This window comes from Eublepharis macularius, chromosome 3, assembly GCF_028583425.1.
Source record: "Eublepharis macularius isolate TG4126 chromosome 3, MPM_Emac_v1.0, whole genome shotgun sequence".
NCBI lineage: Eukaryota > Metazoa > Chordata > Lepidosauria > Squamata > Eublepharidae > Eublepharis > Eublepharis macularius.
In genome coordinates, this window is record NC_072792.1 from 159,189,124 (window position 1) to 159,333,302 (window position 144,179).

The window sequence follows — 144,179 nt, forward strand, 5'->3', positions numbered from 1 at the left end:
AATACATAATAAAATTCAAATAAATATTTCCTATACTGTTTTAAAAGTCTTTCAAGATACAGATCACTGTTTTTAGTCAATAGTTCATTCCAATACTACCAGAAAATGTCACCTAAATACACACAAATTGTAGGCAGCAGCTATCCATCTATCAAGCAGTAAAGGAAAAGAATGTGACACTAGATATAAAAAACCTGAAAAATAAAAAGGATTTTAGTGAAAGAGCGAAAGACAGAGAAGCTAAAAGAATAAAGGCACATATAAAATTGCAATTCTTTATCATTCCCTATTTTAATTTATATTTAAAATATAGCATCACAAAATACAACAGAGAAAACAAAGCTTTGATAAAGATAAATTGAGTGAGGATTCAACTTTTTTTTGACCTGCTGAAACCACCAGCAAAGAGAGTTTCCATAGACAATGCAGAAATTTCATTAGTCTTCATACTGATGTTACAAACACCCACATTATAGAAATTTACATTATGTGTTTTATTCAATTCTTATATGGGGCGAGCGGGGAGGGGACACAAACATTTTAGTGTGGGAGAGGCCAGTGTCCCAGGAGGTGAGCTTGGAGTTTTACTCAGTAATGCTAATGCATCTCTTCAAGGTCACATCTAAATACAGGTAACCAAAACAGCACATCAGCCATATAATGCAACTGTTAATGCAAGATCTAATTAGACCCCAAAGAAAACTTAAACGGAGTCCTATAACTCTACATATGTCAATAAGTGCCATGACAAAGGTTAAAAAGGTATTATTAGTATTTTCTGAAAAAGTTCAGAATCTGAAATATCCTAATGTAGGTTTTTAAAGGCACTACAGAAGTTGACATATTTGGATCTATCCCGTAGTGACAACATGAAAAGTGATATATGTGCGAAAGTCATTCTCAGCCTTCCTGAAGCAGAAGAAAAAGCCTTTGGACTTTAGTATGCAACGCCCTTGAGTCTTCCACCACGCTTCCCCCCACCCCCTCATAGTCTCCTCCTCTGTCATACCTCAAACTCCCACTCACCAGTTCAACTGCACCATCCAATTAGATGCAAGAGTCTCTGACTCTTCCAACCTTGGATCAGAGTAGCTAAAATAGCTTGGGAAGAAGAGATGACGAGATGATGACAAAAGCTGTCATGGGGTCATGGAGGAACAACTAGCATGTATAGTCGCTTTTTATCATGGGGAAAGAAATCTGTTTTGAAAGTGAATATTGTAGCAGGCAGGATATTAGAAAATGTGTTATGGTAGAGCCTACTGCACATGCAAAGAAGTCTCCAACATTGCACTTTAATTTACTTTTGTCCAATTTGATCAAATGAAAAATTAAAGCCCAATGCATAGTAGTACATGTGGAAGTACTTCTGGCAATATCTTTCTTCAGATAACTAGCTGCTGGTATAAGTGGTGCATTGCCAATAAGAGATGATACTGAAAAGAAGCAACATTGAGAGGAAATGATTAATACTGTCAGTTTGCAAAAACCAATACTAACCATGTTAATCTTTGATGCTTCTGGAGACATACCAGGAGATTTAAAAAAATCTGGTCAGATGAACATTGAATAAATAACATCTTGCATATATATATATATATATTCACAGATACGGTTACAGCCATAAATTACTAACACTGATTTTTTTTCAGAATAACTTATATTCCTTTTGCTAAGTGCTTAAAACACACACACACACACACACACAAATAAAGTCCCATTTCAATGTTGGCTTGAGTCTGCTTCTTCTACTGTGTTCATCTGTTGTGATCAATAGGACTAGAGCTCAATTTTCAGCTTCTAAAATTATATGCAGATAGCATATTTAATTTCACAGTTACGATGGCTGGAATCCAAACCAGTGTTTGCAGGGGCTCCATGTGTATGGCAGCTTTTAAGCTCTTCCTTTGCAGCTGTAGCCCATGAAAACTTCCTCCAAGATCAGAGTTTATGTAAAACAGATATGACATCTCTGTTGCAGGACCATGTTTCTTTTTCTGACCCTGACCAGCCATTGCTCAAACCTGTTTTTAAAAATACTCTGGAAAAAACAGTCCTAGGGGAATGGCAACAGATCTTGAATCTTTGCTGACAAATTAAGGACCGGTGTTCTCAAAGGAAGTAGTCTGCGACATACAGTCAGGTAAAAAAGCCCAGTGGCTGCACACTACCAAATAACTACTTCCCTTTCTGTTTGCAAAACACATTTTTAGTTCTTCCGAAAAGTTGTTAAAGAGCACAGAAAGGGCCAGTCACTAGGCTTAGCAAAAGCAACTGATTATTCAAGGAGCTGCTTCAGATATGAACCTGGGATGAGCCAGTCTAATCTTTTTTCCGGAAAAGGATATCCTTGCGGCAGGATTTTGCATCCTTTATAGGTCAGAAAGAGGCAAGCATGGAAAGGCTCTTGTAGAACACAGAGTAACTGGTTTTTCTATCAATTTTTAATAAATGCGTACATAACATGCCCAAGAAAGGCCATCACAAAAAGACCAGATATGAACAACACCAAAGAGAAGGTGCTGTAGGGTTAGCTTCACAGTTTGAACATTCTGGATTCTCTAGTCCAGTAGATGCAAAGGCTGCTGTTTAATATCTATTTAGATTAATGATTATGTATTAAACATTCAAAGTAGCAGCTCTGTTCACACTGTAGCACCCAGGGCACGATCAAACCCTCTCACAAGTTGTAGGCTGCAGCTAAGCCTACTTTGGTTAACATGCCACACACCAAGGTAACATTTAACTAAAAACAAAAATGAAACGATTCTATTCCAGACAAATGCATTTGCATTCTCTAGAGGCAGGGACCCATTTAGATCTTTAGAAAGACACATGAATATAGTGATAAAATGGTCACTGAAATACCAGTTAAAATATAAGTCATAAACAAAATATGAACCAACTATTTCCTGTGGGGCAACCCATGCAGGCATTTCTCATGGAGAAGCCCCATTGCCATGAACGAGTCATGCTTCTGTGCACTTCCCATTTGTTTCAAGAGGCCTGCAAAGGAGAAGTACATAGATTAATTGCACCCTGTTTCCATTCATGATGTATGACTTCCATTAAAACATGTCCAACGGGGGGAAATGAAGGTAAGGAGAAGGAAAGAAATTAATAGCAAAATAAAGTTCTCTGTAAGCAGAGGGGGACAGAATAGAAAACAGAGCTGCCTGAACTGATACAGGACAGCAGATGGACCTAACTAAACTGAGATCCCGTCTCACTTGTCAACAGTGAAAGCTGTGTAGAAGAACAGTTCCTGAATTAGCTGAACATGGTTCAGATTATTGGATACATTTACAAGTACAATGCTTTGCATGAGCATTTCCTGTATACCAAAATCCTACTTCTTGCAACACACAGTGTCACACAAGTAGTGAAAAATGTTTTCCTATTCAAAAGGTGCTTGGACATTCTTTTCAGGCAGCATTTTACCATTATTTTCTTGATATGATCTTACTTGTTATCATTTGACAAGGAAAAGATAGGCCATTTTTTTTTAAAAAGATCAACATATTTTATACATTATAAAGACCTGAGTATTTGTCTACCTATGAAATTTCTGGGTTCTGATTCTACAGCTTTTAAATAAGGGATAAAATGTTGCCCAAAAGTCTAATTATCTTTACACATTTGTCCATGTTTTTGTAAAGATAGGTCTATACATCAAAACAGTTCTCACAGTTAAAGATACAATTTGTATCAACAGTAAAAGGTTCTTTCTGGTTCTACGGGGTCTTCAAGCAGCAGCTATAAACCCAGTTATTATTAGCAACAACATTTACAATTGGAATCCACACACAACGCTGCTCTGCAGGGAAATCCAAGTGTTGTAAGTGGTTGATGATGACATCTAAGTAATACTGTCACTGACTGCAAGATCTACTATTAATATATCTACGTAAAAGTATATTTTAAAAGAGAGAGCAGAACCCATGACTCAAAACCAGAAATATCCCTTACTAATACTAGAAGAGACCATTCTGTCTGCTTCTAAAACTACATTGTTTGTGGCAAGAATCAGGCCTACGGAATACAACAGGCCAGAAAACCTAACTTTCAGAATTTCTAACAGTATTTTACAAAAAAGAAAAGAAAAAAAAGGACCGTTCTCAGCTATACTATTATTACTACAGTGCAGTTATTAAAATGTTGCATATCTTCAACACAACATGACACCTTCCTCAGGCCAGCCTTGATAAATAGATGAAAAAATACACAGTATCTTATATACAAAAATTGCATCGAGAACAATTTTTTTCATTTAAAATAGGTACTTTTATGAAAAAGGCATCATATTCAGTATACCTATGCATCAATCAGAGGAGCAAGAGACACATCTAAAAACAAATCTCCATTTCATCTGCCATTTCCAATGACTGGAAGTATACAACATCTGGAGAAGGTTGTCACCTAAACTGCATGAGTTTGTAGGAGCTTGGCATCTTCAAAGCCTGCACAGGAAAGGCTTTTGCCTTCTACATAATAATAAATTAATGATGGCAGGCTCTCCTACTGATTGCATCTGCTTACACCAAAATCAACAGTAATCACCAAATAATTTCAGGTTAAAAAAAAACACATATGAAAAGTGCCATACTATAAAGTACTGCTATATTGTTACCGATTTCAACATTAAAAGTGGTAACTCACACATACTGTTTAAAAAATAAAGTCAGTGCTATAAAAGACCTTTGTTTTCTATAAATAAAATAATTATAGCACAAAAAGAAAATCACACAAATAAAATAAAAATAACTTAATTGCAATAAAAAATAATTCATAATAAGCTTAGCTTGAAAACCGTTTGCTGGGTGTATTACAATCCTCTCTATTTTCCACAGAGTTTTCCTTTTTTAAAAATGTTTTGCACTTGAAGGACAAAAACACCCATTAACTTAATAAACACATAAACTTTCAAAAGTGCTGCATATAAAACCCCCCACTGAACCAAAGATTCTTTATCAGAGACCACAGACATAATAATATATTAAGCTGGAAAGATCTTCCAGTCATGACATTTCTTTAAAAAAACTTGAAGTTAGCATTTTAAACAAACCTTTCGCTTCCAATGCATGGGGTTGTACATACAGATTCCATAGCACACTATTTCACATAAATGGATTACTAGATAACCTCCTTGCTGAGAAGGAGATCACAAATGCTATTGTAGCAAACCTCCCTCAGCATTACAGCTGAGACTGAACTAATAGACACCTTAAAGATGCATTGTCGTCGTCACGTCGTCAATAACCTAGCTGAGATTTTTCCACTAAAATGGCTGCAGCCAGTTGCTGAGCGTCCGTCATGTGAGGATTCCTTTTCATAACAATTCTCACAAGGTCCGGAGGAAAGATGTTGCACAGGTTTATATAGACTTTCTCTCGGTTGTCCTGATACCTTGAAGGATCCTGCGGCATTCCACAGTAAGGTATCCGCCAAGGCTGATCTTGCTGCTCAGGTAAACTTTGGAAGGCAAACTGCTCATAACATGGCTGGGAAGGGTTACTGGGCAAAGAGTAAGTTTGACGGTAGCCATAAGCATCAATCCCATAGCCTTGCCTATCCCAACTACCCAGTCCATCTTGTCCAGAGTAGGATTTCCTTTGCCTCAATGGGGAATTATCATACAAACGTGAGTCAGATATGCTGTCTATTCTTGTGGACACAAGGGCTCTTCCCAGATGCACATTCTTAGAATGCTGTGAACTCTGAGGGGTAGGATAATCACCAGGACAACTCGAGCGGGTGCCAAGAGTAGGATGCTGAAGATGTACAGCCATGTACGGAAGTGGAGGTTTGTGATGATGCTTTGGTTCTTCATGACTGTAACTTTGCACTCTCGTTAATGTATCATGGTAGCCCTGCAGGAACGGCTGAGAGTTAAGATGGCTATGGGGATGTATATGTTGGCACTTTAAATTCTCTTCCAGCTGAGGATCAGGAGAGCTCACATAGGACCGATCATTGTAGCCTACGTAGGAATCACTACTGCCGCAGCTCATGCTCCCTTCACTACTACAATCAGAGGCTACAGAACTAATTCTGTAATCTGTGTCCAAAGAAAAACGCCTTTCAGGACTTCGTGGGCCAGAGATACCCAAGTTTGAATACGCATTTAGCATCGAATAGTAACCTACATCCACAGGAGACTCACATTTTGGATACTGCTCATAAGGCATTGGCGTTCCATGATTTTTGGTTGCCATCACCACTGGAGGATATTGTCCCTGCGGTCTTTGATCCTGAGGTGGGAAATGAACTCCAGATGGAAGGCCATTGCTTAAAGGTGCAGTACTTTGGGGTTTTGCAGCAGCAGAATTCGGAATACTAACTAAAGAAGGTACAGACCTGGTTTCCAACTTGTTTTTGGTGGGAAGCTTTTCCTCCAAGTCTTGATAGACTTGAGTCCTTATGCTAGGATCTGATTGCCTCTTTGGAGTAGCTCGTTTGAGATCCGAAGTGCTATCAATCTTAGTGCTACAAGGAACGCTGTTGCTTTTCACCAACCCTCCTTCACTAGCAGCTTTGGTAGCTGTGTTCCTAGACATGGCACGAAGTTCATCAGCTACTGACCTCTGGGGCTGATTCCCTCTTTCTGGATGGTAGTATTTGCACTTGTGTCCATAGGTGCATTTCTTCCCTGAGAAATGAGGTGGTTGAATATTTGAAGCCGGGAGAAAAAGAGAGGTGGAGAAGATTTAATTCCAAAGCAATGTTAAGAGAGACCTGGATTTTAAAATTTTAAAAAACTGAGCATCACACAGCTTTTGACAATCAATACAAAAGTTCATGCTAGCATAACGAGGCACTTGGTTACAGTCTTCTAAACTACAGTTTGTAAGCAAGAAACAATCTGCAATTTGATAAAGTATACAATTTGTGGTTATCGAAGGTTTCTGAGTTTGGTTTTTCAGCTCTGTGTGCAAAAAGAGGAAGTGCGTAAGTGCAAGGACTCTGGCTTGTTCTCAATTGTGACATCAGGATTTAGCCACAGCATCTTGCATAAGACTATGCAAGCAAGGTTGGCTGAACAAGAAGTCTGATATTAGACATTACGTTCATTAGGCTACTTAGACTTTGTGACTCAAGTATCTTAATACACACACTGCGATTCTAGGAACCATTCTGTTTAAAGTTGGCACCTAACAAGAGCTGAGACAGTTATATAGCAATTTTTACAAGCTAGACCAATTAACAACCAATCCTCATCTTAAAAAAATATGTAGCTAGTACTTAAGTAAATAAGATTACCGTATGGACATGGTTGCTTCTTATGTTCTGGTACAATAGGTTTCTTCCTTAGAAAATTATCCAGACTTGGGCCGTGGCGGCCAAGAGGATCATCAGGAGGCATGAATCTATATAATGTAAAATAAAACAGTTAAATAACTGAAAAGGTATACTGCTGTCCTGCATTCTCCCTCCTAATATGTGAAAGAATCACCAGCTCCTCTCTATAATTTTTCAGATGCATTACATACATTATCTCCCTCAAAACAAGTAAACTAAACCTATATTTTATAGCAAAGACGATTTAATTTTTTTTAACCTGGATGTATGCGATACCAAGATAAAATTTGGAACTATGGAAAACGCTTTTGAATAACACTGCAGTGGTAGCTTGTTTTGCACACCAACCATGCCAGGGTTCCAGTTAGGATGGTGGAAGAGTAAGTGCAAGTTCCTCCACTGCACCATTCACATTAAACAATATGTGATGTGAGCACTCCTTGTGATAACCTGCATGCACCATGACCCAATCAGTGTGATTGCCCTCTTCCATTCTGAGGTAAAAGAATAGCATTAATTGGGCCATCACACATGCAGACCTTCATGTGGAATGTCTGCCCCATATATTGCTTAGGGTTCATGGTGGCAAGGAGAGGTGTGAGCTCATCCATCATGTAAAAACTAGCTGAATATACAAGTGTTTAAATTAGGTCTGTGTCCCATTGCTTTGGAAGGTCTATCTACAGGCATCTCTTCTTTGAGCATCTGGACTAGGGGTGTGCGCTTCGGGTTCCCAGTTCGAAAAAACCCCTGAACCGGGCCCAATTTGTAAAGATTCGGTATTTCTGAATCGGGGCCAGTATGATGGCCCCGATTTGGAAATACCAAATCAAAACTTCCTGAAGCAATTTGGATTGCTTCAGGAAGCTTTGGGGCCTTTTTAAAGGACGCCCTCCCACACCACCACCACTTACCTGGGACATCCTGGTGGCGGTGGAAGCAGCGGTCTTCCCTGCCGCCTTGCCAGCTGCTGTGGAGGTCAAAGCGGTGGCATGGGTGGTGCAGGCAGCGGCGTTTGTTGCTGCCCTGCCGGCCGCCGTGGAGGCCAAAGCGGCGGTGAGGGCAGTGTCAGTGCCAGCGTTCGCTGCCACCGTGCTGGCCACTGTGGAGGCCAAAGCGGCAGCACGGGTGGTGCAGACGCCGGTTTTCACTGCCACCCTGCCGGCCGCCACTTCAGCCTCGGTGGCAGTGCGGGCAGCGGAGGTGCCGGCATTCGCTGCTGCTCTGCCAGCCGCCGCTGAGACCAAAGCAGCAGCGCGGGCAGCCAAGGCTCTGGCTGCAGCCTTCCCTGCCACCATGCTGGCCGTGGCGGCAGCAGAGGCGCCTGCTCTGGCCTTCAGGAAAGGTAAGTGGGGTTGGGGCTGGGGTAAGGGGGGCTCAGGGAGGAGGTGGGGATCTTATTTCAGTATGCTCCGAATCATTTAGAAGCATACTGAAGTGATTCTGATAACCCGTACCCAAGCGGCTTGCCGCTTCAGGTTTTGGCTTATTCCGAATCATTTCCCAGCTTCGGGTAAACCCGAATCACATTCCAACTTCGGATAAATCCCGAAGTGGGAAAACCGAATATTTCCCCGGTGCACACCCCTAATCTGGACTGGTGCCCATTCCATCATGTGAATTCCTTTAGCACAGTAAAGGCTTAACTGGAGATCACAAACACTATTTACAAAGTATATCACAGGAAAAGAAACCTCAAAATCAAAAACTTTCTAGCTTTATCCTCAAACCCAAATTACTTTTGTCCCCATAGTCACCTCAGTACCTGTTCTACAGCTCTCAATTTACATTTCCAATTGAGGAGCAATGGATAAAAAAAGATTTTAGTCCCAAATGCTAATGTAAGAAGTTTAAATAATTAGTTTATAAATCTAACCAATCTGTGGTCTCTTGAAAGACCTAGGTATTCTTACAGATCAGAGCAAACAACATTTGCAGATTTTTTGGAGCATTATCTCTTCTGCAGGCCTTGGATAGATTGCTAGAAGTGTCACTAAATAAGTAAGTTATCCTCTACAATCTTGATCTATTGCTTTGTTCTAGTGGTTTTTAGAAATGAAGTCAAATGACTCCCCCAACTGCCAGACACAAGGGGTTGCTTAAATTCATGTGATTAAGTAGCACAGAATGAAGCTGTTAATTCAAAAACAGGTACAGAATAACTATTTCTAGAGCTGCAAACATAGACATGCTTAAGTTCCATTTATTTCCATGGGACACTGAACTAGCACTTGTCCTGCACACAAGTAAGCAGGCCTAGTCTTGCTCTCAGTTATTTTTTAGTAAGAGATGAAAGTCATTGTAACTTACTTGTCATTGACAAATGAATACATCAGTAACCGTTCATCAATGAACTTCTTCCATTCTGGCTTTTCGTTAGCAAGATCCCTGTAGTTATCATTAGATACAATGATACCATCTGACTCAAAGGCTAATTTCACTATGAACCTGTCATCATAGCATACCACCCTTCTCCCCTGAACGCGGCGGGATGGGGTGAACACCAGAATTTTCTCCTTTTCCAATTTACGTAAGATTTCTTGGTCTAGAAGTATTGAGAGAGACACACAGAGAGAGAGAGAGAGAGAGAGAGAAGTGCAAACTGGTAATGAGACTGTTAAGACATTATTCAGTCTGCTGAGCTCAGTTACCCGGCAGCAGATCAAAACATTTAATAGGGCAGACTATGATGAACTGGCTTAATCAATGTAGTTACTATTCTGTTTGGAAGCAGAAACAATACGTTAAAATATATATAAATTGCCCCAGACTCTGCAATCACGCATATACTCAAAACCAGGTGTTTCTGCAATTATTTCCAGTAATCCATATTTAGGTGTTCTTTTTAGAATGGACAAATCAGCTGAAAATTTTCTTCTTTCATATTTAATAGAACTCAGTTGATCATTAAGAACCCTGCAGTACTTTTAAATTACATCTGTATAAAGCATCAGGGGTTTGTGAGGCCCTTCCAAAGGACACAACTTTCTGTGTAGCTGCAGCCATAAGCATACTAAAGATGTCCATCCAGGACATACTGAGTTCAAGACAAAAACAAATACCAGGTATAATTTAGTAGTTTACATCATCAGCATGTTCTCTCCCAGGAATTTGGATTACTTAATATTTCTTCATAAAACCAAAATGCCCAGACTAATAAAATTCTACTAGAAATAATAATTTCTGACAAAAAAATGATTATTTACATGCTTAATTCTGGCCAGTGAAATAAGAGGATCAGAGTAAAAAAAAGATATTCAAACTTTGGAGATCACACTCAACACGACACTGAGATCCAGGAATGGATCTCTGTTTTGGGTCAGAACCACAGCACAGGGGAAGGGGTTTCTAACCCCCCTCCCTGAGTGACTTCAATCACCTTCCACCAACTGCTATTTGCTTTGTTGGAGAAAACAGACAGGTGCCCATATAAGAAAATGGAATGAGGCTGGGAGTAGATTAAAATCTCTCTTCTGAACCACTTATATATTCCATTAGCCAGCTAGCTTTTGAGAACAGAGCCTCACTTTGTTGATCTTGTTAAAGTTGAAAAGCATGTGAATTTGGGGTCAGGGTGAAATGGCTTCTCACTTTCTCTCAACCAAACATCCCACAGATGTTGTTAAAATATGAAAATTCCTTTCACCGTTCAAAATTACAGTCACTAGAGTTTTTGTTGATGAGGCTGTTGGGCCACTATTATGAAAAACTAGTGACAGAACACATACTGGTTGTGGCTCAGGAGCAGTTACTTCTAATAGACCTCTTACTAAATTGTCAAGATCTTTAAGATTATCTCATGAGTTATCACATGAAACTGAAAAAGGTCCAAGAAAATTAAAATCTGCTCCTATTACATCAAATCACTCTTCAATGAGAAACATTTCCCCAAATGCAGAGAATCAGCAGACTACTGATATTTTAAATCTCAAGAAATCACTGCAGATTTTATGTACTAGAACTGAATCTCTCAAAGTAGCTGCCAGCAGACACTCCAGTTTTTGCTACTTCGAAGAGAAAAAGACAGGAAAGGGGGGACTCATGGATCATGCCTTTCCCGGGGTTCAATCTCTCTGAAACTTGGAGGGTCTTTAGAGGACAGTGAGGACTAGCTCCCCTGCAAATTTGGTGGATATTGGACATTGGGAAGGTCTTGTTTAGTTTGGCTGTGAGTGTAAAGGGGCCCGTTCTGGGCTCCCTTGAACCTCGAACTGCGAACTGGTTCGTGAACCGGCTCAAGTTCAGCAAAGTTCGTGGTTCATGTTCTGTGAAACTGAATGAACCACGAACCACGCAGTTCTTTTTTTCCCTGGTTCGTGCCCATGTCTAGTGTACAGTGCTTCCATCTGGGGATTTGGAAACCTATATCCATTCGAAGTTATACAAAATAAATTTGCTCATATGATGATGGGAGTTTATAATTCCAAATAATCAGTTATGGTGAGATCACAGTTGGCTTTGCCACCAATAATCGCTTCTACTAACGAAGGCAATTGATGAGATGAGATGAAAGATACATTGAGATTACATGTATTGTCTTTACTGGCTAAACTAGGATTATTCAAAGAATATGTAAGAGGCGTTGATTATGTAGCTGCTAGATGTTTAATTAAACAAAGATTGGATATAAGCGCACAAAAAGATCATGGGGTTACTTAGTACCATGAATTCAGCCACTTTATACAAAGTGTGTTCCTGTGACCACTAATCCCTTGAAAATCTGGCTCTTGTTACGTTTTGCTGTCCAAGATTTGTAAGTGTTCAGGAGAATACCTTAGAAATATTTTACAATATTTGCCAGGGAGGTCAGAGCAAAATAAATTAGTTATTAGCAGATAAGGACAGATGGATCACAACGCAAATGACAAGTTTTCAGTATCAGTTATGAAACCACAGATAAGATTATTGAAGTAAATTATATTTATAAACAAATGTATTTAATAAGTTCCTTTTTGTAGGATTTGTTATATTATATATGATTGTATGGATTCTATGGATCTAGACTTATTGACAAGGTTATGTTAATTTGTATTTTTATTTTATTGATTAACTTATGTGACTGTATTGATGTTGTAATTTGGTATTAATATTATTCTATTGTCTTTCTTTTGTGTTTTGTTGATTGCTATGGCTGTCCTGAATCAATAAATTTATCTACTACTACCCTTAATAAGATATCCATTCAACATCTCATCAAATTTCACCCCTATTTGGACGAATCTTCATATAATGGGCCTTCCATATTTATGAGGCAACTTCTGAGAAATTCTGCAATCAAGCCATAATGTATTCAGACCTATATTTTTCTCAAAATAACCAGTTATTCTTATTGTCACCAACATCAATCAGGACATATTTGTTTCAAGTAGGTAGCCATGTTGGTCTGCAGTAGAACAGCAGATATCTGAAGAAGGGAGCTTTGACTCTCAAAAGCTTGTACCTTGAAAATCTTTTGATCCCTAAAGTGCTACTGGACTCAAATCCTGCTGCTCCATATATTTGTTGTGTGACTGTAAACCATTTTGGCACAATGTTTATTGCTGAAGGCATGATAAATGCAGAACAAGTAGCTTACTGGCCATCTAATTGCTTCACCCACTGTCCATATTACAACAACATTCTGTTGCAAAACCACTGAGTAGTATTCTGGCTTACGTACATACAGCATACTTCAGAAATGGCAGTATACATGTACAGTAGAACACTGAATCAGATTGTCAGAAGACTTCCTGGGAAGATGGAGATCCAGATAGTTTCTCCTCTATAATATGATCTTAATAGGCTCTGATGTCTTCAAGATCCCACTTCAGATAATTTGTCGTAAGTATTTATTTATTTATTTATCTATTTATTTATTTATTTATTTTATTTTAAGTTTATTTATGTCATTTATAGTCCACCTTTCTCATTGAGACTCAAGGCAGATTACACAGTATGAGATTAGTACAGTCAGTATCAAGTAAATTTCAATACAGTATCAAGGACATTTCATAAACAATACTATAGGGTAAATAGATACAAGTTTAAAGACATAGTATTAGCAAGAATCCAATACAGAGTAGAAAAAATACTGAAGCAGAACATAATTCTAGGACTAACATTAGACAACATGGAGCACTGGTGGTACATAGGAGTACATATTTAAAGCAGCAGATAATATGTAAGGCAATATAGTGATGAAGTCTATGGTCCCTAACTCATTAGCGAAGCATCTGAGACCCCTTCCCTACAATACACATTTGAGTAAAAGCCTTTTTGAATGGTTTGGTTTTGCATCGTTTACGAAAAGCCAGGAGAGTGGGGGCTCTTCTGACTTCCTCAGGCAGGTCATTCCTCAGGATAGGGGCCACCACAGAGAAAGTCCATGTACGGGCTACTGCTGACTTCACCTGTGTACAGCCTAGCACCTGCAGGAGACCCTATTCAGATGAGTGAAGTTGCCGTGGAGGAACATAGGGAGGGAGGAGGTCCCTTAGGTATGCCAGACCAAAGCCATGAAGAACTTTGTATATAATAACTAATACCTTGAACTGAGCACGGTAAATGATGGGTAGCCAGTGGAGCGATTGTAGGATGGGAGTGATGTTCATGCTCCTGCTCGCTCCTGATAATAGTCGAACTGTGGCATTTAGCACTAATTGGAGCCTCCTAGTTAACTTAGATGGGAGACCTATGTATAGAGCATTACAATAGTCAAGCCTTGATGTTACCATAGCATGGATCCAAGTGGCCAGGTCACCCGTGTCAAGATAAGAAGCCATCTTCCAGGCTAGAGTGAGGTTGTAGAAAGCATTTTTTGCTGCTGCCTTAATGTGTTTTTCTAGTAATAATGCTGGATCCAGTATAACCCCTAGGCTCTTAACTGAGTCTGCAAGGGTCGAAGGAACTCCATCGTAAGTACCGACTTACTTTCTCACAGTGACCAAACAGAAATGCACTGTGCCTTCTTTTTCAGTGCATGACACTAATTCCACCTGTTTAATGAAGACAGCTGCTTGTGTTTGATGTGAACCACTGGCTGCTCGACACAGGTGGAGCTACTAATATAACTACAATGGGATTCCATGGGATCCTATAATCTACAATGGGATTCCAACCCATATAAATGTATCATAGGATGTCTTCATGTCTCACAAACATACTAATGCAATTAGAGGCTTCTGAAAATGAAAAATAATTGCTTTCATAATCACAGATATTATTATTAAAATACTTAAATGCTAGGTCAATACATCTATTGGAAACTGATTTCTAAAAATTTTCCTTAATAGACAACTTCATATTTATCTAACTTTCTGTTATTTCTCAGGCTTCGTAGCTTCAAATCATATCCATGAAGATCAAATCCTATTCTTCCCTTTGGCAGAAAACTTTGACCCTTAGTCAGAAGCTATTCTGGAGTGAACTGTCTGGAGATCACACCCACACTGGGTGGGATCCAAAGCAGAAAGTGGAAGTAGAAGGTGCTTCTGCTAGTACAATAGGATTCCTCTTCTCAATACTCCCCTCTCAATGTAGCTGCCTGTGCCACTTCTGATGCAGTTCTAGAGATGCCCTGACCTCAAGAAACGTTATGGGGAAACAAGGGGAGCACAATGGGCTGCTGTGGGAAGACGAAGTCAGGATAGCAGCACTGGATCCAACATGTTAACATTTTGGCTAATAAAACATTTGTTCAGCCAGTCAGTACAATACTAGATGTGTCAACTGAGTAGCTAAAGGCAGAACAGAGAATACCTGTAATGAGAGCATCTGGTCGTGATTGTTCTTTTCTCCATGCTGGCACAAACACCGTAACATCTTTGTGGCCTCTTTCCAAAAACCAGTCCACTGCCAGTTTTATTCCCCGACAAGAGAATACTTCTTTGTTTCCATGGCTGAAACAGACATCCCAAAAACATTTATCTTCTCTCATGAAATAATACCAAATGCACATAGATATTAATAGTATTACACTAGATAACCTCAAAGGCGGTAAGAACAGATAATGGAAAGCTGCGTATCAAAACAAGTCTGCAGTACCTTAAACTGTGTACATTATTTTGTATGGTACATCTACTAAATAAACAGCAACTGGTCTTTTCAAATAAAGAAGCCCCTGGTAAAATGCTATTTCCTGCTTTCCATAGGTGTTTACATTTTGTAGCAGTAAGTAGATGATGTATATTTCTAGATTTATTAATATTCAGTGTAACTTTACATATGCCCTGGCCCCAGACTTACCTGGGGTCCCCACATTTGCAGGCCACGGTGTAAGGCAGCTGGCATTTCCTCTGGCCCAGGCAGTTCCCTGCAGCTTCCTCGTGACTGCATGAGGCAGCCAGCATTTCCTCTGGCCCAGGTGGCTGCATGGGAGCCAGTAAAATCAATAGTGGGCTGGCTGGGCTCTTGGGAGCAGGCCCTGTTGGTGAACCTGGGAACCTCAGTCTTCAATCAGGTCTACTGGTGAGGCATAAATTTGGGAGCCAGCTGGGGCGCCACAGCATTCATTAGCAACTTCCATCCTACCTAGCCCCTCTTTCGGCTTAGGTTCTGGATTTCTGGCACTCAGCTGAGATGTTCCTTATTTTGGTTGGCATATGCTTCTCCTTTGTGGTTCTGTAATTCCTTGGTTGCTTGCTCTAATCTTGTCACAACTTTAGCTGGTGGTGGTTTTGGCATTTGGGCACAGATCCTTTTGGGGAGAAACATGGCCTGCATAGTGTTTCCTCATAGCTGGGGATCCCCTTAAGAGATTCTGGGGTGTGATGCATGGCTTGGGGGTTGTCAGGGCATGCTTGCTCCCAGGTGCCAGGGGGTCCATACAGAGGTTTATGCCCACGTGGAATCCCATCTACTGTCACTCTCAAGTGACAGTAGGTGAAATTATTTACAGTGAAATACTAAGCAGAGTTACTCCAGTCTAAGCACATGATTTCACTAGTCTTTGGTAGTCTCCAGCAAGTATCTTTTGGGAAGATGTCTGAAAATTAAATGAGCATTTGTTGTCACTTAACTGCATATGCTCTATCCAGGCTGTAGTTTGGTGTTAGGTTATTTCATTTTCCAAGTGGGCAAGACATCAGAAAATCTTTTGAACCTTAGAAAACATTACCAATTTTTTTATAGAACATACTTAGCCTTGAGAATCACGCTCAGGATCATGGTAGCCCAAGTAATATGGCCATCCACCAACTAGTGTTTCAGAAAAGACAGAGGTGGAAGTAGTGCAGAATGGCTAAAATCTAACTCAGAATTACTTTAAGTGACAATGCAGGAAGGCTCTAGTAAAACCCTGAAGGGGGGGGGTGGCGCTATTTCCCAGTAGGAGAGGACAAGCATATTCAAGGATTGTACACATTCATATCTATCTTTGAGAAGTTTAGGTAACAAATAATGGAACAGAATACCTACATGTATTTCTGAGCAATTCATGCATTCCAAAACTGTTCCTGTGAGATTGGTGTAGTTATTACCATTCCAAAGTATTTTTAATAGATATTCAAAAATCAGCATGCTTACCAGAAGTACACCTGTCCTTGAAAAGTAAATGTACAATCATGGGTACAATCATGAAGTGGAGAACATGAATGGGCAAACATTGTATGTTAAGAAGCTGGGCTGCAAGGCAGCACTTCGCTGGTTCAAATTTCACAACTGCCATGAACTCACCAGGTGGCCTTGGGTAAGCCACTCCTCTCAGCCCCTGCTCCCGAACAGTATTGTGGGGATAACAACAACCTTACTCACTACTTTGGGTGGCCACTAATCTATCCAGAAGAGCAGTATACAAACGAACGATTAAATTATTATTGTACAAGGTAACGTCCAATTAATTTACATACTGGTAAGCATGGAACCTTGAGTAGCCTCTGGTGTGCCCTCAGTGCATGTGTGCCAGAGCGAGGAGGCAGACTGCCAACTACAGAGAGTTTACATGGAACCTGGATCTCTGACGGAGACTAGGGAAAGGCATAAAATTTCTCATTAAAAATTCTAGACAATAACCCAGTCACACTGATGAGAGTGGACTACAGCTTCCTGTTTAGAACAGTATTCTTCTGTTTAGTGAAAAATAAGCACCATTCTCAATCTGTGCAGTGCCAATTAATAAGTAGAAGGTGGGGGGAGCGTAGGCGTGCCTAGTACAGGTTCCTGCTGGTGGCCCTTCTATCCATGCTTTCTTCACTTTTCTTCCTTCCCTCCCCCTCACATTCCCTGCAGCTTCTCCCTTTTCTCTTCTTTCCTTCTACCTACTCTTCTGTTTCTTCTCCATTTGCCACTTTAACTTCAGTCCCTCCTTCCCCTCTTGCAGCCCCTCTCTGCTTCCTTCCCTACCCTCAACCTCCATTTTTGGCCACTTTTGCTTCCTGTTGCCTTTCACCCTTTCTGTACTCTAGCTTCATTTCTCCTTCATTCTCTTTGTCTTTCCTGCCTGCTCACTTCTATTTTACTCCACCCCCAACACACTTCCAATACCAAAGTGAAGCTGTAGCATCTATTTTGGATGAACTATGTGACTGCAGTCATCTTGCCAACCCAAAAATGGCTGCTGAGAAGAAATCTTGAGGAAACCTTGCAAGGCCTTGGCATTTCAGTTTTTAAAAACATTTCCCCTCTCTCTTTTAAAATTATTCTGCACATCTGGGGGCTCCCCCAAGTTTGTAGAAACAACTCCCATGTCTGCCCCTGGCCTAACTATGTAGATTTTTTGATCCACACTCTGGGGCCTTGTTCAGGATTAGATACAGATTATCCTCCTTTTATTGTTTGATATCCTTCTCCATCATAGCTTCATCCTGTGCATGTATACTTGTATGCTTTCAAAAGACAGATAGGCACGCAAAGAGAGGCACCTGCCCACCCTCTTTTAACTGAAGCAAAGACAGGAAAGGAGCAACAGAATGTTCTGCCTGCTGGTTGTCTTTCTGCAGCATCGACAATTGCATCAAGAGGCAAAGAGGCTTCGTATCCTGGTGTTTGCCTTTCCAGAATCAGCTGCGTATTAGAGTGAAACAAAGGAAAGCAATGAAGGAGTGCTTAGATGCATCATAAATTAAATTTTTTTTAAAAAAAAAATGATGTTCCCCCTTTTAGCCCACCTGCTTGTATATGAAGGGGCTTGATCACAGCATCCCCAAGCCTATGAACTGGGGAGGAGGGGAATAATGCACTGAGAAACTTCTGCTACAATAAGGTTTGTTGGTAACTGTGGAAAAAACAAAAGCACACTGGGAGAAAGCACTGTCTAAAAGAGAAAGTAAAAAGAACTGATGCTATTTCTGAAACAGTATGTATGAGCTATAATAAGGTCAGGAGAACGAGAAAGAGGCCTACTTGGGACCACATGTGTGGGTGGATGATAAAAGAAAAATAGGTTAAATAAGATTATGCATGCAAGCAGCGAACAGCAAAGCTGCCCTGCAAAAAGAACGAAGGACATGGGGAGCTGACTGGGAAGGGAACCACGAAAAGGAACCATCTGCTTCTGCGGGTATCTCTGGGTGGGAAAGTTAGTTCATTGTACATGCTTGAATGTGTAAAAGAGAGGGAAAGCACACAAGTGGCACAATACGACATAGGAAGGCAGAAAGCATTGTGCAGGTGGTAGCAACTGGGGGGACAAATGAGGAAAATATTAAGCGGTTAATTGAGTAGCATATGAAAGGCAATTCATTGAAAAATGTATTAAAACCTGCTTATTATTAGACAGCAATAGTATATTTTAAGACAGCGGAGGCTGAAAAGATGGAGTAAATTTAGAAGGAAGTCCTAAGTTCAAATTTTTTTGAAAACAGTGTCCAGTGTCTGAGCCCCAGCCCCCAGACTTGACAAGAGGGAACAGCAGGGGACAAAAGGGTGGCAGTAACCCCACCCCCCAAGCCGGCAACCAGGGCCAGAACGACAATAATCCACATTCTGTACCATCAGCACTCTGATCCTATACATACTTACTCAGACCTGATTTCGTTTCTTCTTTCAAGTTTAATGACACATCAGTTTGAGAGATCAAATGCCTATTTTTGTCATATTCTAGTGTGTTTTGTCTAGAGGTTACTTTATACAATTAAATACTGGCATCCTCTCTCTAGCTTTCCTTTTGATTGCATCCTAATTAATGATGGGCAAAGCTGCAGGGATGCAAGGGCAGTGGGCCCAAGATCATGTATGTACAGCAAAAGTACTGTAAGTTCAGAAACACATACCTTCAGAAACAGAAACTCTCATTCTGAGTTTATTCCATTTAAAATCACATGTCAGAATAGGAGGCGCGACAAGTCAACTACTAATACTTCGAGTGATGAATCCTAAACACTTTTCATTTACCTCGTCACGGAAAAAGAAATTGCCAATTTTAAATGCTGGGATCAGAAAGACTGGAAAAGGAGAAAACATGTATCTACATTGTTTGGAAAAGTACAATTACAGCACAAGAAGTTCTACACTGGATTTTAAGTAACAATTCAGTAGTAGAGCATGTTTTGCATGCAGAAGGTCCTACATTTAATCTCTGACCTCTCCAGTTAAAGATTCTAGTTATCAGGTATGGAAAAAGTCCTTTCTCTACAGAGAGATCCTGAAGAAGCATTTCCGGCAGACAATACCGAGCAAGATGATGCAATGGCCCAACATAGTATAAGACGGTTTAATGCATTCGGTTTCTGATTATACCATTTCTTCTTTTTATTGACTAAAGTGCTCTTCCGGGAGGGACTGAAGCAAAAAGGATAAGCCAACAAATAGATTATTGCAATACTTCTGCGAGCCCCAAAGAATAAGGGATTATATCGTTTTTTTCTTTCATTTGAAGGAGATTTGTTATTTTTAGAAGAATCATCAGAAAGTCATATACTGGACAGTAGGAAGCAAATCCATTATCTGCACCCCAGAGAAGCCTACTCATTACTCCATCTATCTTGGTAAGTAAATGGGTTTTATTCAGATGTGGAGCTTTCTGGCTTTCCAATTTGTTCCATAAATGGTTTTATTTTACATTTTTTCTTCTAAGATGCTGGTTTGTCATAAATCTAAATTAAAAGACAACACTAACTTCAGTTAAAATTATTTAATGATGAACAAGACTTACAGAATTATAATAATTCTTCTGGAAAATATGGAGCAAACGAAACACGGAAAGGAGAAAGCAACACTTAACAGGAAGACTTTGCGGCGGGAGGGGGGGGGGAGTAAAGGCCATATTTTGACTGTTTTCCCAGTTAATGTGACTGTACAATTGCTGTAGCTTTCAGAACTAAAATAGAGGTTGGGTTCCTTTGCTGAGATCACACTTAAGTGAGAAAAATGATCTGCTGGTTTGAAGTCATAAGTAGCAATAATGATATCTTCAAATTTAACTTTAAAACAGGTTGGCTTTGGGACATATTGATACCAATCTAGATCCCCATGATTTGTGGCTATGGCGTGTGTTACATGGCAAATTTATGGAACTATCCCACGGGCTCAATAGAAACCAGCAAGCAGTATTGTGAGCTAAGAAAACAATGTCAAGTAGGTCCGAGAGTCCATCCTTATGCCATCACGGACTTCTTGGAAATGGGAACATGTCACTGTGTATAATTGGATGTACTTCTAAAGGCAAGCTTAATATGGTTCAGCTCAGCTGACTGAGTATCTGGTTGGGATATTTAAAACCAACAAGATAAAAGCCTGGTTCCATTAAAGGCAGTGGGATGGGGTTCACAACTAAGCCCTGTAGGATTTCAAGCTAAGATCTTCATCCCTATATGAGCAAGATTCTGGTCTAGTAGCACCTTAAAGACCAAACAGATTTTCAGGCCTTTTGAGAGTCAGAGATCCCTTTTGTCAGATACTCTGTATGATCATTATAGTTTCCCAAAAAATCTGGATGATCTATGCCAAGCATCAAATACGTAATTAAATAAAACTGCCTTAAGAGTGGATAAAGACCTTATTTCATTTAGGGTATTTGAGCAGGTCCAATAAAATGAGAGACAGAGGAGTTTAAAATGGAAACTTTTTACTACCTTAATTCATTGGTGGTAAATTTAAAAAAAAAAAAAAAACAGCACAAGACCTTCAAGTTTCATGTAGTTCTGCAGGCCAAAAAGGAGGGTCGTGTCCTAGTAAACAGCTTATACATAAGATCAAAAATGTAAGCTACATTAGCTGTGGCACACATTTGAAAAAACCACCATGCAAAATTCAAAGCAGGCTTTAAAGGCTATCAACTGGTCCCAAAGCCCTGCTCCAAAGGAACATCATTCGTATATAAAAGGGATTTTCCACGTGAAGCTGATGCTTCCTGGGCATTTTTCAGCACCAAAGCTCCCACAGCTGCTGAACCAAGCTGATGCTGAGTTCCTATAGTTGCTTATCTTGTTGGCTGCAGCCGTCAAAAATGTTCAGAAAGCCCTGGCTGTATCAGGTTCCCTTAGATATGTGTAAACAGCTTCTGTGGGCTGCAGTCTTCCTAACTTCACTCAAGTTATACATGGAACTATTCTATATACTACTACATATAGCTAATGTTATATATTATCTGTTGAAAATTATACTTGCAATCCTTTAACAAGGATATTAATTACTGTGGTCCAGTGGTTTCTCACTTAATAGGTTGCAGGATAAATCCCAGGCATCTCCAGCTAAAGGGTCCCAGACAGTGGGTGCTAGGAAAACCCCTTTTCTGCCTAGATGGGAGTAATGGCCTGACCTGATTTAGGGCAGCTTCATATGTTAATGAGACACATTTCACGTGCCTAATGAACCAAGGTCTCATCTACAAAAACTCATACCATGGTAAACGCATTAGTTCTTTACATTAATTTTTTAACCTCAGTTGAGAATTGCAAAGAAAAGGTGAGTGGGAAGACACTTCTTATTACGGAACACTTTGCAAAACACTACAGAGGCTATACAGCTGTATGGTTTCATATGCGGAGCTGTACTGGTCTGCAGTAGAAGAGCAAGATTCAAATCCAGTAGCATCTTAAAGATCAACAAGATTTTCTAGGGTATACGCTTTCAAAAGTCAAGCTTCCTTCATCAGATACAAGTAGGAATGGAGATCCCTCTAGCCCTTATACTGGAGATCCCAGTATAAGAGGGGAGAAATGTTGCAAAGAAGGGGAGTCAGGATGTGAAGATATACTGTAAAATATAATCAACTTGATTAGAGCAGGGGAGGAAATGCAACAATTATGTGGCTGCACAGATCTTTAAAAGCAGCTTCTAAGTTAGTTTGGCATATCTAAACCTCTTGGTCCATCGGATGATGAACACTGCTTTTAACATGTCAGGATATACTGTTTTAATATTTTATAATTTCTTGAAAGAAAAAAAGCAAAGTACAATGAACTAAGAGTCTGGCATTTTCTGTTTCAGCTATCATACATCACATAATGACAAATAACTTGTTCCTGAGCAAGTGCCAGAAAGGACAAGCCACCCAAAGGACCCATCTGTAAGTTTGCCAAAGTTGTCTACTGAGAGAGGAGAAAGTAATTTTGAAATAAAGTGACATTTATCTCGGGTAGGTAACCATTTAATTAGCCCATAAAAATGTGATGAACTGTAAAGGATCACTTAGGTGTAGCTACCTTACAAGTTACATCCACTTTCTAGTTAGGTCCGGTTTGCAACCCAAAACGTATTGCTGCAGGCTTATAAATAACCAGTTGTCTAGTCATCTATACATCATCAGGCGGAGAAACTTTTTAAAACCATGGTAAAAAAACTTAAGTTGGTATTTTAGAAAATTCTGTTAATTTGCTAATAAATAATATGAGTATGAATGGACAAGTGGACCAGTAAACACTCCTATGCGCTAGTAACTTTTGTGGGCTTACTGGCAAGGTTTCATTTGAGTATCATTGGGAAAAACAGGGTTTCTCACCTGTAACTGTTGATCGTCGAGTCTCTTCTGTGCAGACACACATTGGGACTGCGCAGGCGCAGGCCAGCCGCGGAGGAGATTCTTTTAGCTTCTAGAAATGTGACGGGGACGTTCGGGCCCCACCGCGCATGCGCGTCGGTGTTCCCGCCAATTTTGAAGTACAAGTACCCGAACGTCCCCGGCATTCCCTCAGTTCACCTGAGCCGCCGGAGAAACAATGGAGTAAACCAAGCACTCACAGCGGGGCAGGCGGGAGGGAATGTGTGTCTGCACAGAAGAGACTCGACGATCAACAGTTACAGGTGAGAAACCCTGTTTATCGTCGTCGTCCTTCTGTGCAGCCCCACATTGGGAGAATAGCTAGCATCTCACCAATGGGGGCGGGTGTGAGTGTCTATGTGAACAAAGAATGCAGAACAGCCGTGCCAACAGCGGATTCACGGCGTGCATTCACGTCTACAGAATAATGTTTAATGAAAGTGTCAGCGGTAGACCACGTTGCAGCTTGGCAGACGTCCTGGAGTGGCACTCCTCGCAGGAAGGCAGCAGAGGCAGCTTGTGCTCGAGTAGAATGAGCAGTAATCAACAACGGGCACCGGACTCCAGCTTGCTGATAACAAAGTTTAATTGCAGACACAATCCAGCGAGAGATGGACTGGGCAGAAGCTGGCGAGCCCTTGCGAGGGCCAGAGTAACACAAGAACAGGGCAGGAGACTTCCTGAAACACTTGGTGCGATGTAAATAAAACAATAAAGCACGTTTCACATCCAATGTGTGTAGAGTACGTTCCTCTGGGGAAGAGGGTGTAGGAAAAAAGGAAGGAAGGACCACCTTTTGACGCAGGTGAAATTTGGAAACCACCTTGGGCAGGAACTGCATACTAGTGTGGAGCATGACCGTACTGGGGAAGAACTGCAGGAAGGGGGGGTCACACCTTAGAGCAGACAACTCCCCAACCCGCCTGGAGGAAGTGACTGCAACCAAAAAGGCCACCTTCTGCGTGAGCAGAGGCAAGGGACAGGTAGACAGGGGCTCAAAAGGGGAGAGCATCAGACGGGAGAGCACCAGGGTCAGGCTCCACTGAGGAATAGGATGGGCCCTAGGAGGAAAGGACTTTAGTAGGCCCTTCAGGAACTGTTTGGACAGCCAATGCGCAAACACAGTCCTCCCATCAATCTGCTCATGGAAGGCAGAGATAGCAGCCATGTGCACCTTAACACTGGAGAACGCCAGGCCTTGGGAGCACAGGTCCAGGAGGTAGTCCAGAATGACAGGCAGCGGGCAAGTGAAAGGGGAAACCCCTTTGGGGGCTAACCACCTAGAGAAACGTGACCACTTCCTCTGGTAGGACAACCTGGTAGACGGTTTTCGGGCATTCAGAATCACATTAAGCACCCTAGTAGAGAGGCCTAGTCTGGGGCACAGAGGAGCCAGGCAGTCAGATTTAGCACTGCCACATCGTGATGCCACACTCCGTCCCTGAGTAGCAGGTCTGGGGCGTGTGGCAGCGGGAGACACCGCCCCTGTGACAGGGAAAGTAAAAGGGGGAACCAATCCTGGCGAGGCCACCGAGGGGCAATCAGGATACAATGGGTTCGGAAGGCCCTGATCCTGGAGAGGACCTTGTGAAGGAGCGGGAAGGGCGGGAAGGCATAAAAGAGCCCGGGAGACCAGGGTATCTGGAAGGCATCCCCCAGTGAACGATGGCCAATCCCGGCCCGGGAGCAAAACAGCGGGGCTTGTCTGTTGTGGGCTGTGGCAAAGAGGTCGACCAAAGGCGTGCCCCATGTGCGGAAAACCTTGCGGAGATAAACCGTGTTGAGGGACCACTCGTGCTGGGGCAAAAACACCCTGCTCAGCGTGTCTGCTGCTGTGTTGTTCTCCCCCGCAATATGAACGGCCTTGGGCAGGACGTTGTTGGTAATGGCCCAGTTCCAGAGCGTAGTCGCTTCCCTGCAGAGCTTGAGCGAGACCGTTCCTCCCTGCTTGTTGAGATAGTAACAGGCCGTGGTATTGTCCGACAGGACCTGCACCCTCTTGTTCCGAATGACATCTGCAAAAGAAGCAAGGGAGTAACGGATCGCTCTAAGCTCTAAGAGGTTAATGTGCATGTTTACCTCAAGGGAGGACCAAACACCCTGAGCAGACAGGCGCCCACAACGCCCTCCCCAGCCTAGATTGGAAGCGTCCGTAAAGACGGTGACCTCCGGCAGGAAGGGACCAAAAGGACAACCCTTGGACAAATTCTCAGGGACAGTCCACCACACCAAGGACCGCTGTATCACCCTCGGGATGGAAAACCCACGGTGTTGACTCATAGCGAGAGGGTTGAAAACCCGAACAAACCAGTTTTGCAGAGGCCGCATGTGCAGGCGTGCAAAACACACCACCCCTGTGGAGGAGGCCATGAGGCCCAACAAGGTTTGAATCAGGAGGGCAGTTTGGAACCGGTTATGCACGAAGTGGCGGGCCAGGCAGGACAGCCTGCTCAAGCGGTCCGGGGGTAGATAAGCCCGGCCCAGCAGAGAGTCAAAGTGGACCCCGATGAACCTAATGCTCGTACCTGGGGACAACACAGACTTCCCCAAATTGACCACTAGCCCCAGGCCGTCTAGCACGGACAAGGTGAGGGCGATAGAGGCCCGGAGGGAATCAGAGGAGGGACCCACCAGGAGCCAATCATCCAAATATGGATAGACAAAACAGCCACTAGACCGTAAATGTGCCACCACGGTGGCCATACATTTAGTGAACACCCTGGGCGCCGAGGCCAGGCCAAAGGGCAAGGCTGTGTACTCATAGACAGCGCCTCCACAGGTAAAACGGAGATATTTTCTGTGGCCCTCAAAGATGGAAATGTGGAAGTAGGCGTCTTTGAGATCCAAAATGGCCATCCAGACGCCTGACTCCAAGAGTTCCAATACTCGTGACAGAGTAAGCATCCTAAACTTTTCCACCCTCAAGTAAGTATTAAGGGCCCGAAGGTCCAAAATGGGACGAGACCCCCCATCTTTCTTATCCACAAGAAAGTATCTTGAATAAAATCCCCAAGGGGAAGCAGAGACATCGACCACCCGGACAGCACCTTTGTTAACCAACTCCAAAACATTATTTTGTAACACAACATTACAACAAGAAGCACAACGAGGGGGGTGCGAAAGAGGGGGTGCAGTGGTAAACGATAACTTATAACCACGGGCCACAATAGAGAGGACCCAGTTATCAGTAGTAATGAGCCGCCAATGGGGCAAGAAAGGCCGTAGCCTGTCCAAGAACAAGATATTAACAGTGTCCTTGCAGGCCAACTGGGAAGCGTCCTGGTCTAGTCAGAAGACCGTGGGCTTTTGCGCCGAAGTCGAGGGCTTGGGCGAGGGAGGCTGCTGTCGTCCCTTGGACCGGCCGGAGCGTCTCGAAGAGTGGCGCTGCTGGCCAGAGTAGGAACGGTGGCCATAGGATTGACCGGAGGAGAACCTTCCTTGGCGCTGTTGGAACTGCTGGTAGGGTGACTGATAGGACCGGAACCTGCCGTACCGATATCTCGGACCCGTCTGCGGAACCGAAGGCGCAACCCCGAGGGACTTGGCCGTCTGCTGGTTCTTTTTCATGAGGGAAAGGGACTCATCCGTTTTCTCTGAGAAGAGCTGGGGACCCTCAAACGGGAAATCCTCGACCTTGGCCTTCTTCTCGGGGGGCAGGGCCGTAGATCGAAGCCAGGCGTGCCGACGCAAGAGCACGGAGGATGCCATCGCACGTGCAGCAGAGTCGGCGGCGTCCTTGCCAGCTGTCATCTGTTGCTTTGACAACCGGAAAGCCTCAGCCTGGAGAGCCTTGACCAAGGCACGGCGATCGTCGGGAAGGTCAGAGAGGTAGGAGGATAGTCGCTTCCACAAGAAGAGATTGTAGGAGCCCATTATCACTTGGAAATTGGCGATACGGAACCCCAGGGAAGCCGAAGAATACACCTTCCGACCAATGCCATCTAGCTTTCTGCCCTCCCGATCCGACGGAGCCGAAGAGGAACCGCGTCGGAACCGAGCTTGACCCTCCTCGGCCACGATGGAAGAGGGTTTCGGATGGGTGAAGAGGTAAGGGCAATCCTCCTGCTTGAGCCGATAATATTTCTCGACCTTCTTGGCCGTAGGCGGAACGGAAGCAGGGGTCTGCCAGAGCGCGAGGGCATTGTCGACGAGATCCTCGACAGGGGGGAACGCCACCGAGGCAGGAGAGCCAGAGTACAGCGGCTCCAGCAGCTTGCTCTTGGGCTTTGAGGTGGAAGAGGCGACATCCAGCTCCAGTGCCGCGGCCATCCGGACCAGCTGCTCCGCGAACACTCTGTAGTCGTCATTAGGAGACGACGAACGGAGCTCCCCCACAGCATCATCAGGGGAAGGGTCGGAAGCCGCGTCCGAGGAGTACTCTGATGGAGACGCCAGGCCCTCTTCATCCTCGGAGTCGGAGAAAACCGCCGGGGTTTGCGTCGGAACCGAAGGGCGCTCCGTCGGAACCGAGGTACAAGGCTCGGGAGCCGAAAGATGGCGATGCGGCCGAGCAGCAGGCGGAGCAAGTGGCAGAGTCGACGGCGCCGGAACCGAGGTCAAGGGCGCCGATGGGCCAGGCAGGAAGGGGGCGGACTGCTGGATCCAAGCCACGAAATCTTGCCAGGAGGCCACTTTCCCAAAGCCCGGGACAGGCTGCCAAGGAGGTAGAGCAGCAGGCACTGGAACGGATCGGTGAAACGGCGCCGGAACCGACAAGACTGGCTGCGCCGGAACGGAGACCTCCGACGGGACCGGAGCAGATGGCAGGGAGCGTTCAAACTCCTGGAACGGTTCCGAAAAACAAGGGAACGATTCATAGTCGTCCGGAACCACCGGAGGAGGCGTACGAGGAGGCGAAGGGGTGTGCAGGAGACTCCTGACGTCCTCAGCAGGAGGGGCCGATCTGGGAGGCGAACCAGCCAACGATGTCGGGGCCGGCGATAAAGCACGGCTCTTGGCTTTCGACTTGGCCTTTGCCTTTTTTGGCGGGGGCTCCGAAGAAGCCGCAGTGGCCAAAGGCTTCGAAGAAGGCTTCGACGAAGCGCGTTTCTTCGCCTTCCGACTGGACGGAACACTCACGGAACCGGAGGCAGTCGAGCCCTCCGGAACGGGCGGCCCCGTCGGATCCGAGGGGAGCGGTTCCGGCGACTTACGCGGAGCCGGCGAGGGAGCGACAGAGCTGGGCTTGCTCCCGGACGATCCAGACGGTTTGGGCGGCAGAAGGTTGGCGTCCCAAAGGAAGGCTCGGAGCCTGGCCTTGCGGTCGTTCCGCGCCTTCGGGGTGAAGGCCATGCAGAACTTACAGCGCTCCACGACGTGCCCCTCGCCCAAACAGATAAGGCACAGGTCATGACCGTCTGAGTGGGTCATTTTAGTGCCACATTGCTGGCATTTTTTAAATAGAGAGGAATGGGACATGGTGGAGGCGTGTCCCAGAAAATGAAGCGATAACTCACAAGCGACGAACAGTCCGAAGACACGAGCGACAGCTAAAGAACCTTTTCGAACGGCGGCGAAAAAGGAACTGAGGGAATGCCGGGGACGTTCGGGTACTTGTACTTCAAAATTGGCGGGAACACCGACGCGCATGCGCGGTGGGCCCGAACGTCCCCGTCACATTTCTAGAAGCTAAAAGAATCTCCTCCGCGGCTGGCCTGCGCCTGCGCAGTCCCAATGTGGGGCTGCACAGAAGGACGACGACGATCATAAATTATTACTTCCAAACTTGAGCACCCTATGAAAACAAGTTAGGGAAAATTTTCATGTTATGTGAGATTAAGGGCACAATCCTAAATCAGGTTTGTAAACTGTTTAGGACAGCAACTAAGTCCAATGCTGGCATTACTCGGAGATAAAATGGAATACCAACTTACCAACACTGTGCCAGTGTATACCCAGCAGAAGGGCCAGTAGAGACTAGAAATATGCAACACCGGAGTGTGCGAGGGAAGAAACATGGTTTGGTGTTCTCAGCACATCTCACCCTGGCACTGGTGTAAAGTTGGTCCACTGAATAAACACTTTCACTAACTCAACAAGAGTCCCCCTGCCTGCCTCCACCATGCTTATAAAGCCACACTGCAGCTTAGGATACTGACAGTGCAATCCTAAACAGAGTTACACTCTTCTCAGCCCATTGAAGTCAATGAGCTGAGAAGGGTGTAACTTTGCTTAAGATTCCACTGTAAGCCTATAGCTAATCACAGCTCTCCTAAGGCTATCTAAACCCCAGCCATAACATCCATGTACCAGATGATACTGTACGTGGCATGAAGTTAATCTCTCTGGACCTCAAATCATGCACATAGCACTAAGGGGATTTTTGTGATGGGAACTGTCTATAAGGGGAACTTTGTACAAAAAGGGAGCACTTTGCACAAACAGCCAAGCATTGAAAAATACTGTTAATTGTTAAAACAACATACTACTAACACTGCTCGGAACCCTTACAGGTATTCCCCTTAGGATACAAAAACCAAACTAAAACCTCCACTCCTCTATCTGGGGATGCAAAGAAAATAAAATTCTACCCAGGTAAGAGAGGGAGGGAGGATCCTGTGCCTCAAACTTTGCTTTAAATGTCTCACATATATGTACTTAATGCCTATTGGCTCAACAAGGCTTCCTGCCTCACAGTCGCTAGCACCCTCCCTCACACATGGGTACAGTGTCAGTATGCAGACTCCACCCCCACCCCCATATCTGAAGAAGGGAACTTTGATTTGGAAAAGCTTATACCCTGAAAACCTTGTAGGTCTCTAAGGTGCCCGTGCCCCCGGTCTCAAATCCTCTGTTCTACTGCAGACCAACATGGCTACCTACCTGAACTGCCCCCCCTGTCCATATCCTGGCAGAACATCAACATGATGTCAGCTGTTGCAGCTCCTACAGTAAGGAGCAGTAACAAGGAACTCTACCACATTTTAAGATAACTGCTGGACACTTGAACCATTGCTAGTGGTCAAACACTCACAACCACTTTTACCTTACAAGATCAGATTTTAAGACAACTGCTGGACACTTTAACCATTGCTAATGCTGGTCAAACACTCATAACCACTTTTGTCTTACAAGATCAGATCTTCAAGCAGCACAACAGAAACTGCAGATGCAGTTCAAACACAGCTCTCTACAAGGGATCAATAAGTACTGACCCAATAACTGTATTTCTCTTCCCCAGTAGGTGAATTCTACAATGTAGTAACTCCCAACAGGAAGGATAAGAGGTATAAGACAATGGGGAAGAACACCTAGGTGGTTCCACTGTCTAAAACTTGAGCAGAGTGTCAGAGCCCACATGCTGTCTTTTGCCACTGCTGAACATAATCTTTTGTTTCTTTCCACTCTTTGCAGGCAGCATCCCAACAGGGGCAGAGGCCATAGTTCATACTGCAGTGTCAACCTACTGCTGAGTTTACAATTTGACCAACAGCTGCAGTGACCATCTAGCTACCCTGCAATATTGTTCTGAACTATTATTTTAGGTTGGCAACTGCACCATTGCAAACTGTTTAACAGATAACTGCATGACAGGGGCATTTTTACTTGTGATTTTGCAACCTACAAGTGCAGCCTTCAAAGGCACAGGGAGACTTGCTAGATCAAGAAAGTTGGCGACCCTATTCTTCTGCTTGAAGAGTTCCATTCTGGAAGCTGTTCAATAAATGTAGGGATTCTTCACTGCCATCCCTCTGTTTTAATATGAGTTGATAGATAGGGATCATTACTAACCTCAGCTGTTTTCAGCACAAAACATGCATCAGGAGATTATTCCACAAATTGCATTGTTAGGCTCTACCAAGAGGGAGGAGGCACGCTCTTCCAAGTTCATAACCTCCCAAACTACTGGAGGTGTTTGATAAACCACATAGGCTACATTATGGGGGTGGGGTGATGGAAAACAAAGGTTGATGAGTAGTAATGAACTTTATTAATGCAGTGGAGAAATGGCTACATGGGAAGGCTGGACAAAATGACTATAGTTTGTGGCAGCCAATTGCCATGAGCAGTCCATCCCCTGTAAATGGATCTGTCATTGTAAAACCTCAGCTGTGTCTGGTACTTCAGTCCATGAGGGTCTTATCCAGGGACCTCCTGCATGGTTGGCCCATGCTGAACAACAGGCTCTGCCTCTTTTTACATTTCTTCCTGCCCGGCATATACAGCTGGATTCAACATCTGAGCCATTGGAGGCGTTCAAATGTTCCATGCCGTGCCTTTTTCCTGTGTGCCCAGCTAGATGTGTAATAACCAGAATTATCTCACAGTGTAATCCATCTTGAGTCACACTGAGAAAGGTGAACTATGTATGTATGTATGGGTTCTAGCTTTGCCTCCTCCTGTTTACGGCTGATCAGCTTGTTTATGGGAAAAAGGTGAATTTGACCTTATTTTCACCTGTCTCTTGGTGGGATTCAAACTCTGACATTGCTGTTTTTATACGAATGCTCCCCCTCAGTGAGCTATTTGAGGGGTTGGACATGTGAATGTGCAGTCATATATTCTCTAGTCCTAGTGTCTGCATTTCTTTTGCTCTGCAAAAACAACAACAAAGGTCTTCCAACAAAGGTCTCCCATCTGCAAAGTGAACTGTGGAGGCATCTGGGTGGAATGGCTATGCTCACTTTTCCTATGTGATTGGTGAGCAAAAGGGAGTATGTTTGTAGGCGGGTATTTGAACATTCATTGACAGAATTTACAGGAGTGTGGTAATGACAGGGTTCCTACTAGACACAATATGGTCCTTTCAATAGCAGAGGATGCTCTTTTTCCTATGTTCCATTTTGTTGTTTTCAGTGAGTGAATGGGAGCAGGGTGACATCAAGGAGGCATGCATCGATCGGCTGCTTCCATATACAGCTGTCACAAGGGCATTGATGAGTCCCATGATTGCTGGATGTGGATAGTGTTGCTATGGTCTCCAATGCAGTCGCTATGCTCTTAATTCCTTCATGTTCGCTTCTGCCATTTCTTTTCTCTATTGAGAAAGCACAGGGAAACCAACCAGCAATGCTGGCCTCATGCCAACATCAGTGATGCAGCAGTATCCGGGGATTAAGACTGAAATGAAAGTAACTTTCTACTTTTAACTGTAGGCCTGATAGCCATTATTCTGGTGATGTGGGAGCAGCACTGTTCCATCTTGCACTGTCAACAATAAGGTGGTAAGATGTCAAATTTGTGAAGAGAGTGATACTACAGGTCCACCCTCATTTCCTGAAAAACAACATTAACGCTGCCCGGGGAAGAGCTGCAGCATAGGCCCTTTCCCATGTGGTCACTTTTCCCATTACCACCCCCCTGCTAGTGTATCATGAGTAGGGATGTGCAATTTGGGTTGCGTGTTCAGTAAAAATTACTGAATTTTACCTGATTCAGTAAAATTTGGTATTACTGAGCTTAAATCTGTATTCCTGAATAAATACCGAACTCAAACTTACCAAATTAAGATGGTTGTTGTGGGTTTTCCGGGCTGTACTGCCGTGGTCTTGGCGTTGTAGTTCCTGACGTTTCACCAGCAGCTGTGGCTGGCATCTTCAGAGGTGTAGCACCAAAAGACAGAGATCTCTCAGTGTCACAGTGTGGAAAAGATTTTGGCAGGTCATTTATATCTACTCAGGAGGGGTGGGGTTGAGCTGAGTCATCCTGTAAGTTTCCCAGGGTGTGGAATGCTAATGGCGGGAGGCTTCACTGTATCCTGAGGAGGTTCTTTTGCATATGGATTGGTGCTTGATGTGCTAATCTTCTCTGCAGGGCTATTGTCGGGTATACAGTGTTTTGTTAGCCTGGTGTTTTTCAGAACTGGAAAAACTTTTCCACACTGTGACACTGAGAAATCTCTGTCTTTTGGTGCTACACCTCTGAAGATGCCAGCCACAGCTGCTGGCAAAATGTCAGGAACTACAATGCCAAGACCACGGCAATACAGCCCGGAAAACCCACAACAACCATCGTTCTCCGGCCGTGAAAGCCTTCGACATTACCAAATTAATTCAGTAAAAATTGGGAAGTGCAGCTGCACTGTTCCTTGCTGTTGCTTTGCTAAGGAACAGCAAAGAAACACTGCTTCCACCCTTTTTTAACCAGATGGGAGAGGGGAGTGAGGCAGAGGCAAAATGGAAGGGGAAAGAGAAGGGGGGGGGAGTGAGTGGCCAAACCTTGCAGGAGTGCCTTTTCAAATTGCTGGAGATTGAGAGAGACTTCCTGACTCGGCCCAGGACACACCAACTAGCTCCCCACAACCCACCTCACCTCTGCTGGAGCGCAGGCAGAAGAGGGTCTGGTGCAATCTACTGGAGGGGAGGCGAAGTGCACGATTACCAACTCAAAGGCACATGATGCGCACACACTGGCCAGGAGCAGCTCAGCAGCAAAACATACATCTTGGCGATAAAAGATGGGGGGGGGGAGTGGTTGTGGAAGCCATGGGTTAAATACCCTTGGCCCTGTCACCACTGGACCTAACTCTGCCTAGCCCCTGCGACTTTGGACTGCCTTGGATTATGACCACATATTGCTTTGGACTGCGACTGGATCCTGCTACCCAATGAGTGGATTCCTGTCTGCTGCTGCCTGCACTGAGACCTTCTGCACTGAGGACTTCTGCTCATACCTGGTTTGAGAGTTGTAGACTCACTGGTTTTTTTCTCTCTTTGGGGGGAGAGGGGAAGGGAAAAGGTTTTTTAATTTTTAATTTTAAAAACTGTTTTGCTGTGTGTAGAACATGCTTTGATTGAGCTTTTGTATATGATTTCTGGCTTTTGAAGTTATATTTACTGTTCATTTTGCTGCTTGTTCTTCGGGGTGTGTGTGTGTGTGTGTGTTATCCTGTGTGGGTAATTTGTTGTTTCATATTTATAGTTCCTATAAATTTTATTAAATTCCCTTGTTCTTCTAGGAGGGGGCTATTTTCCCCTGTTGTGGGTGCTTTCTTTGTTGTTGTAAAATGTTGTTGTTCTTTGGGGGGGGGGGCTTTCCCCTGTTGTTGGGACTTACTCTTTCTTTACAGAAGTTTGGTTGGTGTTTTTGTTGGGTTCTGTTTTCTGTTGGCATAGAAGATGGTTTGGCATTCAATTGTTTGGCATTCAATTGTTGTTGTTGGTTGTTCTTCAAGGGGTTTTTGTTGGGGTGCTTGGTCCATGTGTTTCTGCAGTGGGAGTCAGTTTGGAGTTTTCTCCCTCACACTAGGATCAAATGGAGTGGTTGGGGGCACCTTGTTCAAGGGCCCACAGAATTGGTCCTCAGTGTCCAATATCCCTGAAACTTGGGAGTCTTTAAAGGACAGCCAGGAGTAGGTCTGCTGAAAATCTGGTGGATTTTTTTTGCAAAATGCCACCCCAGCCCCCATAGTTCTTCCTATAGAGAATAATGGAGATTGGAGGTGGCTGGGGGCACCTTCTTGGGGGGGGGGCATAAAACGTCCCCTGGGTCCAATCTTTATGAAACTTGGGGGGTTGTTAGAGGACAGTTAGGAGTAGATCTGCAAATTTGGTGAAATTTGGTCAAAAAGTGACCCCCCCCCCCACAGGCCACCTGATAGCCTCGAACTGAGTTTCCCAATCTGAATTTTTTTCCAGTTCAGTATTACCAAACTGAATCAACCAATTTTTTCCCCCTATGCACACCCTTAGTCATGAGTGCTGGGCCTAAAGGTAAAGTTTTTACTATATACTTCTTTATCCTGATCACTTTAAATGGGTATCCATCTATACTTACTGGGACCAACAATTTATTATCAGCTACAAGATCTCCTCAGTAGTGTCTCAGGTTGATTGTTATAACTGCTTATACAGTTAGCTGAAGTATCACTTCTCTGCATTAGAAATTTATATAAAAGATCAGTAATTAACAATACAGCCTCCTAAATTGAGCAGAAAACAGGAATATGACTTTTTCAAAACTGACACATTACATAGTGTAAAACTGAACTATGAAACTTTGTGCAAATCATGAATGAGAGTAACTGAGTACAAGGTGTTTTGTATATGACAGGATTATCCAAAGTAATAGCAGATATTCTGTGTAACACTAGAGGTATTTCAGAGTAAATAAAATATCAGAAGTAAATGCACACATCATTCTTTAATGATGTGTTAATGCACAAGTACACGCACGTCACTGGCTCAAAGAATTTCACCATACCAATGCTTGGTTGTACAAAAAGGCATGTACAATTCTTGTCAAGATGATAAACACCAGATCGACAGGGTTAATACTGATTTTATATTGCAGAAAACTACTACTGAGCTCCAATTTGTTTTTATGACATGGAAAAGAATTCTAGTTTTCTTCCTCAAAGTAATCTTGTCCTATTAACTACAGATAGCATTGAAAACCGTGGCCTGTGCTAAACATAGCTTTAAACACAAATTAGGATTTGAACTTCCAAATATCCAGGCAAAACCATGGTTTAGGGCTCCTTGTTTCCCATATATTCCACACCTCCAGTTCTATGGTGCAGCTACCTCAAAAAGAGGAACAATAGCTTTAAACTATGGTGTTTCAAATCAGACTCTGTGCCATATCATGTTTAGTACAAACCATGATTTATAAATCCACACCCAAGATGCCTCATTCCAAAGGCCTACAGAATAACAACAGCCTCTGTTAGGAGTCTGGGAGTGAGGTTGGATTCTACTCTCTTGAAGAAAAAAAACAGATCAGTGGGGTGGCCAAGAGAACATTTCAATCTCTTAGCTTAATTTTGGGCAATCTGACTGCATTGATTCATACCATGCTAGCTTTAAGGGTGGACTACTATAACACCATGGGGGTGGGGGAGAAGGTCTACCAAGAAACTTAAGGAAGTACAGAATGCTGCAGCCTGTTGAAACACGTGTATCATGTCAATTTTGGAAGCACTGTGATGGCTGTCCATCAGTTTCCAGACTCACTTCAAGGCCTTGGTTATTACCTATAAAGGCTCTTCACAGCTCCCCTCAGCTGCCCCCCTCACAACTGCTCCTCTCAGTGCGCTCCTGCGCAGCAACTGCATTCCTCCACTAAAGGCCTACTTCGGGTCCCAATTTGTAGGCTAATTTGGACATTGAGACAGAAATTCATTTGCTGTGGTGCTGGTATTATGGAATGTCCTTCCACTGGATGTTAGGAAAGCCAGTTGCTTTTTAAGAGTCAGTTGACAGATACTGCCAAGTTCTTAAGATATGGTTGCCATTGTACTTTCTCAACGTCCCTAATGTTAACCCCTCGGACATTTGTTAGTTTAGGAGACAGGATTGTTATAGCCAAGTACAAAATAAAGGTGAAACATTCCATCGAGTCACAACCAACTCAAGGTGACCCCATTGAGTTTTCAAGGCAAGAGCTGAATAGAGGTGGTTTGCCATTGCCTTCTTCTGCATAGCAGCCCCAGTCTTCCTTGGTGGTCTCCCATCCAAGTACTGACCATGCTTAGCTTCCAGGCTCAGGTGAGATCAGGCTATTAGGGCTATTAGTCTGGGCTATTACGGCTGCTAAGTACAAAATAGACATTAATGACATGAATTCAATTGTGCACAGGACTCATCTCCAATAATAAGTTAAGGAATTTTTTAGCTATTCCCTTGAAGGCACCCTGTAAAATTGGGAATATGTTTATCATTCAATAAGTTTTCTGTGCATCTGTAATAGTGTGCTTTGGCATCAACCCTTTAGTCAAAGTTATAGCACTAAGGCTGACTGAATTCAAAAACCTCTCCATCACTATCTATGTTCAATGTTTTTATCCTTGGAATTTTTGCAACAAGTTCCATTGTTCATGAAGCAGGGTATATTGTGACTGATTTAGCATTACAAGTATTTGCTTACTATTCCATGTTTGGTTATGTGTTAGGCGAATGGATCATACGACAATTATATACAATACATGAGTTATACAAGAGTACAGTTATAAAATCTGTGCTTTAGCTGATTACCATTTAATCCTCAATATATAAGGAACACCATTCTTCTGTAACATACCTCATTGCCACATTGCTGCCATCAATAACTATAGGTCTCAGGTTATCACCATCCACTGGCACATCGTCCTGAAGGGGAGAGTCAGACCTCTGAGATTCAACAGAAGATGTCTCCCGTATTATGCTAGTATTAATATTACTTACACTCTGATCCGTCTCAGTTTTATTTCCAAGTTTGACAAGCTCTCCCAGTATATCATTGATTAAAGCATCAGTACCAAGCTTATTTAGTACAAGCTGAACCTGTTCTTCAGAGTAACCTAACTTAAGTGCAAACTCCAGTTTGGTTTGATATTCTTTTACCACGTCAGGGGGTTTCTTAATTTCTTTAGATACTATATGGGCTTCTTCTAGCTTAAGGTCCTGCAAGATTTCATTGCGTTTTAGTATATGGGGTTCCAGGCAAGGAGATCTACACAGTTGTCTGTGAGTCTTAGGCAACGAGCATGATTCTGTTCCAGTGTTAGTTGGTTGTTCTGATTCATTATCAGAATTTGTGCTTGCCTCAGAATCACAACTGGAGCTCTCAGTTTCTTCAGATGTCTCCTTGTTCGTATCCTCCTTCCTAGAGTTAATTTTATCCATTGTTGGTTTCTCTACCATCGACCACGGTGCAATTGCACTTATCTGTGTCTCAGCACTGTCCTCATAGAGGTGGCCTAGGTCATGCCCCAAGTGATCCTTCAAGCCCATGAAGCTGCCGCATGTACTTGGCTCCACTTTGTTGGTTTTCTTGTATTCCTGAATATAAAATATTCTGTGTTCCTAAAAAAATGATAAAGTAGGAACCAGTTAGACATTGGGTTATTTAGAACTTCTATTGCAATTTTCACAGGATGTCATTTATTTGCTTTCCTGTGGGTGGCTGCAAACTAGTGTGGTGAAACCTATAAGGAACTCAGCTGAATGAAAGAAGTTTGTCAAGCTTCAAAAATTAGTTTTGCCAAACTACGGCTAGCCTCTGACCCTTGGATAGGTTTTCAACCAGATGTCAAGGCCCCAAGCCAATAAAGCCTTTTAGCAGTTCAGCAACAAGGCAGCTCATTTAATGGCCATGTGCACGTAATCTAATTGCAAGGACAAGGACTTGTACAAAACAATGGGCCATATGTCTTAAAAGATGGAAATACATTTAGGAAAAGCTTATACTGTTATAGTATTGCCAGAAGTTTCCAAATGCCTATTTATCTTTGATTATGAACAGGCAGCTTGAATGCTTTTCAGACTTATAAGGCTGGAAGAGACTAGGGCTACAGTCCTACAAAGCACTTTATGAGAATAATTCCTATGGAACAGACTCGAGCAGGATTCTGAATAGACCTGTTAAGGATTAATCTTTGTGTGTCATCCTGATCTGTAGAAATGAAGTTCACACATCAATGCATAACATATATTTGCTAGTGAAATTACAAACACATGATGTATCAATACAGTACTTGTTCCAATAGTTTATAAATTGTGGCATCCTTCTAATATGTAAAAATACTATGAATTTTTAAAATTTGTGCACTAATACTTTTAAAAATGTATACTGGTATAGTTGGTATCATCCCAGAGCTGATGCCTACCTAAGCTATAACTCTCTTAGTCACAATAACCAGATTGCTTACCCCGGTCTTAGTATTCTAGGAGTCTTGGAACTATTTTGTTCAGTATAGCTTGCTAAAAATTAATTCAGACCACAATATTCTGAGAAAAACTTGAAGAGGGGCAGACCAAAGGGTACCTGCTATTCACACAGTACCAGATGTGTCCAGCAAAAACTAAGCCACAGAAAGATGAAGCCCTTTAAAGATTTATAGTCCAGTATTTTTATTTTGTTTTTAAGACAAGAACTTTTACAAAGGCAGCATAATTCTCATTGTCAGAAAAGTAACAGTTTTACATCCTTAAATGGTGGTTAATAATAAAAAACCACATCAGCAAGATTAGGCATGTCTCCCAAAATATAAACTAAACTTTTTCAGCAAGCAGGGCACATTTTGGTATTGTTAACTTTGTGGCTGCAAAGACACCAAGAACCGTCTGCTGATATGCAAATTTTTATTCATTTCAGTCACACAAAGTTTTTAACTGTGTGCAGCCTACATAAGATGAAGTGTAGGATCTCCCACCTAGATGGCCTCAAAGCACTTGACATCCCTGCACTGGACATGACAGACAGGATCTCTGTAACTGTAAGGGGCTTTAAAAAGGATCCTAAGGATACCTAGGTCAGTTGAATATATACTCACTGGGGGGTTGGAGTGGGAGAAGCAGGATATAAGTATCTAAAATAAAAATAATAAAAATAAATTGTTGAACATTTTCTAAAAAGTTTAAAAGATATTTGCCCCAATCCAGAAGAAATAATGAGTACAAAAAATAAACTTTGGCTTAGCAGCTGTCTTTCTAGTTGAGGTTCCATATGCTGTGATGGGGGCAGGGAAATCCCTCTGCATCCTGGGCTTTGGTTGTGGGTACAGCAGACACTGATTGCACAATGCTGATTACCTGGAAGGTCTTATTCCAGGCACTCTCTCCTACCCTCCTTTCTCAACAAATGACGAATACTGTCACAGCTGACAAAAGCTACCATCTGTTCGGCAAAGATCCTCACACACTGTAACGTACAGTCAACCCCACGTTCCAGATGAGGGCATGTGGATTGGTACCAACAGGTATCAAATAAATATATTTTCCATTCAGAACACATGCTTAGGTCATCTAAAATGCACTATGGAAAACTTTTTACCATTTTTACCTATAAAACTGGTTTGTGAATATAAAATAGTCCCCATATTTTTTCTTGACAGTGCACTTGAAAAAAATCTGTGTCTTCCTTTTGGGTAAGCAAAATAGTAGGTATAGCTCATCCTATCTAGTAGAGTCTCAGGGTGAGTAACAGAAATTTTACTGAAAAGATATGATACTGAAGTAACACAAAATCTAGGCAAAGTAAAACACTTGGGAGCAGGAAGAAGGTAAAGTGTTCAAACAAAAATATCCATTTTACAGGGCAAATTTTAAGTGAATAAGGAGCCTAATTCTTTCCCATCTTCTTGTTTAATCTTATCCCAATATTTTGCTATCTCTTCTTGTATCATGGCTCTAAATACCAGCTTTTTGCTCAGGTTTTAAAAGTTAGTTCTATAAGTTACGTATGTTTTATTACACAGTTTAACCAAACTTTTTTCCCTTCATTTTACATTTGGAATATGAAATCATGAACAAACATTTGTTTGTTTAAACTAGTTTAGTTGTACAAAAACATCTCTATTCATTTCTTATAATTCTAAATAGTGTTTAAGGGTGCATAGCTCAACAGTGCCTCTAAAGAGGATAGCAGTGGTAACAAAAATAAATACTTTATAAAAATAACAATCTTCAAGTTCATTCAAACAATGCTGCAGTCCAAACAAGGCAAATGCAGGAAGTAAAGCTGGACGACATGGTGATTTACTAACTATGGCAATTCACTCATAGCCCATTGCCACTAACAAATCACAACACTATCCTAATAAAAGAATACAGTTCAAAACCCACACTTTGGCTGCCTTCATAAAACTAGCACCAAAAAAAGTGTCTTAAACAAGAAAAACCTATGGAAAGCTATGTTGCTAAGCAACCAGCTTTTCGTTGCTAGGATGCACTCCTTTAACAAGCCATCATGAATGCTAGCACAGCGCAAGAATAATTTGGTAGGAACAAAGCCTATGAAAAAAGACGGGGACTTAAGTGCGTCTGGTATACCCTTGGAGAACAATGCAGCTGCCAAACCAATCTGGAAGCTCCGACATCATTGTTCCATAAACCCTGCAATCTGCTCTGACTAGAGGAAGTATATTTAATGGGCAACACTTTTAAGCTGGACTGAAAAGTTTAGGTCAGCTCATGTATTGCAATAGTAATACAGTGAGATAATGGGTCACTCACCAAATCCATGCACTGTGAAATGCTGCCTTGACACTGAACATTCCACTACCTGGAAACAAGTGCCATCGATACAATCAGATGAACTTTTATATTTATTACTGAGGAGTGTTTTTTGTTCGGTCTATACACAAGAGATGTAGACCAGGAAAGGATGTTTAAAGTGGGAAAGTGCTTACCAAAGCGCTTTGGGAAAAGTATACAGCGCTTACCAAAGCAGCCAATGTAAGTTGCAGTTTCATATGGACATTACAAAAGAGATTTTTGTACTTAATCTTTCAATGACAAGCAATGGAAACATTTAATATAGCGCAATCCCACACTTCCTGACAACAGAAACAAAAAAATGTATTTCACAAAATGCTTGCTTGCTCACCTTGAAGATAGTGACTTGGAAATAAATCTCAGTGGTTACAATGGAATTTACTTTAAAGCAGCCTAAAGACCAGAAAATGATTTTTTCTGAACATTAACAAGAAGAGGTAAAACACATTTAGTTCTCATGAGGCAGACAAAGCTATTGGTTCAAGCACCGAACTGTATTAAATTAATTGTTCTATTTTAAAGACAAGATTTAATGATCATCATGGCTTGTAATTCCAACATATCGTTCCTACTAGCACTTCAGTAGTCTACACTTATACATTTATCTCTTCATGAAATCTCCAGTTAATACCATAAGAAGCTAATCTTTAGAAACAACATTTCCAAGTGATGCACTCCGATAAAAAAAAAAATCCTTCAGGAATAAATAAACGCAGTGGATGTGGGATGGAAAATGCTAAGTACTCTTCTTGAGCCATTATTGAAAGAGGCCTTAAGAGATACTAAGATTCTTAAACTTGAATGAATTTACACTGATATTCACTAGAAACGTTATCTTTTAGGTTAATTTACTTGTCATAAGTTTTATTTTAATGCTTACATCTTGAGACATTAAAATCATTTTAAAAACCAACATTTAAAGAAGAGCACACAGAGTCCATAGAATGTGCAACTACTGTTTGTTATCTCTCATCTTCAGTATTCCAGACTCTCTGGCAAGCTTCCTTATCACTAAACAGCAACATTTGAAATCTCATTCATATGCTTTAAATGACAAGTTTTGTTGAGGTCCAAGAGATCACATTCTTTTTCAATATGTATGATTTAAACAGGGAACATGTGTAAGTCGTCTAAATGGCCAAGACACTGTAAGCAACACAAACCAAAATAATGAATATGTAATAAATATCTACTGCGTGAGTTTTTATGTATTTAATTACCATTTTATTTCAGAGAGTGATGCAGACAAGAACCCTCACTCTAACAAAGGAAGGATGTCCCGTTGAACAGATTGGTTAATGCTCTGGGGCAACAGATGTCTACTGGAACTGCAGGAGACCAGCAACTGGTGGCCTGCCCATCTTCTGAAAACTTTCAATAGACTTATGCATATGTTCACACAATAGGGCATGTGATATAAATGCAAACCTCTTTTTAACCCTTTCACATTCCCCTCTACCCATATAGGAAGGATCTTTTCTTTATGGAGTATTAATTCAAAGAATAATATGTTCTTCCCCCAGATAGCTGAATGCAAAATACAAAACAGACTAAAGTAAATAATGAACTCCAGAAGTATACAACAGTAAATCATATATACTTACAAGACGCAGGTTTGGACTCACAAAAATACCACTGATGTAAATGGCAACATTTACTTTGATGTTAACAAAGCTGCACCTTTTGACTACATCATGTTACAAAGGCAACTAAAGTTTAGTTATATCACAAGAGCTATCCCTTTAACACAAATAACTGAAATTCTTCCCAGCCTTACACCAATTATTCTTACCAAAATAGGGTAGACTTTCCAAGGCCAGATGACAAGTGAATTTTAACTTTTCAAAGACTATAAAAATTCAGTGGTAATTTTTAAAAAGTTCCTGTTGACCATCAGCCATTTTCAAGCTTCTGGTAAACTATCACTTCTGATCTTAGTTCACTGATGTATCAAATGTAAAAGGACACATTTTTAAACAATTTTTGGCACTTCAGCTTTTTAAAACTCTTTTCTGCTCTTTTAATGTGGGATGGATCAGAAAAATAAAATTACGAGCCATGGCAAGGGCACGTCTAAATACTTACGTGAACTGGAAAACACACTGACACTGGTTTCTTGTAGCAGCTCCAGAAGCAACTCCTTAACACGATTTCAGCTGCAAACTTCCAGGCAGGCAAGCAGAACAATGAGTGGTTGACCAGATGGGATGGCAATGTCTTTGCTTAACCTATTACTGAGCAGAACGGCGACCAATCACAGGCCACAGAAGGCTCACAATTAGTTGGCCAGGCAGATGCAAGGCAACCTCCCCACCCTGTGTCAGGTTTGTAGGTTTCTAAGAGAAGCAAGTTGATGTCATTCTCAGGGTTTGCCCCGGGCAGCATGTGTATTAAGGAGGGGTGTGCAGCAACAATAGGCCATACAAAAGAGACTAGCAGGCAGCTGCTGTATGAGAGCCAGAGTCATTAGGGAGCAGGCTGCCAACAAGAAACACCTGGCCTGGGCAGACTTCAGCTTTTCCTCATTGTTTCTAATTCATGAAACAAAGAAAGGGAATTATTTTTAAGTAGTAAAAGTTGCAAGATTCTACTAGAAAAAAACTCAACAAAAAACTCCATGGCTTATTCTGCCACAAAGAACATTTAACTTTTATTTGGGGGTAGGGTAGGGAGGGTGGAGACAGAGAGGCAACAATATAGGAATAGTAGCGTAATTATACCGGTGTTCTCCCCCAGCTACAAAAAGTGAAATTAAATTGAGAGAATGAAAAAGCAGCACATGGAATTACTTCCAAAAGTGTTCAATTTCTTGAAGCGTTTGTTTGTGTTTTCATAAAAGGCTACAAAACCTCCGTTCAAGCACTGCATTGTGTGTCAGAATAAGTGCATTTGAGTATCAATGGAACTGGGAAGTGACAGATGACAACTGGGGGGGGGATACCACTTTAGCAATCTCATTATCAGGTTTCTAACAGCCTTGGAAAAAAATAATGTTCAGAGGAAAAAAAGTTGTGATAATAACATAGTGGATTTGCTTATTCAGTTTCATTGTGTTTAATGTGTTTGTGAGAGACTCAATCATTTGGTGGATATATTATTAACCTCAAAATCTCCCTGTATTCCTGCTGTTTTGATAATTGTGATGATAAAAAAAAACAGGTCAACCCCAATTTTTAAACATTTTGGTCATAGAAAGATAAAATCATCCTTTACAATCGATACGATCTTCTATTTTATAACACTACTTCCAAGAAGAGTTTCATTCTAAGAAAGCCAACAGTTTTTCACAAGAGTCCATGTTGTATTGGAATGAAGAACACTGAAGTATCTTAAACAATGTTCTACAGATAGGAAATACTAAAAAACCTTTAGAAATAACCACTGTCTATTCATAGGCAAAGGAGACCTACTAGAAAATTCTGAGTAAGATCTCAATGGAGCCAACAAAACGAATAATTTACTGTAAGGTATAGCTTACTATAACCAGTTAAATTTTGGTTTCAAAATAAACCAAAAGGTTCTCATGCAATTTTATGCAATATACTGGAACCTGTATTGTCTAGACATTCATATTTACAAAAGTTAAATCAGTGGCAGAAGTTTATAGTATATACACTGCTTCGCTTCTGGGGTGGCAGCAGGCGAATTTACAAATATGGAAATACACCATGCATACAAAAACATCTAAAAAAATATTCATAAAAAAACCACCCATGTCTTCAGACTGTCATGACTTTTTTGAGGTTTTTAATCAGAAACAGGGGGAGTCTCCTCTCTTACTTCTGCCATTGTGAGCACAAAGGAAAAGAGAAAACGACCCAAGGCCACAGCAGGAAGCCTGATTCTCCAGTACTGGATTAAGCTTCTTTGCAAACAGCAAATAAAGGCAGTGATCTGAAAAAGCTAATCAGTCCCTGCTGTGGTATTTAGACTACCTCAGTTACTGGTATTGGATAATGTTAAGCATATTAAAACATCTGTAGGTGAAATGAGGGAGCCCTGTCTGGTTTACCCAGTTTTAAGCACCATCCTGCAGTCTATGCAGCGTCATTGTGTTAGTCTATTTGGTGATAGGTATTTTTCACAAAGAACTGTTCATTTTGGTAGGGAGGACAAGCATGACCTTAACAAAAACAAGTTAACTTAGGAGCTCTAAGAAGCACGCATTCAATTATATCCTAGTTCAGGAGACTACTCTGGTCGTTATCTGTGCACTGAACATAAAGTTAGTTATGTGTAGAAATTGCTGCCCAATACAGAGTTACAAATAGCACTTTGTCTGTCCTACCTACATATATGATCTTTACTCTATACTTCTTGTATCTGACAAAGTAGGTTCTAGCCCCCTCCAAAATAACTTAATACCACCCCCCAAAAAACTGCCCATCTTTCAGCTGTTGCAGGATAGTTTCTTCTAAACATCACTCTTGTACATCTTAGCAAAAAGAATGACTTTAGGTACATTTAATTTAAGCTACCGGAAAGAGAAGTCATGAAAAATGTGATGATAATGATCAGGGACTTTTTTCCCAATGCTGAGCGACAGGCTTCAAACTGTTTGGCTCAAGAACACTCGCAAAGTTTCCCATAAGCTCATCTTGTAATTAGTTTTTCAGAGCTTTCTCAAAGAAGAATTGGAAAAAGTGTTGGGTTGCTCTAAAAACTCTTCTTGAAAGCTTTGAAAATCTAAGCCTGGGGAGCTCACTCCTAGGGCTCCTGACAGTCCTCCTCCTTCCCCAAACAAACCTGTTTGTAGGAGGGTAGGGAGGAAGTGAGGGTGGTGTAGGGTGGGCTGGCAATAGCATAGGCTCTGTGTCCTTAATGATTGAAACTCCTGAACATGCCAAAAATATCCTTGGCCCCTGGGATGCAGGGGGGGGGGTGTAATTTTCAATGCCACCTGGCCTCTATCTTAAATTATGAATCCTATGCATTCCACTACCAGTGGGACCTCCTCCATAAAAGTTTCCTCCCTCCCCCCATCATTATGAGCCAGACCCAAACTTTGGGTAGCTCCTTCGGGGATTTCAGGCTTGGGAAGTTCACTTTTGAAGCCCACAGTTCAAAAATACACAGCCTGAACATCCAGAAGAAAACTGTACTGCCATGCACATCAAATTTGGATTATGGCAGCCAATGGTTCAATAAGACATTGTGAATGATGGTTTGGAGACCAGGAACATGCCCCAGGCTCATGCACTCCCTTTGTTCCCTCTCATGAGCAGATTCTCCCTTCTTTTGCAATTTGTGATAATCATAGCTGGCAGGCAAACAATTATTAGCACTAATTAGGACTAACTCAAAACCATGTCTGCAAACCAAACCCACAGTCTTAGATCATGGTTTGGAAGTGAATACTTGCTCTTACGACTCCTGGCCTTTGTGGCTTATGAAGGAATGGATTTGCAGTGCCCCCCTCCCCTTGGTCCCTTTGAAATGGTCTTCAGGAGGTAGGAAACCCTACAGCTGTCCCAAGTCCCTGCCTGGCAGTGCCACCCCTTTCCCTTCTTCCCTGGGGTTACTAAAACCAAAAAGGTTAACAACTGCTGGCACCAGCAACTCCAAAAGTATCTCCTGCGAAATGGAACTGCACATCTACTTGTGGTGTTGCTGTATAAAGGCTCTGCCTGATTGCTGTGCTTCCCACATCACTCCTAAAAGCTAGCATGGGAGCAATCTATCACAACTTTACAATTTTGAGCTATCATGCTCCAGGGATGGCTAACTTACCTGCTGCCCCTCTTTGTTACTGCACTTCAGATAGCAAGACCAAATAGGTGTGGAGTGATCAAGCTTGGGAAAGAAAGTTTAATGAATGAATAAAAATAAATGCACAGTTTGTTCAAGCATTTGGGCTGATCAAGAGTAAAAAGAAAAGGTGAAAGCATGTAATCCCCTTTCCCTAATGATGTTTAGATAGGATAGTATTTCTTGAAGTGGCAGAAGTTTAAAGTTCAGCACCATCTTAGTTCTCAATGCTGGGATTCTCTCCATTGTCCCTCACCACATGGGCTAGATGGAGACCCTTGTTAAAGGCTTAACCCTTTTGGGAACCCCCACTCCAGAAGGGGGTAATGCAGCCTTTCCTGCTTCAAGAAGGGTTTACTATCTAGCCAAAGCCTCTTTCCCTTTGGAGATGGCAATGCCATTCTCTTACTTCAGTCAGAGCCACTGGCATACATAAGCAATCAAGTAGCCTGTGTATGGAGCTTTATGGCTCATCCCTCAGCCCCCTCCTCACCCAGTTTGGAGTTTGCAACTGGGTTTCAACACAGAATGCAGTCACAAGTATTGAAATAGTGGGGTGAGGGCATTGCTCCACATAGCTAATAATACACTGCTTTAGCAGGGTCTCCCTGGCTGATTACAAGCTTCCTATGGGAGGTTGTGAAGGCCTGGAATGTTTAGGGTTTTGCAGACCAGAATCAAAGCTTTGATATTTGCCTGGAAACTTGCCCACGATCAATAAAATTGTTTTCATATAAGTGTCAAAGTGATAGGCTCACTTGACATCAAGCAAAACCAGCAGCATTCTGCACCCACTGTAGCTTCCAAATCATCTTCATGAGGAGAAATATAATAATCTGACACTGGCAGGTCTCTGATTTCCAGCAAAGGATAAAGATAATAAAGATAAAGCAAAGTTGGTAAAAGGTACTTCAATCCACAGCTGGCATCTAGGAACAGAACTGTCCCAACAAGGACCCTATGTGAATGTTGTACTTTAAGGCGAGCATCAATAGCAGGCCTTAATTTGCATGCTAAGTTTTTCTGTGATCTTTTTCAGAAAGGGAATTTTGAGTCTCACTGGTTTATAGAAAAAACAGAGACAGTAGTTGGACTTTGTAAATAGCTATGGAGTAGATATGGGCACAAACCAAAAAACAAACCAAAATTTGTGACAAACCAGGCTGGTTTGTGGTTTGTGAACTAGTGGTTTGTCAGATCCCATTTCTGACGAACCGCCACAAACTTTAGGCTGGTTCATTTGGTTTGTTTTTCAGCTCATCATTGCAGACAGCCTGACACCGATCAATCAGTTTCCTAGGCAACAGGGGACCTTCTGCTGACCCGGAAGTGACCTTCTGCTGACCCGGAAGTGGTGATTTGCTGGCCCAGAAGTGACAGTTTCACAAACCAAAACGAGCCGATTGGTGAACTGGGGCAGGTTCGTGAAAGTTTGTGGTTCGTGAAACGTGACGAACCACGAACTGCATGGTTCGTTTTTTTTCTGGTTCATGCCCATTTAACCGATTAATTTTCTCTTGCCTGAAAGAGCTGAGTATAAACAGAACCCAGTACCAGTTGAAACAGCTCTGCATTTAACACACAATGCAGGCTTGACCAGGACTCACCATCATATCATGAGGCATCTTTCTTTCTCTAAATGTTAAAATTCTGGTTTTGTTACATCCAGCCTGAGGAACAGTTCTGTTAAGCTTGAAAGCTCACACAGTAATTTGTCATTTGGTTGGTTCTAAAAAAAGGTAGTATGCGGATTATGTTCTTTTTAAAATTTTATTTTACTTCTGGATTGGCACAGCTGCTAACAACCTCTTTCTTCTTCTGGCCAGCATTCTACTATCATTTCTGGTTTTGTCTGGATGGAATTTACAATTATTCTTTCACCGAGACCACTACAGAGCAAAAACATGCATTCACAGAGCTCACTGCTTCCCTCTGGGGCAGAGGAAAAGAAGGATGAGCTGGATGCCATCAACACATTTACAGTGCAATCCTAAATAGTGTTATACCTCTGTAATTCCACTGATCACATACTATAACATGGAATGACCTCTCACAAGTGGATTTCTCATAGATGTTAAAAAGACACAGGAGGACCTTGAGAAATCCCATCACTGGTCACTTCCCACAGGGAAGAAAAACAGCCTCTCAGCTCCAGTACCAACTTCAATAACCTTCTTTGCAGGAAGGGACAAAGCACCACCTTCTGATCAGCTGTTCTGAAGGACACTATGGTTGATCATCTCAAAAGTCACTGAGAGGCCCTTGAGAGTCAGCAGTGTCATACCTTCTCTGTCTTTCTTGCAACAAAAGTAATCTTTCAGGGCAACCAAGGCAAACTCTGTCCTGAATCCCAGAAAAAAACCAAACTGAAACAGGTCAAAATACTCCACTTCATCCAACAGTACCTGGAATTAACTAGGTGCCACCCTTCTAAGTATCATTTGTGCCCGAAAACAGCAGACTGAATTCTAGTCTATAAATATTTAGGTCAATAAATCTAATGATAGTTCAGGGGTCCCCAACATTTTAAAGACTACATGTACATCTTCAATTCTGACAGGGTGTGGGCACAGCAACAAAATGGCTGCTGCAGTGGCAGAGCCAGCTACAAAACGGCTGCTCAGCTTACCTTCAGTCACACAGTGAAGATAAGTGGAAGATGAAGATGGTACTGTGGAAGCAGTGAAGATGGTACTGTGGAAGCAGCTTCTGCCAAAGCAAATCTGTACAGCTAATCAATCTCCAGTGGACAATCAGAAACCTGGTCCCATTTCACTTTCTGAAAACACTTGGCAGGCACAAGGAAAGGTGTTGGTGGGCACAGTTCTGCCCATGGGCACCACGCTGGGGATCCCGTGACAGTTTCTTAATGAGGGGCCTGACAACTACCCCCTTCAACACAGCCCCAATATACTCTCCTCCCTGAGTGATGCATTTCACCACTAAACAGATCCAAGTTATACAAACATAATACCATTTTATCATTTAGATACATCTTGACAGCTTTCTCTGAATCATTTGCTTAAAAAATTTCTTAGAAAGATCTGGATATTGCCCAATATTATTTTTTAAATGTCAGGGCAATTTTAGTCATTTATGCACATGCTGTCAGAAAAGCATTCATTTCAGTTCTGCAACCAGTATAGTACATTTCCTACTAGAAACAACAGTAACAAAGAAATCTTAGCAGGAACAATGTAGGGTTCTTGTCACATTAGTAATAGGGTATAATGGCATTACCAGAAAATACACAGGGCAGATGAACAAAGAAAGCTCTAGTTCTGCACCAAAGCCCTCAGATTCAGCAAACTGAGCAGTCTAGCCATCATCACCTACTGCTATATTTAAAACACAATGCTGAAATTTAAGAGGTTATTACAGGTCACTGAAAAGCAGTCTGCTTAGCCATTCCCAACCCCTCTGCACTGCTTAGCCTTGAGGGGCCAGTGATTCTCTAATCTTAAGTCTCAGCAAAACAATGAGACTAGGCATCAGAGTTCATTGCTGAGTTATCTCTGAGCATAACTCTAAGGATCTCAACAGATGCTGCGGTATTTGGTGAGGCTTCATTTATTGGGTCAGGAAAAAAACCAGCCACCAAGGGAACAGTGCTTCTCAGCAATTGTTTTTCATTTTTAAAACTGACAGATTTTAATTGTAAGCCTCTTTGGAAGCCAATCTAGCCATAAAGTGAGGTATAAAATACTTCCAAGAAAACTTCAAAGCCCAGGAAAGCAGATACTTTAAATTTATTCATTTCAATCCACTGATCATTTTCTAACTCGCTTTTCTCCCAGTGGGACTCAAAAGTAAATCATGATATTCATTCTAAAACCAAAGCATAATAAAAACACAATAATACCTAAAACAACAGATAACACAAATCTCTACTGTAACCAAAACCACCAGCAGGCACAGCTTTCATGGGAATGCCTGCCTAAATATGTCCATCTTACACAGCCTTCTGAGAGCAAAATGGGTACCATCATCATGTCTAGTTTGGTCCTGAAACACAGCAACAAGGGACCTCAATTATATCATACAGGAAGCCATTCCACCAAGTAGGGGCCATCACTGAAAAGGTTTTAGAATAGGCAGCCATCAATCTCACAAGGCTCATTCAGCTGAAAGATGAAGGAGGACATATCAGGAGAAGTAGTCTTGCAAGTACATGGGTGCTTGGCCATGAAAGACTTTACAGAAAATAACAACACCTTGAATTGAACCCAGAAGCTAACAGGTAACTAGTGTGAGGCCTGTATTTTAGTTCCAAATAGTAAATGAACTGTCATATTCTGAATCAACTGAAGCTTCCAAATTGTCTTCAATGGTAGTCCCATGTAGAATGTACTATAATAATATAATCTCACTAGTCTATCATACCTTACTTTTCCTAGTTGTGCCTCACTAGTGTCAAAAGTGGATTTTAATAAACTATGGAAACATGTGTTTACTGGATCAGTCCAGACTAGGAGGTAAGTGGTAGGCAACCTCAAGTATACCATCTTGCTTGGCAAGCAGGTCCAGTTCTCTGCCCAAGCAACCAAAGCAAGCTTCTGAGGCACTGGCAGTGTTGCTGAAACTGCCATGGGAAAAAGTGTCTGCCATGGCTTATGCCTGTTCATTGCATCCCAGACATCTGCAGCCATCAGCTGGGTCTAGTGTGACCTCCAAAGGTGTTGGCAGTGCCCCTGGGAATCACTTTTCACCCAGAATGTCTAGTCAAGTATAGCCTTTGTCTCTCCCACCATTTTGTTTTCTGGCACATCAACATCTTTACATGTAGATGTTGACATTTTTCTGGTGCTCAAGTGAAAAAGATAGCCTACATTGGCACTAAGCCTTCATGCACAGCTAGTTAGATGCCCACAAATCTATTAAATAAGGCATACTGACAACTATGGCCATTCACTGTCCCTTGTTCCACCACGTGCTACTCAGAAGTACTTTTCCTACGATGATAGGTGTTTCATTTTTAGCCACTGTGGCTAAAAAGTCATTGATGAAACCTATTCTTCTGGATGGTAGGTAATACTGGGGGTTTGAATGTTAGCTGATTAGACATGAATAAATATAGCTATTGTCTGAAACATACAACATAAAAATCTCCATTACAGTTTCAACTAAAAAGGTCAGCAGAAGCAGAGTAGAATCCATGACAGGGGCGAGGGGATACCAATAGAGGTTATAGGCTTTCAATACATATTCAGGTACACTGAAATGATGACATGGATGTTATACTGCTGAATACCAATCTATTTACAAACAGACTGCAATTCTTCAAAGGGCAGATACATGAAAGCATTCATAAATTGAGGCTGGGAGCGGGTAAAAACACCCATGCACACCACCCTCATCCCACCCTGCCCCATCCTCACATGCATACATTTAGCCCCAAAGGAAGAAAATCCAGAAATCCACTTGCCAGCAGTGATCATTCCTTTCTCCACAAGTATCCTTGTCCCACATGCCCACCTCAAAGAACTGTGGAGGACATGAGGAAGGGGACACTTTCTCTACTTTCAACACAGAGATAGGAAAGGGGTAACTACTTCCCCTTCTGGCTGCTTTTCAGAAGCTGCTCCTGCAAAAGACACACATGAAGGTAGAGAAAACCCTTCCCTGCTGAGAACTCAGGAGAAAGGAAGGACAGCTTCTCTCCCTTCTGGCTGAGAGTGGTGGTGTCAATGGTGATTAAATGTCGAACTTTTAAGCCTAGCAAAATTTTGTAGATCCCTGTCCTGAGGCTACACTTGCAGACCTGCAACACCAGAATAACAAGATTGAGACACTGTGCCAGCACAGCAGCTGGTACATTCCAGTTTAAATGTGCCTTTGTTATTGCAGCAATCTTAGGAGTGGGCAGGGCTTTTTTTCTGGGAAAAGAGGTGGTGGAACTCAGTGGCTTGCCAGCACAGGGGGCAACTCTTGGCGGGAGGTGGTGCCCCTGGTACCACGTGTGCCCGCAAAGTGCGTGCACGCTCCCAGGGCTAATGACGTCACTTTGGGTCAGCCAGAACGGGGGGGGGGGGGCGTTAAAAGTTTAAATCGCCCTCAGCGAAAATGGTCACATGGCTGATAGCCCCGCCACCTGATCTCTAGACAGAGGGGAGTTTAGGAGTCTACTCTCTGTCTGGAGATCAGAGGGAGGGGCCACCAGCCATGTAACCATTTTCAAGAGGTTCCGGAACTCCGTTCCACCACGTTCCAGCTGAAAAAAGCCCTGGGAGTGGGTCAATAAACTTTACTGAGCTCAACAGTACTAATCTGATTTATATATAAATACGCCTGTGTTAAATGGCTTCTGGATAATACCTTTATTTTTAACACTTTATAATTAATTTTTACCTGCAGAAATTGAAATCTCATTCTCAGCTGGAAACGTTTGCCAGTCTGCACTCAGACGTCCAATGTGTGTGTGTTTGTGCATAGCAGCCTCAAGCTATTTAGGCAAGTACATTTTACTCTAGATGAAACCATCACATGACTATCTCCTTTAAAATAAAACGTGTATTGAAATCTTGCAAGAAGAATCTGCCAAATCAAATGAAGAAAGGCAAGAGCCTGTTCTTTAGAAAAGAAAGAACTATGGCAGTAAATTTCAATTATTTCACAATAAAATAATCCAGTAACTAACTCCGCAAATCCAGCACAACTGATGGTCAAATCTAATTCAATAATATGCTTCTCACAACAGCCAAAACAGACTGCCTGAGGAGCTAAATACTCCTTCCATCCCCAGGCCCCTATACATTGCCTTTTCAATATTGTACAGGGAGCTGGATTTTCGGTGACCTCCATCTTCAACAGGCCTGGGGACAAAACTACAGTTCATCTCCGTGATCATCCTTTGGTGAAGGAAATGAACACAAACTTATTATTCATCTTCATCAAACTCAGCTTTGCAAAAGTCAGAGTTGCACAGACATTATAGCTACCTAGACATTTAAAATTACTAGTAAAACTCCTGAAATCCTAGTTTTTCTTTTAAGGTTTCCAGTCCTCTTCAATTGCTAGGAGAACACTATAACTAATATACATTTCAAGCAAGATCTTCTTATAACAAGAATTATCACCCTTTTTTCTTTTGGTCACCAAGCCTCTGTCTGACAGGAAAAATGTCTGCAACCAAAGTCTTATTTTGCTCCTAAATTAGATAAAGTTTCTGTTAAGCTGCAAATCAATTTTTCAGTTGCTATAGAAACCACTCACCATACAAGCTTGCTTAAGAAATATATGAACTTCAAAATGAGAACTTTAATCTAAATTTATGAGTGCTCAAGATTTCTGAATTTGAAGTCAGATCTACCAAACCTAACTTCAGCATACTATCCACTGGGCAGCACTTGTTTCTAACCATACGCTTTTTGTTATTCGTTAAAAATGCAGCCTCGCTGGTAGCGTCTCTGTTTGATGACTAAGCCCTGACCCCTCCCTTTTCCAAACTTAAGAGCCATCCCAGAGTTTCAATGAAGCAGTCCACCCACTCAGAACAGACCAACTGTTATAGAACACCTCCAAGTAAATCCTCTTCAATGACTATATAAAAATAATCAGTGACCCTCACTTAATCAACATTTATTTGTACTCCAAGTAGAACATTTCTTTGACATACATTCAGATTTAAGCTGAATTTAAAAAGCTTTCTGATGTCTACAAACACTCAAAGGCAACCCAAGTTTAAGATAAATGAACAGGGACAGAAATTCACATTTTTCTCATATATATGTCCCCTGCAGTTCTAATCCCTAAAACGACTAGAAACGAGACATTACAGAAAAAATCTCTTTGTTAAAATTCACTATATGCATAATAATATGAAGAATAACAGATCCTCTACAAAAGTTCTGTTGATTTATTCAGATACCCTAACCTTTATTGCCCATCACAAAATGAAATATGATCATTGTCTATTAATTAGTGGGGCAGGTTTGGACAAATCCAGTCCAGATCCAGAAGACAGCTCCAAAATTTAGAAGTATCAGCTCCTAACACAAAAGGTATCAATTCAGATACAAGAAATCCCATGACATTATTATGCTGATTGTCTGATTCTCTAAAAGTGCTGTAAGATGCCTGTTTATAAGTTTATTTCATCACACATATAGCTTATATATAGGTTATATCTGAATTATAAGTTTATTTCACCACACACACATTTACACTGAGCAGCTTTTTCTGGGGAGAGCAAAAGTTGCAAGGCAGGCAAGGAAGCAGGTTCTTCTTCCTCCTCTTCAGGCGATGTGAGAATGCCTAGGTTGAAAGGGATGAGTAGTAGACAAGGGCTGCAATCCTATGTACACCTACTTAAGAGTAAAAAGCCTAATAAACCCAATGGCATGTATCCAATTATCCATCCTTCAAGCAGCAGGACTTTCCCATTCCTTCCATTAACTCCAGCTCAATGAATCCTCAAAAATGCTGATCATGGGGTCTAGCAGACCCTTAAGAACAGCACAGGAGAGAAGTTGGAGTCTGAAAAGGTAGAGGAGAATCGGTGGAAAGAGCTGCCTCCTTGTCCAAAGACTTAAGTTCCTTCAGAACTACATGGTACCATGACTGGGCTTATCTCCAAGTACGTATGCCCAGGATTGGGCTGTGAGAGACTGTAAAACAATTGGAGGAATGGCAATAGGGTAGAAGGAGAAATGTACAATTCCAAATTCCATCACAAACGAAGCATCTGAGAAAGGCTCAGGGGAGGAGGGGAAGAGAAGTAGAATGAAAGGGACAAAGATCAGTTTGGTACTAACTAAGACTATCATTCAGTCTGTAAAATGATACAAGTTTTGGTTGTTGTGGGTTTTCCGGGCTGTATTGCCGTGGTCTTGGCATTGTAGTTCCTGACGTCAGGAACGTCAGGAACTACAATGCCAAGACCACGGCAATACAGCCTGGAAAACCCACAACAACCATCATTCTCCGGCCGTGAAAGCCTTCGACAATACATCGATACAAGTTTTCTTTAGGATCTCTGGTGCATTTCACACTGTCACTTTAAAGGTCAGTATCTGTTCTGCTTTCCATGTTTGCAGAAGTTCCACACTTGCAAGGCAATCATTGGATGTAGAACTGATTTTTGTCCGTGGTATCCCTGATTCCCCCCCCCCCGCAATTTTATTTTGAAGCCGCTGCCAAGTTGCATCTGGCCCGATTAATGTCAGTGTGAACTCTATTCTCCCCTTCTGTTTCTCTTCTCCTCCCTCTCCTTTTCCCCAGGAGTGATTAGTCTGAGCAGAATTAACCACTCCCATTATCCTTAGCTCTCTGAACTCCTTTTTTGCCCTTTTTATCAGTAAAGTGAGGTAAGGATCATAAGGCTGCTTCTCCGTTGGCTTCCTTCCTCTGGGGTATCCAAGCACTTTCTTATTTTTTTTCTCAAAGCCAGGAATGATTCCTAATTTTGCTGCTTATTCCCTGCTGGGAAAGCCAGGAAAGGGTTAAATGGCTGCTTTCCCCTTCCTCCCTTGAGGGTATGCGCACACTCTCTCTTTTCTTCAAAGCCAGGAATGAGTTGTAAGGTTGCTATGTTGTAACATTACCGCTAATTTCTCCTGGTTTTAAAAGCCAGGAAAGGGTTAAATGGCTGCTTTTCCCTTCCTCTCTCAGTGGTATCAGCACAGTCTTTTATTTTTGTTTCAAAGCTAGGAAAGTGTTGTAATGTTACAGTTCATTTCTCCTGGCTTTAAAAACCAGGTAAAGATTAAATGGCTGCTTTTCCCTCCCTCCCAGTGTCTTCTGTTAATGCCAAAAAGTTAAAAAAAATTGCACAGCCCTTTGCAAAACCATGTGGCCAGGAAGGAAAGAAGCAGCAGCATTTTAAGCCTTTCCTGGCTTGGCTTTAAAAAAAAAAGAGAGTGGAACAAGCACAAGAAGTACTTGTTTTCCCCAGAACTTCACCACTAATTGCCTCTCCAGTGGGCATGGGACAGCCCAATCAGCAAATACAGAGAGGGGCGTGAGTGGGTTCCAACACTGCAACGTTACTACACAAGCCGAAAGTTTTTAAAAAGTGTGACATGAATTGCAAAGACCCAAAAGCCTGAAACTGCACCAAGGCTTCAAATCCCATCTAAAATGGAAAATAAGACGCCAAATCAAAACGGCCTTGGACAGTGTGGAACATGGGAGTGCCATGCCAAAGCCCGTGCAATCAAGGCAAATACTCATAAATGGCGGTTTAAACCGTAAGTGTGAAAGGGACCTTTATCTCACATTTTGTTAGCAATATCTTTTAAAATCATTTAAAAAGGGTAGCATTTCGACTTCTTCATAAAATTAAAGCTGGGGAAACAGAATGATTTCCAATTGGCAAAGGTGTCAGACAAGGATGCATATTATCTCCTTACCTGTTCAATCTCTATGCAGAGTATAACGTAAAGCTGGATTAGATCTAGAAGAAGGTGGAATGAAAATTGGTGGAAGAAACATTAACGATTTGAGATATGCAGATGATACATTACTGGCAGAAAACAGTGAAGAGTTGAAACAACTACTGATGAAGGTTAAAGGAGAAAGCACCAAAGTAGGATTACCCCTGAACATCAAGACGACAAAAGTAACGACTACTGAGGAATTACACAATTTTAAAGTTGACAATGAGGAAATTGAAATTGTTCAAGATTTTTTGATGCTCAAGCATCAACCAAAAGGAAGTCTTCAATGAAGAAATCAGAAGAAGATTAAGACTCAGAAAATCATCTGTGAGAGAACTAGAAAAGATCCTTAAATATAAAGATGTTTTTTGGGGGACCAAGATCAAGATAATCTGAACTATGGTATTCCCCATTACCATGAATGGATGTGAAAGCTGGACAGTAAAGAAAGCTGACAGGAAGGAAATTGATTCATTTGAAATGAATTGCTGGAAAAGAGTTTTGCGGATACCATGGACAACCAAAAAGACAAATAAGAGGTATGAGATCAAATCAAGCCTGAATTCTCCATAGAAGCTAAAATTATAAAACTGAGGTTATCGTACTTTGGTCACATCATGAGAAGGCAAAATTCTCTGGAAAAGTAAAAATACTAGGAAAAGTGGAAGGTAGTAGGAAAAGGGGTAGACCTAAAACGAGATGGCTTGACTCAATAAAAGAAGCCATGTCCTCCAATTTGCAGGATCTGAGCAAGTCTATTAATGATAGGACGTTTTGGAGGGCTTTCATTCATAGGGTCACTATAAGTTGGAGGTGACTTGACAGCACATAACACAAACACACACAAACTTAAAGCACTTAAAATATGAAATAGTTTTTTGGAATCTGTGAATCTACTATATCTGTAATGAGGCTTACCATCAGCTATCTGGGAGAAAATAATTTGCTGTGAGTTCTTTGTTGATTTAATTTGGCTATGAATAAATATTAATTTCTAAAATGGAAGAGTCCAGAATTAAATCTGCCTACAAATCTTTCCCTCATATGTGTAAATGCATTCCATAATATCAGGTGATGCTTATGGTCGCCATGGTATGCTGATATCTTTCTTGGCTCCTGCCAAGTGTTTTTATAAAGTGGGCAGGGCCAGGTCAGGCTTTGGCCCAGTAGAACCTCCAATTGGCCACTGGAGATTGGATTAGCACATTAGCAGAAATGAGGATCAGGGATTGACAGTCTTATTCACTGAATAATAAAAGGCATTCTGCATATATTCAGATGCACACATTCATAGAATCATAGAGTTGGAAGGGGCCATACAGACCATCTAGTCCAACCCCCTGCCCAGTGCAGGATCAGCCTAAAGCATCTCTGACAAATATTCATCCAGCCTCTTCTTGAAAACTGTCAGTGAAGGGGAGCTCACCACCTCCCTAGGCAGCTGATTCCACTTCTGAACTACTCTGACCGTGAAAAAGTTCTTCCTAATATCCAGCCGGTACCTCTGTGCATGTTATTTAAGCCCATTGTTTCGGGTCCTGTCTTTCAGACAGGTTGCAACAGGAAAACTTTAAAAATAATCAGACTGGACACTCATTTTTCTTCTTCCACGCCCCTGCAAAGAGGAGAAATCTAAAGTAATATAAATCTAATTAAGATTTTATGTTTAGTACTGTTACATCACTGCTGACATTAAGGGTGAGAGAAAGCAAATGAGAATGAATGAAAGCAGTAAAGGATAAAAGGTTGTGGAAGAGCGTATACAAGAATGAAAGGATAAACTAACTCAGCACAAGTTACGGCCCCTGAACCATCTTGCAGCTTCCCTTTCATTATCTCTCAAAAAGCAATCAGAAGGAAACCTACTTATACATTTCCCCTTACATCTAGAGATTTTAAAAAAATGAAAGCTGAAAATTCAAAAAGGGAGCACAGCATATTACCCATGGAGGTAATACCCATGTAGCTACAGGCCTGCTGCCTGCAACTCTTGCCACCCATGCTTCTTCCCTGCACCAGCCAGGCTCCAGCTCGGCAGCCAGAGGCATCTGGATAGCCACTGTGTGAAACAACATAAAGCAGATGTACCACTGACTTGATCCAGCAAATACTGCTGCTCTTACATTCAGTAAAACAATTTGTTACATTACTCAGAGACACAGTCAATGTATCCTTGAGATGTTCAAAGCCTTTATCTTATTAGATAGTTCCTCTCCCACAGCTGATCTTTTTTGCTTCAACTGTGGATAACAAGGAAAACACGTACGTTCAAGTGATTTCAGGTTTCCACTCTTGTGGCTACATCCATCTTAACATATAGTTCAAGGGGGGGGGGGGCGCAGAATCACTGACAGATACGCATACAGATTTCTTTCTACATAGAGTGTGCTTTGTCTATGAAAGAAAAAAATTATCCTATCAGGGCATTCACTACACATTTTGACTTATGCAGAGTTTTTATTTCTGTCTTTCTGTCAACCCTAGTTTGCCTCTCTAAAAAGTTCTCATTTGTCAGCTGCCTGGCAATGACAAACATAATGTATTTGAAATTCTTACCCGGAAACCAGAAATGGCAGAACAATTAACACACACAAACACACAAACATGTAACTTGCTGAGAGATGGCATTAAAGTGCTACTTTCCAAAAATCATTCCCACCATCATCGACATATGGTCCGTGGGATAATCTTAATGAAAGCTTTTTCTTATTAAAAAATCAAACCGAGTTTTTTTCCGACTCTTTTTGTAGGGAGGGAGAAACAAACCTACATGTTCAGAGAGTTCTTCAGCTGTGGTGAGATAAGTAAGTGCTAAATAAATGGCAGGGATAATTGATTTTATCAAGATTTTAAAAATACTCATCGCCAGAGTCTGAAGGACTCTTGCTTTACAGGCATGTAAACTTTGTTATGGCTTCCTGTCTAACCTTTGTTAACAACAAGTGGGGAACCAGCAAGGACTTGCAGGGTCGCTTCATGTCCCCCTGTATCCCCTTCCCCACACGACTCCCTCTTTCTCTCCTCCAGACAGTCCCCGTATCTTCTCCCCTTTCCCTGTTTTCTTCTCGTTCCCCCTCACCAACTATTCTCTCTTTTATCAGACACTTGTCTTCAGCTTAATTTATTATTAAATTATTTCATTTATAGCCCACTTTTCTCTTCAATGGGGACTCAGAGCAGCTTATTTTATTCTCTCCTATTTTATACTCACAGCAGCCTTGTGAGGTAGATTAGTATGGGGGTGGGGTGGGGTTAAACCTCCAATGTTTTGTTTTTTTTAGGTTTCGGATTTTTCTGCAAACCTGGGGCTTTTCTCAAGTTTGTAGAAAGATCTGTTAACGGCTCTGATTTCTGGATTTAAGCATCCACAAATGGGGCCACAGATTCTAAAGCCAAGTTTCACAACAAGCAATGGCACCAATTCTTAGTTCACTCAACTACATTTTTCAATACGTGATAATGATTCCTTTAACTTCTGGTATGCTTTAGATTAGCACTTGATCCAGTGCAAAGCAGTTCTCACCAAGTCAGGGTTTGTCAGTTTGGAACCAGCTGTGTAAACATGCACTTCTTGTTCTCTTCGCTAGACAATTTTGCCCCTGCACTTCATTTCCCAGGGCTAAACATGATTTTACATGGCATATACCATGTTTAACAGAACTCCATGTCCATCTATGCATTACAAAACAATTGTGATTTGTGTTGATAATTTTGCCAAACTCAAAACGTGGTTAGTACCAGAAAGATTACAAAGAGGGAAATCAGAGAGAAGAGAGCTCGTGTTCATGATGTTGTCTTCTAGTTTTCAAATCATGTTTTGCGAGAATCAAACTTTACATCAGCCCCAGACTTTATTATTGCTGGTCCAATAATAAAACAAATATGCAGCAGTTCAAATTTTTTGCAATAAACAATTTTTTGCAGTAATCTATACAGATTTCTATTTTGGCTATTGCTGTATCCATCAGAACTTTTTTTTTTACCACCACCAAAAAAAAGTTAATTTGAGGGTGAAATTATACAATGATTTTAAACATAGTGATAGTAATACCAGCATGAAGTAAGATGTCTCCATTTCATAAATGTGCCCCAAGTATTGAAATCAAGATTCAACCACAAATGCAAAGATTAGAATAACACTGTAGTAATAGAAAAATGAACAGGAAATGGCACGTATGTTTCTCCAAGCTGTATGGATAATCTCACGCTCAGAGCCACTGCAGGCACTACAATTTCCTATAGGTAGATCAATCTCCATATATTATTCATTTGCTTAGTACACTTATTCTGCCAAAGCTTACTGCAATTTAACATAATGTCTTATAATCTAAGAATCACAAAAAAAAAGAGAGATGAAGAGGATAGGCAATAGATTCCGGTACCAACTCCTACATTTTACATAAAGACCAGGCAGAATAACCACAACAGGAGGCAGATCTAGGAAGGAGCCAAATAACTGGTCTTACTTGAGCCAAAAGTTTTGCCTGAAGTACGGCATGAGAGCTATTTCTACCCCAAGTACACCATTTAGACAGCTATTACTTGTATCAGCTACCTGAACAGCTTATCTGTCACACAAAGGACAATCCCAAAGTTTTTCAAATGACATGGAGGAGGTAGGACATAGGAATTTTTCTAAGTGGAACTCAGCTGCTATAGTAATCTAGAGCTTCTTGCAATACAAGCTATAGAACTCTTACATTAAAAGTCCAAGGTAACGCCTTGCATCTCAGGGTCACTACTGACACTGCTTAAATACAGAAAGGGATGACTGAATGTCCTCCTTCCCACACTGATTTTTTTTAAAAAAAATTAAAAATAATCCCCAAACCCTCTAGTACACTTTCACCTTTCACAAATATATTTTTTTAATTTACATCATTTATAGTCCACCTTTCTCACTGAGACTCAAGGCAATTACACAGTATGAGGTTAATATAATCAGTATCAAGTACATTTCAATACAATACTATAAGGTAAACAGATACAAGTTTAGAAGAAAAAGCATTAGCAAGGATTTAAGAAAGAGTAGAAAAAATACTGGAGCAAAACATAATCAATTCTAGGACTAACATTAAACAAAATGGAGCGCTGGTTGTACATAGGAGTACATATTTAAAGCAGCAGATAACATATAAGGCAAAAATAGTGATGAAGTCTATGATCCCCAACTCGTTAGTGAAGCATCTGAGACCCTATCCCTACAATACAGCCCTCTCATTTGAGTAAAAAGCCTTTTTGAATAGTTTGGTATTGCATCATTTACGGAAAGCCAGGAGAGTGGGGGCTCTTCTGACTTCCTCAGGCAAGTCATTCCACAGGATAGGGGCCACCACAGAGAAAGTCCATGTATGGGCTGCTGCTGACTTCACCCGTGTGCAGCCTGGCACTGCAGGAGACCCTGTTCGGATGAGCGAAGTTGCCGTGGAGGAACACAGGGAGGGAGGTGGTCCCGTAGGTTTGCCGGACCAAAGCCGTTAAGAACTTTGTATATAATAACTAATACCTTGAACTGAGCACGGTAAATGATGGGTAGCCAGTGGAGCGACTGCAGGATGGGAGTGATGTCCATGCTCCTGCTTGCTCCTGATAACAATCGAGCTGCAGCATTTTGCACTAATTGGAGCCACCTAGTTAACTTAGATGGGAGGCCAATGTATAGAGCATTACAATAGTCAAGCCTTGATTTTATTTATTTATTTATTTTATTACATTTCTAAATCGTCCTCCCCGTCAGACGGATTCATGATGTTTCCATAGCATGGATCCAAGTGGCCAGGTCAGTCATGTCAAGATAAGAAGCCATCTTCCAGGCTAGAGTGAGGTTGTAGAAAGCATTTTTACCGCTGCCTTAACTTGTTTTTTTAGTAATAACGCTGGATCCAGTATAACCCCTAGGCTCTTAACTGAGTCTGCAAGGGTCAGACGAACTCCATCGAAAGTGGGGAGTACAATGTCCTTCAAGATCTCTGCCTTCCCAACAAGCATCACTTCAGTCTTGTCTGGGTTCAATTTCAATTTGTTGTTTTTCAACCATTTCACCACGGCTGTCAGGCAGCGATCTAAGATTTCCACTGCATCCTGTGGGGACCTGAATAGTGAGATATAGAGTTGGGTGTCATCTGCATATTGATGATATCCAACTCCAGAGATGTGAATGAGTTCTTCTAAAGGCTTTACATAGAGGTTGAATAACATGGGAGATAAGATTGCGCCCTGCGGAACCCCACAAGATAGTTCCCATTCTGGAGATACGGCAACCCTTTGAGTCCGCTCCAAGAGAAATGATTTAAACCAGTCCAGGGTACATCCTTTGATGCCTACTTCTGTTTCTAAACGCCTCAACAGGATGGCATGGTCTACTGTATCAAAGGCTGCAGACAGATCCAATAGAAGCAGTAAGGAGGCATGGCCTTTATGTTCAGACGGAGATCATCCACTAATGCTACTAGCGCTGTCTCTGTCCCATGCCCTGGTCTGAAGCCTGACTGGAAAGGGTCTAGAGCGCTAGAGTTATCCAAGAAGGTCTGTAGTTGGTCAGCTACTGCTCTCTCAATCACTTTGCCCAGAAAGGGCAGATTAGAGACTGGGCGATAATTGGCCACGTCATTTTTATCTAGGGATGTTTTTTTAAGTAGCGGATGGATGACCGCTTGTTTGAGCTGTCAGGGAAAGATGCCCTGAGTTAGCAATTGATTTACAATAGACCTCAGTGGCTCACTTATGTGGTCCTTACTTGAGGTAACAGCCAGGATGGGCAGGGATCGAGTGCACAAGTAGTGGTTTACACAAACATCAAGATCTTGTTAAGATCTATCATAGTGATAGGCACAGCAGTCCAAATGTAAACTGGATGGTGTATTTGTCATTTCTTCTATCTCGTTTGCATTGTAGCTAGCATCTAGATCACAGCGTATTCATGCTATTTTATCAGCAAAAAACTTAGCAAAGGCCTCGCAGTTAATTGTCTGTTCTTGGGACTGTAAAAATTCAGATTTAGGGGTTAGGAGGCGTCTGGATATCTTAAACAATTGGTATGGTCCTGAACTAGCTGACGCAAAAATAATGTTTCTTTGCCACTTTCATTTCCACTTCATAGGTCCTCCAGTGGCTTCTGTAGCATATTCTATCTGCTTCTGCGTGAGTTTATCTCCAGCGCCTTTCTAAACGTCTTCCAACCCTCTTTAAGTCAGCCAGCTCCGTGGTGAACCATGGGTTCTTAAAATGTAAACCTACATAAGAGACTGTGCAGAAGGCCTAACTGGGGAGGGGGGAACTATCCTCTCTCTTGTTTACACTTTAATGGTGTTATGTAAATTTGAGTTTTATCATACATTTTTGCTAGCTTGATTTTCCACTCCTAGTTAAAGAAACCCTATTTATATTTTAAGAATTATTTGTGAAAGGTGGAAGTATGCTAGAGGGTTTGAGGTTTTTTAAAATTAAGCGAGTAAAATGTATGTAAAAACTCAAACTTATGAAACACTATTAAAACTTAAACCAGAGGTCTGCCTCTGTGCCCCCTCCCCCACAGTTAGGCCTTCTGCACAGTCTTTCACGGGGCTTTTCTGCTCGCTTGACTTATTCCTGATTTTCTTAGCAGTAGAGCCCATATCACTGGAATTGGTTTGGGTATGACTCCTTTACATGTCTGGTCTCCCTTAGCATTTTTATAGTTGTGGAGTTGGTTTATTTTGTTCTGAACATGCCTGAAATAATCAGGATTTTCAAGTGAGGTGCTGTTATTGGGGGCATCGTCGGAGACATCACAGCACCCACCTTTATATTTTTTGTGCATGCTTATATTGCCGTATCAGTGTAAGGGCTGATTTAAAAAAAAAAAAAAAGACTGAAGTTTCTGTATGGAGAAGCCTAAAAGGGGAGCAGCTACACCACCCATACCTACTCCCCTCCCCCCGAGTCCAAACTAGAGAACCCTGCACAGGCTGACTCAGAGTCAAAGGCTGGCCCAGTCTCTGCTGGGATGCAGCACTAAGTAACATGTGCTTTTCAAACTATCCTGCTTTTTCTGGATTCAGAAGTGCCCCTCCCCTTAGGCCACCAGGGCTTTGCAATTAAAAAAAACAAATTATTTTCATATTGCTATATCAATCTACTATTTTAATAACAGATGAAGCAGAGTCTCTGACTTCCCAGTTTTTATTTTACAAAAAGTAAGTCTCTATTCACACTGCCTCTGAATCTGGGGTGTCTTTAAGTTACCATGGCTAACAGCCACTGAAAGATCCATCTTCCGTAAATGTGTCTAATGACTATAGAGATCATGTATATATGTTGAAAAGTAATCTCATTTATATCTTCCACTTTTACAGAAGATAAAAGATGTATTATGTTCTATGGTCTCCTGCCGGGGGGGGGGGGGCAATATAACCATCTGCCCACTTACGAGTAGTCATCACATCTCCACCCCCTCTCTCCTCCTTATATGGGTCGCAGGGAAGGGTGAAGGGAATCTCGTCCTGGAATACCGGGAACTTATGTTGTGGAGCTATGTTTTATGCCATTGAACTTGGATCATGTGATTCTTTGATTTTACTGTTTTATTTATTATATTTATTTATATGCTGTAAACCACCCTGAGCCCGCTTGCAGGGAAGACGGACTATAAATTTAATAAATAATAATTATAATATGGTGAACTTATTTGTGCGCTGTTTCCTACATCTCATTTTAAAAAAATTATTACTGCCCCTACCCATTCCTCTTTAGCTGCTGTGTTTTCTAGCATTACCTATAGCACGAATTTTCCACTGATTGTGAAGGTAACAACAGTACTTCTCAACAGGAATCAGAAAATACTATCAGAACATGTTTAGAAACATTTGGATAGATGAATCTATTCTGTTAAAATTACAGCTTTCTGCTTTTAAAAAGCTCTTACAATTCAAAAATTAAACAATAATGAATAGCAGATAAAAACACACAAAAAATCAGGCAGCAGCAAAGAAACAGACCGGCAATTGCTACACATCTTTGCTAACTCAGGGTTTTGAACCACTTAGATCACCACTGTATAAACCACAAAGACACTGGGTTTTCCCCTCCACCAGCAATGCTGTAATATATTTACATATTAAATTATGCACATACAGTACTTTTCTATGCCAGCAGGAGCACCTTGCTTCTACAGCTTACATGTGCTCACCCAGCTGAACAAACTCCAGAGCAGGCAGGCAGGCCACAACACTAGACTCTGGTAGTTCATTTTCAGGATATCCTTCATACTGCATTCTAAAGAACCATGTTGTAAGAACATATGAGCTGTCAGCATATTTATTTACTATATTTCTACTTTTCCTCGTTGCTGAAAGCTATTTGCAATAACACAGTATCCGTGCAATCCTAAAGAGGTCTACTCAGAATCCTATTGAAGTTTACTCAGTGGAGCTTACTCCCTGGTAAGTTTTCTTACGATTACAATGTATATCTACCCTTCCTCCATTGCACATCTAAAGTGGAAATTTTGCTGCATGTGAAAATACTACACTGATACGCAATTTTTAAGAAATACAGCCAACTTTATATTTAAAATTGCATGCAATTTGTTGATTTGATCATAGAGAAACAATGATATTCTGGTGAACATGCTGCTAATTTTCTTTCATCCAAATATCAACATTCCTTTAGATGCACCTGCCTCAAATCTATCACTACGAGGACTTCTTTGCTCAATACACCGATATAGCTCTTTCATACTGTACAATATGTGGATGTTCCCCTTTCATTCATGAGCTTTGAGCTTTCCATGCTGGGAAAAATCTTTGTGTGGGAAGCAACCTCAGTTGCTGCCGATCCACTGAATAGCAGCAGCTTTCCAAGGGCTCAGGCAGAGGTCATTCCTAGTTCCACTACATAAAGATGCTGTGGATGGAAGCAGGTGCTTAAACACTCTGCCACATCACAAACACACAGAGAAACTACTACTCTTGGCTCAATTCAGTTTCAAAGTAGACGGGGAGCTCTGTAGGGATCTTAAAAGCAGATTGCAAGGAGCGTAAGAAAGAAGTAAATACAGTGCAAAACAATAAACATGAAGCAAGGTAGCAATTGGATTTTTAAGTGGTTAAATTTATTGCAGAAAAATCAGGAATGAATGTAGCCAATCACCATGCACCATATTGGTGAAACGCCCATGAAACCAGCTCTGATGCTGAGTCAATGGGAAGAGGGTTTACTTCATGGGGTATGTGAAAGAATGATAAGCTTATCTAGTCTAATATTACACTTCCTAAAAGCATTTACCCTGATCTAAACAGGCAACAGCTGCTCTGGCAATCTTAAAGCAGGGAAAAAAATGTGCCACAGGGCTAATTAAGTAGGTAATACATGTCTACCAGGGGGCAAGTATGCTCAGCTCAGATAGCATAAAAAAGCCCGGATCAATCTCCTATTTAGATCTGTGCCATCTGCTTATGTTTGCAGTGAATCATCCAGCCACTACACCAGCTGTTTAAAGAAGTTTGATCTTTGCAGACATATACATTAAACCTTCTTTCTGGATTAAACACCAAATATCAGGACGAACTGTAAAATTCAACTAGAGAAATAAAAATCCTGCTACCGCACCTAGGAAACTACCTGCAAGATCTCAACAACAAAATGGGGAAAATGTCATGTTGGTCCTTTGAGTTGTGAATGAAGAGCAGAATCTTTTAGAAAATGGGGAGTTTTACTGCATGGAAGAAAGTTATAGCAGAGTAACCAGAAAACCAACCAGAATTTCTGAATGATACTAACAGAACATGAACTTTAAAAGATCCATCATATTGTGATCCATCACAATACAGCAATACATACAATATCCCTTTTATCAAGGAACATATTCTTTTGAGGACAAATCGCCAAGGGCATTGCAGGTGAAATTAATATTTTTGGTGAGAAAATATTATAGTTCCAGTCACAAAATCCTTACAACAAATCTCAAACACAGCAATTTATTAGAAATATTTTTGACATACATTTTCCCATCAAAAAATTATCCAAACAAAAACTGCCTGAAATCTGGTGTCTCAAATATTTCTTTTTAAAAATCATTTTGTATGTAGAAATGTGAAGAAAATGAGATTACTAGTTATTATGCTCAACAAATACCTTCTGAAAATTATAAATAGAACACACCATGATTCACATTAAAAACCCATGGCTGAACAACCAATCCTCCACTTGCCCTCCCTTGGTACATAGCTCAGAAATTAAGTAATTTCATTTTCATATAAACCATAAATTATCATCTTATCTGAACCATAAACTATGGTTTGTTCCCTTCTTTCCAAATTCTGCCCAGGACTAAACCAAAGTCCTGGAGAAGGAAATGAGAGAAATGAATCTTTTAAGGTTTGGCTTCAACAAAGAATTATGATAGTAAAGTCATTAATGTTTAAGCCACTTGCAATAAGATTTATTTGGCACGTTCCCACAATGACAAAGGATGGTTCTGTCCTACCTTTTCTTTATTAAAACTGCTACCAACAGGATACCATATATTTGTGTTTACTGTGGATGTTTAATAGATAAGCTATTCACACTTCAAAATAAAACATACTCCAGTATTAGCATTTTTTAAAAAAATCCAATAACCACTAGCAAGTGGACTGAAATAATCCCTGTAACATTATACCACTTCTCTAAAACAGATGTTAGTGTAATCAACATTCTGTGATTCATATGGGAAAAACCAATTGACTATATTTTGTTTTGCTGTTTGGAAACACCCAGTTTATTAAATTGTTCTAACATTTGATACTGCTTTCAGGGGAAAAGATGTGTCTTAAGTTACTGTGTCATGTTGGGCAGACCTGAGACATACAGTTCAAATTGTTCTTTAACTTTGAAAGTTGATGGGTGATTCACACTTTATTTTTATTAACCTATTTTTATTTATTCACAAGATTGATGGAAGCAGGAGGAGAATCTTTTCCTAGATAACGCTTCCTTGTATACAAAAGCTTAAATCAAGCAGTATACAGTATTTTTGATGTCCATACTCAAGCAGAAAAGTTAAATAGGACCTCACCTATTTTACAGTGTACTTGTGAGGCTAAACAGCCCAATTTTAATATCTATTCAGCTGGAAGTTAAGTCCAAGTAAGTGCAATGGGGATTATTTCCGCTCAACGGTTAAAGCCTAAACAAACTTGTTAGGGTGTAAATCACATTGCATTCATTTTGGACTTACTTCTGAGTAAACACTCTTAGGCTCGCAGTTCCTCCCTGGAGGAAAACCGAGATCAAAATGTAATACAATGAAGGCACGGAATTGGAAAAGTAGAATTAGGAGGAACCCTGGTACGGGTGATAGCGGTTAAAAACCATGGAGGTGAGGGGGGAAATACATGCAAGTCAAAACGAAGGGTTTTCAAAGGGGGGGGTGGTGAGACAGCCTATGCTGGTCCAGGAATTAAGGCTCGAAGGCGGTCTCTCTCACCTTCCATGAATCCAAAGCGAGGCGCCTCTTTCCCTTCCTTCCTTCAGCTTCTCCGTCTGTTCACGCCTCGGCCTCTTCTGATCCGGGGAGCCTAGCAACGCGACCTCGAGGAGCCGTCCCCGTCTGCCTGGGCCTGCAAAACAACCGGCCAGCCACCCCGAGAGGGAGAAAGGGGGCAGTGGCGGGCGGCACGGTTACACCTCGCTGGCCCAGCCCGGCCCTCGGCACCGGTTTGCTCCCGTGGTAACGGCTCCGTCTTTCTGGTCGACCCTGCCGTCGCCCGACCAAAGGCCAGGCTGAGACCCCTCAGGGAAGCCCAAGGCCTCCTGCGCGCCAGCCGCCACCCTCCTCAGTCAGTTCCCTGAGGCCTTCTCAGCCCCGTCAAGCGCCCACCCTTGTCGGCGGCCTTCCGTGGCGGCCGCAGCCACACACACGCCCCCAGCGGAGCCACCTGCCGGGAACGGGCTGCTGCAAACGGAGGGATGTCGTTTGTGTTGGGAGGGCGAGGTAGTGCCCGTCCCGTCCCGCCGCCGCCGCCAGTCCTCGGGATCCGCTCCCTGTGTGTTTCGTGAAGGGTTTCTGCATTTCGGCGGCTACCACGCCTCCCTTCCTACTCCTGGTAGTTAGTTTGTCCAACGAGAGATGTAGCTTGGAAAGCTCTGCATTGCTCATTGTGAGGCTCCCAGACAGGGACAGGACTACCGGCGGTGGTTGTTCTGTGGCCAGTTTACTCTGTTCATGTCTGTGCATCCATTCCAATTCCACATCTTCCCCTCCCGACATACACACCCACAAAGACGATGACCGCTTTAGAGAGCAGTCTTAAATGGGTCTCAGGTCTGTTCAATGGGGCTTATTCCCAGGAATATGTTTTTAGGATTGCGCTGTTATTCTAGGAAAAAACTAGACTCCCAATTCTGTAATTATTGAGATAATCTGTAAAGATTATCTCTTTACCCATAAGCATATTTTGAAGGCATGGTTTAAAATCCTAGCTTTAACTACGCTTTACCCACCCTGGCGTTCCTGATATCACACTCCTTGGCACCAGAGCAAGTCTCCCCCTCCCCTTTCATCCCCATCCCTCACTCCCATCAACTCTTCTTCCCCTGTTGCTCTCACGCCCAGTCCCATGAGCTTGCTCCACCCCAGACTAGTTCCCTTGGCCTTACATTTTTGCTCACACAAGCTAGACCCCCTTACCCATAGCTGGTGTCCCCTACTAAATCTTCATGTCCCAGTCAATGTCTTCTAATATTAAGCTATGGTTACAATTCACTGTAATCTCTCTATCCAATAATCCTCCACTGCCATATTTCATAAATCCTCTAATTATGCACTACAACTACCAGATACATAGGAAGCACACCATGAGCTTCCAGCAGCTTCATTACCTCATCCCCTCTTCACCACCCCCATGCCACTTCTGTTCCCTGCTGACTCTTTCCAGGTACCCTTTGCCTTCTTATTCTTCCAGTAATTCACTTGTGCTCCTTCTTTCTCTTCTCCCTCAGTGTGTTGTTTCCTCCCCTTCCATCCCTCACTGCCCTTACCTTAAGGTCTCTGTCTCCATCCTCCTGTTTGCTGTGCACCTCAGGTGATTTGATCAGCATGTGCATTCTTCCTCCTATTCTCAGAGAAAGCCCAAAGAGCTTGCTTTACAGTGTGTGTGTGTGTGTGTGGTTTTTTCTTTTTTAGTCGAAGCTTTTGTCACACTGCTGCTACTGCTTGCAGCAGACAATGTATTTTTTTTTTAACAAAAGTCTCTTCTGCAGCCCCCAGAGTTCTCAGGTAGGTCTTGCTGCTTTTCTTTGAAGTATCTCTGCTTCTTTGCTTTCTCTCACATTGCTGATGTGAGAGAGGCTTCCTATTGCAAGTGAAGGCTGTGTTCAGAGCTGCTCTCTTCCCTCAGTGTGAAACCTCCTCCTGCTGGAGGGAGGTTGGATAGGAATCCCCATTCAAATAATACCTCTGCTGCCATGACAAGGCATACTAGCATCCTTGTCAAAGTCTGGGAAAGACATCCTTTAAGGCATCTGCCAGGAAAAACACTGGAAATATTATCCAGTGTTTCCAAGAACTTAGCCCCATCATCTGTTTTCAGTATCTGGGTTCAGCTATGGAATATGTGAAGTAACATCAAAGATGCTATGCTTGGGTATGTGGAAAATACATTTTCTTCATTAGGAAACCAGCCTCTCAGCTCAGGAATTGGAAGGAGTTTCAGGTCAGAGGGCATGACCTGCAAGTAGGTTTGTCTGGTGATTTTAGAAATCACTGAAGTTATGTCTTAGTTCTTTAGATTTTCACATTTGTGGTTCTGCTTATGCTTGTCGTTGTCAACATCAATATATCTAATTTTTAGCATGGTCAGATTTGTGGATACTTACATCTGGAGATTGGAGCCATAAATAGACAAGAAAGATCAAAGCCCAGGTATGCAGAAAAATCTGAAATCTTAAAAAAACCAAACAAAAACAAAACGCTGGGTGGTGTTAAATCTCCCAAAAATAATAGCACTGTATGAGACATGAGAATTATTGCTAGTAAGTGGTCTCTGTCTCTATGGTTGTTGTCCACAGGATTTTCCATATGGATAGCTTTGGAATCTAAACTATGCCAGCAAGTAGACTGATAAAGAAAAGAGTTACCTGTATTTAATGTTTAATTGAATGGCCATGATTTTGGACTAAGGTGGCTAGATTTAGCAGGATGGTTATATATGGAGCTTGTAAAATTTATTATATTTTTCTATGTTTTGTTAAATGTTATAAATGATTGAGTCATGACTCCATTGGCCATTAGCCAGTTAATGCCAATATGTCTCAACCATTTTTGGAAATTAGGATAAAATGCAGTCATTTGGTGGGGGGAGGGAAATTAAGTGGTTCTTGAGAATGGTATGTCTCCACATTTTCTAATATTCCTCATTGGGCTACTTGAATTGTTGATAATCATAGAGTTGGAAGGGGTCATACAGACCATCTAGTCCAACCCCCTGCCCAGTGCAGGATCAGCCTAAAGCATCCCTGACAAATATTCATCCAGTCTTTTCTTGAAAACTGTCAGTGAAGGGGAGCTCACCACCTCCCTAGGCAGCTGATTCCACTTTTGAACTACTCTGACCGTGAAAAAGTTCTTCCTAATATCCAGCCGGTACCTTTGTGCATGTAATTTAAGCCCATTGTTTCGGGTCCTACCCTCTGCTGCCAACTGGAACAGCTCCCTGCCCTCCTCCAAATGACAGCCTTTCAAATATTTAAAGAGAGCAATCATGTCCCCCCTCAATCTCCTCCAAATTAAACATTCCTAAGGCCCTCAGCTTTTCCTCGTAGGGCTCAGTCTCCAGACCCCTGATCATCCTCGTTGCTCTCCTCTGCACACTTTCGATTTTGTCCACATCCTTTTTGAAGTGAGGCCTCCACTTCAATAATAATATTAATAAATAATAACCTGCAAATGTTGATTCAGTCAATTTCTGGTACTTCTGGTAACACAAACATACTTGGTGCCCTAAGTTCAACGTGTATCTGGTTGAAAATATTTCCAGAAGGTTAACTTAAATTTGTATACAGCTATCATAAATATTTCTAATTATAGAAGTGAAGGCCCAGAAAAAAATGGGGTTCAAAATTGCAGAAGATTTGTTACTCTGGAAGGGTTTTCCATACTGGACAGCCAATGTAGTAAGGTAAATAGGGTGACTGAGTAGGCTAGGATAGACTGAAGAGCAAGATTCGGGTCCAGTAGCACCTTAAAGACCAACTAGATTTCCAGGGTATGAGCTTTCAAGAGTCAAAACTCTTCTTCATCAAATACATGGAGTAGAAAAAGGTTGGAGTCATTATAATCCAGGCAGAAGATGGGAGGGGTATTGCAAATTAGGGTGTCAGCAACTGAGGAGCCCTGGGTTCAGTTTGCCACCTGAAAGCCCATCTTACTTGGTGACTTTAGGCCACTCTTACTCAATCTGTCCCATCTCACAAGGATACTGACAATTAAAAATGGGATCACCCCACCCACATATACCACCCTGAGCTCTGTGGAAAAGAATGGGGTATAAATTGCCAGTGTTGTGTAGTGGTACAAATGTCTGACTAGGATCTGAGACATCCAGGTTCCAATCCCTACTCTGTCCCCCCTCTGTCAGAGGGTTTGCTTGATGGCTTGGATCAGTCATATACTCTTAGCCTAGCCTACCTCACAGAGTGGGTGTGAGGATAAATAGAGGAGAGGAAAATGAAGAAAGGTAGGTATAAATGATGTAAATAAATTCTCCCTTTCCTTTTGCCAGTTCTGCTGTGATAGGTGCTGGTTTTATGCCATATGGAAAGAGATCCATGTTTGCCATTTGCATTCTGATACAGGGGGAAAGGATAGAACAAATTGACTGGGCTGGGCTTGATCTTTTATTAATTTAGTGGGGATGGCGATTGTGGATGAAATTTATGTTGCACTACTAGGCTTGCTCTCCATACTAGAGTGAGCAAACATTACATCTAAAAAAATTTCATCTAGAAAGACAGCAGTGTAGACAGAAAACACCATTACAGCTTCTTGAACATGCTTGATTCAGTCTCTTGCTATGTACTCCCTGAGAGAAACCAGTTATTTGGAGAATGTGGGAATAATTATTATATTAAAGTATATGCTTCTAAATTTATTTAGTCTAGGTAGATAGCATGTCTGTTGAAATACCCTATAATTACTGTCCTTTATGTATGAATAAAACCAACATAAAATAATAAAACAAATTTTTAAAAAGCTGCTGATAGCACTAGAAAAGCACAAAAGGGAAAGCTCAAGTCATGACAGGAATGGGAAACAGATTGTAGAGTAAGGAGGGTATTTGCTGCTGTTATTGGTTGTTATGGATTAAAGGTGACAGCGATTTGAATTTGCACATCAATCTCAGGGAGATTGTGGAAACTGAACGGGTTCCTGGAGGCAGCTTTGGAATGAATGAGGGCTAAGAAACTGAACCTTAATCACAACAAAGCAAGGGTGCTAATGTTGGAAGAGAGAATTGACCAAGGAAATGGGAGGGGGTTGTGCTACCCTTAAAGGGGCAAGTGCTGCTGGACCTGGACCTCCTGCTGGATAAGCAAACAGCAGCACTGGCCAGGAGTGTCTTTCACTGGTATTGGCTGGTGAGTCAGCTATAGCCTTTCCTGAGCCAAGACTTTGCCATGGTGGAGTATGCCCTGATAACATCTAGATAAGCCTACTGATATGTTCTTTATATGGGGCTGCCCATGAATAGGACTCTGGGCAGCATAGAAATATCATAAATAAACAAGTAGTATCCTCAAAGTACAATTGGTGCAGAATGCTACAGCCAGAGTTTGCTGGAGTGGGTCGCAGGGTATTTTGGCTGAAATGAGTCCAGTCTCATTCTACCTATGCTGGGTCCCAATTTGTTTTTAGGCCCCCATTACCAGCCTCTTCCTCCTGCCACCACTCATCTGGCTGGCGGGGGGAAACGCAGGGGAATGGGCCTCCCAGGTCAATTTGGGGGCCCAAATTGGGCTGGCATGAAGCCCAGGTCCATTTCCAGGGCTTGATGTCACTCCCAGAAGTGATATCATTGCATCTCACTGAGAACACGCACATGAGAAAAGAAACTACAGATAAGTGTTGGTCCCCCCCCTCCCCAGGAGAGTAAGGGAATCTAGCAACCCTCCCAATTCAAGGTGTTGGTATTGACCTTTAAAGCCATATATGGCTTGGCGTCTGCATACCTTAAAACCTGCCTACTCCAATATGAATCTATCTGCTTGACCTCTACAATCATCTTGGGAGGCCCTGCTTCAAGTGCCCCTGTCATCTGAAGCTAGATGGACAGCAAACCCAGGAAAGGCAACAAAATTATGGAACGCCATCCCCAGGGAGAGTCTCAGATTAATCTGTCACTTTTTATCATTCTGCCAGCGGGTGAAGCCTTTTTTTGTTTTGTCTCTTGCTTGGGGTGTTGTTGCTGGCTTGTTTTAGGAAAGCAGGAGAACAGAGATTTTTCCCAGCTGACCAGTACAGATCTGCTCTGAAATGCTGTAATCTTTGTACAACCTGATATACTGTAACTGACTCCACCCACCAAGCTGCCATTGTGTGACTGGTAACTGCCGAGGCCCTTGGAAAAAATTAAATAGCTTACAGAAACAAAAAGTCTGCCCTCCTTTTTTCTAAATCACCGCTGCACTACGGTCTCTTCACATTCTGTCACTTCATTTTAATGTATTGAAAGCAGAATTTCACAATGACTCACTTATTGGCTGAGCCTAACATAACTACAGTTAATAAAGTATTGGTCCAGTTCTTTTTCCATTGTGGTCTCTAAACGGTAGAATTCAGTGCTCCAGGAGGTCTATTGGACTCTTTTTCTTGTGACCTTGAAACTTGTGAAAAATGATTTTTTCCCCTCAGGCCATTTGGTGGGTGTCTTCCCTGAAGCTGTTTTTTTCTGTATATTCTGGTACTACCTCTTGATTTTATAATGGATGGCTGCTTTGAATTATTTTACTTCTGCTGTTTTGCAAAGGCTTATTGCTGTTTTTCTGTTTAAATAGTTACTTTTATTTTGTTGCTGATTTAGGTGGGAGACTCTGGTAGATGGGGGACAATGAAATTGATGTTTTACTGTGGAGTTTCAGGTTAATCCTAGAGTGGTGACAAGCATTCTAAGGAAGTGCACAGTGGGGTGTGATGACATCACTTCCTCAAGTGATGTCATTGTGCTGGTGATGGGCATGCTCCCATGCTTTGTAGGGGTCAATTTTGGCCTCAAGTGGGCTGAATTGGCCCCCGGTGAAGCATGGGAGCATGCCTGCTACTAGCACGATGATGTCACTTCTGGAAGTGACATCATCATGTTGGCACTGGGGGATTCCTCCCAGTAAGTACCAGGTCTTCTCTGGCCAGGAGGTTATAAGGACCTGGCAACCCTACAACATGGTAATGTTACTTCCAAGTTTACACCAGATGTGATGTTATGGCATTGGAATGGTGTTGTGGCATGATTCCCCCCCCCCTCCACTTTGCTACCACTGCTCCACAAAGCAGCAGCAGGAACCTGGGGGTGCCAAGTGTGAAGCTGACACCTCTATGCTAGTTGCTGTTTTAAGATTATTTTTTAAATCTTTTTTATAATTTTATCATGTTAGAATGTCATGTTGTGAATTGTCATGAAATATGACAAAAAGGTGAGGTGTTAATCTTCTAAAGAAATAATAAACATACTAAGGCATTTTGATGGCAGAACATCGCTGTCATGTCATGCTGGTATGATATCATAGTGCAGCCCTATATGCTAGCAGGGAGCACAACCACATTCCTGGGTGACTACTAGCCCCTCCACCCTGACCTGGATAATCCAGGTGAGCCTGAGCTTGTCAGATCTCAGAAGCTAAACAGGGTCAAGCCTTGGTTAGTAATTGGATGGGAGACCTCCAACAGTGACCAGAGTTGCAGAGGAAGCCAATGGCAAACCACCTCTGTTAGTCTCTTGCCATGAAATCCCCATCAGGGATCGTCATAGGTCAGCTATGACTTGAGGGCACTCTCTACCACCACTAGCCCCTCCAGCCATTGCTACTGCTGTCAGTGAGCTCAGACTAGAGTAACTCTGTATAGGTTTATGCTGTTGATGTATCACCTTGCATTCTTAGGAGGTATGCTTTAAAAGACTTGATGACAAGATTGAAAATAAACACATGGTTCTGTAATTTGTTGTTGTGCTGAATGGTAGAAATTTCTGCCTGAATGTCATTCTCCATTGTTTTCTTTGTAGCTCACGTCTGTAATGAAGGATGAAAAGGATTATGGTGACTGTAATCTCTTTCTTGGATAAACTGCCTTTATGGCTTTCAGCTGGTTCTCTTAATCACCCAGTAAAGTGTCAGTTTGAGGTAGGTAAAAGTCACTCAGCTCAAAAAACCTTCTGTTAATGGAAGTTAAGAGCAATGTTGGCTTAGTACATTTTTGCACAATAGATGGGTTGGATGTAACAGCGTGTATTCAGTAATATTTGGAAACAGCTAAATGTCTCTTCTGACCATAGGAGACAGCTAAATAGCCATACAACAATGTCAGTCTTTTCGAAAGGATGACCTCACTTTATGGCAAGGGCTACAGAATCATAGCTGAATAGGCATTTTGGACTGTGGGCCTGAGACAAAGTTATTTATTTACAGTTTATTTAAATTATTTTAACCCATGTGCCAAGCCATCTGACTCTCCAAGTGCCCTGCAAAAATATACAAAAGAAAATATCAACACAAGACTCATCAAACCAAGCAAAAAAAAAAATCAGAATGTAGAAGCAATGGCCACAAAATGAAATACTTGTATCAGGAAATATATAGGCAGCAATACTGTAATACTGTTAAACAGCGTATGAACAGTCATAAGAATGCTTGGAAGCCAGAACATTTGGAGGTGATGTTGTAGACTTGACAGAACTCAACAAAAAGTGTGGGTAAATAACTTCTTAATGCTGGTGCTGTGAAAACAGAATAAATGTGGTGTCAACCAAACAGCCATGGAGATGATGATGTACATCTGCGGTGCTGCGGTACGCAAGGCCATGGCTGATTCCAGTTTTAGAGAGCATCCATATGATTTCATACTCAATTGAGTCATGACTTGTATACTTCTCATATTTCCCCCCACTGAGTTGAATTAAAGAAAAAGCTCCTACATCCAGCCTATATAGGAGACCATGGAGTGGCTGAGACTAGGCAATCCGTGTGAATAGGAAGGGAATGGAACTAAGCTTGGCATTTAAACTGTGGGATTCACTGCCAGTGGAGGCAGTGATGGCCATAGGCACAGATGGCTTTAAAAAGGGCTTGGCCAGATTCATGGAGGAGAGGTCCATCGATGTCTACTAGTCATGGTTGCGGAAGGGAGATTCCATCTACAGAGGCAGTGAGCCTCTGAATACCAGGGCTGGAAGGCAGCAGCAGGGTGGTCTCCGTCCTCTTTGCCCTGTTTGCTTGGCTCCCAAGGGAAACTGGTTGGAAAGAGCATGAGGGACTACATGACAACTGGTCTGATCCTGCAGGCTCTTTTATGTTCTTATGTAGCGCCGCATCCCTCCCTTACCATTTACTTGGCTTTTTTTCATTCACAGCTTAGCTGCGGTTTAGGTTTGTACTACAGCTCAGCTGGGAAGAGTGAATGAGGGAAAGGGATCTGGCTGGGCTGAGGCCTGGTGCAATTGACATCACTTCACTGCTTATGCACTGACATTATGTAAGGAAATGAGGGGAGGCAGGGGAGAGGTCAGCAGCACGTGACATGGGGCCTGGGTATGCAGACGCCACTCCCACCCACTATCATGCTGCTCGCCGCTGCTTATGCAGTGGGGAAGCCTTTTCCCACTCCCATATGCACATTGCACATTGTAGGGCACACAGTGGCACATTGTAGGGCACACAGTGGCACTCAAAGCAATTGAGAGAAACAAAGCACCTGGAGCAGATGGAATACCAATAGAGCTATTTCAAGCTACAGAAGTGGAGTCCATCAAAATCTTAATAAGAATCTGTCAACAAATATGGAAAACAAAATAATGACCTGCAGAGTGGAAATGCTCAGTCTACATTCCAATTCCAAAAAAAGGGGATGCCAAAGAGTGCAACAACTATCAGACTATCGTGTTAATTTCCTGTGCCAGCAAAGTGATGCTCAAAATTCTACAGCAAAGACTCTTACCATATACAGAACAAAAAATGTTAGATATTCAAGCTGGATTCAGAAAAGGAAGGGGCACTAGAGATCACACTGCAAATTTACGATGGCTAAGGGAACATACCAGGGAATTTCAGAAGAAAATCAGCCTGTGTTTTATAGATCGCAGCAAAGTTTTTAACTGTGTGGATCATGAAAAGCTATGAAGAGTTCTAAAAGAAATGGGGGTGCCACAACATCTGATTGTTTTGATGCACGACCTGTACTCTTGACAAGAGGTTGCTGTTAGGACAGAATATGGGGAAACAGAATGGTATCCAGTTGGCAAGGGTGTCAGACAAGGATGTATATTATCTCCCTACCTTTTCAACCTCTATGCAGAGTATATCATAAGGAAGGCTGGATTAGATCTAGAAGAAGGTGGAGTAACAATTGGTGAAAGGAACATTAACAGTTTGAGATATGCAGATGATACATTACTGGCAGAAAACAGCGAAGAGTTGAAACAACTACTGATGAAGGTTAAAGGAGAAAGCACCAAAGTAGGATTACAGCTGAACATCAAGAAGACAAAAGTAATGACTACTGAGGAATTACACAATTCTTGATGCTATGATTTTCTCTGACATGCAAGGTAGGGGCATGTGCAGGGAAAGGCGCTGAGTGAGCAGTCCGAGTGGGTAGCCTTTCCTGTTTTTCTTTTGCGCCTCTTTCTGGGCTGTTTTCCCCCACTTGGCTCAGAGCCAAGCTACAAGTGACGCCTTACACAGGTTGGACACTTGTCAGCTTACCTCAAGTTTTGATGGGAAATGTAGGCGTCCTGGTTTTACAGCTTGGCTCTCCATTACAGCTGCAAGACCAGGATGCCTACATTTCCCATCAAACCTTGAGGGAAGCTGACAAGTGTCCAACCTGTGTCAGGCGTCACTTGTAGCTTGGCTCTCAGTAACAGGTTTTCCTAGTCAAGTGGTAGAAAGCAAATGTCCCCTTCTGGGTTGCATGACAGAATCCTGTGTTGGCTGCCAAGCATCTAGTTTTATGCACGGAGGCTCCTCCATCACACAAACAAAAACCAATGCAAACGGAACAAGCCGTACGTGAAGGAAAAATAATCAAATCAATCTATAACTCAAACAATAAACCAGGCTGTCAGTCAAAATATATATTAAATACAGTGAAGAACACAACATCAAACTTATTTAGGGAAGTATATTTAAGATACATTTAAAGCATACATTCACAAATGGTAAGCCGCTCGAGAACAACAATTTAAAGGTACAGTTCCGTCCACACAATCAACAGTCACTGAGAAAAGTAAGTCCAGAGAAACCAGGCACATGAAAAGGATGTACTGTAAAGCAAATAAGTAACCCTCTTTTTCTTCTTAAGCAGATATGTGCCAATGGCTAAACTGCCATTTGAATTTCCTGTTTTGACTTAGCTGCATTGGAGCACTTTACTGTGTGATTTACTGTTTACTTGTTTGGAGAGATGTGTTTCCGCCACTGAGGAGGATTGGATGAAACAACAGGCAAAACAGCCATCCCTGGTTGTCGGGCGGTGGCACACGTCTCTGTGGACGTTCTGCTTCTTACGACTTGGCACATACCTGCTTAAGAAGAAAAAGAAGATTACTTATTTGCTTTACAGTACATCCTTTTCATGTACCTCGTTTACTCCGGACTGATTTTTTTCAGTGACTATTGATTGTGTGGACAGAACTGTACCTTTACATTGTTGTTCTAGAGCAGCTTACCATTTGTGAATGTATGCTTTAAATGTGTTTTAACTATACTTCCCTAAATAAGTTTGATATTGTGTTCTTCACTGTATCTAATATATATTTTGACTGACAGCCTGGTTTATTGTTTGAGTTATAGATTGATTTAAACATCTAGTTTTAGCCTAAGATCAGTTTTGAATCACTTGGAATGCTCAGAAACTTATATATGCATGTTAAGTATTGTTATTGTCATCGTCATGTATCTAGTAGCAAAATATGATATCAATGACTGCACAAGGGGTGGGTGGAAGAATAGGGTTAAGGTTTCTGCAAACCTGGGGAAATTCAGTTGAGTTTAAAATGGTGTAAAAGCTTAGGATTGCACTGTAAATGTCTCCAATAGAAAGGAAAAGAACAGTGCTTTACTTTGGCTGGGTTTTGCCCTTTGCGGTCATTTTATAGTAGTTCGGTTGGACACCGATTGCATCTAAAGAGTTGGAGCTCCACAGCAAGACTGGAAAGTATATTACTTGCAGTGTTTTGCCCTAACATGGAATATATTCATTTTCCACAACAACCTTCCCCTGAGCAGAATATCTCACAGTCTGTTTACTGATTTTATGCATAAATAATTCTATCATTTTCCCTCACAAGTTCCTGGAAGGCTTCCTGGGCCATTAATAATTTGGTTCCTGGAAACTTTGTGGGGAAGGCTGCCTCCCTTCTTCCTAATTCTGAGTGCCGATCACAGCCACTTCAGCAATCAGGCAAGTAGTACGCATTCCCTTTTGCTCGTGAGACCTAAAGCTCTCCCTTTCCCAAAGGCCCTTGCTTTCCAGTCTTTGGGTTCATTCTGGAGTGTACCCACACTCAAGTCATGAATTCCAGACTCAGCTTAAATAAAAGATAAGTTTATTAGCTTAAGGAGTGTTTGCAAAAAAGCATTAAGCACTGTTGCACAGGCAATAGACATTAAAACAAGAAAACTTTACTGTTGCTATATAATAAAATCTACCTATATAAAACTTGAGAGCTAGCTACCTAAGCGTCTCTGTTTGGCATCCTTTTGTTGCTTATCTCACCCATCCATTAGAATGTGAGCTTTCTCCCATGCCCAGCTGGTTCAGCACAAGAATATACTGCGATGATGAATAGTATGCAGCTTTCAGCTTCTCTCAGGCATACTTGCATGATGGTTTGAGCTTTGTCGAAGAAAGCTAACTCAGGGAGGAAAGGAATAGAGTTGGGTGAGCTGAGAAGCCATCTTTTTCAGGACTCAGTGCATCACCCGGTAACTCAAGAGGGTTACCAAGGGTCAGGCCAGGAGAGTGAGGACCACCAGGGAGGGAACAGACCCAAGGGAGAAGGCTCAGAAATCAAGGGCAGTCAGCCAGCAATCTTACTGGCAGGGGAGGAAAAGCAGCAGCAAAGAGAGCTCAGGACCATGCCCCAGCCTCCAGGCAACCTAGAGGGGATTAGCCAGGACCAGGAAAAGCTGGGAGCAAAGCCATCCCAGGTGTAGCAACCTGAGGCACTCAGCAGGGAAAGCTTGATAGCCAGCCAGGAAAGCATAGCTGTGGCTGATCAAGGCAGCTAGCAGAGAAAACCCAGGTGTAGCTGCCTGAGACATCGAAGGCTGTGGCTAGAGTGAAGGGGAGGGTGTGGCTGGCAGGTGGAGATGGGAATAGGGGAAAGGATATAAGGAGAATCCACCCACAAGGCATGGTGGGTTGTTGTGTAGGAGGATGGTGGAGTTGAGGAGAGAAAGAACACAAGAGAAGCTGAGAGGAGGAAGAAGATGGAAGATGAAGGAGAGAAAGGGACAGGAGTCTGGGGGCTACAGAAGGCCAGGATGGAGGGAAGGCAGCCAGGACTCTGTCAGGTGGAGCAGGCCTCCGAGGGGAATGAGAGAGAGCGAGGGTGATGTAGACCCCCCCTCTGTCCACAGAACAGGAACCTGCATATTCCCTGATGGCATCCCCATCTTAAGGTCAGGTGGGCCGGCACCTCACAGGGCAACGCCCAATACAGAACCTGACAGGACTAACTTAACGACCCAGTAGGAGGTCATCAAAAAAACTTTGGAGAAAGCCAAAGAGGATTATAAAAAGTTTGCTGACAGAAAGTGATCTGTTCCATGGAAACTACAAGCAGGAAATTACGTGTACATCACCAAATTCTTGCAGGGGGAGCAACCTAGTAAAAAACTTGGATGGAAATTTTTGGGGCCCTTCTCAGTAAAGAAATTAATAAATGAAGTGACTGTAGAGGTGGACTTACCAAAGAACTTAAAAAACATCCACCCAGTATTTCACTTTAGTCTGCTGAAAAAAGCTCCCCCCCCCACCACTGACAAATGGCATCTGGAGCATGGAGCTTCCCGGCTCATCCTGGTGGATGGACAAGTGCACCATGAAATAGAAAACATCCTGGACTCTAAAATGAAATGTGGAAAACTTTTTTACTTGGTTCATTGGAAATATTTTGCTGAGAGTCACAGAGAATGGGTAGAGAGCTCAAACATGAATGCTCCAAGGCTTATAAGTAAATTTCGTAGACTCTACCCTGACAAACCTGGCCCGATGTGAGGGGGGGAGCAATCTTGGGGAACTGTCAGTCCCTGGCGGTTAGGTCCCTTCAAGTTCTCCACAGTTAACACACAGGTGTTCCAGTTGAAGCAACTTTATTAGAGATCCATTCAGTTCAGGGTGTTCACACAAAGGTAGCAATTGGCAGAAGTGATTATTCAAACGGCACTACTAATTATGGGGAAACTTCCCGCCTTTGGGTCCGTTAACATTCTGGCACAAAACCCCAAAGAGTTACATAGGAACTGATTAGTTTAGGCTAGACAGAGTACTTGGGGATGCTTTAGGCTATTATGCCTAAAGTTTTTATTATGCCTTTTTTCTGCCAAGGGTGGTGATTGGAGTTTTTGTGTAAGTACCGATCTGTGTGAGTTGGTTTCCTGTAGACCTTGAGACCTAACTGAAAGTTTGCTTTGCGGATGACCAAGGTATCTAGAAATGTAAGTTTCCCGCCGATTTCTTTCTCCATGGTGAATTGTATGTTCAGATTTTTCCAGAGGATGTAACAGCCTTATTCCACCATTGTCTGACAACCAGTTACATTGTATGTTCAGGTGGATATTGTTGAGGTGGTTTAAAAACTCCATCAATTCTTCCTCACCGTGGTGCCAAATGATAAAAGTATCATCTACGAACCGGAACCAGACTGTAGGTTTGTGGGGTGCTGATTCAAGAGCTGTATTTTCAAAATGTTCCATGTAGAAGTTTGCTATAACTGGGCTGAGAGGGCTTCCCATGGCCACCCCATCCATCTGTTCATAGAATTCCTTATCCCATTGGAAGTAACTGGTTGTCAGACAATGGTGGAATAAGGCTGTTACATCCTCTGGAAAAATCTGAACATACAATTAACCATGGAGAAAGAAATCGGGGGGAAACTTCCATTTCTAGATACCTTGGTCATCTGCAAAGCAAACTTTCAGTTAGGTCACAAGGTCTACAGGAAACTAACTCACGCAGATCGGTACTTACACAAAAACTCCAATCACCACTCTTGGCAGAAAAGAGGTATAATAAAAACATTAGTAGACCGTGCAAGATGGAAATGTGAACCGCACTTTCTCAACGAGGAAACTAATCATCTAAACCACGCACTTCAAGCAAATGGCTACTCCAGAAATGAAATCAGAAGAGCAATTAAACCAAGGATAAATCAAACAACCAAGGAAAAACAGTCTCCCACAGGAAAAGTATTTTTGCCATATATCAAAGGAATCACTGATCAGATGGGAAAGCTTATGAAAAAGCACAACCTTCAAGCAGTATTCAGACCCACCAGAAAAATACAACAGATGCTACGATCAGCAAAAGACAGTAGAGACCCCCTCACCTCTGTAGGAGTATACTGCATACCCTGCAGCTGTGGACAAGTTTACATCGGGACCACACAGCGTAGCATCCAGACAAGAATAAAAGAACATGAAAGACGCTACAGACTTGGCCATCCAGAAAAATCAGCAGTGGCTGAACATAGCCTAACTCAAACCAGACACAGTATCCTATTCCAGGACACTAAAATACTGAACAACACTTCCAACTACTTTGTCAGATTGCACAGGGAAGCCATTGAAATTCATAAGCATAAGCACAGTTTCAACAGGAAAGAAGAGACCTTAAGAATGAATAGAGCATGGTTTCCAGTCCTGAAAAACACCAGGCTAACAAAATACTCTATACCCGACAATAGCCCTGCAGAGAAGATTAGCATATCAAGCACCAATCCATATGCAAAAGAACCTCCTCAGGATACAGTGAAGCCTCCCTCCATTAGCATTCCACACCCTGGGAAACTCGTACAGGGTGACTCAGCCCAACCCTACCTTCCTGAGTAGATATAAATTACCTGCCCACTTCTTTTCCACACTGTGACACTGAGAGATCTCTGTCTTTTGGTGCTACACCTCTGAAGATGCCAGTCACAGCTGCTGGTGAAACGTCAGGAACTACAATGCCAAGACCACGGCTATACAGCCCGGAAAATCCACAACAACCATTCTGTTTCAATTTATAAAAAGAGGGATATTTTTCTTGGTAGCAGCTATAAATGCAGTATGGAATTTTCTGTTCTATTCCAGAGAAAAGTATGAGCTCTTAAATACCTGTGTTTTTGTCCCTTTGTTATACAGATGAGTCAGGTTTAATAACCTTGCCTGGTGCAAAAAGAAAAATCAGCAGGAGGGAGAGAAATAGAGAAATGGAAACCATGTACATTTACACACACTCAATGCTTTTACTTCTGGGAAGAGAAAAGAGAGTAAATCTATCAGCAGAAATGGTAAAATATTTAGTGGATGGCAACAATATTTAACCTTAAACAACAACAAAAAACCCATTGGTTTCCATTCCCGGGAAATCCTGTGAGGTTGGGTCAGATTTTTGATACGGTGTCTGGAGTCAGTGGGCTATCAATGAAATTACGTGGTGTATCTTTTTTTAAAAAAATGTTTGTTTAATGAACCTGAAAGATATTTTTTAAAGGTTCACCAGAGATTGTTTATATTGCAAAATAGTTAGTTCCATTCTCTTTAATCATGTAAGGTTGGATACAAATAAATACACGTGGAACTGTGTTTGAAGAACACCACTCCTAGGACTGATCTGCCACACCTTGTCCTCATTTCAGCAGCCCTCAGAGCCACCAAAATGCTGCTTCAGGGTCATATACCCTTCATTAACAATGTAGAAGGCATCCTGAAGGCTGCTTGTGTACAAAACCCATGGGAATCGCGCATGCCTCTCTGGCAAGTGTGAGTGCACTTTTAGAGTCTCTCTACACAAGACAGCTTACACAGAGATGTTCAAGTGAAAGATCTTACACTTGTTCTCCCATTGTGAATACACATGCACTCCTAGGGAGACAGAGTACACTTGAATATAAGACCACACAGAAAGTAAGTCACTTGAGCATCCCTGTATAAGATGTCTTCTGTAGAGAGACTCTTAGATCCAGTCCACTCTTTTTCTTGTTCTTTCTTGTAATAACACTTTAAAACATGATCCTGTGATGGACTTTTTGCCTGCTGGGCTAAGACCATGTCTAAATTCTGTTGCATCAACAGAATGAGAAGCTCTGCTGGGCTAGTGAATTTGCACCAGTGTGGGATCAGTCTGGTTCTGACCATCTGCTGAAACTTGGAAAATATCTCTACTCTTCCAGTTTGCACCCACACATTGTTTGAGATGGCACTATCTTTACATTATAGCAGTCATTCATAACTGGATCGGCTTTCCCTCACAGAGTACTCCATTTGCAAATGATTGCCATAGCTGAATAACAGCATAATATCAAGCCATGTGTGCATGCTGTGCTGTGCAGCCTCTATCCCATCCCTTCCAGCCAGAATTCAGATCCCTTTGGCTAACTATGAGGGAGAGTGGGTGGGGGAACGGTATTGATCATTCCGGCTCTTCCCATCTGCTACTTTCTCCATAGCTGCCCCAACTCTGCACCGCCCCATCCAGCTGGCAGAATTTCAGTTTTGATTGTGAGGGTCTGGTAGCCAGATGAAGGGACATCCGTCTTTTGCCAGGGCTCGAGCAACAGCTCAGCAGCAGAAGCTTCTGACAATGGCTAGAACCCGGTGGCTGGAGAAAGGGAGGGGACTAATTGGGCTCCTCCCACCTGCGGGAATAGCTGCACTGATTCTACTGCACCTCTCTTAGTCACTGGAACTTCCATCTTAATTGGTAGGTGATGTGTGTTGCTGCCTCTACAAACAGCAGCAAATTAAGCCAGCAAAATATGGGTGACCCATGAAGGAGATATTCCAGGAATCAACAGTAGATTCCGTTCATTCCCTTTATTGGCCCTATAATGGATTATTTGACGTAAACCACATTGAGTCTCTGTAGGAAAAGAGTAAACAGTATGCATCGGCGTTTAGTTTTCTGATGTAATCTTCAATCTTCTCAAGACTTCATTTTGAAAAGTGCCTTCCTTGAGGAAAGCAGAGGTGAAAAATGAGAAAAGAGAGGAATTCATGTCTTTAAGCAAAAAAAAAAATCAGATTAACTTCCAGGATTAGTAATTTGTTGGCATGCAGAACTGCATGGCGAGAACGAAACGCAAACTGGGAGGTCTCTGGGTCTGCCAGTGAGAGTAGATGACGCAGTCTCAGTGGAAGGCAGCACCGTATACTCCTGGGACTGTTGCAGGGATTATAAAATAATGTATGTGAAGCGCTTTGAACATGGGAAGCTTGGAATTCAGAGAACCTGTTACATCACATGTATTGTTATACTGTTACATAAATTTCAGATTTTTTTAAAAAGCCCCCTAGTGGCAGGGGGAGGAAATGGCCTCCGTGGGTACAGCGTCGGGGAATTTGCCTGGCTAGCCAAGCCTCACAGGGGTCTAGGAGCCTGTCAACCAGTTTCTGCCTGCTGGGATGGGCTCTGCTGCCTCTGATGCTGGTGGCAGAGACTGTAACCGGGAAGAAATCCAGCAAGGTGGCCCAGAGCCACCAGCGGGACAATGTCAGCCAGGGAAGTCCATAGCTCAGTTGGACTTTCCATCTTTAAAGGGAGATGGAGGGCAGGTTTACCTTCTCAAAGGAAATAATGGCTGGTAGACCTGCTTCCTGGAATACAAAGTACAATCATTTAATAGTTTTTAAGCCTATCAAAGGTTTATGATGGTTTTTCACTTGCATAGTTTAACCGTAAATAATCTGACCAGCAAACAAGATGCCCAACAGCACCTTTTCTATTTGGCCCTATCTAGTTTCTGCTTCTATCAATGCCTTATATACATATTCCACTGGTTTCCAATGATCTGTATGGTTCTGCAGAATTATGGCACCAAGCCCAAACTGCAGCCCATCCGTTGAAATCTTGAGTGGCCTGCCTGGATCAATGAACTTTTAACACAGGGGCTGTGATCAATTCTCATTTTGTGACCATCCAAACATCCTCTTGTTGCATTTCCCAGCACCACTCATGTTTATTTTCAAGAAGTTTTGGAAGAGGAGTTGCTTTAGATAATGTTTGGTATAATTTCCCTAGGTAACCAACCATCCCTAGCTATGATTGTTGATATCAGTGTCTCATACTTCCTTGATTCCCTTACAGAGGTGACACCTGACCAGATTAAGGTTCTCGCTTGCCGCCAGGCACAAGATTGGGATCGCCTGTCCTGTTCAGGTAAGTTTACTAAATGCCAGTTTATACTAGGTGTTTTTCTATGAGACAGTTTTAGGTAGGTAAATGTGTTGGTCTGCAGTAAAAGAACTAGGTTCAAGTCCAGTAGCACCTTCAAGACCAACAAGATTTTGGGGGTATGAGCTTTCAAGAGTCACAGCTCTCTTCATCAGATTATAAGTAAGAGTGGAGATTCCTGAGTCCTTATATCCCAGTCAGCAGGTGGGACGGGAGTAGCAGAGAAGGGGTTCAGGAAGCAAAGGTACAATACAAATGGTAATTTGTATAATTGCTCTTATATGAGGCAGTAGCAATAGTAATTGTATAATTGTTCTTATATGAGGCAGTAGCAATATATCGATTCCCCCAAATCATGTTATTTTTATGCCTGCTGGGTGGAAGTTTGGCCTGAATGGGAGTTTTTCATAATACTGTTCTGGCAAAACATTGACCTGGGCACCCATGTCCCATTCAAAAGATAACTTCCTTCCTTGTACTTCCAGTGGTATGCGTCACTCCTTCTCATTACTGCTGCCTGCATCCAAGATATCCATTTAAAACTCCTCCTGCTGCTTCTGCTCAGCTGCTCCTGGATTTCAATACTTGTGACCTGCTGTATTTTGTAAAATGGCTGTGCTCTCACAGTTGTAACAGAATTTCACAAAAGGAGCACCTCTGGGGACCATTACATGACACTCTCTGTGCTGTTTTCCAAGCCGCTGCATCCCATCCCAAGCGCTTCCCTAAATGGCAGCTGGCCTTTTGGGTTAGCTGTCAATATTCCTGATTAGTAAAGAGTCCAGTAGGTCTCCGCACCCGGCATCTCTGCCCGGCGTCCGCCGGAGCGCTGCATCCCTGCCTGGACAAGGGAGTCCCTGAGCAGCTGTCGAAGACTCAGGGGAGCCCCCAGGCGAGGAATTCTGCCAAGAGCCGGCAGCCTGAATCGCTCGCTCGCTCCCTTCTTTGGGGGCTGCAGCGCTTCGCCCTGCCCCACCCGTCCGTCCTCGCCTCCCTCCCGTCCGTTGGGGCTTCTGCCCGATCCACCCGCTTCCTCACCTTCGAAGGAGCTGACCTTCCTGAGCAAGCAGGAGATTCTACTGCAAATCCCTTCTGCCATCGGATCTGCCAGGTCTTCTTCACAGCTGACGATGGGGAGGGCAGCATGTCCTTCGAGAACTTCCTTGACATGCTGAGCGTCTTCAGTGACACGGCCACCCCAGAGATCAAGTCTCATTATGCTTTCCGGATCTTTGATTTTGATGACGATGGGACTCTAGACAAAAAGGATTTGGAGAATTTGGTGAACTGCCTGACTGGGGAAGGAGAAGAAAGCCGCCTGAACCCTGTGGAGATGGACCAGCTCATCCAGAACATCCTGGAAGAGTCGGATATTGACAAGGACGGAACAATCAACCTCTCTGAATTCCAGCACATCATTTCACGCTCACCAGACTTCCCAAGTTCCTTCAAAATTGTGCTGTGAGGCCCTGCCGTGTCTCCAGCTGCTTCTTGCCCGCTAGAAGTGGACGTGACTCCTTTCAAATCAAGTAGGATGTAGGCAACTGCTCCAACTGGATAGGAGGCCAACAGTACACTTTCCTCCTACACACACTTTCTCGTGCCCTGATCAGGCCCTCTTACCTTGGGAGTCTGGCTGCTTGGGCCTTTGGTCCTCTGTTGAGGTAGGGGGTGGGTGGGGCTGCATCGGGCTGGCAGGGAAGCGTGTCACTTGAAGAGGAGGAGAGCTGCCGCCAGAACCACCTGGCCCCCAGAGTCCTGGCCTTGCTGGGTCTGTTGCCCTGGGATTTTGCTGTAGGACGTCGCTCTGTGCCTTAACCTCACCTGTCATGTTCGGTGCTAGCTTCTCTACCTTCCACTGTGGGATTATTTCTTACAAGTGAAGCTGGCACCACTGCCCCTTTGTACAGCTTCAGTCCCGTGTGATTTAAGGGCATTCTTTTTCTAGAAGAGAAAAAAGTGTTGCCTGGGCAACTTGTTTTACACACTCACTTATAACCCTGTCTGGCCTCTGCCCATAACCCAAAATACTAATAAAGCTCAGGAGCTAAAAAAAAAAAAAGAGTCCAGTAGCACCTTTAAGACTAACCAACTTTATTGTAGCATAAGCTTTCAAAAACCACAGTTCTCTTTGTCAGATGCTTTCATAAGCATCTGACGTGGTTCTTGAAAACTTATGCTACAATAAAGTTGGTTTGTCATAAAGGTGCTACTGGACTCTTTGCTATTTTACAACTACAGACTAACATGGCTAATTCCTCTGGATCATATTCCTGGTTGTGTACTTCAGAGGGCCTCAGTTCTTTTGCTTGCGCCCTCCTGACCTGTACTGCTCTGTACTCCGTAACAGTTTTTTCCGACAGTCTTTCCCTTATTGCATTCTCCTTAATGCCATATATAATCATGTATCGGATTAGAAAGCCTCTTAATCCCGAAAGCACAGATCTTGCTCAATATTTTTAGCTCTTTGGCATATTGTTCTATATTTTCATCCATTTCCTCTTTTACTCTTCCCCAAGTAGCAAGTGTGTCACAGCTTAATAGAAATAAAGCTCCATTAAAGGGTGGGTTAACCCTCCAACAGTGTGGATCTGCCAGTTATTTTGCATTCTTTTTAGGCCAAATTAAGCAAATGTTGGGCAAGTTTTTACAGCCCCAAACTCTTCAATTGTAATCTGAAAAGTGCAATGACAAAAGCAAGCAAGAACGCAAGAAAGAAAGCAAAAAGAAAAGAAATCATGGTCTTACAGAGAATTTTCTAAAGAGTTTTAAAGAAATAGCAACAACAATGGAAACAAGAATAAAGAAAAACTACATAGAAAATGGAGAGAGCAGATAGAGGATTTACATGGAGGTGTGGGGGACAAGAATCATTATCAGTTTCTTTCCCTACTACATTCAGTGCCCTAAATCTGTAGTTGTTTCTTCAAGGAAGAAAAGATCTGCTGGAGCAGGCCTTAGACTTCAAATATGTTGTATGATCTGGTGAAGCGCAAGGACGCAGTGAGCTGGTTGCCAAGTCGTCTGCCCCCACACTGAGTGGGAGAGCGGCTGCCATTCAGATGTAATTGTCACCAATTTTCTGCATTCTTTAATGGCAGCTTTTTTAATCACGTGTTCAATTATTTATAGGTTCATCATTTCAAAAAGTGGCTTTTAAGAATCTGGAGTTTTAATCATTAAGCCCAAGAGTAATGGTTTGTATTCACTACCTCAGCTGTTTTCACAAAGTTGTATAAAATAATCCTTATACCCAGGTTCTCAGTTCTGAGTAAAACAGCTGAGGTTTCAAAAGAGTTTTTATTCCTGTTTAGTTATTTGTCACTTGCCAGTTTTTTACACAAACACTTTTTTAGTAAGGAAAAGGATTGTATACACTGAATTTGTTAATTGCATTCAACTATATTGGTATATGATTTCTTAAACCATTTTTGATCTCTCCCATCTCCTTTTTAATAATCTAGGGTTGAGCACAGCAATTATTCTATGAAAACGGGAAGAGCAACCAGTCCCGTGCCTTTTAAGGCATTGTTGAGTAGAAAGACAGAGTGGTGATGGAGAAGTGACCTTCGCTGTGAAAGTCTTTAGACTCCTTGATTTCCCTAGTCTTAACACTGCTTATCTGGCATGCAGAGAGAGGCCTGCATCTCTATTGGATTTGAGCAAAACCCCAGTCCAGCCTGAAATGTTGATAAACTATATCCACTTGAGAGCATGAATAAAATGTTCTTGAAGCAGAGGAGTTTGGAGAAGAGTATGAATTAAATCCAAGTTTCTCTGAGTGGGCTCTGAACATTATGCATTAAAGAAGCTGTCATCAACATAGTGCAATTACCCATGTCAATGTACCGAGAGCAAATAAGATTCTTTTGAAGCTTTTAATTTCTCACTTTCAATGTTCTCATGACCAGGTTTTTCATTTTATTTCCTGCCTCCCCGCAACTGACTTACAGGGCGTTGTCTGCAAAATTTCAAAGATTCAGGGGCCTGCTCTGAATCTAGTGTGGGAGCAACTCGTTGTGCGTAACAACTGGTGGCTCTGGATAGAAATGCAAAGCCCCACTTGTATCATAAGTTGCATCCAACATGTTCAGCGGGGCCCAGATGATGATGGCAATGTAGCTGCACATCCACAACCACTGCAGCTTACTACATGGGAACCTGCTTCCCTGCACAGATCTCTCTTGCTGCAGCAGAACAACTATTTCTAAAGTATTCATGGATAGGATCTTATTTCATTTTATTTATTTATTTAACAAAATTTATATTCCATCTTTCTGCCCTCACAAGGGCCAACAAGACAGCTAAAAAACCATACATTCTAAAATCACATTATAAAACCATTGAAATCAACCAAAACACATCATTAAAACGGTTAAAACCAGATCTTGAAAAAAATATACAAAGACATAAAAACAACAAAACATTTAAAACAATTAAAGCATTGGGCATGAAGGAGGAATCGTTGAGGATACACCAAACAAAACAAAGTAGTCTTCCACCAGTGCTAGTAGAAGATAGCAACAGAAGGGGACAGACAAATGTTCCTGGGGAGAAAGTTCCAGAGTTTGGTGCCACCACCACTGAGAAGGCCTTCTCCCGGGTTGCTACCTGTCTAAACACAGAAAGTGGGGGCACCTGAAGCAAGGCCTCTGAAGATGATCAAAGTGGTTGAGTAAGTTCAAAAGAGAGTAGGCAGTTCTTCAGATAGGTTGATCCCAAACCATATCAGGCTTTAAAGGTCAACACCAGCACCTTGACTTGTGCCCAGAAATAAATTGGGAGCCCGTGTAGATGGACCGAGACTGGAATGATGTGGCCCCTGCAACCCACTTCAGTCAACATTTATTTAACCATATCGGGCTTTAAAGGTCAACACCAGCACCTTGAATTGTGCCCAGAAATAAATTGGGAGATGGTGTAGATGGAACGAGACTGGAATGATGTGGCCCCTACGACCCACTTCAGTCAACATCGTAGCTGCAACATTCTACACAAACTGAAGTTTCTGGACAGTCTTCAAGGGCTGTCCATGTAGAGTTCATTGCAGTAAGCTAATTTAACAATAATAATAATATGTTTATTGCTTTTCCGGCCGAAGCCATAAGCCATACAAATTTAGATGTCACCACGGCATGCAACATAGTGGCCTTTTTTTTTTGCCTAGGAAAAGCTGCAGTTGGCTAATCAGATGAAGGGGATTAAAATTTTGTTCTGTGCTTGCTTCTCTCCAGGCACTACAGAGGTGATTGTCTTCTGAGGAGCTCACTTCCTGTCACCCTTGGAACTCAGTAGGTAGCTGAAAAACATTGGAATTGTTCAAACTAACCAATAGAGAGTTGTCTCCTTAGTGCCTCCAGACAAATATGCATGGAGCAACAGTACGGGCTCCAAGACAATGCTTTTTAGTTTCAAGATAATGTGTAAACATGACATTGTTTTTCTTTTGGAGCTGATTTATACACTGCTGGAACAAACTGGCCACTGCTTCTCTGCAGCATCTTTCCATGTCTACATCCTGCTTGGATCCAGTTCCAGATAAGACACCCTTCCTCCCAGCTACCACCTGTCATCAGCAAGGGCAGAGGAACAAGAAGCAGCAGACAGGCACTCCTCCACTGCAAAGGTGAAAAAGGAGAGGAGAGGGGAGAAAAAATTCAGTCCAGAAAAACCAAGTAAGCAAAGAGGTTGAAAAAAGAACAAAAACCTTGTGTGTGGAAATATCAAGGTCTATATCAAAGAAGTTAAAATGTCTTAAATCAAAGAATCTTTAATCATTTTTTTTCTTGTCCGTACTGTACAAACAAGAAAGGGATTAAAACTAAACCATAAAAGACATTATCAAAACCACTCTTGGCAAATTGTTAAAAACCCAAGAATTACAATAAATGAGCATTTTAACTTTGTTGCATGGGGGGAATTACTTCTTTGGCATTTAAAACGTCTAAAATTGGTTTCCAGATCTCATCGTATTCAAATAAAGGGACAAAGAATCTTTAATCATGACACATTTTAAATAATCATAACTATGCATTAAAATCTGTCAAATTTGGTTACATACATAAGTAACTTCACCAGTTCATTTTTAAAAAAAATACATAATTGTACATTTACACATGGGAATGCTGCACATTTACAGGCATCTTTTGTATTAACAGGTACAACTATTATAACATAGAATACATGTAAACAAAATACATTTTAGCTGCGAGGCCTTCCTCAGTGGTTTGAGTTATACAAAACACACTATACAATGTATTTGTTAAAATTACAACATGCCTGACCAAAGCACTGAACAACACCAACAAGATTTAAAAACTTTTTCATGGAATGAGTAAATCCAGCTTCATTGTTCTAATTGATTAGGATCTCCAGAAACCTTTCAGATGGTAGTTATTAGTGATCCAAGTTTCTCTATAAGCCAGGCCAGGAGAAACTATAGTCAAATGATGTGTGGAGCAACATTCAGGAATGCATTTGGTGTTTTATGCTGTTTTGATTTTTTTTTTTGTCCTACAAACGCTGGATCTTTTCTGATTTTTTTTTTGACATACCTTTTTTTGTCCTTTGTTTTGATGTGTTTGCAGTTTTTAATCTTTCTGATTTTAGATTAACAGTAAGCTGCTTGTGTTTTTAAAATTAATTTTTAATTAAAATTATTGAAAAGAAAGCCAAAACAGAGTACAAATAATGGGTTAGATCCTGTGCAATGGTGGCAACTTCTTCCAGTGAAAAGAACCTTTCCTTGATGAAAAGATGGATTTGTAGGATAGAATCCATAATTCATTAATTAATAGGAGAGTTGAGCAAATGGTTACATCTGGCCCATTGAAACTAATGGGATTTATCAGTCTTTATATATTGCTGGATTATGCCCATTGTTCAAAAGCCAGTTTGTGGTATTTTAGCATTAAAGCAATGCCAGCAATCATTTTGCTTATTCTAAGTACCTTTTACACTATGGGTTTAATGTGCCATTTCGGAGCAGTCACTGCGATCGCAACACCTTCGGCTTGACACTCGTCCCTTTCACACTGTCCGTGGAAAAATTTGCATCCTGCAGTTTGTTTCACACTAGTTTTGAAGCCCTAGTTCGGTAGTGGGCTTTAGGACCTTTCGAATACACATCACCCATTTTTTTAAGGTTTGCGCATGCGTTGTAACATTGTGACATTAGCACTTAGTAAGCCTGAGAGGTGCAGCTGCTTGGAACGTGTGTGTGTGAAGAGCGGGATTCTCCATTGCTGTCTAAAAATGGTGATGGGGTTGTATGAGGTGGAAAAGAGAAAGCTGAAACAACACTGCGCCATCGGCAACATTGCAAGCGTGATTTCTCAAACCCCATTTTTCCCCAGCTTCACAAACTTATAAAAAGATTTTGCAAGAGTGCCTGAGTGAAAAAAATGGGTCTGCAGACAAAATTGAAAAGGGGGAGAAGAACTATAAAAACTGTACTACCCTCTACAATCACATAACCCAGCCCCCATCTAATAAGCCTTTTTTGGGAGTTCACCATTAGCTAAGAAGGCGACCAACATATGGTTGATTTGAAGCTGACCCTTTCCCCCTTGCCCACAATCAATCTTCAGGGGCATTAATGGGCCATTACTGTCTCCTGCAGTTTCTCCCTCTTCCACAGAGTCAGCCATGGGGTAGGCATCCCTGGTGGACGGTTCCTGATCTGTGGAAGAGCCTGCAAGGTATAAAAGCACGTTACTTTGGCATGAAAAATCGGGGATACTACAGAAAAATAGCACTGTATCCGACGAGTAGCTTGCAAGTGTGAAACCCCTGCAAACATGGGACGCGATACAGGTACGGAAATGCTTTAAAGTCTGAGTGTGAACAGTATCCTAGTTTAAAATTTCTATGATCTTATGGCTTGGTGCCCTCCAGTGGCTAATCATGAGTATTGGCTACAAAGAGGCGGGGGGGGGGGGAGAAGTGTGACATTTTCGCAATCAATCTTTAATAGTGCGGTCCTGTGCAGAGTCACTCCATTCCAAGCCTATTCATTGTATTGTTAAAGTTACATTAATTTCATCTGAAGAGTTAAGCGGGTTCTTTCAGATCAATAGGATTATTCTGCAATTGATTTGTTATGACATAAGATTTCCAAATTATTGTTTGATTATGTGTGGAACGTGCAGTTGTTTGTTGGTAGCTCCACTGGGGGAAAATTGCATTTTCCTGGCATATGTTTTTGGTAGTGAGTTTTTTTAGAGTTTGACTACTGGCCATAAGAAAACTAGAGAACACAGAGAATATGGCACAAAGCCTTGCAATCATAACAGAGTTTAAGAATTGATATCACAAACAGAGGTGACTAAAACCTACAGATATCCTTACTAGAGTGCTTTCCTATGTAAATTTAACCTTTCCTTAACAAATGAAGAAGATGCACTTTTCCCAGTAACCAAGCTGGCCTTATTCATAAGGAGCATCCCTGCCTGTCTCGAGAATAGATTAGGGGTAAGAATGAAAAGTCTGCCTTCACTAAGTGGCCTTCAGGGTTGGCAAGCTCTTGTGAAGGCAGAAGACTGAGGCTGGCAGTGATGCTACCACTGCCAGAAGGGATTATATTAAATCACAGTGCTTGAAATGTTGTTGTCGTCGTTGTTATTTTGTCATTGATACTGATACTACTACTGATACTGATTTCTGCTGAATGCGGACTGAAAGCAGCTTACATCATTCTCCTCTGTTTTATCCTCACAACAACACTGTGAGGTAAATTAGGCTGAGAGGGTGTGACTGGCCCAAGGTCACTCAGCAAGTTTCCACGGCAGAGTAGGGATTTGAAATTGAGTCTCCCAGATCCTAGACAGATGCTGTAGCCGCTACACTTCACTGGGCATGTGAGCCCCTCAGGACAAATGGGGAGAGCCAGATCTAGGGGCACGGCCGCCCAGTGCAACCCTTGCCTGGGTTTCTGTGTGCATGCTGTGTGCACACGTGCTCCCAGCGCTGCGTGATGACATCACTTTCGTGATGAGGCGGACGGCTGAGCACAGGGCTAGGAGGCCCTCTGCGTGGTTCACGTGCCCCGCTGCCCTGTGCCGCCCATGCGGCAAGCCGGCCCCCCCAGTGCACAGTGGACCGCGGAGCTGGCGGTGGCGGCGGTGAGGGCGTGTGCTGGGGCAGCTGGCTTGCTGCGCAGGTGGCTGAGCGCAGGGCTGAGAGGTCCTGCACACACGACGGGGCTGGCGATGGCCTCCCAACCACTGTTCCCGTTAACCTGTGCTGGTGCACTATGGCGCATGAATTTTTATAACAGCGCACAGAGGAAGAAGCCCAGGGCACACATGGTTGCCCTGGGCCCCGCCTTCCCGAGGGCTTGGTGTGACTCTGGCCCTGGCGCTGTGGAATTCCCTCTCTGGCCTCTCAGTCTTCGTGCTGGGAGCCAGAGAAGGAGGTGATGGTGGGCGGGCAGCCAAATGGCCTCCCCTCCAAGTCCACTGCGCCGTCCTTCAATCCTGGCGCCGAGAGCTGGAGGAGGTGGAGGAGGCGGCGGGGGTGATCAGGCTCCCACACAGCCTCTTTACTGCATCCGCCGCAGGGTCCCTCTGTCCCGGTGCCAGGAGCTAGAGGAGGCAGCAATGGGCGGCCACCTGCGCAGCTTCTCCGCCGCACCCACTGTGGGGTCTCTCCATCCCAGCACAGGGAGCTGGAGGAGGCGGCGGCGGCAGGCGGGCACCCACATGGTCTCTTTGCCGGCCTGCCAAGCAGCCTCTCCGTCCTGGTGCTGGGAGCTGGAGGAGGCGGTGGCAGCAGCAGGCAGGCACCCACATGGCCTCTTTGCCCGCCTGCCAAATAGCCTCTCCGTCCCGGTGCTGGGAGCTGGAAGAGGTGGCGGCGAGCAGGCGCTCGCTTGGCCTCTTTGTTGCGCCCGCCGTGATTCCTGAGTCCCGGTGCTGGGAGCTAGAGGAGGCAGCGATGGGCGGGCACCTGCACAGTGTCTCCGCTGCGCCCGCCGGGGAGGTCCGTCCCAGCGCTGGGAGCTGGAAGAGGTGGCGGTGGCAGGTGGGCACCCATGTGGCCTCTTTGCTTGCATGCCAAACAGCCTCTCAGTCCCGGTGCTGGGAGCTGGAGGAGGAGGCGATGGCAAGCGGGCGCTTGCGTGGCCTCTTTGCTGCGCCTGCCATGGGGTCCCTCCATCCTGGTGCTGGGAACTGGAGGAGGCTGCGGTGGCGGGGCACCCACATGGCCTCTTCGCGGAGTCCACCAGGCAGCCTCTCTGTCCTTGTGCCGGGAGCTGGAGGAGGCAGGGGCAGTGAGACAAAGCTATGTCAATGTAAGTCTGTTTCATTATAATGTTACCATTCCCCCAAAGACATTTTACACGTTAAGTGTAAATTTTATTACATTTAAGTGTTATTACAGTTATTAATTAATAACAATTACATGTTATTACAATTATTTTCATTTCTTTCTATTTGTAGTTAAAAAGCAAATTATACAATTTAAAACAATGGAAATTTAATCGTTATCTGCGAGGGTAGTTATCAGGGCTGAAATACAAAAGAACCTAAGCCAAGGAGATCCTGGGAATTTTACTGAAGGGTTTTCCTTGCGCAACTTGCAGTTGTCAGGAATATATGACTGTCCTTGATAAATCAGACCAACATTCAATTTTAAATTTAGTTTTCTTCTTCCACCAATGGAAACAGCAACCTATTGGTGGTTCTGATGTCAAGCTTATCAACTTAGAGAAGCATGTCCCATAGACAAAACCTGGTGCTGGTGGTGGTGTAGTGGAGAGTGCCCTCAAGTCAGAGTTGACTTATGGCAACCCCTGGTGGGGTTTTTATGGCAAGAGACTAACAGAGATGGTTTTGCCATTGCCTGTCTCTGCAACTCTGGTCTTCACTGGAGGTCTCCCATCCAATTAATAACCAAGGCTGACCTTGCTTAGCTTCTGAGATCTGATGAGATCTGGCTCACCACCTATAGTATGAAATATTCCAAGTCATGACAACTTCCATGCCAACATGGCTTGCTTCCAATGTGGTTATTATTGACAATTTCAGTCCTTTAATTATTGTTCCATCATCTTCAGCCATGTCACTATGTCATGCAGTGCTTCTCTTTAGCAAAATTGTGGCAGTATATGAATAGGCTTCAGCTGTTTCATTCAGGTGCATTGAATTTCTTGCTCTCTCACAAACACACATATCTTTGAATATGTCAACTATGGTATCTCTGGATGTCAATCTTACAAAGTTGTGATTTGGAATTGGAACCACAGGTGAAACAAGTGTGTTTGTGAAAATAATTGTTGGGGTGGGCAAAGGTCTGTGCACTCTAACTACAGGACAGTGGCCTGAACCTCTGCAGCATTTACACCACTGAACTTAGTCACCCACCCTATTACTGGGTGCAAGAGGGAGAGAACACAATACACAACCATGTATGAATGACTGTTGTTTTTAATCAAGAGACAATACAAATTAGTTTGTAGTTTGTTTGTATGTTTGTAGACTGAAATACATTTTTTTTTTAAAAAAAGGCGCTCTCACAACTTTAATGCAAGTTATTGTTTCAGCTCATGAAGCAGATTTTTGGCTCACAACATGGCACAGCTTAGAGGGAACATTGCTCCCAACCCTGCGCTCAGCCTCCCGCACAGCAAGCCGTGGCGCGCTCCCGGGTGACTGGCAGCTGCGCCCAGTGCCCCCTCTTTGGCAGCACCAGGGGCAGGCTACCCCCCCTGCCCCCTTGATCCGGCCCTGCAAATAGGTCCCAGAGGGTTCCATTTGTCCACAGGACAAAATTGCCCTCCTCCTACATCATCACTTCCCTCTTTGCCTGTAGGCTCAATGGAACTTAAGGATCCATTCTGCAGGCAACCATGAATATCAGCAACACTATGCCATCCCTGGCCTTTGTCCCTGTGGATCAGATGCATTGAAATATCAACCTGCTCTACTTCATACAAGTGAGTTCTTTGGTGATGGAAATAGTTGGGATGCAACTCTTTGCACAAGGAATCACAACGATACCAAAGGCAGCAATAAGTGGCTGTCTTTTCAGGGCCCTTCTAGGTCCTTCAGCTCAGGATACAATAACCAAATTGGGACCTCTGCTCTAGGCCTTCAGCTGGCATGAAAGGACAATATATCCCACATGGATAAGCAGAGGAAGGCTGAATCCACACTGGCATAGCGCTAAACAGTCAGAATGATAGCGTCTTCCTGGTGTGTTTTATGACGTCACCGCGCCACGACGCTGCTCTCATGGCATGATGGCATCAGAAAAAGCGCCAGGAAGACACTATCATTCTGACTGTTTAGCACTATGCTGGAAAGCGTGGATTCAGCCGAAGGGTTGTCATGAAGGGAAGAGCTGGCTGTCACTTGTATGTTCCCTGGCTCCTGGATGTCAGGGGCAGCCTGGGAAACAGCTCACTTTCTCTGGAGGAAAACTTCATAGCATCCCTGTGTCAAAAAAAAGAAGAAGCACCCTTTGATCTGCTGTCCCCTTGGGATTAGGTAAAGGGAGTTCCTGGACTTTTGCAGTCCAGAATCTCAAGAGCAGATTGGGTACTTTGTTTGAGAACCTATGTGGGGTGCCTCCTAAAAGGCTGCTCTTTTTTTGTGTGCAGGTGTGGATGTGTGCGTGTGCTTGCATATGTGCTCCCACCCATCAATTTCAGATGGGTCCAGCAACCACAAATTCCTTTTAGCTAGTACTTGTTCTCTTTATTTTTATTAATCTGTAGGGGTGTGCAAAGGCACGGTGGTTCGGCTTTCCCGATTCGAGTATACCCGAATCAAGAAGCCGGTTCGGGAACAGCTATATCCAAATTGGCAAGCTGATTTGGGTATAGCGATTCGGGGATCGATTCGGTTTGATTTGGGGGTTCGGGTAAGCTTTTCAATGGGAAAAAAGCCTCTCTTTCCCCGGGCAATTCCACACAGCCCAGGGGTGCCACAATGGTGGGCAAACTTCTGAGTGCCAACTTGTCCCTGGGAAAGAGCACCTGACCTGACACACAGACAACCACCCCCTGACACCCCCACCACCTACAGAGAAGGCTGGCCAGATTCTTTGATGTGTAGTGAATTGTGTAGTCCTTTTGTGTGGGGGACAATTAGTGTGATTTGACGTGATTTGTTGACCTGTTGTACTTTAAAAGTGAGAAAATAAAGTTTTTTTTAAACTTGAGTAATGTGTCCTTCTTTGATGTGAGGTTGGTTCAGCTCAGTATTGGGAACAATGGGGCAGGCTGGCCAGCCTTCTCTGTAGGTGGTGGGGGTGTCAGGGGTGGTTGTCTGTGTGTCAGGTCAGGTGCTTTTTCCCAGGGTGCCCGGGGAAAGAGAGTTTAGAAGTTCCCAAAGGGGGAGGGCTGGCCAGCCTGTTCCTGGGGTTACGGCGGGTGTGGGGTGCAGGGGGTGGATTTGGGTCTGTGAGGGGCTAATGTGGGGATTTGGGTCTGTGTGTGGCAGCTGGGGGGGAATTGGGTTTGTGTGGGGCAGTAGGGGGTGGAATTTGGGGGCTGAGAACACCTACTTGGGGAGGCCATGAAATGCCCCCCCAAGTGGGAGCAGGCTGAGCCTTGGTGGGGGGTGGGAGTAGAGATGGGGGAAGGGCCCCTGAGGGTTGGGGGGCATTTTGGATGCAAAATGCCACCCCTGGCAAGACAAGCCTCCCCCAGCTGTAAGTAGTAGAGAAAAGAGCACCTACTTGGGGAGGCCATGAAATGCCCCCCCAAGTGGGAGCAGGCTGAGCCTTGGTGGGGGGTGGGAGGAAAGGTGGGAGAAGGGCCACCCCTGGCAAGACAAGCCTGCATGGCTGCATCTTCATTTTTTCCCCATAGGAAATAATGAAGATCAGCAGCAGCAAGCACAACTTAGGAGCTAGAGATCAGCAGCAGCAACCTAAAGCTCTGCTCTTTTTTAGGTGAGGATAGGGGGGCCTGGTTTTGGGGGGCCATAACATGGCCCCCCCAAAGTCCAATCGGTCTGAAACTTGGGGAGTTGTTAGAGAGGAGTTAGAGGAAAGTCCCCACCAATTTTGGCTTGATTCGGTGGGAAAATGCCTCCCCCAGACTTCAGGGAAGCCTGGGGAGGCTTTTCCCCATTGAAAAGCTTATCCGAACCTCCGAATCGACCTGAATCGATTCGGATAATGCTGATTCGGATTACCCGAATCGATTCGGGAAACCCAAATCAGGCTGAATCAGGGTTGATTCGGGTTTTATTCGGGTTTCATTAACCTGAACTGCACATCCCTATTAATCTGTAACCTTTAGACTTTGTGTTTTACTCTGCGCTGTGGCTGTAGTAAATAAAGTTATTTAGTAGAGATCTTTTGCAATGGTTCTTTTCCGCATGCCTGCTTGCAAATCCAGGGCTACCAGAATCCTCCGTGGGACAGTTGTTCCCTGGCATAAGGAGGGACACCCAGGGGACTCCCCAGCACAAGAAGGGCAAACAACCAGGGGTGGTGGGAGGTCAGAAGAGACACTAGCGTCCTACCTTGCAAGGTTGCTGGGAGAGCACGTATTCCCTACCACAGCTCACCAGGCGAAGGCACTGTGTGGCATATTTATTGTGTATGTGTATATATGTAATGGAACAGTCTGCTCCTCCTCTAATATCTGTATGAGTTAGTTTGCTCCTATTGGCTGGAGCTCGTTTCAGCTTCCAGTTGTATGTTAGCTGAAGTTGTTGGTTGTTGGAGTTGCCTCCTTGCAAATAAATGGCTGATGTTTTGACCCAGCTTGTCTCTGCTGAATGGACCTGCGAACAGGTGCTTGCATGCCTGACAGTGGGTGCCTGAGTGAGTACTTTAACCCGTGAACAGCTAAAGGGGAACACCACACACTGTATCAGAGAGCGAGCGAGCGAGAGAGCCTCTCTGGTCAGCTGGGTGTGTGGAAGGAAGTGAGAGATGTTTCCACACCTCAAAGTCCAACTGCTGGACGTTTCTCCCATTTTTCTCCTTCCCCCTCTTCTCACCATCAATAGCTTCTAACAGTGCCTTCTGCAAAAGGACAAAATGATGCCTCTACAATGAGATGAGATCAGGTGTCAGGAAGCCTTACTGGGCACGTGCAGCTTGCTGCACTGTCATTACAAATGCCTGAGGAATGAGTAGAGAAGGCACATCAGCTGTTCCAGCTTCTGGGGATGATGAGAGGTGGTGGTTTGGGGTGAAGTGCAGGCAAGATGGTTAGGCAGAGGGCAAGCAGGGGCAGTGACCTTCAGTGGCATCCCTTGTTGTATGGCCACTGAAAGGGAGTGTACGCCAGTGTGCATTATGCACACAGAGTAACTACACAGAGCATGCATAGTGTAGAAAGGAACCATAAAACTTCACATTCAGCTTCCACCAGGTACCAGTGACTGTACTCCAATGACTGCTACCACTGGCCTGAACATTTGTGTATTGGTAGGAACACAGTCAAGCCACAAAGAGAAACTGCAGACCACGTTCCACAGAGGCTCCCTGCAGAGCAATGGTTGGAATGGTGGGGTCAGTCCTACCCCTCTTCTACCACTCCACTGAGCAACATTTATTTATTAAAATGTTTATACCCCTCTTTCCTCATGTTTGAAGCCTTCTTCCAAATTACGTTTCTCTTCCATTGGAGGAACAGCCATTCCAGTTGGAGGAATACTTCTTAGGCTGGAAGGAGGGTCCCGGGAGGATGTTTGGATCCATCACATTGGCTGATTCCGCACACGTTGGATAATGCACTTCCAATCCTCTTTATAGATCATTTGGAACAGATTTTTTTGTGTGCGGAACAAAAAATCCACCTCAAATGATTGATAAAGTGCATTGAAAGTGCATTATCCAACGTGTGCGGAATCAGCCATTGTCTTTACTCTCCGGCTTCTATTGCTGCAGTGAGAGAGAGGAGGCAGGGTCTTATGGGTTCCCTGCTCACTGGTGGTGTGGTCAGTCATGCAGATGGGCAATAGGATGGAGGGAAGATGGGTGGCCAGGGGCGACTTCAATGGCTACTTTTATTATTATTTTATTTTTAAAAGGACACGGTTGCCATTGTGGCCACAGTCCTGCCATCTTGGGGAGAGTGAGAATCTCTGTGTCCTCTCTGCACATCCTTCTGCCTTTCAGGTTCAATGAAGGTATTATTGATATTCCTGAACTGTTCATTTACTAGTTTATTTTAAAGCCTTCCATCCACGGGCGTCAGGCCTGAGGCTATAAATCAACTCCCAAGAGTAGAACCCAAATTCAAGCCTGTCTTTCCCAAATCCTCAAGTGAGCTGCAACATCTGTCTTGACTTTCTTACATGACATATTGCTCTTAGAATTTAATGACTACCAGGTAAGGAAAGGAATTAAGCCAGTGCCAGTAGGTGTACATGATCATAGGCATATACATGATTATTGTATACATGTGGTTTTATACGTGATTATTATCAGAAACTTATTCAGAACTAGGGTTGCCAACCTCCAGGTGGTGGCTAGAGATCTCCCGGAATTACAACTGATCTCCAGGCCAAAGAGGTCAGTTCCCCTGGAGAAAATGGCTGCTATGAAAGGTGAACTCTATGGAATTATACCCTGCTGAGGTCCCTCCCCTCCCCAAACCCCACCCTCTCCAGGCTCTACCCCCCCCCCAAATCTTCAGGAATTTCCCAACCTGGACCTGGCAACCTTGTTTACAATTTACATTCGTACATACACAGTTGGATCCAGCCAGCTTTTGCACTAATTCTCTTCCTTACTGCAGCCCCTGTTACACATTGTCTTATGCTCTGCAGGCAATGCCTAGTCAGTGGAGTAAGGCCTCAGGCCTGGCTAGGGAAACTTGGGAGCATAGGCTGGAGCTGAAAGCAAGGCACTGGAGCACAGGGCTTGTGCCTAGTGGAACGGTTGATCCAGCAAGGCAGCCTTCTGAAGCCTCAGCCTGAAGAGTCTGGGGGTTAATCATGCTCAGTTGTACTTGCAGGCAGATGTTGGAGCTCCTGAGGCTACACTGTGCTTGGGCCAGGATCCTGCAAGGATGTACTACCCTCAGCATTCTGCCCTGAATCTACAGGGAGATTGAGTGCAGCCAGCTTGGCATTTTGCCTCCTTTATGTCACCACAGCCCAAGCCTTTTGCCACCACCATTCCTGCCTAGTGGGCATACGTCTTCGGAGGCAATGAGCCCGGGTTTGAGACCTGCTTGATGGAAGCCTGCTGGCTATCTCAGGGGCCAGCTGCAAGGACTCCTTTGTAGGCTCTGGGAGGGTGGCCTCTGGTGACACTAGTACATTGTCAGCTGGCACCTCCCTGGTCTGGAGGGGGGGTCATGATAATACATGATTTTTGTCCATGTATTTTGTCCATTTTTGTCCTATGACCTCCCAGTAAGTCTTATGTGGCACTCAAAGGGGACTCCTCCTTCCTTTTGCATCCATAGAGAAACTGGGTGGGTTTAACCGTTAGCATAGTGATGAGAGGAACAATAGTAAGAAAGTGCACACGCAAAATATTTCCATGCTTTATTTTGGATATAGGCTTGGAGGTTTCTTGGTGCGAAATGTGGATGTTGGGTAGATAGCGCTGTTGACCCTGCCAGCAGATAGTGAATCGCTTCTGATGTAAGGGCAGCTATCATGTGAGCAAGCCTCCAGCCTGGAAGCATCCTCTCCTCTTCTGTCCCTCTTCCACTGGCACAGTCTGATTTCCATCATAAGAACATACGAGAAGCCTTGTTGGATCAGGCCAATAGCCCATCCTGTCCAACACTCTGTGTCACACAGTGGCCAAAAACCCAGGTGTCCTCAGGAGGTCTGCCAGTGGGGAAGGGACACTAGAAGCCCTCCCACTGATTGCCCCCCAAACACCAAGAATACAGAGCATCACTGCCCTAGACAGAGTTCCATCTATACCTTGTGGCTAATAGCCACTGATGGACCTCTGCTTCATATGTTTATCCAATCCCCTCTTGAAGCCGTCCTACCTTTGTGGTTGATGGCAAATTTGTCACTGCCTCTGAACTAATCAAATGAGACTTGGTGAAGAAAAACCCACGTTGCCTGCAAACCAAAATGAGGAACTGCATTCAAATCATAGTTTCCAGTTCTGCTGAGCAAACAAATGATGGGCTGGGCAAACCTAGTTCAGGCGCAATGGTAGTCTGCAGCAAATTAGGAAGACGGAGAGGAAATAGGAGCATGTATGGGTGGGGGGGGGGGGGGCAGTGCAAGAGCTTGAGGCTTGTTAATGCAATGTCAAACCATGGCATTATGTCTGAACTGAGTGCCCATGGTCTAGATTCCTTTCACTCAAGGATAAGGAAAATCAAAAAGAGTCCAGTAGCACCTTTAAGACTAACCAACTTTATTTTATTGTAGCATAAATAAGGGTTTGGACGTTTCCAATCATGAATCGGCCAGCAGAGGCACCAGCACAGGTACCAGGCCCTGCAACAGACCCAGATGCCAGCTCTGCCCCTATATCTACCCAGGGAATACAATTACAGGACCCAATGGCATCAACTACACTGTCTCTGGCTCTTACAGCTGCTCATCCTCCAATCTGATATATGCCCTCATGTGCCAACAATGTCCTTCTGCTCTGTACATTGGACAAACCAGCCAACCTCTACGCAAAAGAATAAATGGACACAAATCTAACATTAGAAATGGAAACGTCCAAAAACCAGTGGGAGAACACTTCAATCTACCAGGACATTCCACCAAAGACTTAAAAGTCGCTGTGGTTCAACAGAAACCCTTCAAAAACAAAATCCAACGGGAGGCTGCTGAATTGGAATTCATATGCAAATTTGACTCTGTCAAGCTGGGACTGAATAGAGACTATGAATGGTTATCACATTATCACAGGTAACAGATTTCCTTTACAGAGGCGTGGTCTGGGGGAGCCCAGAGACGCCTGGTGTGGGCTTTGTTTGTCAATTATCTCAGCCTGAGTACGTGTGGGCTTTCGGGGACCGCAGTTCTCTTTGTCAGATGCAGCGGGCAGGGAGAGCTGTGGTTATCGAGGGCTTATACTGCATAGGAATTGGATACCTTCACTGCGGTTAACTAACATGGCAAACTGACTCCACACCAAAAGGAGATGTTTACATTTACAAGCAAAGGAATGTTTTGATTGCCTTCACACTAATTGCATCCTGTCCTCTTGTGATATATGTCCCCTTCTTTCCCCTCCCCTCCTCTTCTGTATTTGACCAGTTCGGATCAGGCATCTGATGAAGAGAACTTGATTCTCGAAAGCTTATGCTACAATAAAATAAAATTGGTTAGTCTTAAAGGTGCTACTGGACTCTTTTTGATTTTGCTACTACAGACTAACACGGCTAACTCCTCTGGATCAAGGATAAGGGGGATTCTAACACAGTGATGGCAGCATGACCTAATTGCAGTCCTAAGCAGAGTAACAGCCTTCTAAGCTGCTGGACTTAGAAAGGTGAACTTTGCTTAGGATCACACTGTGAGTATGCTCTGTCTGTGATGTTTGTTTTCAGACACACTTTGGACATAAATGAAACCATTATTGATCAATGATACATTTACAAGAAGGAAAGTAAACGTTTTGAGCAGAAATAGCATTACTCTGAGAAAGTCACTAGAGGGCAGTATGATAACTTTGTACTAGGCTAGATTACATATTCTTGCAAGAAAGACAGGAGTGAAAAATATTCTGCTTCCAGGCTTCGTTTCTGAAGGAAAGCTCAGAGAACAAGCCAGACTTATGACTGAAAGAAAGAAAGAAAGAATATTTGGCAGAGGCCAGTAAAAAGAACAGTTTCTGTTTATGTGTCCATCTGTCCTGAATCCGCAGAGCCATAAAATGAAGGTCTGTTTCAATATTAGCTTGGTGTAGAATAACCACCAGTTCATTGTCACTCTGAAATGTGGGTACAATAACCACCCCCACCAGGTATATTTGAACAACGTCTGCACTTCTCCCACTATCCCCAGTAAATGGTGGCCAATTGGAAACAAAATGGCTTAGATGCAAGTACTGTCACAGGCAGAGAACTCAAAATGCTCCCAGGGACTCTCTTTCTCCCCTTCCTGCAATGGATACTCACCATTTTCAGAGTTGATAGGACTGATCATCTGTCTGCTGAAGCATGCAGGCCACTCACATAAGAATTTCTGGATTGGGACCCATGAAAATACAAAGATTTCCACCTTAATCAAGCTCCTTCTTCATTTCCCAGTAATTGGTCAGGGAAATGGCCACACTTACTTACCGGGGGGGGGGGGTTGCTTCTAAGTAGAGATGGGCACGGATCGGAAAATGGATATAAATTTCACACGGCCCAGCCCATTGTTTGCGAACCAGTGGGTCATGGGATGCCCGTTTCCCATGGACCCACAACCTTTTTGTCGGTCCGTGGTCCATTGGTATGGTTTTTTAAAAAAGTTTAAACTCCTCCTGGCACCATTTGCAAGTGGTACGGGGAGCGCTTTAACCCCCCCTTGCTCCAGGCCCCAGAAGTGGCCCCATGGACCCACAAACCTGTCCGCGGTTCATGGAAGTTCATGGTCCATCTGGTCTGTGAAACTCTACAGACCATAGATGGTCAGCCCATGGTCTTTTTCCAGTCCATGTCCATCTCTACATCTAAGTGAAAATCAAGCAACACAGCCCTTCCAGCTCAGTATTGTCTATTGGCTCTGTAGCGGAATGCCCATCTCTCCAGGTTCTTTCCCAGCACCTTCTACACTGATTTTTTTTTTTCAAACTAGAGGTACCATAGATTGAAACTAGGAGTTCATCTTTGTGGCTTCTGTGCAGTCCCACAATGGGACTGCGTACACACAGGCTAGCTATGGAGAATATTTCCAGAGCTTTTATAAGACTAGGAGTACCCCTCTTCCCTTTAGCGCTTTCCCTCCAAAAACATCACATGATCAGGAGAGACGCCATTTCCTCAGTTCTGTTTTTGCTGTCACAGAGAAAGGCTCTCCGTTGCTGTTCTCTGCTGTCCCCTCACCTCATCCTTGAGGCTGAGGAGAATTATTTCTTTTAAAAGTTTTTAACCCTCAATAGACGTTCTAGTGAAGAATACAACTACATTTAAAGAAGAAAAGTTTCTTGTCTTTCCCTTCATCAATATGGCTCAAGAGAGGCTTCTTCATGATGCTGGAAAATGCCAGCCTGATTAAAGGCACCTACTCCCTCCCTGACACCCTTGAGTACCAAGGGCTAAGTCCAGAGGTGTGTCCCGTCAGATCTTCCTCACAACGGCTCGTTCTTCAAGACTGTGGCTTTGTGCCAACCCTGATTGTGAAAATCAAGCACCACAGTTTTGGTTACAAGTTATACTACTGGCCCTTCCAGCTCAGTATTGTCTATTGGCTCAGTAACGGAATGCCCAGTTCCCCAGCACCTTCTACACCTTCTAGAGTTAGCAGAGATTGAAACCAGGATTTTCTGGATGTACTGTACCTCTGAGGCCCCTTGAACAAATCCCAAGACCTAGTTCAGACATCTTGCATGGGGATGGTCCTCTGCTTGAAAGAGAGAGAACAAATACCCTCCCCTCAAACCCACACATAAAAATTAAAATTCTCATAAAAATAAATGTAGTGAGGGGGCACTAGATATCAAGGCATAGACATGTCTTATAGAAATATATTGCCATTAGGGAGTGCTTTACTTAAAATTAAAAAAATCAAGGACTTACACAAGGGGAAAAAAATCCTTTCGTCTGTGGAGGGAAAGGTTGGGCATCTCAAGAGAGCCAAGCACAGAGGCAAATAGTGAAGGCCGAGTGGCTGGAAAGAACAAGGAGCACTTTGGTGCCTTCTGAAAGTGCTAAGAAGCAAATAATAATAATACTGTGCTTATATACCATTCTTCTAGAGGGTAGTGCCTCACCCAGAGTGGTGAACAAGTTAGTGTTATTATTATCCCCACACTACAGTTGGCGAGCTGGGGATGAGCGGAGTGGCTTACCTAAGGCCACCTACTGAGCTCATGGCAATAGTGGGATTTGAACCAGTAGAGTGCTGATTTGCAGCCAAATTACTTAACCACTGTGGTATAGCTGGTGGCAATTTTTTTTTGCAGGGCAAAGAAAGAAAAACATAGCAATGCTCACTCCTATGCCGCCTTATACAATACAGAAATATATTAGACAAGGGTTTTTTTTTTCCAAATAATGTTTGAAAAATTGTCAACAGAAGGGAAAAATCCTCATTATGAAGGCAAAGTGAACACAGGGCAGGTTTGTCCCAAAGTCACAGACCAGTCAGTGGAAAGTGGGCAGGAAATTGGAGGAAGCAACAAAAATGCAGGAAACGTTTTACATGCAAATGAACATAACTCAGAATTGATTGCTAGAAAAAGATCACAGGGTGGAAGTGGTCCCTGAAGAACCAGGGAGAAAAAAAGGGAAGAAACAAGGTGAAAACTAGAGAACATGCAGAAGACAGAGGATAAACCAAAGCTAGAACTGACGCAATAACACTGTGCAGAAAACCACAATGTGTCTCTCTCACATACTGTGTGTGCCTAACAGCCATTCTTCCCTCAACAGCTGTTTGCTGTTTCTCCCTCACAGGGAGCACAGGTATTATTCCCCTATATAGGACATTTAGTGCAAAACACTAATCCACTTTTAGGCTTAGTTTCATCTATGCTTTAATTTTGAATTTAGAACATGACAATGGAGACCTGTGTTTTTATCCCTAGAAGTATAATTGATCTCTAAAAAACAATTGTGTGGGGCTTTGAATGGATCAGGGCCACAGAGCCAGGAACTGAGGGATTAGCAATGCAATCATAAACAGAGTTACAATTTTCGAAGTCCATTGACCTCAATGAATTAAGAAGCATGTAGCTCTGTTTAGGACTGCGTTGTAAGCCTTCTCGATACACAGTTTCTCTCAGCCAGAAATATCCCCTCCCTGTCCCCTTTTAAGCCTCTGGGGGCAAAAAAAAAAAAAAGATAGGAACCCATCACATGGCGTTTAGAAAGGGAATCTAAGCCAACAGTTTGTTTAAAATTTGGCAATTCTGCCCTTTTGTTCTCCAGAACCTAAACCCTTCTAAATGCTTTATACTGAATAAGAACTAGAAATAAGCAGTTTGAAAAGCTAAGATAGAATGGGATAGATTGGCCATTTATTTTACTAGGGAAAATTCTGGTGGGCTGTTGCCCTAAGTTCTGCCCACCCACACAGTGGCGCCAGTGAAGAGGGGTGTGTGGACAGTGGCTTTGTCCTGAACCAATGTCCCAGACTGCCCCCAGTTAGCATGGGATAGGGTTATCAACCTCCAAGTGGGGCCTAGATATCTCCTGGTATTTCTACTGATCTCCAGACCACAGAGATCAGTTCCCTCGGAGAAAATGGCAGCGTTGACAAGTGGAGTCTATGGCATTACACCATTATACCCAAACTCCATCCTTCACCACCAGATCTCCAGAATTTCCAAACCCAGAGTTGGCAACCCGAGCATGGGAGGATGAGTCCCCAAGCTCCACCCTGGCAGATGCTCCCTGTGCAGAGGGTGCTTCAGTGCCTCCCCAAAGTGAATCTTCACCAGCACTAGCACCACCTGAGCCAGCAGGGCTCTCAAGCCAGGAAGCCCCAGCATGGACCTGCTGTCATGGCCCCTGCCATAAGCTGTACTTTACAAGCTTCATAGTCTAGCAGCCCTTGCCATACTTTAGGGACTTAATGTTAACTAGTATGCTGGGGCTTGATATTCATTGACATGCTGTGTAAAATCTTGTGTGTAAAGGATCCTGTTAGCTGACACGGCAGAGACTATGTTATCTGACTATGTTGAACTTTTAGCAAGAAAAGAGCTGTTGCCATAGATAACATAACCTTGACTTTGTAAAAACATTCTCTTAGCTCGCATTCCTGTAGATATCTACTGTAGCTAGATTCCTTCCCATTCACTGTAGATAGATTCGCTGTAGATAGAAGGGGGGAACGGGGCTGTGCTTAAATGTCTATATATGCTGGGTATTGAGAACCAGACTTTATTCCTAACAAAGAACGTTTTGGGATGCTGAACTGGGGACCATCAATAAATCTTTAACTCATGCAGTCTTGGACTCTTGCAGTGAAGTTACTGAAATTCAATTGGCAGATCCTTACACCTGCCCACGGCCACATCTACTACAACTAGGGTTGCCAGCTCCAAGTTGGGAAATTCCTGGAGATCTGGAGGGAGAAACCTGGAGAAAGTGGGGTTTGGGGAGGGAAAGGACCTTGGCATGGCATAATTCCGTAGAGTCCACCCACCAAAGTAGCCATTTTCTCCAGGTGAACTGATCTTTGTGGCCTGGAGACACTGGTTCATTGTTGTTTTTTGTTCCATGTCCATGTCTACTTATGAGGACTTCCTCCTCAGAACAGATCTGTAGGTAGGAAGCTCTCTTCACTTTCCTATCAAAGTATGGAGTTTCTATAATAAAGAACTCTGACTTCTTTTTTAAAACTAATTTTTTTCTAAAACTGCTTCCCTTTTAAAACTTATACACTCACACCAGCCAGCACACTCCAGCTACCCATCATCACGTTTTCTCTGCAGTCAATGCTACTCTGTTAAGGACCAGTTTCTATTCCTTTTAACAGGGAAAAAAGTGAGCATCTATTTTACTTTCCAGTAACCTTATCATTACATTGTATTTTGGAAATGGAACACTGGGAAAGGGCAGGCCTTATGTTTCCTTGTTGAAATAGCTTTGTTTGTTTGTGGCTTTTTTTTTGCTGGGTGTGGGAGAACAGTTAGTTTTTTTCATGGTAATGTATGGGGGGGGGGCACTTCAGCCACTCCGAAACTCCTCTTTCAATTTCCATTCCATGTTTAAATGGAGAGGTGGTATCTATTGCAGAAAAGGACAATTCCTAAAAATGAGTGCTGTCTCTCTGAAGCAATGAGAAGCCCTATCTACATGAACAAGATTGGAAGGGGGGGGGGGGTGCAGATCAGAGGCCTTTTAAAAATTTCCTTTTGCCCTGTGTCCAGGCTGTGATTTGGTTAATAATGTCTTTTAAGGTGGAGTTTAAGCAGTGTGCTAAGAAAGCAAGGTATATAAAATCCTAGGTAGTATAACTGCGAGTTTTCTTAGGGGTCATGACTAGCACTGTTCTGAATTGCCTCAAAATGTGCTTGTACTCACTTATAGGATATGAGTTTGAAGTGAGAAGATGGGAGTTTGCTACTACTTTGCACTCTGTACACTGCTCAGAAATCGGGGCACGGCAACTGTTTTGTATTCTGCCCTGGTTCAGACTTCAACCATGCATTTACCAAACGAAGGCATCTGCAATGCCATAATTTAGTAAATTTCAGTACTAAGTCACCCTTATGAATAAGGCAGAATCAAGACTCCTGTAAATGAACGTCCAGGAAAACTTTAAAAATGTTCCCTTACAGGCTTTTCTGTGTTGCCTTTCTTAGTGTCAAATTTGTAACTGTTAGTTTGTCCTATACACATGGTATGTATAATTATAGATCATAAAGTGACTATCGTAAAAGTGATTTTCAAAAACAGGACACAGCAAGAGATCACTGAGATAGCACTATAACCACTGACCAACTTCCACATTTTCCTAGGTTTGGCCCAGCTCAGGGGCATTGTTAGGGGGGTCCCCATGGGTGCCTGGGTCCCCCTAAATTTGTGCGGAGCCCCTCCCTAAATCTCCCATGGCTCTGCCTCCGTAGATGGTGGCAATGGAAGCCCCTCCCTGTGATGTCATTGGCTTTTCCCTGTGATGTCACTGGCATAGCAATACCTCTGGCCCGGCCCCAGCCCCTCCCCCCGAAATTGGAAAGTCTACGCCCCTGCTCTGCTCGGCGGTGCGGAGGGCAATCTAAACTCCCCTCTGTCTGGAGATTGGGGCGGGGCCACCGGCCATGTGACCATTTTGAAGAGGTGCCAGAACTCCGTTCCACCACATTCCTGCTGAAAAAAAGCCCTGGATGTAGCGGTGCACTGCTTCAGCGTGCAAGGGAGAACATGGGTACAGCAATGCCTGGTTTAGGCACAGTGCAGCTGGCAAAGACCAAAAGGGACATATCAGTGCCTGCTGGCAGAATTGGGGAGGTGGTGGCCAGAGAGAATGAAAGTTTTACTGGTACTTCTCCTTGCCGACTCCACAATGCCCAGGCTTCACCCTGTACTAGTTGACTATGGCTGGAGAGAAGTGTGGTAGTGCCCACCTTTGCTCTGTGGGATTGTGTGAGGTTCAGCTGCCTAGGAGGGACAGGGTGGCACTTCCTTTCTCTTCACCTGGCTCTATAGTTCTGCATCAGGTGAGGTGGGCATAACCCTTTTCCAGGGCCATTTTGGCCTCCTAAACAGCTCCTGAGCTAGAATCAAGAAGTACCCCACTGTTGTATGTTAAATGTATGGTTAGCCAACAGGAAACTCTTAAGAAAAAGTATCTTACCTTGCTAACTAAAACAAAGCCTGCCAATTAAGTTTGCAATGCACATCCCCACTGGCGAGCTTTCCAGCAACTTCACTGGCCGTTTTCACGTGTCTTACCGGCCATGCAAAATCACCCTTATGTTTGCTTATCGAACAGCTAAATAAAGCTCCTCTTGGATAAGGACACCAGTGAACAAGATATCCGCAACTTGTTCTCAGCTCTTCTGCAAACCTGCTGTGAAATGTCATGTTCTGTAAGGGTATCCATTTCAGAATCCCATCTTTGAAACAGTCTTCTTGAACCTGGCCTGCTGGTCTCTACCACTGAAGAAGGATGTCGACACATTGGACGGGATACATGGGGAAACTTTGAGGATTGTGAAGGGGTTAGATGAAAAGTTGACTCTTGTTATGTTTACTCTGTTGAACAGATGAGTGTGGGGGAAAACATGTTGACAGTTCTGAAATATTTAAGAGGATATCAAAAAGAATTGGGTAATGAGAGTTCACACTATCTGCTGAAGGTATGAAAAGAAACCAGGAGTTTAAAAATGTGAAACATTTTTTTTAAAAAAAGCATCCTTGCTAACATCAAGGAGAGCAATCCAAAGTAGATCTTACCCGAAATCTGCACAGGTCTATTCAGTGGGGCTTACTCACAGGAAAGTGATCATGCATTGCAATCCTAACTGTACAGTGACATTTGATCTTTCTCGGTTGGCTACTATTGTATTTTAATGATGTATAAACTAAAGGCATTGCAATGGGTTCTTTTCTTTTCAATAACTAAGAATGTGGAAAAAGCAAAACACTGAGAAAACCCACATTTTAATATAGAACCAAGCCAAAGGCCTATCTGCCTGTCAAAGTGGTGTGAGCTCATCCAAGCCATGTGCCCTCATAGTGGTCATAGCCACAGATTTTCTTATACCTGGATTTAAAAACTTCTACCGGTGGCTATATGGGGTGCAAACCCTCCCATTTCTTTGGAGAAGAAACCAAGAGGCAACTTTCCCACAAAACAAGCCAGTCCTAGATGTCTGTGAACAGGAACTGAGATCCTAAAGGTCTGGACCACTCTCTCTCTGCTCCAATCCTCCATCTGCAGCAGGGTTTTTTTTCAGTGGGAACACGGTGGAACGGAGTTCCGGAACCTATTGAAAATGGTCACATGGCTGGTGGCCCCGCCCCCTGATCTCCAGACTGAGGGGAGTTTAGATGGCCCTCTGTGCCACTGAGCGGCGCAGAGGGCAATCTAAACTCCCCTCTGTCTGGAGATCAGGGGGCGGGGCCACCAGCCATGTGACCATTTTCTTCGAGGTCAACCTACTGAGTTCCACACCTCTTTTCCCAGAAAAAAAGTCCTGATCTGCAGAATGGTGTTAATACTGGGCTACCTTATAGGGCCACTGGAATGACTGCTGTGGTCCTATAGAGAAAATACTTTGAACTGTGAAAGTGCTTGATATGATTATTTATTTAAACAGTGCCATTAACTTGAGGCACTTAAAGAGATTTTCATAAGCAAAAAGAAAGAAAATACAAGTCCCTGGCCTGAGTAGGTTTGCAATCTGCTTTTGACAATAGGGAAGACCACAGAAGAAGAAAGAAGCTGAGGGTGGGGATAATAAGCGATGAATGTGAAGAGATGAAGTTCCCTGTCCTTGGCGCTTCGTGTCAACTGAATATGAGGACAAATTTTTGGGAATGTCACCACAATAGTCAACCGCCGCAGTGCATGGAGGGGCACTGTAAATATTAGCACAGAGTTGCACTGGAGGGAACTATAACTTATGGGTTCTGTATGTGAGCAAGCAAGTGGACTTGCTGTTATTACACTCCACAAATCAAATGCAGCTCTGAGAAGAGTTATGATTTCCTCCCATCCCACCGCATCAGACTAGATCAATCATCCTCCTAGCATATATTTTATGTCTATGTTTGTCAGGAAAAAATGTTTGAAAATGTGAAAAGAAACGCTGATCTGTAAGGTAATGCTGTAAGGAAAGACGTGGAGTTCTTTTCAAGGTGGATGTGCGTGAGAGAAAACTGACGCTGCCATTCCTACTTGTTTCTCCTTCATCCTCTCCCCTCCTACTTTGTCCTCTTCCCCTCCCATACAAAGGAAGTCTTCACTGATACCTCTCACTTGAGCCATGAGGGAAAGATGTGATAGAAGGGACAGGGAACACAGTTGTCCTAGTCACGTTTAAGGTTCTTGTTTACTCCATGACCTAAAGGGAGAGGCTGTAGCTCAGTGGTAGAACGTTTGCTTTGCATGCAGAAGGTTCCAGGTTCAATCCCTGGCATCTCTTATGTATGCTGCCTATTTCTTACAGGTTTGTTTCAGAAAAAAGCAGTGTAACTGTGGGTTTATTAATCATGGATATGGTCAGAAATAGAGGGGGGTAGGGTTGCCAGCCTCCAGGTAGTGGCTGGAGATCTCCTGGAATTACAATTGGTCTCCAAGCCACAGAGATCAGTTCACCTGGAGAAAATGGCTATTTTGGGGGGTGGACTCTATGGAATGATGCCATGCCAAGGTCCTTTCCCTTCCCAAACCCCTCTTTCTCCAGGTTTCTCCAGGTTCCACCCCCTAGATCTCCAGGAATTTCCCAACTTGGAGCTAGCAACCCTGGGAGGGGGGATGTTTGCTGTATTTGACTAAAAAGATCCAAGGGGATGGCCATTTCCACAGTTTGGTGTTCCTGCCTTTTTTCTGCTTTAGGTCCATGATGTGCTGAGTCACCCTGACAACTCATCCTCCACATGCAATACCCACAAGCACTTACCTTTGGTTGTGAGGTCACAGGAACACCCCCATATGTACTAAACAAAAAAGCAGTTTGGGAAGGAAGGTTGGGTGCTTTCATCACCATTGACAAAGGGTACCTTTCCCTCTTTTAAATTTCTTTTTTGGCACATGTGCTATTGCGCTAGTATGTTGAATGAAAAATTAGAAACGGGAAACAAGTGCAGCTGCTATTGCAAGCAAGCTTCTGTGACTAGACAAAAATGTAGAGGAGGAGGAAGAACTGGGTGGAGATTAAGTAAGCAGGGGGAAGTTTCTTCAGAAATAATTTAAGCATTCGTATGCCAGGATCTGCAACCCCTGCCTGCCAGAAACATGCAACAACAACAACAAATCCGAGTAAGTGCAATCCTGGAAAATTCATGGAAAACTTGGCATAAAAACACTACGCACGTGGCTGGCAAACAACAACATGTACATGCTTGGAAAAAAGCTGCCACAGTTCTGTGTGGGAACCGTAACTCTATTGATGAGTGGAAATGGCTGATGTCTCAGCACACCGAAACAGAGCTGGCCTGGCCTCTCATCTAAAAATGCCAAAAAGGGAGTTTAGAAACCTAGAATAGAATAGTCTTGGAGATGAGCAAGAAACAAAGGTATGACCTTGTATAGATTAGAAAGCATCTAACCTGTATCAATAGGTATTATCATGTTGAGACCCAGGGGAAGAAGCATCTGAGAGCCAAACTACAAGTGATGCCTGACACAGGTTGGACACTTGTCAGCTTTCCTCAAGTTTTGATGGGAAATGTAGGTGTCCTGGTCTTGCAGCTTGGCTCTCCATTTAATTGAAGTTAACAGAGCAGCAGTCTATGGGAGGGAGAACATGCAATCGGGAGGGGAGTGCAGGTGATGGGCTCTCGCCGGGTGCTCCCCTTCCCCTACGCTGGGTGTGGGTTCTGTAAACTTCAAATAAATGGAGAGCCAAGCTGTAAGACCAGGATGCCTACATTTCTCATCAAAACTTGAGGTAAGCTGACAAGTGTCCAACCTGTGTCAGGCGTCACTTGTAGCTTGGCTCTGAGAATGGCAAGAATGCCCAATTTCACGAAGTGAAGATACAGTTTAAAGATGGAGAAGACCAAAAGATACTCATATGTATCAGGAACTTGTAATCACTATATTAAAATAGACTTTGTTAAGATAAAAAGTAGCAAGAATTAACTGTTTTTATATATTTTAATAAAACATTTCAAGCATAGCTAACTTTGTAAGGTGTTTTGACATTTTAAGATAGTTAGCCAAGAATGTGTTCCCTTGTAAAATGGGACAGTTAGTTATTGTTAGGAGCGAAGCTAATTTGATTGACAGTTTTTTCTCAGAATGGGTTTCTTGCTTGTGACATACTTATTTTAGGATAAGTAGAGAAGGAAGCAGGGAAAGGCGAGGGTATGGAGGCTGCTGGGAAGAGAAAAAGCAGAAAAGTGGAAGGGATATAGGGGGAAATGAGATGCCTCCTGCAAGTCATTGTGAGTTCTATAAGAAGTGGAGGACCAAATACTGTCCCTTACTCAGGTTTCAAAAGGGGGGGAAACCAAAGAATCAGAAAGATAGAGAGGTCCGGGATCCATTTACCCTTTTGCTCTTTACTACTCTTGCACTATCCTTTGGTGTGTAGATTGCTATTCTCGGGGACTTCCTCTTTGTGACACCACATCTTCCACTCTTTGGCCGTTTTCACATGGCCATGCGCCCGGAAGATCGTGCGAAACTCACGGCATAAAGGCGTGTTCCCAGCGTGATTTCCCAGCACGATCCCATTTAATGGCGCTTTTCCTGACATCATTGGGTCATTAAAGGGGATTGGGCTGGGAAATCGTGCCAGGGAGACACTTCATGCCGTGAGTTTGCGTGATGTGTGAAAATGGCCTTTGTCACACTCCCTACTCTCTTCTCCATCTTGGCACCACTGGCATCCTTTAATTAGATAGTCAGAAAGAGATCCATCTCTCATCTTTCCTATGATGAATGGAGTTCCTACAATAAAGAACTCTCATTTCCCCCCCTAAAACTTAAGCAAGCCTTTGAGTGTAAGTTTTGTTTCTCTGCTTACTAGGCAACTCTACTAACAGGTTCCCCACTAGACAACGAGGCCCAATCCAGCAGCTGGCATTACACAACTGTGCCATAGTTTTCCGGGGTACACACTGCTGGGGAAGGGAAGGAGGGAAAGCTGAAGACAGGGACAGATAAAGGTTGGCAGGTAGGACGGAGGAAAGGAAGCAGGAAAAGGGGAGAAGTTATGGGTGCTGTCAGGGATGGGAAAGAGGACAATACTGGGGGAGGGGAAAATAAGATTCCCCGCACAAGTCTTTGTGGGTCCTTGCTTGTATTATCGGTTTGCTGTATGCATTATCTTGCTCTCATCGTTACCTACCTATGTAATTCTACTTTTGGCATAAACAAATCATGTCTAAGACTTACACTTTGTTTTCAGACTTCTGTGATCCTAGTCCTATTGCTTTGCTTATCAGATGTCTTTTGCTATTGATTACACATACTTACATTGTGTAATCCACCTTGAGCCTCAATGAAAAAGGTGGATTATAAATGTTAATAAATAAACAATGGGATGATGTGACCTGCTTAATTTATCTGTTTTACGCTATCTAATATTTTATATTTATATTACTGCTACTTTTTTACATTTTTGCTGCTTTTAATATTTTGTTTGTGAATTTTATTTTATTTTTTTCCCTTTGTTACCAGAGTCTGAAAGGTTGAAAGGGGCATGTTGGAATGTTAAAAATAAATAAACAAAAGCTCTCCAGATTTGCTGCATCCTTATTGGAAATAATGAAGGGGTCATATATCATAAAGAAAATGATCTTGTATTACCCTACACTGGACCCTGAACTTGGTATCGTTTTTAAAAAAGCATAAATCTGTTCTTAACTAGTATTTCCTCTTTTATCTCTGAACATTTACTAATACCATATGAATTTATTGTTGAATTTTATTTTATCACTTTTGGCTTTCTGCATTGATTTTCATGCAAGTTCTGTACTAAAAACAAAAGTAGTAACAACATCTTGTAATTTTTATTTTATACCTTCCTCTTCTCTGCTGCTTTGAATGATGCTGTTGCCTGGCTCAGACAGCACATTTTAAAATTTCTTAGTTCAGACACGAAATATAAATTATCATGAAAGCGACAGGAGCAGAGAACGTGAAATATAAAATCCCCTAATGGGCTAGAAAGCATTCCGAGTCTGAAGTCCCGCAGAATTCCACTGATATCTGCATTACGATGCAACATTTCCAGCTGATTCCTTGCACAGCTGGAGGCTTTGAACAGAATAGTCAGAGCATGGCAATTTTCCATTTCCCTTGTCATGTGTTGAACGTATGCTTTGTAATAGGCTATAATGCCATGCAGAGATGGTTACTATTTTTCAATGGCAAACGTTTGAGATGGATATTTGTCTGCAGTGCTGAGTTTATCTCCCTGCAGTACTACACAACAGGAACAGGAAATGTGTCCCAATAAACCAACACACCAAATCTGACACAGCTATTTCCTTTGTAATGGTGTCTCAGTTAGAAAATGACAATTGTGGACCTTCTCCTACTGTTTACGGTGCTGATGCCCAGATACGGCTTCTAGATCCAGACCTCTGAGGCAGACAGCAGTGGTTGTGGAGTGGTAGGTCTCCTCCTAATCGCTACTTTACCCCTTATAAAACCGTAAACTCCATGGCGAATCTCAGGAATGTAGGAGGACATGCCACTCAGGTTGGTGAGAACAGAGGCAACCATAAGCAGGTCTCCTTAGATTTGTCCCATGTAATTTATGCATTTATTCACTTCATTTATACCTCACTTTTCTCCTCAGTGGGGACCCAAAGCAGCTTACAACAGTCTCCCTTTCTCCATTTTATCTTCACACACAACAATTCTGTGAGGTAGATTAGGTTGAGAGCTTGTGACTGGCTCAAGGTCACCCGGTAGGCTTCCATGATAGAGTGGAGATTCGAACCTGGGTCTCCCAGATCCTAGTCTGACACTTGAACCTCTACAGCACACTGACTCTCTTTGTAAAAAAAAAAGCATATTTAACCTACTTTTTTTGCATAACATGGACTCAAAGCAGCTTACAATGTACAAAAAATATGCAAACGACAATCAAATTTCATAGTGATTATTTGCTGTTCATAAACTAATTCGGAAGGCTACAGCTCTGCCCTTGATCAAAACAGTCTCTTCCCCAGGTGACAGGCATTCACTTCCATCTCTCTTTCTAAAACGGAACTTACTAATTAGCAAATGGGGCTTACTCTCAGGAAAGCATTCTTAGGGAGGAAGACAATATGACCAACTCATCTTAACACCCTCATAGTCAGTTTCTTTCAGCATGGTATTCCCAATTAGGACTCTCCTCACACGCCCCGCCCCCACCTTTGCAGTTACTATTTTGCCTGTGCTTTGTGGCAATATCTATCCTTTAGGTTTATGTTTAGGTGAGGGTCAGTGACTGCAGTATGCTGGCATCTACTGCCTGCCACCTGAAGTGGTGCAATCCACATACCCTCTAGACTTACCAAACACCAGATGGGGCCTGGAGATCTTTGGGAATTACAACTGATTTCCAGGCTCCAAATATTATCTCCCCTAGAGAAAATGGCTGATTTAAAAGGCATTATATCTCACTGAGGCCCTTCCCCTCCCAAATCCTGTCCTCTCCAGGTGGCTTCACTCCCAAATCTCCAGAAATTTCTCAACCCAGAATTGTCTCTGCTTCCTCAGAACTACCTTCTTATCCTGCACCTCAGAATGCATTCAATTCCATTCAAGATGTTTAGGCTTAGGATGTTTTTTTGTCTCAATGTAGTGAGATATTTCAGGGTTGCATATGATATTAACTGACCTGTAAATTTAACTAAATATTTTATTTGTTACATCTTTCTTCCATGCTTTCTCCAAGCAGGTCAGAGCAGCCTCCCTCTCTCTCCCTTGCCTAATCCTCTAACAGATATCCTAGACTGTAACTTTTAAATGTGTTGAAATTGGCCATATTTGTTTTTTTAGTTTAAAAGACACTCATCTTATGTCACAGCTCTTGAGGTGGCTACATAAAGCAATGAAATCAGTCACGAGTCACAACTAAAGGAATGGAAATACTGTTTCACTAAAACATTACTTGACAGCAATTAAGAGAAAATGGTACAAGATAATAAATAAAAATAAGGAAGATGAAGCTCAAAGGGAAAAAAGCCCCTCCACATCAACCAAACCAAACCCTAACCAAAACCAAAAAGAAACCAATAGCCAAGGCAAAGAAATACCAAAGCCTAAAAGTCATTCAACTGACTGCCAGGCTGTATGGAAGTTCTACCACCAAGGGGCCATCAATTAAAAGGCCTTGTCTCTGGCAGCCACCTACCCCTCCCATATGAAGGTGAGGTACACAGTATAGGCACATTTCCATTAGGCTTCTACATTTTTAATAATTGAATTGTTGGCAGATAACCAGCCATTGCCCTGACCTGGATAGCCCAGGTGAGCCTGATCTCATCAGATCTCAGAAACTAAGTAGAGTTGGCCTTTGTTAGTACTTTGATGTGAGACCTCTAACAAAGACCAGGTTTGCAGAGGCTGGCAATGGCAAACCACTTCTGATAGTCTCCCACCAAGGGTCGCCGTAAGTCAGCTATGACTTGAGGGCACTCTCCACTACCATCAACCAGCCATTAATATGTAGCTGTGTCAGATGATGTGGTTTGAAAAACTACCCCTTATAGTATGCAGTAGGCATCATTTTCACTTGCTGGCTTTGCAGCGTGCGCACTTTCTTTCCCCTTGTTTTTATGGCTGCAGAAGATCTTTATCTTGTCAATTTGCATGGAAGGAAAGCACGCTGGTGCAGAGATACTATATCATTTCTATAACAATACTTTGGAAGCTGAACGATTTGCATTGGGAACTGAACAATTTGCATGGAAGATATATGGTGTTTGTACTCTGGAGGCTCCTTTAATCACGGGCCTGCTTTCACATTCATTTCATTCAACCATTAGAACAGAGATAAAAAATCATTACGAATAATTAATAGCATGTGTTGGCTCCCCCCCTCCTTCATAGCACAACATTTGTTTCCAATCAAAGGAAATGCCGGTAATTGCAGCGCTGTGATTAAAATGCCATCAGAAGCTTCAACAAACCTCACCATCATTGCAGGTATCTCTTGGTTTAGCACCGACTTCCTAATTATTGCTTAGAGATTATGCTTAATGTTATTGAACATGTTACAATTTATGCTTGTCGTTAGCATTCACTATAGTTGCATTACTGAACACAAAAGGAAGTCTGTCACAATAATGAACGGGGTTTGATTTTGGCTTCCGAGAGCATGCCAGACAAGCCATTGGTGGAGCCTGGCATATAAATCACCACTGACACTTCACTTGGGCACATTGTATGCCACAGCTGATGGGAACAGCAGAAGCTTCAATAAATTAGGAGCAAATCTTTAAGCCTCACCATGATATCATTTAGCTAATCTTCTAATCCATCCAAGTGTCATCATTTCATCTTCCATATAGCAAGGTGACATGGCTCAGAAAAGGTGTCTATCTTTTTGTGTCAGAAGAGATGAATTCCTGGGTAACAAAACTGTAACAGCGATTTCTTCTAGGGAATAACAGCATAGGGAAAGGATTATTTGAATCGTGCACGTATGGGGGAGGTAAGAACGGCAAAGAAACATTATTTCTCTGCAACCATTGAACTATCAGCTAGTTCAAGACCATCTCAATGGTTTAAGGTATCTTGACATCTTCTGTACATTGGACAAACCAGCCAACCTCTGCGCAAAAGAATAAATGGACACAAATCTGACATTAAAAATGGCAACATCCAGAAACCAGTGGGAGAACACTTCAATCTATCAGGACATTCCATCAAGGACTTAAAGCTCACTGTAGTTCAACAGAAACCTTTCAAAAACCGAATCCAACAGGAAGCTGCTGAATTGGAATTCATATGTAAATTTGACTCAGTCAGGCTTGGATTGAATAGAGACTATGAATGGTTATCTCATTATCAGAAATAACTGATTTCATTATCAGAAGCCACTGATTGCATCTACTCCCCTCTCCACCTATATATCTGACCAGTTTCTTCTTACCCTCCATGCATCTGACGAAGACAACTGTGATTCTCGAAAGCTTATGCTACAGTAAAGTTGGTTAGTCTTAAAGGTGCTACTGGACTCTTTTCTATTTTGCTACTACAGACTAACACGGCTAACTCCTCTGGATCTTTGACATCTTCTGACTCCTAAATTGAAATTTTTACTGGCTCAAGATCAGACAATGAGCTGTGATGACTTTGCAAAGTTCTTTGTTGATAAAATAGCACAAATACGCTCTGATCTGGATGCCAGCTGTAATACAGGTGAAGCTGAAAAAAATCCTTCATACACCCTCTGGCTCACTTATGGACAATTTTGACTCAGTTACAATGATGGATATTGACAGAATCCTGGCAACTGTGAAGGCTGCTGCTTGTATACTGGATCCTTGCCTATCCTGATTCCTGGCTGCTAAAATTGTGTAAGGACTACATAAATGAGCCCTTGATATCTATCATAAATCAGTTACTAACTCAAGTCACCTTCTCTCAATTGCTCAAAAAGGTAGTTATCCACCCACTACTTTAAAAAAAAATCCTTTGACAAAAATGATGTGGCCAACTATTGCCTAGTCTCTAAACTGCCCTTTCTAGGCAGTGATTGAGAGAGCAGCAGTGGACCTATTTCAGGTCTTCTTGGATAACTCTGGTGCTCTGGACCCTTTTCAGTCTGGGTTCAGGATGGGCTATGGGACGAAGGTAGCTTTGGTGGCTTTAGTGAATAACCTTCATCTGAATGTAGACAAAAGCCATTCTTCTTTATTGCTCCTCCTGGATCTACCTGCAGCCTTTGATACAGTAGACCATGCCATCCTTTTGAGATGTTTGGAGGCAGAAGCAGTTTTCAGGGGACATGCCTTGGACTGGTTTAAAATCATCCTCATGGAACAGACTCAAAGAGTTTCTGTTGGAGACCAGCAATCTTCAGGGTAGGAATTATCTTGTGGGGTTACACAGGGCACAGTTTTCTCCTCCATGTCATTCAACCTCTACATAGAAATAATTTGCAGCTATGGAATTGGATGTCATCAATATGTGGATGACACTCAGCCCTATATCTCACTGTCTAAATCACCAGCGGATGCAATCTTGGGTCCCTGCCTGTCACCTGTGGTCAAGTGGCTGAAAGTGAACAAAGTGAAACTGAACCCAGACAAGACCAAAGTGATGGTGGCTGGGAAGGTGGAGATCTTGAAGGACATCGTGCTCCTTACTTTTGATGGGGTGCAGTTGACCCTTTCAGTCTTTGTTAAGGTCTTAGGGATTATAGTGGATCCAGCACTGCTGCTAGAGAAGCAAATAAATGAAGCTACAAACAAGGCCTTTTTCTGATTGTCTAGCCTGGAAGATGGCCCTCTACATTGACATGGCTGATCAGGCCCCTTGGATCCATCCTATGGTAATGTCAAGACCAGATTATTATAATGCACTCTACATAGATCCAGGGCTGGAGCGCCCATTGAGGCCAGGTAGGCGGTAGCCTCAGGGCTCGGGGTACCGGAGGGAGCGCCGGAGGAGGCACGGGGGTCAGGAGCGCGCGCCACAGAGCTGCAGCCTCCTAGCTCTCCCGCGCTGCGCTGCCGCCACTGCCAGCACATGCCCCCGGCCGGGCTCAGCAGCCACAGGCAGGCGTCTGCGGCGGCACAGGGCAACCGAGCGGGAGAGCTCGAAGGCCACCTGCACGCTGTCCCAGCCACCCACCGCAGCGATTGGGCTGATGAGTGCGCGATTGGGCTGATGAGTAGGCAGGGCATGGATCTTACTCCGATTCTGCAGTCACCCCAATTGCAGTCAGTTACCTGGCTCATTTCAAAGTTCTGACTACCACATACAAAGCCCTTCATGACCTTGACTCCTCATATCTGCAGGATGCCTCTCTCCCTATGTCCCACCATGGCAGCTTTGCTCATCTGAACAGGGCCTTCTGCAGGTGCCACCCTGCAAGAGGGCAAAATCAGCAAGTACCCATACAGGTGCATTCTCCACCTACCTTATGGAATGGCCTACTTGATGAGTTAGGAGGGCTCCCACTTTCCTTGCTTTTGGCAAACTATGCAAAAGTGAATTATTCAGGAGGGCTTTTTAACTCTGGCAGGAGGGCTTTACTGTAAAGAAATGGTTCAGAGATGTTTCAGTTAAGGGACAGGGCAGTAGACTATACTAGTGCGTACATACTGGGTAGCTTCTACATCATTTAATATGTCATGTTTAATTGTTTATGCATTATTTCAGCTCTGTATTTGGATTTGTTTATATTCAAATTTCTGCAATCCATGCCTTATTGCATTGTTATTGAAATCTGAGATATTGATTATATTAACTCACACTGTGTAATCCTCTTTGAGTCTCAGTGAGAAAGGCAGACTATAAACAAACAAAATAAAATGGGCTTCCGGATCTATTTGCACCCTGGATAGTGCTATAAATAAATGTTATCAACCAGAGATTGACAGTTGTGAATTTTGATTGATCAGGGGCATTTTCACACACCCAAAGCCTTTGGAAGATTGCGCGAAACTCACAGCATGAAGTGTCTTCTTAGCGTGATTTCCCAGCACGATCCCGTTTAATGGTGTGATTTCTGACGTCATTGCGCCATTAAAGGGGATCATGCTGGGAAATTGTGCTAGGAAGACGCTTCATGCTGTGAGTTTCACGTGATCTTCCGGATGCTTACAGGTACGTGTGAAAATGGCCCAGGTTGTTGTGCTGAGGGCAGGGCTTCACAACTCAGCTAATCATTTAGGTCTGGATCTGAATTTAAATCTCTAGGTTAGACTATTATAATATACTTTACATGGGACTGTCCTTAAACATGATGGAAACTTCAGCAGATGCAAAGCATTGTAGCCTAAATATTATTTCATCTATGTGTAAATATTTAGACCCATGTCTAAACAGGGCCAGCTCCAGCGTCGCCGGTACCTGAGGCAGCTTAAGGGCTACCTCTGTGCGCGCGTGCGCGCACCGGGCTGCATGATGACGTCACTGCGTGTGACGTCATCATTCAGGGCTGGGTGCATGCACGGGGGGCCTTCCAGCCCTCCCGTTCAGTTGATCTGCGGGCCAGGCGCAGCCGGCTGCCCTGTTCACCGGCTGCACCTGGCCCGCAGAGCCACTGAATGGGAGGCTGCCCACTCAGCTGCCCCACGCTGTTGCCACCAGCACGCACTCCTGGTTGTTGTTGGTAGTTCCGTGGCGCGCACCCCTGCCCCTGGTCTGGCGCCCTTCTGGTGCCTTAGCGCCCTGAGGTGGCTGCTGGGCGGGCCTCAATGGGCGGGCCAGCCCTGTGTCCAAATATGATAGTTATTTAAATAATTTTCTTCTGGAACCTGCTGTTTGTTGTTGCTATTATATTAATAGCAATTTGTTAATGGTTACATTGTATTTATTCTCTATTTTATATACTTTTTTTATTTAGAACTTTTATATGCTGCTTCTCCAAAGACTTTTTCAAGGCTCTTTGTCACTAAAACAATAAAACAAGGTAATTAAATCAAGCCATTTGAAACAGTTCAATCTGAAGTGCTGAAAAGATGCTTGGAAAGTTTGCAACCAACCAACCAACCAACCAACCAACCAACCAACCAACCAACCAACCAACCAACCAACCCAGGTCTTTAAAACATAAACCCGGGGGGCGTGGCGTCGCAGAGGAGAGGAATGGACGCATGTTGAGAGCGCTCTAATCCCCCCGAACCCAAATCTCGCCCTTACTCGCTACAACGAAGGAAAATTTGCAGGAAAATAATGTACACAAACTCCACTAAGAAAAAGAAAAACGATCCAAAGGCAGTTAAAAACTTACAGACGTTTTTCGCGGCTTCAGGAGGATCGGTGGAGACAGAACGCAGCGGCGTGGAGAGAAACAAAATGGCGGAACTCGCTGCAAACAACGATGTGAGAAAGGTAATTGCTACAGAAAAATACCTAGATCCCCAACTCGAAAAACTACGACAAGACATTGTAGACCAAATGGCTAAACTTATTAACCCTATCACTGCACAACTCATGGACATAAAACGTGACTTACAAACAACTAATCAAAAAGCTGAAAAAGCTCTGGACGTGAGTGTGCAGGCTCAGCAAAACGTCACAGACATGCAAAGAATAATTACGGAGCAGCAAGACAGACTAACAAAGCTAGAAATCAATGCCAGGCAAAATCACGTTAAGATACGAGGAATAGACGAACAGTATACACACAATATAGATCTCATAAGCTTCATTGCTAACTGGCTAGCTAAACAACTAAGGCTTGAGGAAGGAGTCTTCCCCTACATCACAACAGCCTACCGAGTGGGACCTTTTCAACAAAACAAAAACAAAGAACGCCCGAGAGATATAATCATAGAGGTACCCGACCAGAGGACAAGAAAGAAGATAATGGAAGAAGCTAGAGCAAGGGGATCACTTAAATGCGAAGGCAAACATATATATATTTTTGCTGATCTCCCAAAAGAAGTGCTTGCTAAAAGAAGGGAACTTAAACCAATCTCTGAGACCCTGCAAAAAGCGAACATGAGATACAAATGGCAGGATCAAAGCAAACTTATGGTCATCCATCATGGCAAAAGATATATTGCAACTGATATCGATACGGGACTAGAGCTATTGAATGCAGTCGGGTTAGAAACACCAATGGAGATGAGCAAACAAAATCAGAAAAGAAAATCTTCAGACTTACTATCTCCTCAGAAAGGGAGTAAGATCCCCATCAGAGACACTTAAATCTTCTTATTTTTACCACACCACAAACTGGTAAAACTGGATAAATATACTTCGGTTTGACTGTTTATCAAGTTGTAGTACTTGAAAATAGAGATGTAACTATAGAGGTTTTGGGGAAGGGGGGAAGGGCTTTCAACATAGCTCACGTGGGTTTTTTTTTAGCTCTCATAAGTGGAAGGGGAGTGAGATAGACTTCCACAACTGGTGAGTGAAGGTAACTCAGCAGTTTGAGAGAGCTAAACTTGAACACTTTATTACAGTAGCATAGAATACTAATAATATCCAAGTGGAATTTACAGCTTACTAAGACACAAAGGTGGTTGAGGGGAGGGAGGGAGGGTGGTAAGGGGAAGGTACAGGGACAGTTAGTTAGTTATATAAGCTCAGTAAATAGTAACACAAAATTTTGGGGAAAAACCTGATAGTAAGGGAGGGAGGAAAAAAAAAAAGGAAAGAAAAAGGATATTAAAAAATAATAAAAATAATAATAAAAAAATACAATAAAATAATTAAAAATCTCAAAAAAATTGTTATATATATATTATTACTATAATCTATAAGTATAAAAAAGGGAAGGGGAGGGTAAGAAAAAGGAAGAGGGTTAGGGAGAGCATAGGGAGTGGGAGGGGAATAGGAAAATAATAGGAGTAGTTTACAGTTCGCAACAAAGACTAAATATCATAGAAAGAAAAAAAAATATATATATATATACAGGAAAAGGAAAGAGAGGGGAAAGAACAATAATACAGAGTACAAACATAGGAAGAAGTCAATTCAACATAAGGAGTTAGAGGGGTATAACTGGTAAACACTTGACTGGATTGAATTCTAAGGAATCAGGGAAGGTTTATCGTGCAGAAAATAAGAGAAATCTTGCAACTTTAATTTCTATATATCGACCTAAAGAGAGTAATTTAAATATAGACATTAAGAAATAACATAGTAAATAAGATTATTGTGATATTAAAACAACTATATTGATAGTTATATTGTTATACCTAGTTGAGAACTATAAGCAGAAGTTACAAGATTGGAATACTGTTTGTTTGATAAGTCTGATGTTATAACCATACAATTCACTCAAAAAAAAAAAAAGAAAGAAAGAAAGAAAGAAAGAAAGAAAGAAAGAAAGAAAGAAAGAAAGAAAGAAAGAAACAGTGAAGAAAAAAAAAACATAAACCCTATAGGGTGGTTACAAAAAAAGTTTATCTATGTAAAATATAAAAGAGAGTCCAGTAGCACCTTTAAGACTAACCAATTTTATCGTAGCATAAGCTTTCGAGAATCAAGTTCTCTTCGTCAGATGCCTGATACAGAGACTGGCCAAATACAGAAGAGCAGGCCAGTCTCTGTATCAGGCATCTGACGAAGAGAACTTGATTCTCGAAAGCTTATGCTACAATAAATTTGGTTAGTCTTAAAGGTGCTACTGGACTCTTTTTGATTTTGCTACCACAGACTAACACGGCTAACTCCTCTGCATCTATGTAAAATATAATTTCCTCCTTTTATGCTAATAATTTATTATGAACTTTTAGGTTAGTTTAGTGATCAGCATGTAAATAGTCACTCTTTACTCCTTATGAATTAAAATCCAACACGTCCTTGTTGGCTCAAAGTCAAGTACCAATCACCGAATGCACACATATTTAACACTTCTGTCTGGCTTTCTAGTCGAATATATAGTAGCTTTGCCTCTTCGTTAACCTTCCCCTAAAAACTAACCAGAGAAATGAATCACCTTTCTTTGACATCTCCATGCTCTAATCTGAATTGTTATGTTGCATGTATTATTCAGTAATATGCTTTTCCTTTCACCTGCTGTACAGTCCTCTTAGCTTCTGAGTGATTAAATTCAAAATTGTTGTTCTGCTGGCAAAAAATAAAATCAATAACTTCCAATGCAGCAGCTCACACTCAGGGCAAATAGGTAACATTAATAAAGTATTAGGTTAGAGTTCTTTTTTTAAAACTATCAATGGGATTGTGGTAGGCAACGAATGGGTCTGTATGTTGAATATAAGAACAGCCCTGCTCGATCAGGCCAGTAGCCCAAGATCTACTCCAGCATCTTTTTCACACTGTGGCCAACCAGTTGCCCCAGAAGGCCAGCAAACAAGGCATAGAGGCCAAGGCCTTCCCCTGTTGTCGCTTCCTTACACTGGTTTTGAAAAATGTACTGCCTCTGGATGTGCAGGTTCCCTTTAGTTACCATAGCTAGTAATCGCTGATGGACTTGCCCTCCATGAATCAGTCTAATTCCCTTTAAAACAATCCATGCTCATAGCCATCGCTATATCTACTGGCAGTGAATCCAACAATTTAATTACTCATTGAGTAAAGAAGTATTTCCTTTAGTCCTTCCTGAACCTGTAGGGTTGCCAACCTCCAGGTAGTAGCTGGAGATCTCCCGGAATTACAACTGATCTCCAGCAACAGAGGCCAGTTCCCCTGGAGAAAATGGCTGCTCTGAAGGGTGAATTCTATGGCATTATATCCCACTGAGGCCCCTCCCCTCCCAAACTCCGCCCTCTCTAGGCTCCACCCCCAAATCTCCAGGAATTTCCCAACCTGGACCTGGCAACTGTTACCCATCAACTTCATTGGGTTTCTGCAAGTTTGAATGTCATGGGAGACAGAGAAAGTTCTCTCTGTTCACTTTCTCCAGCCATGCATAATTTTAAGAACATAAGAACATAAGAACATAAGCAAAGCCATGTTGGATCAGGCCAGTGGCCCATCCAGTCCAACATTCTGTCACACACAGTGGCTAGAAATCCAGTGCCATCTAAAGGACTGTCAGTGAGGCCAGGACACCAGAAGCCCTCCCACTGCCTTCCTTCCAGCACCAAGACAACAGAGCACCACCTCCCCACAAAGAGAATACCATCTATCTCCTGTGGCTAATAGCCACTGATGGACCTCTGCTCCATATATTTGTCCAGTCCCCTCTTGAAGCTGGCAATGCTTGTAGCTGCCACCACCTCCTGTGGCAACGAATTCCATGTGTTTATCACCCTTTGTGTAAAGTAGTATTTTCTTCTATCTGTTCTAACCCGACTGCTCAATAATTTCATAGAGTGCCCACGAGTTCTTGTATTGTGAGAAAGGGAGAAAAACACATCTTTCTCTACCTTCTCTAACCTGTGCATTATCTTGTAAACCTCTATCATGTCTCCCCTCAGTCGTCTTTTCTCCAGGCTAAAGAGCCCCAAGCGCCTCAATCTTTCCTCATAGGGAAAGTGTTCCAACCCTTTAATCATTTTAGTTGCTCTTCTCTGTACTTTTTCCAGTGCTATGATATCTTTTTTAAGGTGTGGCGACCAGAACTGTACACAGTACTCCAAATGAGGCCTCACCATCGATTTATACAGAGGCATTATGATACCGGCTGATTTGTTTTCAATCCCTTTCCTAATAACCCCTAGCATAGCATTAGCTTTTTTTATGGCAGTCGCACACTGTGCTGACGTTTTTAGTGAGTTATCTATCATGACTCCAAGATCTCTCTCTTGGTCAGTCTCCGCCAGTTCAGACCCCATCAACTTGTATTTATATTTTGGATTTTTGGTTCCAATGTGCATTACTTTGCACTTGGCTACATTGAACCTCATTTGCCACATGGATGCCCACTCTTCTAGCCTCGACAGATCCCTTTGGAGTGCCTCACAATCCTCTCTGGCTTTCACCACCCTGAACAATTTCGTGTCATCTGCAAATTTAGCCACTTCACTGCTTAATCCCAATTCCAAATCATTAATAAACAAGTTAAAAAGCATTGGACCCAATACCGACCCCTGTGGCACCCCACTGCTCACCACCCTCCACTGTGAGAAGTGCCCGTTTATACTCACTCTCTGTTTCCTATTAATTCGCCAGTTTTCGATCCACAAGAGGACTTGGCCCTTTATCCCATAGCTACTGAGCTTACTTAGGAGCCTTTGATGAGGAACTTTGTCAAAAGCTTTCTGGAAGTCAAGATAAACAATATCTATCGGGTCTCCCTTGTCCACTTGTTTGTTCACTCCCTCAAAGAACTCTAACAGATTGGTGAGACAAGACTCCCTCAAAGAACTCTAACAGATTGGTGAGACAAGATTTTATAAATCTTTACTATCCTACCTCAGTTGTCTTTTTTCTGAACTGAGAAAGTCCCAGACTTTCCTCCTAAGAAAGATGTTCCAACCCCTTAATCATCTTGATTACCCTCTTCTACACTTATTTCCAGCAGTGCAATGTCTTTTTTGATATATGGTGGTGACCAGAACTGTACACAGTATTTCAAATGAAGCTGCACTGTAGATATATACTGACCAGAGGTATTACTATATTCAAAATTTTATTTTCTATCTGCTTCCTAAAAATCCCAGGCATGGAGTTTGCCTTTTTTTCTCCACTGCCCCATCTCTTTCCTCTCTATTTCGGACAGTTGGGATTTTTTGTTCCAGTATGACTCACCTTACACTTACCTACGCTGAACTTCATTTGTCACGTTGTTGTCCCCCAAACCAGTTTAGGGAGATCCTCCTGCAGCTCTTCACAATCCATCTTGGTTTTCAACTTCCTGAATAATTTGGTATTATTTGCAAACTTAGCCACTCGTCTGCTTACCCCTGGTTCCAAATCACATATAAAGAAATTAAAAAGCAGCAGTCTCAGCACAGATCCTTGTGGGATCCCACTGTTGACTTCTTTGTTTACGAGAACTTCATTTATTTTCACACTCTGCTCTTGTTGTTTAACTAGTTTTTAATCTATAACAGGACGGATCTGTCCTCTTAACCCACGACTGCAAAGTTTACTCAGGTGTCTTTAGTAAGGGAATTCGTCAACAATCCACATAACCCTTATCCATGTGCTTGCTAAGCTTCTCAAAGGACTACGAAAGGTGGGTTAAATAGGACTTCCCTTTGCAGCAGCCAAGCTGATTTTCTCTCAGCATGTTTTGTTCCTCTGTGTGCTTAATAAGTTTACCTTTAATCATAATTTCTTCTAATTTACCTGGACCCCGTTCTGGAAAATAGCAACTCCAGCATAAGTCTTTGCTCCACATTTTCCACAGTTAAAACAGATACAAAGAAATCATTCAGTTCTTCTGCCATCTTCTCATCTTCCTTAAGCAATCCTTTCTCTCCTCATCCAAAGGCCCAACAACTTCCCCAGCCAGTTTCTTGCTCTGAGATATCTAAAGAAATGCTTGTTCGTCTTAATGCCTTTAGCAATTTGCTCTTCCAGTTCTCTTTTTGCTTTCTTTATTGTCAGATTTTTAAAGAACCTGTGCTCTTTTCTGTTCACCCAGTTCAGGTGAGACTTTTGCTTCCACCTTGCCTGCTACCTAATTTGGGTTATTATAAACCAGGGTGATACACTTGGCGGTACCTTTCCTAACCTGAGGTATCCATTCTATCTGGGCTTCAATACATGTGATAACCTGTATTTGGCAGTCACTGGCTATTAAAACTTATATTTTATGACTTCTGTTTTTGGTTTTTTATAACCTCTGAGGTTCTGTTTTATGGACAGAATGAATTATTTTAAGAAACAAACAAGAACTCTGCTGCCTCAGACCAAAGGTCTACCTAATCCAGCATCCTTTTCTTTACAGTCGAAGAACAAGTTTACTTCGTCATTTGCTGCTTGTATAAGAGGACAGACACGATGTCCTAGGGGATGGTGCTGGATGAATTTCTTATCAGTAATTTGTTAATTCACAGCCACAACATTGCACAGGAGCTAGCTGCTGCTGTAGAAATTCCTTAGCCAGTTCTGACTCTGGATGCAAGCAGCAATAAATCAATCAAGCCCAGGCAGCGCATAAATGTGTTACATAAGCAGGTAAATAAACAAGCCCAGTAAATTGTAAAATACTGTAGCCATTTTCACCTTGTCAGCGCAGGACATACCTGCACAATCAGAATTGCATGTAAGAAAGGTCACCTGCTGCCTGAATAAATCCTTTCTAAAATAAGGGCTAAATGGCCTACACTGGTAGGAGAAAGGAAAGGAATAACCTTTTGTGTGGAAGTTGGAACAGAAAGAGTGATCCTGAATAGAGATGGGCACGAACAGAAAAAAAAACCCCGAACATGATGTTCGTTGTTCGTCGCCATCCACAAACAGGGACTCAAGTCACAAACATGGCCCTGTTCACAAACATATTCGTGGTTGGCTGTTCGTGGGGGCCAGCAGGCTCTCCTCCAGCCATCATCCAAGTCAAGATCCCTACCACACCACTCCCAGAAACCTGACCTGAGCAGGCAGCAGGAAAGGTACCAATAATAAATAATAGCTTGGCCCAGAGCCCAGCAGCAGCCCTGGAACTTGAAGGGGTAGATCCCTATCCCACTACACACGAAGAAAATTCAAGCTCCAATGTACTCTCTCTATCAAAATGCCAACAGCAACTCTCTCCCTCTCCACTGTCTGCAAACTAAGCCAGAGCTGGGAGCCCCCCCCCCCTGCTGTTTGCTCCCTTGTAACAAATTTGGAGCTCCACGCTTGAAAGGAAGACCTGCCTATCAAGCTAAATTGAGCTTAGATTGGGGTTTCCAGGGCAACAGCAGGAGTTCAGACAGAGTTCAGACAATCCCTGCCTAAATTGCCAAGGGAATTGATTGCAGGTGCCAGACTGTCTGGCTTGATGAACAGCAAGGAACAGCAACAAACAAGGCTTGCAACGACCACCTGTTTGTTTAGAATGGGGCCTCAGGAACAGCTTGTTCGTGAACAGCAGATTGGGCTGTTTGTGGCTTTTTTTGTTTGTATTGCTGTTCGTGCCCATCTCTAATCCTGAACACCTTCCAGTATACAAACTCGCAGATACTATTTAGCAGGACTACTGGTTTCCAGCTGGGGATGGGGGATCCACTGCCCATGGCTTCTGCTTCCCATCAGCGCTCCTGTAGCTGGCAAGAGTGAAAATGCTGTTGATGACTGCTTGATGTCACTTTCAGGGAAAACCCAGAGGCGACACCGATCTTCTCTAGAGATTTCCAGAAGCTCTGTAATTTTACTAAAGAATTTCTGGTGACTGTTAGAGAGGTGTGATGTCACTTCCAGGTTTTCCCCAGAAGTGGCATCTCACCATTGCTGACAGCACCCCACCCCCCAATGCCCCTTCCTGGATCCACACCATTTGTCAGCAGGATTTTGATGCATAAAATTTCAGCCCCATTATGGGGCTGAAATGGAAGATAAGTCCAGGAGAACGCATTAGTACTTACTAGGGTTGCCAGCTTCAGGCTGAGAAATTCCTGGAGATTTGAGGGTGGGTAGAGCCTGGAAAGAGTGAGTTTTGGAAGGGGGGTAGGGATCTCAGCAGGGTATAATGCCATAGAGTAAATTCCCGAAAGCAGCCATTTTCTCCAGGGGAACTGATCTCAGTGATCTGGAGATCAGCTGAAATTCCAGGGGATCTCTAGCTGCCACCTGGAGGTTGGCAACCCTAATATTTATTTTAAAAGGCCTAATGTTGTACAGTTCATGGGCAACATCTGGGTTTCTCAGATGCCTGCCAGTGGTAGGCAAACTTCTGGTGGTTTGCCCCGGTGCCTGCCAATCACCAGGCAATCACCCAGGCAAGCAACCTGGGCAGAGGCATGCTCCTGGTCTGGCGTGACGATGTTGCCCTGGCCACAGGAGCACTACTGTGCTTTGCGGAGCCTATTTTGGCCCCATGCGAGAAGTGCAGGAGCATACCTGCATAGGGTCGCCAGCCTCCAGGTGGGGGCTGGGGATCTCCTGGAATTACAACTGATCTCCCGGCCATAGAGATTAGTTCCCCTGGAGAAAATGGCTGCTTTGGAGGTGGATTTTATGATATTATATCCTGATGAGGTCCCTCCCATCTCCAAACCCTGCCCTCCCCAGGTTTCACCCCCCAAATCTCCAGGAATTTCCCAACCTGGAGCTGGCAACTCTATTCCTGTGGCCAGCGCAATGACATCAGTTCAGGATGGGTGTTTTTTTTTGCAATTTTGATATTTATTTTTTGTTAAAATATTTTAATGCTGCCTTCCTATCCAATTTAGCGTCCCCAAGGCAGTGAGAAGTGGACAATGATGGAGGGGGGGGGAGACCCCAAAGGCAATAGGAAGTCTTTAGATAGCAACATTACACCAACCACTGTGAACAAACCTGACTTGAAAGCCCTTTGCAGGGATTGAGGGAATATCATCTGACCAGTTCTGTTTACCCGTTATGTGACCTTTTAATGAGCTTGCTGCCTGATCTCCCAGAGCTAGGAAGTATGCAGGTTGAGGCCTAGTCTGTGCTTGCAGCAGAATGAGATGGTAGAATTCTGTGGTGGTAGTATGGCTGTCAGTAACACTTGACACCCCCAGGCTCTGTCCTCCCCCTCAGAGCCAAGCTACAAGTGACGCCTTACACAGGTTGGACCCTTGTCAGCTTATCTCAAGTTTTGGTGGGAAATGTAGGCGTCCTGGTTTTACAGTTTGGCTCTCCGTTACAGTTGCAAGACCAGGACGCCTACATTTCCCATCAAAACTTGAGGGAAGCTGACAAGTGTCCAACCTGTGTCAGGCATCACTTGTAGCTTAGCTCTCAGACTTCCAGGGTTTGCTGGTTCAGAGCTGGCAACTCTAGGTGATAGAATGGACTGTACTGCTTCAGATTGTAGGTGGTGATTAACATTTTTAAATATTCCCCTACGTAATATCCTCACTGCAAGTGCAAAACTGGCATAGCAGAGATATGGTTGAGCCTTGAACTGTCAGGCAGGGCTTGACAATTGGTGGGAGTCTGTGATAGGGGGATAGGGGGGTAGTCAGCAACAATATGGCGTCACTTCTGGGGAATATCATAGAGTTTGTGGCAATTCCTATAGAGGTCCGATGTCACTGACACAGTCTGACAGTGATTTTTATTGTCAATTTTTCCCTTGTTTACAGTCTGAGTGAGTAGTTAGTGCCATCTCTCACCTTGCTTTGCTGGTTTTATATAGCACAACAGTACAAAATAATACTTTTCCCTTGAAGTGTTATGGGAACTTGCATATGGCAGTCCCTTTATTTGAATACGATGAAATATGGAAACCAATTTTAGATGTTTTAAATGCCAAAGAAGCAACTCCTCCAATGCAACAAAGTTTAAATGCTTGTTTATTGTAATTCTTGGGTTTTTAACAATTTGCCAAGAGTGGTTTTGATAATGTCTTTTATGGCTTAGTTTTAATCCCTTTCTGGTTTGTACTGTACAGTTTTATCATTTCTTGTATTAAATTTGGATTAAAATTTTTTTAAAAAATGGTTCACTTTACCAGCTCAGGATTCTGAAGTTTTAAAAAAATCAACTGAGGGCATATAAACTTGGGGTGGGGGGAGGCCACTAACCAGCATGTGGTCCTTAAAGTGCACCTCAGGATCTTTAACATACAAAAGAGGAAACATAATCTACAATAACTAGGCTCAGAATATTACCTGTGTTTGGTAACATTAATACTTCAAGTAAGTTGTCTTGATTTAAATTGTTTTTACATGTAAAATGTCACAGTAATGTGGTGACAAGTTGGTGCATAGTTGGACACCAGATCTGAAGAAACTATAGTTCAACTGTTGACTTTCCATTGACACGTATCAGTAAGATATAAATGACATGCAGAGAGGCTGGGGGAGTGCTCCTGGCTCAGGGATTGTTGTGTACACTTTTCCTGAACAGCTGTCAGTGGTGACTGATGCTCTGGAATGCTGTTGTCCAATGAGATGCCAAACTGTCCGCATTTCATTAAGATGTGCTGCGGGGAGCAGTGCAGGAAGCTATTTAGCATGCTGCAAGCAGAAGCTGCCCCAATGTATTTATAGTATAATGGCCATAAAAGCTGCATGAAGTGGTTCCTCTGAAGTGATCAATTTCCCTTCCCGGTCTGAATGGTCCTGTAGGTGTATCATGGTGCAGCCATCTTAATTTTTTTAGGAGCGGCGATGGGGAGTGTATGCAGATGAATGTTCTACAACTGCTAATGAGATATCAGCAGAAAGAACCCCAAGGATATCAATGCATTCAGCTGCCTTGAAATATATTCTTTTTAAAAAATCAAGCTGTGCTAATGGGCACTTTCAGCCTGAAACGACGTGGTGTGCACATTCTGTAGAGGTTACAGGACAGCAAAAGGAGGCCAAATAAAACACAGTTGACGCTATAAAATGGCCCACCAACTTTATTAAACAGCAGAGTTGCGCAGATGTGCCTGACTGAAGAATTCGACCACAAAACAAACTCTTAAAATCTTGCTTTTTGAATCCTACCCTTCCTTGCAAACACCTGCTTTATTGCCTGCCTGTTTAGATTTTTGCTTCAGACACTGTGCTATATTGATTGCAGGAAATGAAAATAATTATCTATATACCATTTGCTTTTCTCCCTTAGCACACCAGGCTCATACAAACAAGGAGATTGGTTGTTTTCATTTCAGAATTCCTTATAGATTCCACATAGACAATACTGATGTATGTCATTGAGTACCTAAATGGTTTTTCAGTATAACATTAATAAATCTACTAATAATTTTTTTAAGCAGCAACAAAATTTAGGAAACAAGTCAGTCCACAGCTGGCTAAAAAATGAAGAGAGATGAGGTGAGGGCCTTAGGTGGCATGGCTGGGGGGGGGGGCAGCCAATTGGCACCTTAACAGTACCTATCCCAAACCAAGAGCTGGATCCACTAGTATTCCTACTATGTGCAGGTGCCATGACCTGCACATGCCCAGAAAAGACATCTTTGTGCTGGCTGTGAAAGCATACCTGCACTTTGTCTGGGCAGATTTCAGCCCAAAAACGTCACTTCTAGAAGTGATGTCATCATGCCAGCTGCACAGGCCCCACCCCCAGGTCTCTCAGGGACAGAGATAATGAGAAAGCCAGCCTTGCTTGCCCAGTGCTCCCAGGGGCATGTCACTTGAATGGGAGCACAGAGGCGAGGGTACTGTGGGCCTGGCCTGCAAGTTGTACCAGTCCCCTGGCCCAGTCTACTCTTGCCTGTTCCACAGAGGTGAGTGGGCTGATTGCCCTCCTCTACACCATGCTGTTCCTACCCTCCACTTCCTGGCCAGCCCAGCCCTCCCAGTCTGCAAGCAGTGCCAGCCCCCGGGCCAAGTCCTCTCTCACCAGTTCCGTGGCAGTGAGTTGGCCATCTTCCTCAGTGCAGTGCTGCTCCCTCCACTTCTTCCTCTCCCCCGCTCCCCAGGTATCTGTTATTTGGAGAACATTTCCCCAGTCAGTCCAACAAAATACCAGACTGTCCGAGTGAAAAATGGACATCTGGCAACCCTAGTTGCCAGGGAGATCTGGCAACCCTATGAAGGGAGCAATTCTAATAAGGTCTGATCAGAAGTCAGTCTTATGTAATTCAGTGGGGCTTACTGCCAGGAAAGTGATTTCAGGAGCCTAAGATAATCTAATTATAGCCAATTAACATAGATCCCATTGCTTACAACTAAATATGCAGCACAGTCCCAGACTTGCTTACTAGGAAGCATGTTTCTGTGAATTCAATAGGACTCATCATTCCCCCTTGAATCTTGATAGGATTTCAGCTAATTTTGACCACTGATTACAATAGCTTTAGTGTGTGTATGTGACATATAATCAGGTTTTTATCATGAAATTTGTGTCCACGTGGCTCAATATAAAAAAGCTGAAATACTAGAAAATTTCTAATGTTCACACCTTTGTGTAAGGAAATAAGGCAAAAGTGGCTGTCCAGTGGCAAAGAAGATTGAATGTCTCATCAGTAGGAGCAACCGTTCAGTGGCATACAATGCTCTCATGCCTGATGTCCTTAATGCAGCTCACAAGACTAGCCATTGTTGTCTGAAAGATGTGATCTAGTACATGAAGTCTAGCCATGAGGTCACACGATTAACTCACACCCATGAAGCTGCCTTACACTGGCTGAGACCATTGGTCTACCCAGGACTGTACTGTCTGTGTTGACTGACAGTAGTTCTCCAGAGCTCAGGTAGAAGATCTTTAGACCAAACATGACCTCATCCTTTGAGCTGGAGATGCTGGGGACCGAACAGGGGACCTCCTGTATGCAAAGCAGATGCTCTATGCACTGATCCACAGCATAGGACTCTAACTTGCCTTTTGCATTGAGAGGATTATACAACTGACTGGAACTGCCCCGCAGAGCCCTTGCATAAGCGGTGGGCTCTTCTGTCTGAGGAAATACGTGGGCAGGCACATTTTCTCCTGCTGGATTGGAACAAAAATTTTTAACATAAGAGTAAACAAACCCACAAAGAAGCTGATGAATCGGAGCCTTCCTTCACTTTAAGTTTAAAGAATGCATATCCTTTCTTCAATGGAAGCAAAGAAAGAAAGAAAGGGGACGGGACTCAATAAGATTAATGGGCTTACCCTTAACTCTCTGACAGAAGGGCAATCTATATCCTACCAAGGACTTCAGTAAGATGAGGGCACCACAGCAATTTATTGCAAATTAATTCCGATAAATGTTTTCCAGGATGAATGGCTCACGGAGATGATTTGAGGAAGGACAGTAAAGACACCCTGAAAAGAATTATAAAGTAAACAATAGATGGAGCAAGAACCGGGGCAGTAGCACAGTAGTGAAGTTGGGAGTTGATGAGAGAGCTTACAAATCAGGAACTCATTAGTCAAGAGTCGGGAAGGAATATTAATGCGCTCAGATGAATAATATCATAATGGATACCTTGAATGTCTTCATTATGATGGACAGGCTAGACGTTCTTTACTGACAGGAACACTGAGGACGGGCTATGCATACTAAAGTGTGTTGAAAAGAGGAAGGGGTTGGTGAACAGAAGTCCCTCTCTTGGTAGGAAAATGAAAAGGAGCAATCGAGCATCCTGAAGTATCTAGCTATATTTCACGATTTCATTCTATGCGAGCAAAGTGGGGAAAGATAGATAGGTAGGACTTGTAGTTGAGAACAGTATCCCTACTGGTCAAGCTGAGAGATGCAGAGTGACCATCAAAGTGTTGCCAAGTAGGCCCCCTCCCCTGCTTTAAAGCCTGCCATGAACTGTGTTAAAGTTTCCTGCATTACTGTTTCACTGCTGCACAAAGATTGCTTTGCACGTGTGTGCTCTGATACACGTGTCAGTTTCCTGCCTGCATGTCAATTACCCTGCTGCTGTAATAGACTGTGTAGTTCACTGACTCCATGTTTGGTTAACTGCACAAAAGGACTCCCTTTCTGGGCAACCCTGCCCTGACCTGTATCTGGACTTCCCAGTGTGCTTTGGACTGTGTTACAAGTATGCCCCGTGCCTGCATTGCCATCTGCCACGGACCGTGCCTGTTCCCTGCTTTGGACTGTGTTTTGTGTGCTGTTCCCCCTGCCTCCATGGAAGCCTGCCTCATATGGGCCCCAGCCGCTGCTAGCAGCCAGGCGCCTGCCGGGGAAACCTCCAGCGAGCCTGGCTAGGCGCTCCCTGGTCAGTTCCCGCCTGGAGCCTCCCGCGGGCCGGTCCCCGAGCTTGCCCTCACTACCGGGCAGCCTGCAAACCAGCCCCAGCTATGCCCAGCCGGCATCCATGTTCTCAGGCAGCTAGAAGACCCTGGGAAGAAGACTGCTTTGGGAAGCCATTTCGGCGAAGCGGGCACACCACGTCCGCAGCGAGAGCCCCTCGCCCCGCTCTGCATATCTTAGGAGCCGCCCCGGAGAAGAACTAAGTGCCGACCATCCCAAGCACTTAGAGAATGCATCTCAAAGAAACCTCCGCATTCCAGAGCTGATGACATCAGGACAAGCCCTGTCCGCTGGAACATCCTTTCAGCCCACTCGGATTTCCCCCTCCCTCTTTTGTCCCCTCTTCCTGAGGTGTCACTTATCACAATCTGATTACTAAAGTGGCCCATCCAAGCCATTCAGTAGCCCATTAGACCCTTTGTTTTAATCTGTGAGAACCACCAAGTACAGCACCAGCCCCAGGGTACGTTTTGGGGTATTTAAGCTGGTCTCCCAGACCACTCGGTGCTCAGGCCATTCCCTATCCAGACCTCCTTGCTGTCCGTCTGTGGTCCCAGTGCTGGCATTGGGCCACCCTCGCTGCTGTGTCTCTGCTTCGCTCCAGGATTGTGAGTATTTCCCTTATCATCGTTGGGAACCCGCTAATGCGAACGTCTCTGCATTTCCTACTCTATATTTCCTAGATCTTGTGTGTTCCTTGTATGATTGTGCAAGTTAGGCTTACGCCACACTAAATACACGTGTTTGGAACTTATTTGTCGTCTGCCTCTTTTTCACTAGAGTGTCTGGGATCGGGACCTCCGTATACATAGGTTATGATCCGCGCTTAATTTTAAGTTACAGACTGCTAC

At 43.0% G+C, this 144,179-nt stretch overlaps 1 protein-coding gene across 1 annotated transcript; it reads right to left on the reverse strand.

Annotated features, from left to right (window-relative positions):
• Positions 1 to 259: 259 nt before the first annotated feature.
• ZC3H12C (zinc finger CCCH-type containing 12C) lies at positions 260 to 70,168 on the reverse strand. Its single transcript, XM_054974123.1, has 7 exons — positions 70,069 to 70,168; positions 69,676 to 69,808; positions 37,151 to 37,914; positions 15,037 to 15,176; positions 9,610 to 9,844; positions 7,261 to 7,367; positions 260 to 6,649 (listed from the first exon to the last, which is right to left on the reverse strand). The coding sequence occupies exons 3-7, from the start codon at positions 37,840 to 37,842 to the stop codon at positions 5,253 to 5,255; spliced, it is 2,571 nt and encodes an 856-aa protein (XP_054830098.1). The 5' UTR covers positions 37,843 to 37,914; positions 69,676 to 69,808; positions 70,069 to 70,168; the 3' UTR covers positions 260 to 5,252.
• Between the last annotated feature and the right edge of the window lie 74,011 nt (positions 70,169 to 144,179).

Bases quoted from the DNA above. Each gene is read 5' to 3' on its own strand.
- ZC3H12C (XM_054974123.1), bottom strand. From the start codon at position 37,842: ATGGGCTTGAAGGATCACTTGGGGCATGACCTAGGCCACCTCTATGAG. The intron at 15,177-37,150 runs GTATGTTACAGA...TGTCTGTTTCAG, and splicing joins GGCAGCAATGTGGCAATGAG to CCATGGAAACAAAGAAGTAT. The intron at 6,650-7,260 runs GTAATCTTATTT...CTCATTTCTCAG, and splicing joins GAAGCAACCATGTCCATACG to GGAAGAAATGCACCTATGGA.